The 144,179-nt window shown below is 40.9% G+C and overlaps 2 protein-coding genes across 2 annotated transcripts; one reads left to right on the forward strand and one right to left on the reverse strand.

Moving 5' to 3' along the window:
• Window positions 1-10,520: 10,520 nt before the first annotated feature.
• On the reverse strand, window positions 10,521-62,958 carry ACTR3 (actin related protein 3). Its single transcript, XM_056861285.1, has 12 exons — window positions 62,892-62,958; window positions 37,533-37,588; window positions 30,376-30,500; window positions 29,062-29,172; window positions 26,535-26,630; window positions 24,296-24,403; window positions 20,705-20,848; window positions 19,943-20,116; window positions 16,486-16,578; window positions 15,341-15,466; window positions 13,004-13,087; window positions 10,521-11,441 (listed from the first exon to the last, which is right to left on the reverse strand). The coding sequence occupies exons 1-12, from the start codon at window positions 62,933-62,935 to the stop codon at window positions 11,346-11,348; spliced, it is 1,257 nt and encodes a 418-aa protein (XP_056717263.1). The 5' UTR covers window positions 62,936-62,958; the 3' UTR covers window positions 10,521-11,345.
• Window positions 62,959-101,033: 38,075 nt separating this feature from the next.
• SLC35F5 (solute carrier family 35 member F5) lies at window positions 101,034-133,089 on the forward strand. Its single transcript, XM_056861320.1, has 15 exons — window positions 101,034-101,097; window positions 102,036-102,177; window positions 103,646-103,789; window positions 105,363-105,425; window positions 110,642-110,723; window positions 112,293-112,483; window positions 117,677-117,758; window positions 119,054-119,141; window positions 121,021-121,076; window positions 122,081-122,185; window positions 123,243-123,402; window positions 126,161-126,251; window positions 131,080-131,234; window positions 131,689-131,780; window positions 132,813-133,089. The coding sequence occupies exons 1-14, from the start codon at window positions 101,042-101,044 to the stop codon at window positions 131,771-131,773; spliced, it is 1,500 nt and encodes a 499-aa protein (XP_056717298.1). The 5' UTR covers window positions 101,034-101,041; the 3' UTR covers window positions 131,774-131,780; window positions 132,813-133,089.
• The last annotated feature ends 11,090 nt before the right edge of the window (window positions 133,090-144,179 follow it).

The raw sequence follows: 144,179 nt of genomic DNA on the forward strand, positions 1-144,179 counted from the left end.
TTAACTAGGATAAGGTTTTATATTTTTGGCTTGTTTGATTTTATTGTTTCGGTTGTGAGCTGCCTTGAGTAGGGTCTTTGAGGGAGCATGCATTCTCTAAATAAACATAAGGTATAATCTAGTGTGATTTGAAATATTTTTAACTGCTGTTTATTATAAAATTATAAATCTATAAATAAATCTAAATGTGTTTTTTTAAGTTTTAAGGGGTCTTTTGTTTTGCATTCCTAAATGGGTAGTATAAAATAGCACAACTTCAGTCCTATCAATATTCCACATTTTACTTTAATTATATGAAGACTGTTTTTTGTCTTGAACAAGGGTACTTCAGTCCCTAAGAAGAAAAAAGATTCCTTGCTGTTCTTTCCTATGAAGTATTATTTAATTAGGATTCCAGAACATGCTATTTTTGCACTACTTATCCAATGTTATTTGTAAGTAGCTCAAGCTAAAAGCTTTTTTACCACATCCTGTGATATGCTGCAGTGCCATTTGATCTTCGGTGTGGCATGCAGGGCCAAGATTTCCCACATTCTGTATTTAGAGGGTTCCTGCCTTGGCAACAGAAAGGACATCATTTCAGAGGAAAAGATACCCAGCAGGACCCGGAGATCTGCTCTACATTCAAAAACAGAGACTGCTTCCTGCCCTTTGAAAGGAAAATGGTATTAGGTAGAAGTAGTGGCAGAATAGGTGCCAGTACTACACTGTTACCTTAAAACCTCAAACTGGTTCTTGTGGCTGACTGGGCATTATGAGATGTCCATGGAAAAGACAAGTGTAGATTGTGTAAGCCTCTAGAGATCTGGAATCTTAAAGTACCAGTGGCCCACCAAGTGGCTCAGTAAGACACCAGGGTGGTACTCAAAGCAGGATTCCTACCTTCCCTGGCCCAGTGTCTTACAACCTGCAGTGCCGGCCTTGATCAGCACTGCCTCCTAGGCTACATTTTCTTTCCTGGTCAGAGATCAGCTAATTGGACTCAAAGAGCCAATGACAAAGCCCAATAAAGTCTGGACAGCCTTCAGCTAGTGAGGAACTGTCCTTGACTAAGTTTTGCACCTCTACACTGCCCTTCTGTGGACGTTGCACTAGTCACTCAAACCCCTTATCTGAAAACATTTCTCAGCCCTGCTTTTTACCTTTGACCCCACACCTACAACTTTTCAGATTCCCAACACATTCCCATGGAATGGTTCCAAAACCAATCTGACTTTTAAGACCAGATTATGACCATACAAATGGGCACTGATCTTTTATGGAAAAAAGATACTAGACTTTTTCTTTGTCTGGGTAAATTAAAGAAGTCTGCTACAAAATCTTAATACTCAAAGCCCATCATAACAACAGAGATATCTTTGTTCAGAAGGGCAATTGGTCATCAGGGAAATTGTTAGATAGAACTAATGATTAATTTCTTTTAAACTGGAATTTTTGCACACCATTTTTATCCTTCTGTTCATCAGAAAGGAAACAATTGCTAATTAATTGTACATGATTGTTCTGGCCAATTAACAAAAGATGCATCGTTGAAGTGCCAAAAAAATTCCTGCTAGATATTTGAAAATTAATTATGCATAGTAACAGCACAAAAGATTAATCCACTGATTAAGATCCTACAGGAAAAGTTGTGGAAGCCACCTCTATGAACATAAACGTACCACATAGGAACTGGCTTGAGTGGTTTCCTTGTAGCTGGTATGGCTAATGATAAAGTGCAGTGGTATCACGTCATGTTTCCCGATCCAGTTCAACATTAGCAGCCACACCCCTGCTCTGTGCCATCAGGACTTTCGCAATTTACAGTCAGCACCAGAATATTGTTACACAGATAGAACAATACACATACGTTTCTCTGAATTCCCTGCTTTCGTTTAAAAAAGTAAGTCACTAGCCCCTTTTGTTACCACTTCCCCTTATCTATCTGCAAGGGAAGAGGCTAGAGACTTACTTTAAAAAATGAAAGCTGGCTATTCAAGGAACCTGTTACACTGTTACAACGGTATATTGATTAGGGGTGTGTATTCGACTAAAGCCAAAATGAAAAAAACCTTTGCAGTATTTTTTTTTTGGGGGGGGGGGTTAATTGGTAAAAAAAATGGCCACAAAGGGAGCCAAAAAAGTGGATCCCAAACAATGCTTATTTATTTATTTATTTTTGCCTTATTCAGGGCCACTTTGGCCCTGCTGTCATTTTTCCCGAGCACAGAAGCTTGCCTTATACCAGAACTTGCTCTGCCCATCCTTTAATGGAAAATACCTCTAAAATAGGAGGTGGAAAGGGAAATAGCTTTCACCCATTCTACCTACTATGAATCACTGAGGATGTCTGCATAGCCAGAAGGACAAGAGTCAGGTCTGCTTGTCAAAACTTGGTCTCACTTCTCAATCTGTCACAATATCCAAGTCCCACAGACATCTAGAACAGCGATGGTGGAGAACTTGTACTAAATCTGATAGAGCTCATTGTAAGACCTATGAAGTGGTGATGACAGCAATGAAAGGTTACTCTCTACTACCGGTATTATAGCATCAGCTAGTTCACATTCACCCAAATTGTTCAAGGTAGCTCAGCATTTGTGCTGCCGAAAACTGAGCCTCTAATGTGCCAGAAACAAACTATTAGTTGTGATACTTTTGCCAAGTTTTTTGCTGATAAGACTATAAAGAATACATTCTGATCTGTATGTCAGTTATAACATAGGCACACTGGTGAAAGGCCTAATACACTGCCTGGGCTACTTATGGATCATTTGGGCCCAGTTTCCATGATGGATGTGGACAAGATCCTAGGATCTGTGAAGGCCACTACTTGTACCCTGGATCCTTGCCCATCCTTGCTGCTAAAATCACGTACCACATCAACAAACTCTTAGTATCTATTATAAATCAGTCATTAACTCATGGTACCTTCCCTCGGCCACTCAAAGAGGAAGTTATTCAGCCGCTACATAAGAAACCATCCCTACAGAAAAACGATGTGGCCAATTATCACCTAGTCTCTAATCTACCCTTTCTGGGCAAAGTGATTGAGAGAACAGTAGAGAACCAACTCCAAGTCTTCTTGGATAACTCATCTGCTCCAGGTTTCAGGCTAGGCTATGGGACAGAGACGGCTCGTCTAGCTTTACTTGATGACCTCCATCTGAGTGTAGACAAAGGCCAAGCCACTGTGTTGTTCTTATTGAATTTATCTGCAGCCTTTGATACAGTAGATCATGCCATCTTGTTGAGGCACCTGGAGGCAGAAGTAGGTATCAGGGGATGTGCATTGAACTGGTTCAAATCATTCCTCATGGACTGGACTCAAAGGGTTGCTATGGGAAACCAGTTGTCATCAGTGTGGGACCTATCCTGTGGAGTTTCACAGGGCGCTATTCCAAAAGACAAACATTTTCGTATTTATGTCATGATATACTCGACTGCCCTCCATATGTGGAACCTAGGGCTAAATTCCTTGCCGGGTTGGTTTCTGATTTAAATATTAACTCTAGTGTATAGAAATTAATATTTTTGTTAACAGGCTCTGATGGGTTTGTTTCCTATAAGACCTCCCTGTTTGCCTTGTCAGCAAAGAAAATAAGGTCCAACATAGCTGCTAAGAGTCAGTCTTGTGAGCTGATTTTAAATGGTTGATAGCTAAAAATTGCAATGAAATCCCGGCAAATCAATAAGAGCTAACATTATTTTGCATTCTAATAATTTAGCTAACATAGTTTTGCATTTTACTAATTCAGAATATTTTTCTGCTTTATGATGTATATTTCTAACTATTAGAGGTTATTGTTGACATGTTTGTAATGGCCTATGGCTACATGCAAATAAAATTCATTCACAGGGCGCAGTTCCATCCTCCATGCTTTTAAATATCTATGTAAAGCTCTTAGGACAAATCATTCATAGTTTGGGGGGGGGGTTGGTTGGTTGTCATCAATATGCTGACGATTCTCAGCTCTATATACCCTTATCCAAATTGCCTAATGATGCAGTAAAGATCCTGAATCGCTTCCTGGCTGCAGTGGTTAACTGGCTAAAGGTGAACAAATTGAAACTAAACCCTGAAAATACAGAAGTAATCCTGGTTGGGAAGGCAGAGGTCTTGAAGGATATTGTTCTCCCCACTTCTGACTGAGTCAGCAAGGATCAGTTGAACTCCATTAAAAGCCTTGGGGTCATACTGGATCCCCCTTTATTACTGGAGACGTTTTTTTCTTCATCTTTTCTTTAATTTCCTTAAAAAACAGGGGGGAAAGATTTTTTAAAAAAAGATATACACAAAGACAAAAATATAACAGTGGTGGCAGATCTGCACATAAGTTTCTATAAATGGTTTCCAAACAAGTCCATGCATAATTGCTGTCTATATGCCATGCATCCAAATATTGATAGAGTTCTAAGGTTTTCAGTCCACTGATTTACCGGAGATGGGGTTTTATCTTCCAGTGTTGTAACATGAGTCTTGATGCAAAAGCAGACAATGGCAAACCACCTCTGCACGTCTCCTGCTTTGAAAACCCTGTGGGGTCACCATAAGTCAGTTGTGACTTGATGTCAAAATACACAAGAATGAACAGTCTGCATTTGCTAGAATACTGAAGTAGACTCAGGAAATCAGTTTCATACCTCTGTCCATATATTGCAGTGCTATACAGTTCAGGTTGTAAAGGGTTCCATTCTTTTGGCACTGAGGATTGAAAGACACTTCGCACAATTAAAAAATATGATCATAATGTATAAAAATCTGTCCAGTGGAGTAGCTATATGAATCATATTAGAGTAGATCTTAACCATCTATGAACATAAGAAACTTGCAGAGCCGGTTCTTCCTCCCATTTCCTCTACTGGGCAGTCCCCTCTAGCCCTCCTGTACAATGTGGCATGGGGGCTACAGTTGAGATGGGGAAACTGCATGAAATTTTGTACTAGAAGAGAACTTGCTCCACTAGGAGGGAGAGCAATTTTACCCAGTTCTTCCTCCCTACCCACCCACCGTATGCCATGTGACACTTTTTCTATAAGAGCCCCCCACCCCCAAGCCGTAACACCAGCTTTTCAGTGAGAGCCAGCGTGGTGTAGTGGTTAATGGGACTGACTGGGACTTGGGAAACCACTCCTGCCATGGAAGCTTGCTGGGTCACTGGCAGACTTCAAGCAAGGAGCTGAACACTTGTCAGGAATGCTTTAGGCGATCCTGCATTGAACGGGGTTGGACTAGATGGCCTGTATGACCCCTTCCAAATCTATGATTATATGTGACCTTGGGCTAGTCACACACTCTCAGCCCTGACCCTGGCTAGTATTTGGATGGGAGACCTACAAGGAATACCAGGGTCAATCACCTCTGAATGTCTCTTGCCTTGAAAACCCTACAGGGTCGGCATAAGTCAGCTGTGATTTGACGGCAAAAAAAAAAAGATGGGGAACTGTGTAATGTGACAGAGTTTAAAACTTAGCCTCTCCAAAACTGAATGTCCCAGCAAACAAAAACAAAGCTATATACAAAATGTTGACTTACTTCAAAGTATACAGTCAATAAGCAATGTAGATGTAATTGATTATTTCATGAGAGCTTTACAAATATTTTAGGGAGAAAATAATTTTGGTAGCAGCAGTTGTAACAGATTGTGCAACTGAGAGCCAAAGAGGCAGTTCATATACCAAACAGAGATTTGGTAAGTGGTAGGAAGTGAAAGTTTGGGACTTGTGCCCCCTATTAGAGAGAGTGTAAAGTAGAATATACTCCATTCATGCAAATCATAAGCTTCCCAAAAAAATGACCACCACATGATATGGTGTACAAAATAAAGTCTGCATGCCAGGTCTTGTCATAGATTAGCCTAAATTGTTAACAATTTGCAGGTAAGAGTTTCAGGCACTGACATTCTGATAGTTTCTCATATCTCTTAAGGCATGTAAGGGCTGCTTGCACATCATTAAAAGCCTGCCAAAAACAACAACCATTAGACGGTAGTGCTAAACTATTGACATAAGGAGCGATATTTAACAGCTCTCCGGAAATGGATGTTCTGGAGACTCATGATGAACAAATCTCGCCTACGAGTAAGCTAAAATAGGGTTCTTTGGTTATGTTCTGAGCGAGAAAAAGAACAAGGAAGTGGTAGGCCCACTGCAGGGAGAGGAAAGTGAAATTTTAACAGATGGAGAGAGGGCAGAACTGCTCAATTTCTTCTTTGCCTGTCTTCTCTTGCAAGGGAAATGGTGCTCAACCTGGCAAAAAGAACATGGTGAGGGGATTTGCACCCTAGGATAGGCATAGGGGTGGTACATAGAAACCTAGTTTCTTTAAATGAAATTAAATCATCAGGGTCAGATGAATTGCATCCAAGGGTACTAAAGGTACTTACTGGTGTAATTTCTGAGTCTCTGCCCATTATTTTTGAGAATTCTTGGAAAACAGGTGAGGTGCCAGAAGATTGGAGGCAAGCAAATGTCCGCAGGGAGTTGGACCCTTGAGGTCCCCTCCAGCTCTGTGTTTCTTTGGTTCTACAGCAAACTATCATTTTCAAGATGACTGAGAACAAATTCTCTTCCATGGTAATCCTGGTGAAGGCTTTGGCCATTCAGAAGTTTATTAAACCATGCATCAACCCTACCCTTAATTATTGTATAGTAGTGGTATCATGTTGCATTTTTCTAGATGACATTTAAAATCCATTCTCAGAAAACACATTTCTACTATTTGATCAATATGTGCAATTTCTGGGAAATGGAGCAGCACTATCACAACACACTAGAACCATATGACTGTTCTTCATATTTTAATTATTTTATTTTGAAGCTGTGGTAAGCAGGAAAACAAAACCTCCTCTAAATTACCTGATTACTGGAGGGGACTATCATGTTAGCAAGAGCTTTTAATCATATCAGATTTCATATTGCACTACAAAAGGAAAAATGCATGGCAATATTTTGTCAAGCATTTAAGTCAACTTTGGAAAGTAGATACATTCCATCAATCTATGTGAAAATTGCTTCCTTCTCCCTGCCTCCATTCCTACCACACACAATCTGGTAAATGTTTTGCTGCTCTAGCCAGGCATAGTCAATATGAGCCAAATGTCTTCCGTATTGTTTACATATCCTGTTACTGAGCAGAGACCAAATTCCCATGCAAGGCATGGGTATTCTCACTTTACTGTGAGGCAACTCTACTAGAAACCATATCGTGGATTGGGTAGAACACCCACCAATTCCCCTCAAATTCTATGTCCTATCCAATGTTCTCAGCAACACTTCCTGCAGCTAACAGGAATACTGTTAGAAAGTGTCTATAAAAATGCAAAATATGCCCAAGTTTATGCAAGCACAGAAACATTCCAGGTCTGATTATGTCATATATATTCAAATGCAAACATATATTCAGAACAAACATCACACTATCAAATGAGAAATAGAAAGGCATGCAAAACCAGTCTAGAGAATGATGCATGTACACAAGTAGACAACTTATACAACTTTGCTAGAGTGGTCTCTTGTTCACAGACTTCAAGCGAAGGTTGGTTGTGAAATGCCTAAATGCCAGTCTTGAATATCTTTTAAATAAACGGTTAGCAGAAAATAAAAGGATTCAATATAAAACCAAATACTCCACAATCACAAGCATTTCATGTGATTTTTAAAGCACCCCCGCACACACAAAAACGCACAAAGAGCAAAGTGAAAAGACTTGCTTAAAAGATTATCAGATATTCCCAGACTAAAGTAAAGCTTATTTTTAAGACGAACCTTACCATGTAGTTCTGAGGGTGACCATACTTGGTACCTCCTTATCCTGCCTGTTAGGTAGTTTAGGCTGAGAGATGGTGACTGGCCCAGCGTCACCATTTCAATCTACCTCTCTCGCTTACCACTCTGTCAAGGTAACCCTACCTCAGATGACAAATGAACTGATGCATATAAAAATTTTCAAAATGTAAATAATCTAGCACTAGATAGGAAATTTCTCCATGAATGGGTGGCTATTTGACAATTTGGAAATCTGATCAAATTTCAAGAGATGATTTCATCCTGGATTGGCTAGTCTTGCATACTATTGGAAAAGACAGTACAGATTTGGGAGGTATTCCATTTTATCTCACAGGAGGTCACTCAAGTCACCCAATAGAACAAAAACTACTCAGTGGGAGAGTACTTATGTTACTTAAGTAGAGGTGGGCAGAGCCTTGAAATAAATTTGCAGTGATGCCATCATTTTGAAATCTTCTTGTGAGTCAGACATCAGCGCTCCATGCTGTTTAAAATACTTGCAGATCTATAAGACAGCAGTATCATTACAAATCCATCAAATGTTACACTGTTTGCCATGCCTGTCAACAACAAAAAAATGGGCACTGAAGGCACCTTTTAGATCTTCATATTCTGTGCCAAAGAGAATCCGCATTGAGCTTCACAGCTTTACTTCCATTCTTAGTTTTGGCAATATTTAGTTCTTAAGAGTTTACTGTGGATATAACCACTGTAGGTGCAAAATAGGGCAACATTTCTCTTTGCGTGTATATGGTATATGTCATCTCAATACTTTTATACTGGGCAATAGAAATATTAGTTCAAAGTATAGGTGATGAATATTCTACTTTGTTCTCAACACAAATATTAAATACTGTTTAATAGGAAGCATATCTAGTGATACTGTAGTTTACAGTTGCATGTTAAAATATTCAGAATTGACAGATTTTTAACAAAGGAAAGGCTCAGTAGAGCCACAAATATGGCACAATTTTTATTTTATAATAAAATTCCAGAATACACTTATGTTTTCAAACGTATAGAATATTCCTTAACAGTTTTGCAATATCTGATGAGATTTGTTTCAGTACCATTAGGCACTCATACAGTGTATCAATCACAAATGTAAAAAATGTATAAAGCTGAAATTTCACTATACCTACTGTGTCAGTGCAGATCAAATCAAAATCCTTGATCTTTGCAGGTATCATGACTTAATGTGTTTAAGAAGTTTAGAAACCATGATCAATTTTCATTCAGTCAATATGTTTCTGAGAAAAGCCTCAGGGAGGCAGAGCTTTTAACAACAGCTAAATTAATGTAACATTCTGATTGTTCAAAACAGCTTTTATCATACAGTAGTCAAATATTTCACCTCTGTATGCAACATGATTTGTAAAACATCCTTTCAGTTTGTATCTACTTCTTGCAGTACTGATCCCCCATTTCATTCTTTCAGGTTATGTTCTATTACACCTGTTAAATATGTTGAAGTTCCCATGAAATGATTCACAAGTAATCTATTCTCTCTATAGATGAACGAGAGTTAGTAAAATCTTAGGCCTAGTTTTCATTCATTGAACTGATTTAAATCGTTCTCCTATTTGAAACTGTATTTTTTCCAAAGTAAGCATGCATATATAGGATGCTATAAACAAATCCTAGAGGTTTTGTCCATTATCCACATGACTTTTGCACTGCCAAATTCTCTGTGATAAGGAACATATATTTTTTTAAAGATTGGCTGCACATACAAGAAAATGAAAATTTCACTTATCCGAAGGTTAACAGTTGCAATTATATACACCCTTATTTTGAAGCAAGTCTCACTGAAGTCAGACTTCCAAGTAAAAATACATTGCATCATGATGTGTTCAGAATATTCCAGAAGCGGGAAGTGGTAGTTACTGGAAGAAATTTTGTTCCATCATGAGAAGAAAAATATCCAAGCTGTATGGTTACTAGAGTCATAAAATAATATGTAGATTCATTACTTTGCAGTTGGAAAACTGAAGAGTTTCAGGATGGCAACCCGTGGAAGCTACTGCTAAGCCTTGCTAGCCCTCAGTGGAATAGGAAACCAACAGCAATAAATACATTAGTGTCATTTATAAATGTTTTACCTTAGAAATCAATAATTTATTTATGAATTTATTCTTTTACATTGAAAAATAGTCTTTGTCTACCTATCAAACATGCTGAATTATGATTAATATTTAACAAAAAAAGTTCTAACATGTTTGTATAAACTCAGATTTTAACCCAGGTGATTTAAGAAAAATAACTGTATCTGATTTTTTTTAATCTGATGTTTTATTTTGATGTACACCTTGGAAACATGATTCTCGATTAATCAAAGCCTTAATGTCCCAAGACCTTTTCTACTTCTAAGTGATTTGATGGCAACTGGGTAGGCAGGAGCAACATCTATTCCCCCTACATCTCCTGCCATTTATCATCTTACCAGACATCACAGCACTCTGAACCTAGAGGAGCAAATCTGTGACACAAGACCAACTATTCAAAAGCTGTATTTACTTCATCATCAACAGAAAAGTATATTGAATGAAAATTATCCTTATAAAAAGTGTATTTGATAGTGTACGCAGATGAATAGGGAACCCAAATAAATATCCAGGTGAACACACACAAGCATCGTGGGCATATTAGAATCACAGCGCATGTACCACTTTCATCCCTTAGAAATAACAGAATGAAGAAAGCTTTGAGACCTTCCCAATCAAGCAATGAGACTGAAAGGCCTCACACAAACATTAAAAAGAATTTTTGTGCCTTTATTGGAATGGTGAAATACACCAATTTTGATAATTGGAATATTTGGTTTAATTAGAAATGACACTACAGAACTGCAATACTGGTCCAACAGTCTTGTCTTTACTTTTTTTTTTTTTCAAAGCAAGAAATAGAATGAAAATGCACCGAGTAATCAGAAAGCACTAGCAGGCATCGGTTAATCCAAGATTCTAGCTCCTTAGTTCCAAAAGCCAAGTTGCACTGTGTGGAACCCACATTTAAGATTGGTCATAATTTGAAATTACTAAAGTCACATGATTAAGCTTCATGTGGGCATTACTTTTTTTTTTTTTAATTTACCTCAGGTTGGTCACTGGTATGTTTCTTGTCAAATATTACATTTCTTTCACTGATATTTTTCTCAACGTATAAAAAAGTATGAAATATAAACAAGCTCTCGCATTGTACACGTGTAAGAGTACAATCGAAGAATTATAGAGCTGACTATCTACACACCGTCAAATCCCATCAAATCTTGGATACTCCATTAATATACAAAATATCAGGCCACAGAAAGAACAAAAACCCACTTCTTTTGTTTCATTACGCACAGGTTCAAATATTCAATCTAAAGAAAAAAAACACTTTGAATCATTTTGGCTTCCCACTACATCTGCATGTTGAGACACTTATTAAAATATTCCTGTTTAATTGAGTTTGGTCTTTTTTTTTCTTATTTTCAAGTCATGTTTTGTTATCTTAATACCGGCCATCCAGACAAACAAGTATTGAGAAAGACCCTCCATCTCTCTGCCTCCCTAGATCCAACTCTTCAAAAGTCAGATTTAAGACATAACTCCAAACACTGGGTTGTGACGACAGATGCTAGGACCAATTTCTTCATAATCTTTTTTGGTGTGGCATACTTGGTAGAACTCAGGCTGGAAAAAAAAGATGAAAGGGAAAGTCAAAGATACAACTTTTTTTTAAAGGATAAACCTATCTCACATTAGGAAAATAGACAAATTCCACATTGCTAACAGAAAGGCTGCTGAAGTTCTTGCTTGAAGCAAGGTATTCCTAATGTCTGCCTTAAATATGAAGCTCCAGAGTCTTCTCTGGATCATATTGTATATCTGATACATTCCCATTCCCTCCACCTTAACAAATCCTACTTCCCACTCAAATGATAGAAAGCAATCACAGGACTTTTGCTTTGCTACCTCCCTTCTCCCTCCTCCTACTTTGCTTTGGACTGTATTTCAGCACTCCCAATGTGCATCCTTGGAGATATAATCCCCAGGGTACCAGAAACCTCTGTGTCAGAGACCCTGAAGTGCACATTTTGCAAGATGCACTGTGGATCCTGTCAAACTACCACTACAGAGTATTGGAGGGGGGAGGGCACCAGCTTGCTGTAACCACAAGGTAAGTGGTGATAGATTATGATGGGTAGCCATGTTAGTAGTAGAAAGAATCATAGAATCATAGAGTTTGAAGGGACCACCAGGGTCATCTAGTCCAACCCCCTGCATAATGCAGGAAATTCACAACCACCTCTCCCCACACCCTCAGTGACCCCCACTACATGCCCAGAAGATGACCAAGATGCATTCCCTCTCATCATCTACTTAAGGTTATAGAATCAGCATTGCTGACAGATGACCATCTAACCTCTTCTTAAAAACCTCCAGTAGGAGTCCAGTAGCACCCTAAAGACTAACAAAATTTGTGGCAGGGTAAGTGGTGGTAAAGTATGGCTGGGAGTAGTAGGGGATGGGGTGTTTCAGGAGTTGAAAAGATTGGAAAGCTCTTTGGAAAAACAAGTTTTTCCCCCCATTGAAACAACTAATTTATTTGGAAACTGATGAGCTTTTTTCAGAGTCAGACTGCAGAGTTCACCCATTTCTAACTCTAAAACATCAAACAGATTTGTGCTTTGCTTTATCTGATGAAAAACAGTAGCAACCCATAATATACAAATTAGAATATTTCCAGTTATATGTAAAACTATAACAGTAATTGAGAAAAATATTTCATTAGCTCTCCCCTGCCCATGCAAAGTGTTGACATTTCTAGAGTCAAAGTTAAACACTCACAGGTTCTACACATTTATAAAGTTAAATGTATTTATAAAGATTCTATAAAAGCACTCAGAGAAAAATGAAAGCACTTTTTACATTGCCACTGGATACCAAAAACATTAACATAATTATGGAAACAATAGCAGGGAGATCTGGATGGCCCAGGCTAGCCCGATCTCCTCAGATCTTGGAAGCTAAGCAGGGTCAGCCCTGGTTAGTATTTGGATGGGAGACCACCGAGGAATACCAGGGTTGCTGTGCAGAGGAAGGCACTGACAAACCACCTCTGATAGTCTCTTGCCATGAAAACCCCAAAAAGGGGTCGCCATAACTCGGCTGCGACTTGAAGGAACTTCACACACACACACACATAGACAGAACAGCTCCTTGCAGATTTCCTTTCCCTTTGATCAACTTACTGTGGAAGCCAACATTGATCCTCCAAACCAAACTGCGTATCTCTGCATATGATGTGTAATAACTTGTACATCAATAGGTTTGGGCTACGATGGAAAACAAAATCAGTACATAGTTTTGCTTAGTATACATGTCTCTAAATTTTAGGACAACCCATAAGCATATTCTACTAGCTCTAATGCACAAATAAGCATTAAATAACAGGTCCTCAATTTCAAAAATTATGAACGGCACCTTAAAAGCTACATCTAAAAAGGTTCCGATAAAAACATTATGGAACTACCCACTACATTACATCCAACATTGAATTTTTATGCTCCTTCAGAAGAGGCAATTTTAGCTGTATCAGACAATGTCTGCATATTTTAGAAGGCAACATGGTATGACTCATTTAGTATAGAACAGACAATGATGTTATCATCACAAGTAAAAATTCAAAACGTGTCAGACTAAATCTGGGAGAGCCACACTCTGCTATGAAACTCGCTAGGTGACGTTGGGGCAGCAATTCTCTCAGCCTACATTCACAGGGACATTGAGAGGATGAAATAAAGAACAAAGGACAACGTATGCCTCCTTAAATTCGTTGGAGGAAGGGCAGGATTAAAATATACTAAATACATAAAAATGAGCTCAAATTGGCCATTTGTTACCCAGTTCCAATAAATGTTCAAATCTGAACAGGCTTTCAAAATGAGCAAAAATGTGTCCCAGAAGCTCTAGCAAACTAGTTTCCTGGGGATTTTTCTCCTCCCCAAATGAAACTTTACTTTCAGTCCTAAAGAATGTTCAAATATTTGTTCTCCTCCCCCTACCTCCCCACCCCTAAACTGCTAATGCTAGAAAGGTAGTTGGAGGAACCTGAGGAGGTTTCTACAAGGGGGGGAGGGGGAGACTAGATGTTGGGAAACCTGGGAACAGTGGAGGATTAGCAGCTAGAGAAGCACTCCAGTTGGGCTTGTTCCTTCCAGGATGAAGGAGGCAGTTAGTTGAACCCATCACTGGCCTGTTCTGTAGACATCAGTCAATATCAAAACCAAAGTGGAGCCTACTGAGAACATTCAGTAAACAAACAAACAAACAAAAAAGAACTGAAAGTGTGGTGCTGAAATCAGGTGTCACAAAAGAAGGGGAGGTACATTTCGAAAGACTGAATTCTTCAATTAAAAGTATGTACAGCTCAAACTATTTCCTTTCACATTTTTATTCCACCTTTGTAAGCCAAGTTACAACACATTTGAGCTACTGCCTTCATGACACTGAATTCTAAGTTTAAAAGGTAAGTTACAAAGCAAATGTTTTGACAACAATTATCTATTTCTTATTTGTAGGAAAAAAGGAGTAGAAATCTATAGATACATTGATTTTTTTTTTAAAAAAGAGTTCTGCATAGCAGATTTAAATAGGCTCCCCTATTTATGCCTGCCCTGACCTGGATGGCCCAGGATAGCCTGATCCCGTCAGATCTCAGAAGCTAAGCAGGGTCAGCCCTGGTTAGTATTTGGATGGGAGACCACCAAGGAAGTCCAGGGTTGCTGTGCAGAGGAAGGCACTGGCAAACCACCTCTGTTAGTCTCTTGCCATGAAAACCCCAAAAGGGGTCGCCATAAGACGGCTGCGACTTGACGGCACTTCACACACACACATTTATGCCTACACAGGTGTTAGATGAGGTGGTTAGAGATACCGCTCAAAAAATTATGTGTGAAAGAGTTTATTAGTTCAAACTAATAAACAGGTGTCAAACCCAGAGCAACAAAGATGCTGACAGATCAAGTATGGAATGATGCTTTTAATTCACTTCATGTATTCACTGCCTTTCTCCCCATGGGGGACTCAAAGCCGCATAGATCATTCTCCTCTCCTCCATTTTAAAACAACTCTGTAATGTATGTTATGCTGAGTATTAATGGCCCTCAGTCATCCAGAAAGCTTCCATGGAAGAGCAACCATTCGAACCAGTGTCTCCCAGATTCTAGTCCAACACTCTTAACCACTACACCACACTGGAAATTGAAGGGACTGGCTGAAAGACAGAAGGCAACAAGCCTGAGAAAGCAGTAGAGAGGAGCAAACAGAATATTATAATTTCTCAAGATGTTTAGCATCTTTAATAGCTTGCAGTATCTGAAGAGTGTGATGATGATCTTGTTCATTACCACTGCAACCAGTGTAACCACCAACACACAGGTGTGCCCCTTCAACTACAGAAGTGAGACCTTCACCAACAAGTCACAGAGATATAAGAGAATACTCCAGGACCTCATAATGACATCTGCCTCCATTCTAAACAACTAATCCCCACACATCACAGCAATGTATTATCAAAGGAAACCAACCTTCAGTCTGCCACCACTCAGTTCCTCGCTGAGTTTCAGCCTGGCATCAACAGTCCTTTTTAAGTCTCGTTGTAAACGACGACCAAAATCCCTGAACATAGTTGAGCCTCCAGAGAGAACAATATTCTGAATTGAAATTGCACACACAAAGTTATAATCACTGAGGCAGCATGGAAGATTGAGAACTTAAAAACCCCGATGTAATCACTGCACCGTATTTACTCGAAAGGAAGATGACCCTGAATGTATGATGGCCCCCTAGGAAAAAAGCTATACCCCCCAAAATTATTGTTGCATGTAACTGTAACTTATATGCGAATATAAGACAACCCCCTCCTGTTTTTGATGGTATACATGAGGAAATACCTAGTCTTGCATAATGCCAGACTAATTTTTTCCCAGGTTTGCCATTAAATGAAGAGGGCATTGTCTTACATTCACATATGTTACAGTTATGACTAGCAATAATTCTTTTCGTTTTCATCTTCCTTTTGAATAAATACAGTAGTCACGAGAATAAAAAGAAACTGTCATTTGAAGTCATTTGGACTGACGATGCATGGACAGTCCAAATGATCCTAATAATTTACTTCATAAATAGAAATATTTACGTTTGAGAAGGTTTTTATTTTTCAATGAGTATCATGCTGAGAATCCAAATCAGCAAGGCCAGGTTACCAATTATCATGAATGTTTCAGGATCCAAGGTGGACTCCACAAACTCATAAACATAGCGCAGAACAAAATTAATCATCAGTGTCAAACTTTAAAGTGTACAACCATAAGGGCCTAAAGTATCACTTACAGATCGATGCGACCAAAACATGCACAAAGTTCCTCTGGCCTACTGAATGTCATCTCATCATTCTCTACCCTAAAACTTCTAAAATTGTTAAATTCACTTTAATATCTAGTTATGTTTAGATTTTTGCAAAAAATGCATTTAATTCTTTGAAATTCATTGCATATTATACCTGTTCTTTAACAAAAACACCCATTGTTGTGCTTTCAATGAAAAAATATATCCTTAGCAAGTAGAAGCAGATATGCCTAACCCAAATGCACCAGTACAGGGCACACTTTGTCCTAAAGCACCTACAACCATGAATACACATGCACAGAGTAACTTCACTACCTGTACTGACCTTATATAGTGGACGTCTAACATCAATAGGACAGTTCTGAATTACTTCGTCTACTACTTCTGAGATGGGCTGTGTGAAATCTGGGTTGGCAAACTAAAAACAAATAGAGAATGATTAAGCAACAAATTTTAATGCAGGAGTGTTACACACTAACAGTTTGCATTACCATAGCTAATACAGAATGTCAGCCTTTCCTTTGATCTATTAGAGTCAAACAACAGCCTAGAATTCTCTAGAAACAGAAGACAAAAGAGAGCCAATAATGCCAGATAAATGACTGACAGAAGTTAAGCTACAACAAACTTGATAAGAACACCACTCTTCATCCTGTTGTCTTCATCATTTTAGATTATATGACTAGGTTGATACCTGCACACATAGTATATGACTTATACTAACCAGTATTACAACAAGAACCTATTATACCAGATGTTTGAGTAATTGGGAATAGAATTTATAACATATACACATGCCAGGTTGGGTTTGAGCTGTTTGTATCTGTATTCATTAATGTATTTCTGTAAATGTGTGCAGGCTTAAGAAAGGGTTTTAATTAACCACTGATGAAGGCCCCATAGGCCGAAATGCGTTTGGTATGTGGTTACAGTTATCAACCTCAGGATATGCCATTGTGCTATTTTAATGCTTTTAAATAATTTTAAATTTTACATAGAGCTTCTAATAAATTATACTTTCAGTATTTATACATAGACTTATATATATTTTCTTTTCACCCAACCCTGGGTACCCAGCTTTTGTTTTTAGGTTGGGTTTTATTCCCCTCCTTTTTTTCGTCCAGAAGTTAAGCTACTACATACTTGGTAAGAACACCACTCTTCATCCTGTTGTTCTCATTATTTTAGATTATATGACCTTTGGGGCACATTGTATTGCGTGCTTCTTTAACTCTGTACGGTACCATTTATACCAATGATGCTGCACTCTATTATTACTATTTCAAAAAAATGAAAGGGGAGGGGGGAATCAAGGAAAAACCATGCACAGCCCTACGTAGTAAGGGTGTAATTGGCTTATCAGGTAATGAAAAAAGTCAAATGAATGTGTATCTTTCATTATTGTAATGAAAATTAAAAGGAAAAACTAACAATTCATGAATACTCTTAATATATTCATTCTGCCATCTGCTTTAAAGAGTTCGAGCAGAGTTCAGATCAAGGAAGAGAACATGAGATCATGAAGCTGCCAGGGCATTTTTAGTAGTGGCACCTCCCTTGTGGAACGCCTTTTCCTTTGAGGCTCTCCTGGTGCCTACATTGCTTTCTTTTGGGTGACTGGATGAAATGTTTCCATTTACCCAGGCTTTTAAATGAAAAGGTGGATTCTTCTTTAACACTATTTCAGCTGATTTAAAGTGTTTGTTATCTGTTTTTATGGTTTGTGTGTTAATGCTGGGCTGAGCCTTTTTTTTAAAAAATGTGGTCTTTTAATTAATATCTTTTAATGTTTTGTTTTTATTTTGGAAGCCATCTTGAGCAGGTTCCTGAAGAGGCAACCAAAAAAATTTCTAAATAAATAAAACAGGTTTTATTTTTTCCTGAGAGGTCTCTCTTTTCTTGAGGCGAGCTCTCTTAATTCTCTACAAAAAGCCTCTCTTACAGCCAGCACCTCTTTCCCGGAGCTAGTTCTGTTCTCTTTGATGCCATGCATATTTCTGAAGCTTTGCAAAATGCCTAGCTATCAGCTACTGTGTGGATGACCAATGTGAGAGAGTCATTTGCTATTCTTGCTAGCATGTAAGAGTGTTGCTACTTAACAGTCTGAGGTTTTCCTGCATTAACCCAAACCTGTAGTGTTACTAAAACTAACAGAGTACACAGATATGTAATAGTGAGTTTGTCCATCTATAATTACAACACACATACACATAGTTAAAAGTGATTTCCATCAACCATTCCAGAACTTGTTTTCTACCAAACATACCACTACCCTACACATCCCTGCCCCAGGATGTGATGATGCCTGCCAACTTGGAAGGCTTTTAGAGGGGAGTGGACATGTTCATGGAAAGGGGTATTCATGGCTCCTAGTAAAAATGGATTCTAGTCATAATGCATACCTATTCTCTCCAGGATCAGAGGAGCATGCCTATTATCTTAGGTGCTCTGGAACACAGGCAGGACAATGCTGCTGCAGTTGTCTTGTTTGTGGGCTTCCTAGAGGCACCTGGTTGGCTACTGTGTGAACAGACTGCTGGACTTGATGGACCTTGGTCTGATCCAGCATGGCCTTTCTTGTGTTCTTATGTACTCACTGTCTGAATAAGAATGTGTGGTTCTTTTGGTGTGCATGTGTGTGCGTGCACAATTGTGCCCACCACCCTGTGTCAGAATTCCAAAGGTGCCCAAAGTCTGAGGACACCTGTTTTTGGGCAAAGGGCCCAGACCCTCAATTCTAATTGAATTAAAAACAAAGATCCAGCTGTAAAAGTGTTCCTATCTGAACCAATAAGAAAATGAAAACAATGAATGAATGCAACAAAGGAGAAACAGATTTTTTAAACTAAAACACAAACCCCTCAAACTTGCTATATAGATACTGAAAATAGGAATTAAGGTGATTAAGTCATCTAATTGCTTCTTTCCCTTGCCAGCTTGCCTGCTACTGACTTGTACTGAACAGTTCAGTGGCCACCCACACATTTCAGATGCTAAGCACTGAATCACGAAGCTTTATTCAGGATGAAAAATGGCTAGAAGAAATACTGATTCCTACTCTATTTGCTACAAAACCCAGGCTGGTGGTATCCACTCTGAAGCTGGGAAAAATAATTATGCAAAAAACATCGTGTGGATCCAAATAATAAAAAAGAATCAGCAAGAGAGGATTAAATACAAGTAAACCTTTAGGAGGAAAATGCCTTAAGATATGCAAGCCATGTGCTGAAAAACAGAAATTCTTCAGTTGTGTATCTAATGTAATACAATTTAGACAACACAATGTAAAATTTAAAAATGGATTGTATCATTCACGTTAATTATACAAAAGACACTGAAATTTTGTCCCAAACATCAAAAAAGAAGCACTAAGTTTAAATGCAAAGCCACAGGCCAATATTATGAGACCCTAGACTGCCCCGTGGCGCAGAGTGTTAAGCTGCAGTACTGCAGTCAAAAGCTCTGCTCACGACCTGAGTTCGATCCCAACGGAAGTTGGTTTCAGGTAGCCGGCTCAAGGTTGACTCAGCCTTCCATCCTTCCAAGGTCGGTAAAATGAGTACCCAGCTTGCTTGGGGGTAAAGGGAAGATGACTGGGGAAGGCACTGGCAAACCACCCCGCAAACAAAGTCTGCCTTGGAAACGTCGGGATGTGACGTCACCCCATGGGTCAGGAATGACCCAGTGCTTGCACAGGGGACCTTTACCTTTAGACTTGAAAATAAGTTTCACTCCCTTCGTTGCTTCCTAAATGTCTCACCAAGTTCAGCACCAGAGTTTACCTCAGGATGAAAGAAGATCTCTGGCCCTAGAAATCTCTCATAGCCAACATCAATGGTAAATTCTTTCTTGGAGATTGCATTGATTCCAGTATACTGTTTAATCCACTTGGTGCCGTCTGTATCATATTTGTTAAATTCTTTTACTAAATCAGGGCAGACATAACTAAAACGCTCCTGAAAATTAAGTACAGTTAGGATAATTAGTACTCATTGCTAGTACATGCACATTTTTATGTACAATTAAGCAAAAAATAAAATCTTTAAAATTTTGACAGTTTAAGTTGTTTTAAGATTTTTCAGCTGGAAGCTTAACACAGAAGACACATCCCCAATTATACTTAAGCACTGCCACAGTAACATGTGTACAATCGCATACCTTCCGAATTTAGAATCTGTAACAATAGATTTGTTCTTAGGGAAAAAGTAAGGCAGCTAAAAATGCACAAAAACTCAAAGTATTTATGGCTTTAGATTATGCAGAAGCAATTAAGTTGCTTCTTGTAGTACTTCTCAGGGGAAAAGAAATTAGAAAAACGTTGGCAATTTGTTCCTTTTTAAAATTAACACCTTTGTCTCCCCTGGGTAAAACATGATCAAAGTCCATTGAATTGCAACATTTATACTAGCGCCTGTAAATATATGTGATATGAGGCTTTGAGATCTAGTGAAATGGGTATTTTTTACATCAAAGCAACCTATCACTGAAAAATACTCATTTTACTTTAAACACAAACAAACATGCATTGTATTTTTTCTTATCACCTTCACTGCTTTAGCAGTTTCCAATGATTGTTCAGGAGGGATTCCTACTTCTCGTTCTCTTAGCAACTGCTGAATAAAGTAAGTTATATCTCGTCCGGCAATTGGAATGTGTTTGATACAGCTGCCAATCACATAACCTTCAGCCTGGAAGTAAAAGAAAATGCCTTTCATAAACTTCAACAAAAAAAGCCATGGTCTCCAAAGCTGGCACTCACTGAATGAAGAAATACGTGAACATTTACAAGGTGTATAAAACTAGTACAGGCACCATATTGACCTCACTCTTAACTCTATCAGACATTCCCTTTTAATGTGAAGTTCTGTATTTGCAGAATAGAGAAGGGTGAATCATCAACACTCCATAATTTGCACATCAGCAGTTAACTAAAAAATTAGTTCCAGAGAAAGATGTAATGTGAAGAGACAGAGACAGCAAACGCCTTACACTGGCCCACTATTTTATCATCTCATCCTAAATTTAGTTTTTATTTATCTGCAATCCTAACAGACAGTTTAAATTGTGGTCTTTTGGGTGTTTTTTGTAGTTGTTGTTTTATTTATTTAGTTACGTTGTAAACCACTTTGCGTTCTGCAAGGTAGAAAGGCAGCTGATAAATGTTTTAAATAAATAAATAAAACCTTATTTAAAGAAGGTTTAAAAACCAAGCCAATTCCTGTCATCTCCCATAAGGAGTCGTATTTTGGCATTTTCATCTGCTCTTTTCGTTGCTGGTATTTCGAAGTAAGAGTAAACAGAACTTTAAGCCAAGGAATTATGGGAGCCAGCATACTTTAAGGACTGCCTATTCCCATAGGAACCTATCGGTCTACTCCAATCATCTTCAGAGGCCCTGCTTCAGGTGCCCCCATCATCTGAGGCTAGGTGGGTGGCAGCCCTTCCTGGCAATGGCTTTCTCAGTTGTGGTACTAAAACTCTGGAACTCCCTCCCATGGAGATTCGTCAGTCTCCCTCTATCATTGCTTTATGACAGCAGGTAAAGACTTTTTCTTCTGTGTTCCTTCTAACTCTCATTAACCCTCCCATCTGTCTATGTGTTTATAGGCTTGTGTGTGTTAAGTGCGGTCAAGTCGCTTCCGACTCATGGCGACCCTATGAATGAAAGTCCTCCAAAATGTCCTATCTTTGACAGCCTTGCTCAGATCTTGCAAATTGAAGGCTGTGGCTTCCTTTATTGACTCAATCCATCTCTTGTTGGGTCTTCCTCTTTTCCTGCTGCCCTCAACTTTTCCTAGCATGACTGTCTTTTCCAATGACTCTTGCCGTCTCATGACGTGACCAAAATATGATAGCCTCAGTTCAGTCATTTTAGCTTATTTAGTTTATAGGCTTATACACACACATATACATCTATATGTGTGTATAATTTGTATTTTAAAGGCTGTTTCACTATTTGAAATGTTTGCTCTCTTGGGGACCCTGAGTTTGGTGGAAAAGCACAGAAATGTTCTACATGAAATAAAGGAAAAAAGCCAAAGAACATTTTACTCTTAATAATGAGCCACTTCATAGGTATCAGGTAACTGAGAATCACAATCACTAAAGAGACTGTACCATATTAAAAGCAGAAGATATATCCCATGGGCCATTCAAGTTTTTAACTTAAAAATAATTCCAGTAATTCTCTTTGGTGTTGCTATCTGGATAACTGCTATTAACAAGTCCATAGATCGACCATTGCCTCAGTTTCTATGAAAACTGTTAAATGTCCCTCGATGTGTTGCTGGTGTTACCCTTCGCTCTGAGTTTGGCCAAATGTCTCTCAAAGCTAGGGCATGGTTGTTTGCTTTCGCACTACAACTTAAGATGTTTTTTAGCACTGAGGTACTTAGTTTCTCTGAAGCATGACTCATATAGATCCTCGTGGCAAAAAATCTTTGATAAGAAACTGTCACTGATGGGCATCTCATAGGATATGTTATTAGATCTTGGAAAAACAGAAGCTTTCGCTACAATAAAAAAGCATATAAAAGAGATTGATTATGATAGCACATCTTTTCGTGCTTGTCGCATTTGCTCATCTCAGTTTTTTGGAATACCACCACCACGTGGTTTGCCTGCTTATACATACTTTTTGACAATTCCTCACTTCTCTAGAGCCTTCTTTCTAGCTAGATTAAATGCTAACCCTTCAATAGTTATGCAAGGCAGAATTCTGAATTTACCTTACTCAGAAAGGACTTGTCCGTGCTCTTCTAGCTCCACTGACTCATAAGCTAATGTGCTCTTGGAATGCCGTTTCTATGAGGACCTTGGAGCACAATATCTCTCCTCTTTTAATACATAAATTCATTGCCTCTGTGTCTGATATAATGTCTTTTTTATTAAGTGACAGGGACCCCAAGGCTACACTGTAAGTGGCAAAATTTATCTCAGTCCTTATATCCCTCAAACATTAGATTCAAAAATAAGCTGCTCAAGATCAATGGATCAAGGAGCTTCTAAGGGATAAAGGAAAGGAAAACAGAGTATACACTAAGCACAGCATCAGAAGAGGCAACAATATAATGTACAATAATATGATCTGTTAAGCACAACATACCTCCATGTTTGGAACATGTATTATGTGGAGTTACTTGAAAGCTCAGCAGTTCAAATTCTTTTACAAAAAAAACTTCTGAGCAATAGCACAATTAAGACTATTCTGCCACATTTCACTTGAACATAGAAAACATGCCATAAAACTGCAATCACAACTAATATTATCAATTCAGTCAAAACAAGGGACACAAAAGGGGTTGCTTTAACCCATGCAGGGAGTGATAAAGACAGGTAATGAACAACACATTGTAATTGCATGTCTCAGAACAAGGAAATCATTACAAGATATTACAGTTTTCCTACAGCCCATCAACCTGACAGGCAGTGTCAAAGTTATTGGGGGAGTAGGGCTGTATTGTTCCTCTTCTATATCTAGTCTCTGTACATCCTGCAAGATGGCTGAGTTCTAGAGAAGTCAAACCACATGCGTGCTGCATCCACTGCTATCTTTCCCAGTCTCTTCCTCCCATGCCAATGATAAGGTTAAACAAAGAAAAGATTACACAGCCGTGGTAGAAGAAACCAGAGGGGACTTGGCCCACCAAGCTGATCTTCTGCCTAGTACAAAATAGCCTTCCTCTGTTCCAAACATTGGGTGGGGAAGATAAGAAATAGTCTGCCTTCAGCAGGAATTTTCCTTCCACCCTGCATTAATTTCTTTAACGTGCTAACAGCAGCATTACTTCTGTTGAGACAGAGCACATTTTAAAACTGAAGCAAATTTCTGTAAAAGACAAATCTATTTGTTCTCTAGAAATAGCACCATATAGTGTATCAAAATAACTTGAAACATACAAAGTTTTAAATCACAATATAGGCATCTGACATTAATTTTCATAATTATAAAATTTTAAAAGTCAGACCTAAGTGTAGTTTCCATTTTTACATATATTGTTTTTACTGCAGGGTAAAAGCTCACTAGGAATTGAATGAAATACAACCAACTAGACTATCCTTCCGATAGGGGCTATGTTTTAGAAATGGCACAGTTCCAGCTTAACAAACCAGCCTCATTATTAGCATATACTTACCACAGGAATGACATGAGTTACACCATCTCCACTATCTATGACCGTTCCAGTCAGCGTCCGCTCTCCCACTTGTCTTGATGTCCAAGACGCAGCTAAGGCAAGGACAGCCTTGCCAACAGAAACCATTTCAGCATTAGTGTTTTATCACAACCCCAAAAGCCTATTTTTCAAGCAACACTGACATGCGAAATAAAAGCTTTTAACTTAATTGAGGTGCATTACGCAACAGGAAGTTGCAAAGATCAGAAGTTGGATATAAAAGTGACACATATTCTGATAAAAACAGTACACTGAGCTCATATACTTCAGCTATGAAAAAATACATGTGGTCAAAACTGGAAGTTTACTACAAATATTTTTGTTTTATTGGGGCAGCTTCAGTGCATAAGAACCCAAGTGCACGGGTACTGCACTCCTGAAATCACACTAGTTTTAAACTAGCTGAGAACTGGAGGGCATTCTTATATTACAGAAGCCATGGCACCACCAGCTCAGAAGTCCCAGGGAACATGAAAAGAACTCAATTTCTGGGAGTACCAACACAGGCATGTCGAGAATCCCTCCCATGTGGCCTGAGACTTCTGACTTTTCTGACTGGACTGGACTCTACTTTTTGCTTTACCTGCACTGTGTGGGAGCGAAAAAGACTCTGAAGACCGAACTTCTCAGTGAATCATGCCAACTTACTGTACACTGTAAGTATATTCTGGGGAAAGATCCAAATATAGCCAATGAAAGAAAAGACTGCAATGGAGGCACATTAAGGGGGTTACCGCACTCAGCCTTCTAGGGCATTTTTTAAAGTTGGACAACGTTATATAATAAATCGTTTCCGATGTGTTCCCTACCGCACTCTTCTACTCCAGCACGGTATAGGATTTCTGAAACGTTGCATGGAAGGGGGGGCCGGAGGGCTTCTTGCCGGACTTGCGGGTCCTGCCGCCGCGCCAAGAGGCGCCCTGGAGAAGGGTGGCTGGCTGGGATCACAGGGGGGGGGCTTCTTGCCGGACTCCCGGGGCCCGCCGCCGCGACAAGAAGCGCCCCGGAGAAGGGAGGCTGGCTGGCTGGGCTGGGAGGGGGGGCGGGAGGGCTTCTCGCCGGACTCGCGGGTCATTAGTGACGTTACTTAAACGGAGCAAACCAATACACCACTTGTAAAGAGTTTTTGGATACCACGGCCAATAAACGGTTGGAAGACGTCTTCACAGCTGAAGGGGCCAAAGTAAGTGCGAACACCATTTTTTACAACAATTTCAAACTCTTAATAAATCAGTGGGAAAACACTGAAAGTGCGAACAGATTTTTTTACATTTCCAAACTCTTGAAACATCGCTGGGAATACCTAGTGCGGTAACGGCCTAAGTCTTCCTTGCTACGCTGTGTGTACCGGTAATAGATACCTTTCTGATTTGAATGTATGAGATAACTTGTTCATGCTGTAAGGTCTATTTCTCCCCAACATCTACCCTCCCTCCAAGAACATGGCAAACTGATTAAGATTACCATTACTAGGTTAGAGCAGTTTTGTTTATTGGGAGAAATGTCTAGTTTTTACAATGGATCACTCTAAATGCTCATGGTGACATCACTGTGGGGAATGAATCATCAGTGATCTTATGTCTAACAAACCCAAGTGTACCTTACATCACGGAGAATTAAGGGTTAGAGAAAGGCATAGAAGAATTACATTATGTCTCATTTTACTGTGGAGAATTGTGTTTTTAAGTTTGTCACACTCTAAACCAAGGGTAGCCAACAGGTAGCTCATGCACTTCTAACAGCTCTCCATGAATAAAGAGATATTTTGGCTAAAATAGCAGGCCATGGTTATTTTAGCCTTAATTAAAAGGATGAATATGTAATTGCAAGAGCAGCAAATGCGCACAAGTGTAGTTTTCTAATCTACTGAACTAGAATTCAGGAAAGCAGATCTGCAACCTTCATTGACAACATATTGTATTTTAAAACTACAATGTCTGGTGAGTCTGGTAATTTTACCACTCGTTTTATTTTGGCTTGCTGCTTTTTTGGAAGGGGTGGGGAGAGGAATTCTTGATGCTGCAACAAATTGTGATGTGAGAATGCAAACATGTGTCCTATCTATTCCCCATAAAGTTCTTAAAAGACTGGTGGAGACTGAGTGAAAGACTACATAGAAGGATATTATGTTTCCTGCATAGTCGACTTAAAGAGTATTACTTCAGATGCTTCCTTTAACTTAAACTAAATTATTTCTTACCTGAACAGCAATATAAAGTCCAGGAACATTGAAAGACTCAAACATGATTTCAGCAGTATATTCCCTGTTTTCTGGAGTATTGAGAGGAGGTTCAGTCTGTGAAACAGAAACATCTGCAGTCAGCTCAAAGTAACTATACCAAATATTCTGCCAAATGAAATACATCAACAAATAAACAGTTAAACTTGTCTGTAGTTGCTTCCAATAGTTCCCATGTTATTATACCTTAAACAAGAATAGGTATTCCAATTCTTTTCTAGGTATCTTTGATAATATAGTAAGACGAACATTTTGGAAAGAACTGCTAGCTTTCTACATCCCCAGGTGTTCACAACATAACACTTCACAGACTGTATACTTCCACGCCTCCCCAAAAAGGCTACTGTAAAATACAACACATGCTTATTCCACCCCATCTCTTCCTCCAAGCTAAGACATGCTATATGGGGAAAAAACAGCAGGAATACAGACATGAACGGAGATTGGCTAATGATGCAGGTGATGACTAGTGGGAAAAAGAGAATGCATATTTAATTACATTCTATCTGTAGGTACAGTATTTTAAAATACAGGTATATAATGGCTGAATTCAAGCATCACTACAAGCTGCCATTACATTCTGACTGGACACAGTTTGCTGCAATGTTCAAATGGGCCCCTTATTTTTCCCACTTATTTTCATGCATGCAGTGTGATGTAAAGCTTCCCCAGTTTGATCACGCTCCAATTCACTGATGTCAGAAGGCACATGCCTCAGGAAACTGAAGCTTGATCAAACCAGGACCACCCAACCTCCATGCACAAGAGGAGAAGGTAGAAAGAAAGAGCAGGCACAGCAACACTGTGTTTGTTTCCACAGTTTAACTGCAGCTTGCCACAACTTCTGAATACAGCCACGGTCTTACCACTAAGAGAATCCTAATTCTAAATTTATCTGATTTAAATTCCCCAAACACAAGATGATCCAGTGCCCAAAATAATGTAGAACTGAGCATGTTCATATGCATTTTCATAGTTTGGAAATATTTCTAGATGGGTGAATACTCAAGCTCAGACCACCAAAAGCTTCTTCCTGGCTCCTAAAGCACACACTGACCACAGATTTCTAAACTAAAAGTAAGGCAAATTTTAAAGTGATATCTTGAGGCTCATTTGCACTTGCAGGCGTCACCAAACAGAGCCAATATTTAAGGTGATTTTATACTACTATGAAATAGAGTGACCTGGATGACTACATTATATTTCCAGGTTGATTGAGAACCCTCCTTTTCCTCAGCCACAGTGTACTCAAGTAGTGCAAAGGGAATACAGTTTCCTAAAGTGCTAATTCCATATGGATCCAAGCTCTCTAGCTTTCTTAGACAAGCACTGTGAATAACTGCCACCAAATTAAGCTGAACAGTTAACTTTTCGCTGCTGAGCTCAAAACATGCTTCAGACCTCTCACTGATTTGATATCAGAAGTCTAAATTGCTTTAACGGCGCTTTTCAAGTCAGACACAGTGGTGGCACTTTAAATGGCACTTTCTATTATGGCCGCAAATTTCCCATCATACTGTTCTCCTCTTAAGTGAGTTGGCCCATCTCAAAGAAGCAGAGGTCTATTTCCTATGGCAGGCTGACAAAGGAAGGTGTAGCACAAGGATACAAATTACTGTTTCAACACTAGAGAAGACACACATTTAGGTTTCCACCGCAAATTTATAAGTTCTAACACAGGTTGACTGGAAGCTGGTGACAGCCTGAAGAAATCACACAACAGGTCCAACAAGTGGCTAGCTACAACTTCTACCCATTCATCCCAGACCAAAGTATGTCAGGTTAATTGTATAAATCAGCCCAAAGAAACGACAATGACTGAGGTTTAGTAGGTAAAGTGACAAACCTGTGCAGTGACTATACCATTTCAGACTACAGGTGTGATTTCAAAAGATCCCTGCTCTTAGAAGGATAGAGTGTCAGAAGTAATTACTATTCTCTGTGTTCATATTTTTTCCCATGTCTGAATATTTACCAGAACCAAACAGTTCAGTTCTGAAGTAGGTAGCCACACAAAGCAAAAATACTCGGAATGTCTTAAAGTTCATACGGAACAGACTATGCTTCAACGATCTCAGTATAAGAGTGGAAGAAACATGTAAGCATCAGTGACTAAGAACTGTATCTAAGCAACAACAGTTAATATAATTAAGACTATTTAAAACAAGGCTTCAAATACACGCCTGCTGCATCAGTGGAGAATTACTTAGCTAAAATGTAGTTGCCAGGACACCAATTTCCACTTTAAGGAGAGCTTTTGCAAACTGAGAGGGAAACAGAAGACTAAGGTATGCACAATTCAGAAGGTCCTTCACTTCAACATTTTAAAAAAAGCCATTTAAAGTTAGTAATTGACTACCCTGCATGCCCAAGTCATCATTTATGATTAGTTTCCTTTGAGTATAGTAAAGCTTAAAAAGCTTATTCTGCTATACCGACAGGATACTCTGTACTGTCAAAACTACAAAAAGAGATAATTTTTACTCACCAATAGAAAATAATGGTCTTCAGGTTCTGCCCTTAAATATTTGAAGATAACTTGTTCCATAAATCTCTCCATCAAGTCCCAGTCTTCAACTATTCCATGACGGATGGGCCACTGTTCAAATTGTCCAAATAATTAAATTAGGTTTTATAAGCTGTACGTCGTGTTATAGAGTCAGCTACGCATTATGTATTATTAAATAAATGGCAAGATAATATTGCCACAAGTTAACACAAAATAATTGTGAGTAGAATAAACACATTTATTTTTAAATGTTGCAATGCAGAATGTCTACTTTCTCCTATTTAATTGATGCAGCAGTTTAACACAGAATTTATTTGTTTTGGCACAAAACATCCTAGATAAAACAATGTTCCCCATTCCATTTACTGTATGCAGAGCTGTACATCTCAACTGAGTTATCAGCTTAGGGTTACCAGGATGCCTTGACAGATCAGACTACAAATCTAACATCCTTTTTCTAACACTGATGAGCCAGATGCCTCTGGGACATCACCGGTAGGGTATAAAGGAAACTCCATCTCTTCTGTGACTTGACATTGAAGATCAATTAATTTCCAATAAATAGGGATGTCTGAATAACAATGTCATCAAACAATGCAAGCTGAGCACAATTAACACAGCAAAAGACACTGAATCCCCAAAGAAGAAGACTTCTTACAAGAAGGGATGACTTGCAATAAAAGCTTACAGCACAACAAAGTGACTGAAGCTTAACTCACGTTTGAATCACATTAATGCTACACAGTTTTACTAGTTATGGAGATTTTATGAGATAATTTTATCATATTGCTCACTTGTGTTTCAGGTGTCAGAAAAAGTGAGCAAAACCAGCTCAACAAAAATATCATTTCAGTTATACCATTCATTGCAAGAGACCATGTAAAACTTGTGAAAAAACAGGTTCAAATTGCAACTTAGATCTCAAAGCTTATTGGACAAGACACTACCCATCAGGCTAAGCTCTCACAGGCTTGCTGCAAGGCTAAAATGTACTGAAGACCATGCCATAAGTCATGTTACAAGCAGAATAATACATAATAAATACAAATAATAAACTGTAATACATTTGTAATAAATACAATTTGAAGTAACAGCCAAGTAGTCTATGGCATTCATATAGCACATTTAATGTTATATACTGTATTCATTCTATATGAAGACTGAATGCATTTGTATATTGTTTTACAGACACCAACCCAAAAAAGGATGTTTGCTATTATGGTCTGGGATAAACGTAAAAGAATCCATGAGTAAACCACAGAATTTAGAGGTTTGTGTTTCAATTTTACATACCTTTGTTGCATATGTTGGTTTTTCTATTGCTTCATCCCCAATAAAGAAATCTAAATCATCCACACCTTTCATAACTCTTCTTTGTGCCTGATCGCCAACTTTGGCTGATTCCTTGATAGCAATACCTTTGATGAAGAAAAGATGGTTAAATTACAGAGAGACTTCTGCCCCAACCTTTAAAACATGTCTGAACTATGTTGCATGCAGTACTAATACTGGAGTAGGTAACTATTCCTATGATTAGAAAACATGTAATATTTCTAGAATGCATTTCAAAAACAATTTTCTCATTTAATCTCACTTAAGAACTTTTGTAACATGATATTATTAAAGCATTACAACATAATATTAGTACTTCAAGCTAAGTTCCAACTCAATTAATATTTGTACAGATGATTAAATACAATCACCAATATATTTTTCATTCAAACCAATCTGAGTGTACAGGCATGTAATTTTAGAATGCTAATTCATTTAAGTCTTCTTATATTGGTGCAGCATTTCAAAGGGCTCTTTTGGGTAATACTAAACCAGACCACTAAAAGCAAATGACCATAGTGTGATCTGTGGCACTGATGCAGAAAACATGGGGAAGGAAATTTTTCACTAATTGGGGGGGGGGGCAATTGTTACCAATTTCCCCTGTGTGCTATTCCGAGCAGTCCCCTGTCCTCCAGAAGCCCCATTTCAAGGGGAAGAGATTTTCTATGAAATTCAAGACCTGTTTTGAGGTGAGGTGATGAATGTATGTGTAAATCTACCCTACTACTCATTACAATAGACAGTCTTGTATGAGAAACACAGTAAAGAAGATGAACATAGAGAGGACAATAGATTATATTTGTGCAATTTAGCTGAGTGACAGAACTTTTTCTCTCCTGTCTCGATAGAGAGATACCACAGGTGAAGACAACTTAGCTACTGGTTAGCAGTAGAGGCAGATGGAAGAAAACTTTAAGTGTTTAGTGTATTGACTATGCACAACCAACAGAAATCCTCTACTCCACAAATACAACTTCTCTGTATTTGCTACAGAAAAACTTCCTATGCAACAGATTCTTGTTATTTTATCCCATTTCCATAGCTTCCCTTCTTTATATATGTGTTAATGACTACTAAGTGATTTTACTCTACACTTTTCTACACTGCTTACAAGTAACATATCTAAGATTTTTAAAAAGCATTTGTTTAAAAAAAAAAACACCTCTTTTATGTCAACTCTTTTGCAAATTAAATCTATTGCAATGTCACCCTTTCTACTTGTGCAGAGGCTGCCAGCTCCGCTTTTCTTTCTCTGGGACTCTGGGATATTTCCTTGCCACAAAGGAACATCCTTCCACTGCCTTACCTTCCTATTTTTTTCCTTGGGACCTTTGGAAGTTTTTCCTAAAGCCCTTACTCTCAACATGCGGATCATCAAAACAAGCAACGTACTCAACCTAGCTCAGCAGACTGAAGTCCTTCTCTATGTTCATTCATTTTCTTGAGGATCAAGCTGGATTTCTTCCAGGTAGACTGATTAGTCAAAATGTCAGAATAGTAATAGATCTTTTAGAATATGCAGAATCTGTCACTACTCCTATAGCAATGATATTTTTAGATGCAGAAAAAGCGTTTGATAATGGAAATTGGAAATTTATGAAAAAAATATTAGAGTATATGGGCTTGGGAAAAAATTTTAAGTCAGCTATTGGAAATATTTACACTTATCAATCAGCTAGATTGCTGATCCATGGTAATTTGACATCACAATTTGAAATCCAAAAAGGCACTAGACAAGGTTGCCCTCTTTCACCTTTATTGTTGATTTTAGTGTTAGAAGTTTTATTGAGAAAGATTAGAAATATTCCAGATTTAATAGGATGTCAATTTTTGAGAAATCATTTTAAGGTTAAAGCTTATGCTGATGATTTAGTTTATAGATTTAAAAAATTGGGAAAAAATACCCTTATCATTATGGGGTAGAATTTCGGTAATTAAAATTATGGTATTACCTAAAATGCTTTTTTTGTTTCGAAACTTACCAATTATAAAAGGGGCTCAAATATTTAAAATTTGGAAAAAAGATATTTTCAATTTTTTATGGGGCAAAGAAAGACATAGAATAGCATATAATAATTTAATTGAACTAAAAGAAACAGGAGGTTTGGGGTTACCAGATTTGAGAATGTATTATGAGGCATCTTGTTTTGTTTGGTTAAAGACCTGGATTTTGTTAGAGAATCCCAAAATATTGGAAATAGAAGGTTTTAATTTACGTTTTGGATGGCATGCATATTTGTGATATGATAAGGAAAAGGTAAACAAAGATTTTAATATTCACATTATTAGATTTGGTTTATTTCAAATTTGGAAAAAAAATAAAAGGTTTTTGGAAAATAAAACTCCGGGATGGATTAATCCAGTAGAAGCATTTATGAAGAGAGGAATACAATTAAATTTAGATATGGATGTATATAGAGAAATTATAGATTGTAATTAAGAAGTAGAGAAGAACTTAATATTAAAGACTGGTTTATGTATTATAAATTAAAAGAGATATTTAACAAAGATAAGCAAGTTGGATTTAATAAAAATAATTCCAAACTAGAAAATATAATAAAGGGAAATAAAGGATTGATAGGAAGGATATATATAGATTACTAATTGAAGTAAATTTAGAACAAGAAAGAATTAAACCAGTAATGGTGAAATGGATGAAGGAGTTATGATATAATATTGATTTGAACACATGGGAAAACTTATGGAAGAAAGAATTCAAATTTACAATAACCAATGAAATTAGAGAGAACTTATATAAAAAGTTTTATAGATGGTATATAACTCCCGTGATGATAAGCAAAATAAAAAAAAGGAGACATGGATTTATGCTGGAAATGTGGAAAGGAAAGTGGAACTTTTATGCATGCATGGTGGATATGTAAAAAAAATAAAAAAAATTGGAAAAAAGTAATAAGAGAAACTAATAATTTGATCAATACGAGAGTAAAAAGAAATCCTGCATTTTGTTTATTGGGGATTCCTCAAGAAAAATGGATAGAAATGATAGGGTCATTTGTCAATATAGTTTTGCTGCTGCAAGAATTATAGTAGCCAAAGTTTGGAAGCAAGTAAATAAACCTTCAATTAGTGACTGGAGAGAGAAATTATGGATGTATATGAGGATGGCCAAATTAACAGAATTCCTACACGGAAAAGATATGGAAGAATTTTAAAAAACATGGGCAAAGGCCGTCACATATTGGGATAAACTGGCAAAAATGGACTTTACTATTTTAGTTAATGAAGTATAGAAATAAGTTTAGCTTTTTTTATCTTACTGTCAATAGTGTAATCTTTAAACTGTTTAGACACTTCTCCGGAGGTCTGGTGACGGGTCACTTTTTATGGTGGGTGGTGGGTCAAAAGATATTTTGAATTTTGTAATTTTGCAATTTTGATTGTATTAGGCAGATTATATAATTGATACAATAATAAAAAGAAAATACAAAAGAGAATTTGTTTTGTTTTATGTGTTGTTATAAAAATTAAAAAAATATTTTAAAAAAATGACATCAGCTGTGCCACATCAGACCAATGGTTCACACAGTGGCCAACCAGGTATTACCAGAAGGCCTACAAGCTAGGCATGGAGGCCAAGGCAGCTCCCTGCTCCGCCCACCCCAGTGAAATTCAGAGGATTAATGAGTCAGAACACAGAACTTCTGTCTAGTCATTGTGGCTAGTAAGCCTCTGATGTACGTACACCATGTGACAAGTTAATTTTTGAGTGCCAGGACATGAAGAGCCAGGACAAAAAACAATTGTGGCCTGTCCTTGATCAGATTCCCACAAATTCAAGTATTATGGTATTTCCACCCACAGCAATTCTGTCAGTAACCCCGTTCCTTATAAGTCCTAATTTAAAGGACTCTATGCCCTCTCAAACATACAGAGCAAACCCACATCCAATGTACCCTTCCTGTATAGCTTTATGCGGGGATAGCCATAGCTGATTAAATAGCTTACAAATGACAGGATGCACCTGATGGTTTGCCAATTAGATAGCATTTTTGTCTTCATCAAGCCAGAGAAGAAAATATGAGGAAGAACAAGGAGTGCTACATGAATCTGCTAAAAATTGTGCAACCAGTGACAAGGGAAAAACACGCTGATTTATGTAACAATGTTTTCATTTTAGTAGAATTTAGGATTCAGAAGTCACAGAAAAGAAAAGCAGTATTTGTCAAACAAAGGTTTACTGCAGTTAAGTCCTATTTTAGGTTATAGTTTACTGAAAGAGATTACACTTACTGTAATTATTCATAAATATAGACTCAAGGACAGAAGACTAATAAAATGCTTTAATTTCATAAAGTAATATTACAATCCCCTGAACAGCAATTTCTTTCACACTGAAGCAAGTATGTTAATAACAGAGGGGGGGGGGGACTAACGGCAGCTGTAGGAGGGCTTAATTTTCAACAGACCTTTAAAAGCCTTCCCAGGAATAAACATACATTCCATGGGACATGTTAAAAGATTTAGCAAAGGAAGTCCTGCCATTTTTTTTGCCGTCAAGTCACAGCCGACTTATGGCAAGCCAGTAGGGTTTTCAAGGCAAAAGACATTCAGAGGTGGCTTGCCACTGCCTGCTTTTGAGTAGCATAGTGACCATGGACTTCCTTGGTGGTCTCCCATCCACATACTAACCAAGACCAACCATGCTTAGTTGCCGGGATCTGACAAGATCAGGCTAGCATGGGATATTCAGGTTAGGACAAGTCTTGCAATAATAAGCTGCATTTCAGATAGAGGAAACCGGACACAGGGCCCAAAGAGCCAGAGACCCATTTTAATCATCATCCTACAAACCAGCAATGGGCCTCAAGAAGCCAGCCAATGACAGAAACATGGAATCAAAATTCTTAATTAAATCAAGGATTTTACCCAAACAAGAACCAGCACTGCAATCTGGAATCTAGAAATGTATAAACTTAATTCCCAATATACACCTTCCTCTAAGACTCTTTTGATATATATAGATATAGATATAAATATAGATATAGCAGGTCAGTGAGAATTTAGCTGACTGTCCGTTTTCTAAATGCACATGATGCTTAGTTAATCCAATCTACCGTATATACTCGGGTATAAGCCGACCCGAGTATAAGCCGACCCCCCAAATTTGAGGCCATAAAAGGGAATTTCTTATTGACCCGCGTATAAGCCGAGGGTCAATAAGAAATTCCCTTTACCGGCAATGCTGCGCTCTAAAATGGCGGCCGCCATTTTAGAGCGCAGGGCCCCTGCCCCAGGTCGCCCTCCCGCCGGCCTCCGGGCCCTCCCAACCCACCCCGACCCCAGTGCCATCCAAGGGGGGGAGGGGGAAGAGCCCCTGAACCCCCTACTTACCTGAAGAGGCGGCGAATCGGCGGCGGCGGTGCGGCCTTCCTGGGCTGGCAGGAGGCCCCTGCCGGCCGGAGGAAGGCGCCCAGGAGCGTGGTCGGCGGCGGCACGGCCGGCGGGGGCCTCCTGCCTGCGCAGGCAGGCCACTCCCGGCCAGAGGGAGGCGGCCAGGCGCGCGGCCAGCAGCGCCGCGGCCGGCGGGGGCCTTCGCAAGGCCCCTCCCGGCCAGAGGGAGGCGGCCAGGCGCGCGGCCGGCGGGGGCCTTCGCAAGGCCCCTCCTGGCCAGAGGGAGGTGGCCAGGAGCGCGGCCGGCGGTGCCGCGGCCGGCGGTGGCCTTCACAAAGCCCCTCCCGGCCAGAGGGAGGCGGCCAGGCGCGCAGCCGGCTGCGCTGCGGCCGGCGGGGGCCTTTGCAAGGCCCCTCCCGGCCAGAGGGAGGCGGCCAGGCGCGCGGCCGGCGGGGGCCTCCTGCCTGCGCAGGCAGGCCCTTCCCAGCCAGAGGGAGGCGGCCAGGCGCGCGGCCAGCGGCGATGTGGCCGGCGGGGGCCTCCTGCCTGCGCAGGCAGGCCCCTCCCGGCCAGAGGGAGGCGGCCAGGCGCGCGGCCGGCGGTGGCCTTCGCAAAGCCCCTCCCGGCCAGAGGGAGGCGGCCAGGCGCGCGGCCAGCGGCGCTGCGGCCGGCGGGGGCCTTCGCAAGGCCCCTCCCGGCCAGAGGGAGGCGGCCAGGCGCGCGGCCGGCGGGTGCCTCCTGCCTGCGCAGGCAGGCCCTTCCCGGCCAGAGGGAGGCGGCCAGGCGCGCGGCCAGCGGCGACGTGGCCGGCGGGGGCCTCCTGCCTGCGCAGGCAGGCCCCTCCCGGCCAGAGGAAGGCGCCTGGGCCCGGCGGCGGCGGTGATGGAGGTAAGTTCCCCCCTCCCTCCTCCCTCCTCCCCCCTCTACCATACTGACCCGCATATAAGCCAAGTTCGGCTTTTTCAGCCCTTTTTTTTGGCTGAAAAACTCGGCTTATACGCGAGTATATACGGTAATCTATCACCTAAAACCAACACATGGGAAAGGTTAACCGAAAAGATTTCCCAGACCAACTTAATTGAGTTCTCCAGTCTAATCAGGGTGACTTCACCCACATGAGGCAGGCTTTAATGAAAAGTAAAATAAAATACTGAATAGAAAGTTAAATCAGAAGTCTTCAGAAGCTTGTTGAAGAATCACTTGAAAACCAGATAAAAGCCTTTATCAGGCATTAGGAATACCAAGTTACCAAATTAGATAAGAAACCACTTAATAGAACTGGATAAAAGTAACCTATCCCCACTATTCATTTCAAACCCCTTAAATGATAACAAAAAAGGCTTTAAAATACTTAAAATGGATTTCTTTTGCTGTTCAAGTACTAGATTAATGTTATTTTAAAGCCATATTGAACGCTTGCACTTGTGCGTCCCTTGCAAGTAATTCCCTGTATTGTAGGATTGAACCACAAAACCCATATTATTAAAATGGGTTTTAAAATCCAACCTGACCCCGCATATAGCAAGTTATCAATGCAAACCTAACTAATAAACACTACCTGAACATGTGAATATACAAATAATTCAAATGTTTTCTCATGAATTTTAAATAGCTCCCACATTAAAAGTATCATATACTTCCTGATTTCAACATACTCATACATTAATTTTACAACCATGGCCTACATCAGATGATGCAGCTTGCCAAGATATATTCTTAAGTACAACTTCAATTTACTCAGGACAAAAAGAAAAAAAACTTACATGAAGGAATGATGAACTGTGGTTCTGTATTACCAGCATATCCCAGTTTGGTATACCTGTAAAAGAACAATATGAACAGGTTACATAACAGTGGATGTTTTGTAAGCTTTTAGTGCAGTTGATCAGGCTGAACAGATTCCACCTAGTACCAACACATGGAAAAGGTTAAGAGAAAACAGATTTCCCAGTGATTTTTCATTTAAAACCAGCTTGCCTGTTCAGCTGGGAGAAGTTTAAAAATGCAACACATTTTACTTTCTCCCACCATCTCACTCTGGGTTTTTGTGTTCCTAATATGTTAAGTAAGGAATTAAATGTTATCTTCCCAAAGTACTGTATTACCGCTTAATAACTTTAAAACCAAGGATTTCAAGGTTGTAGTCTACCTTTAGACTATTCCATTGCTTTTCTCTAACAGTACTACATATCATGGCCGAAAGACTCTTGAAGTACTTTTAATTCAAGTTTTAATGTACATCTTCCAGAATGTATCAGATTTACATGGTGCATGCTTCCTTATCCTGTAACCCTTACTCTGGTAGACTGACTGAAGTTCACAAACAAACCTGAATGAACTCTAATCCAAGTTTAATGTATTTAAAGCCAATAGAGGTATATTAACTGTCAGGCTTAAATTCTATTGAATTACGGCCACATGTTCAAGCATAAGTGGTTAGCATACTACAGCTAGCCAATATTCAGAATCCAGTTTATTAGCTGTGTGCACATTTAATGCCTTTTTGTAAATATAAAATGTTTATTCAGCTCCAATTTATCTTTGAATTGGATTCACTACAATCCTCTTCTGTACATTAAATCTGCTTTGTTGCTAAATTTCTCACTTTTACTATAGCTTCTCTACTGAATGCTCTCTTTTCTCACATCCGTTATGTCTCCTTCTCAAAGGCAAACTTTTAAATGACTCCTCACATTTTCATGAATCCAATTTACTCTCACCATCTGGCTATCAATTAAATATACGTTGCGCCTGTATATCTGCATCTTCTTTCCCCTTTCCCACCTTAGGTTCTTTGAATTCTTTTAGGATGCAAATCACAAGCAGGGAACTATTTAAGCTTCTGTACACCTTGTGCTGTGTTTTTATTGTCACCCGGCAATGCTATGCAAGCAGGACACTTTATTGCTGTTTATTTTGTTAACCACTTGATTTTAGGAGTGACTTAAGACCACAAACACTGCTCTGTACTATCAAGAGAATAGTAAAAAGATGCTACGAAATCTCATTCATAGTAGCAGTACCCAAATATATAAAAACCAATTGGCTTATGCTTAACTCCACATAGGATCATGCTTGTATGACTTCAGTATATTTTGCTCTGGCTCATGATCACGTTTTTAATGCTACAAATAACTTACTTTAGGAATAGCTCAGTAACATTAATGAGTCACTTCAGGAGTAAGCAGTGAGACCACTCTTTATTACTAGCATATCTGTCATTGGTATTACTGTGATATTACAAAGCAGCACTATATTCGCAATGGATCTGGAAGCCAACGTATTAACATTGCTGTTCTGAACTCTGTACTGTATTGCTGCATTCATAATTATGCGGCACTAAAAATGTTTAGCAGTATAGAAGTCTCCGTGAGTCACAACAACAAATGGGCAGGAAGAACTTCTATTGACATAGAAGGAGTGGAAAAGCACACACTTCAAGTCTATCAGGCATACATATAGCTAGAGAACCACACCTATTTAAACTGGTTTTCTTCATTCAACAAGGTCAACGAGGGGAACTAATTATTTGGAGGCCTATGTGCCAATAAAAAAACCTCTGGAAACTGACTCAACATGAGCTACTGGAACCTCAGGACTATATATAATATTTTAACGGACTATGGCTGTAGTGTACTGCAATGACCATTCACTTTTACTGCATTGTCTTCTACCTCTGTGATACTACTTACTACATCACATAGTATATTTTAAGCAGCTTGTTTTTCACATTATCTCCTATTTCTATAATCCTGGTCCTATTATTGTTAATTGGATCCCTTATTCTGCATGAGTGCATTTTTTTTATTCTATAATCTGTTTTCTGTATCAGTAGAATAGCAGTACCTTATTGAACAAAACAAGTACCTTATGGAATGAAAAGAGAGAACTAATTATGGATTTTATAATGTGGATATTATGCCATCAAAAGTTTCACACTTACCTCCAATACCAAGACTTGTGAAACTGTTATATATATACACACACCTTCCTTCCAGGCATCCCAGGACCCAAGGCTAGTAAAACCCAATGCAAGCACCCAATGTCTCTTGCCAACCCTGAAATGCGATTCCCAGCTGCTCTTATTCTCCATGAGGTACCACATCCATATTGTCAAGGCACACATGAGTCCACAATAATGATGGGTACAAAAGCAGCTTGGGTGGGGGTGGATGTGAGGGGGAAAGGACCGTTCAGGCTTTGTGATATGCAAGTGCAGCATTATATGTAGTTCGGTCCAAGAGCTTTCCAGATCAAACCTCATGTTCTACCTACCCCCTTTAATCGAAGTACAGACTACTGATGTCATCCTCCTGCCACTTTGCTTTTACTCTCTTCTCCTATTTAGGATTATCTGATACTATTTATCCCTGTCCTCAGGCAACCTGGATAAACACTGACAATGCATAAACAATCTATCTCTTGGGCACATGTTTCCCCTGAGATTTGCAGAAAGGTGAAGCTAGAGATTAAACTGACAATCTCAGATGCCAAGATTCCCCAGAATCATAGCCTGTGTGTTCTCAGACTAACAAAAAGAGTTTTATTCCCTTTTTCCTGTTTCTAGGGAGGTTCAGAAATGTAGCTGGGAGCAGGATGCTGTCTTCAAGACTTGTGCCAGCTTCAAATAGGTACTACGTATCAGAAATGCTAAACTTTGGAAATGCCAGCTAAATAAATTTAAGTTAGCAACAACTAGGATTGAATCATAGAATCAAAAAAGTTGGAAGGGGCCTAACAGCTATCCGAATCCAAACCCCTGCACCATGCAGGATGACTTAAAGCATGGGTGTCAAGCATAAGACCTGCGGGCTGCATAAGGCCCCTTGAGGGCTCTTATCCAGCCCGCAAGCCAGCCGAGGAATCCACCCATTATTATGAGTCCTGTTCTCCACTATCAGCTGAGCTGGAATAGTGCCCAACCGGCCAATAAACAACAGCCCTTCAAATAGTTAAAAAGAGTAATCATATCCCACACACATACCCTCTTCTTCTCCAGGCTGAACATTCCCAAGTCCCACAGCCTTTCTTCATAAATCTTAATCTCCAAATGCCTAATCATCCTTGTTGCTCTCCTCTGTACCCACTCTAAAGTTTCTACGTCTCACCTATAAAAAACCCTGCAGAATCAGCCACAATGCTCCAAATGGTGTCTGACTAGTGCAGTATATAGTGTTACTATCGCATCTTGTGCCCTAGATGCTATGCTTCTGTTGATACACTCTAAGATCGAATTTGCCTTCTTTGTTACCGCATCAATGCCTACTCATACTCAATTTGCAGTCCACCCAAACCCCAAGATCCCGTTCACATATGCTACTACCAAGAAGAGTATCCCCCATCCGGTATGTGTGAATAACACTTTTACTACTCAGGTGTAAAACCTTACATTTATCTCTATTAAACTGCATCTAGTTCACATCTGCCCATTTTTTCCAACGTGTCTAAGAGTCTGATTGTATTTTATCTCTGTCATTCACAGTGTTCGCTATCCTACCTAATTTGGTGTCATCTGCAAATTTAATTAACAGTCCCTCCACACCTTCATCTACATTGTTGATAAAATTATTTTTAGCACATTAAAAAGCAGATAGAGAGAAATCATTGGTACTACACAAAATAAAACCTGTAAACATGTACCCCAACAGAGACTGTGGTATGCCTAACATTAAAAACAGATTTAAGAACATGTACCTTTTTTTGTGACAGTTTAACAAGCTCAAGGAAAATTATCTTTACTTCCTTTGAGGCACCAAATCGCACAAGCATATTCACTTTAAGGAAGTTTTAACCCGCTTGTAAACCAAATTAGCTACTTACTTACCTATGTGGTCTTGTGCATCCACACACAACCAAGTGATTCTGCAAAATTCTCAGACAACTACACAGAACTCTGCAAACTCTCAGAAGACAATGAAGGCTTTGTTCAGACATGACACCAACCCACAGTTTAATTACACTAACTAGCACTATTAGCATGTTCATCCAAAAAGAAACCATTTCAGTAACTATGGTTAACTACTCCAAACCAGAATCTGAAACTATTGTTTGAAGATGATATATTAACCATAGCCTTTACTTTGGTTCCATCAGATGTACAACTTCTTGTTCCCGAGCATCGCTGGCTCCAGAAATGCCTCAGCAGAGCTAAGGCAATGAAACCAACATCTGTCAAGGCATACTATGATTTCAGTGATTTTTCAATGTATCTGAACCAAGCGGCTGAACACAAATGGCTTAAGCAAAGTAAAAAACAATTATTATATAGCTTGCCAGCAGAATGAAATGAGCATGAGATTTTATGACAATGCACCAACTTACTGATGGATCCCTTACGGGTGAAGCTCTGCTCTACCTCTTTCCTTCCTTTTGGAGTCAGACAAGCGTTACCTACACTCTGGAGTAGCTAGAGCTACAGCTGTTGCTACGCAATAAAGATTAGGGAAGGGGAAAGCCTATACACAATTTATAACAGAGAGAAGTCATTACTAAAAATGCAAGAAGTAAAGGAAGGGCTGGAGGATAAAACAGTGTAGGGAAGGTGTAGGGAAGGGGCTAAATTTTACAGGAGTTTAAATCCAGCAGTGCTGCAGAAGAATGAATCTCAGCACAAGTGGTCTGGTGTTCAGAAGTATTTTGGGGAAAGGAAGAAAGTAGATCCAGTTTACCAGAAGGGTGGCAAATGGAAGCATCTCTCTGAAGTGCATAAGCAATATTGGACAGAGAGAAAAGGGGGGCTTGTGTGTGAGGCTAACCAGACAGAAAGTTGTAAGTAAAGAAGGGTGTTTGGATACACAGTCTGTGGGAGCAGAGAGGTTCAAGGCTGTTGTTGTCCACTGATCCTAAATGATAAACTGTCTGGAAGAGAGAGGATGGAAAAGAATGGTCATTCAGGGGACACTAAGCCTTCAACTGAGCAGAAAGACACACACAGAAGAGATTAGGGAAACAGGAGAGGTAAGGAATACCAAAAAAAAAAAAGGGAAGCAGTTTCTTGAACGGCAAGGAGGCAGAATGGAGAACAACTGGTCTGCTGGTAGAAAAGGGTTCTGCAGGCCTAACCAGTTCCCTCTCAGGAGCAAAAGGGACAGAAGACTACAGGATTCAGGAGTGGTCACAGGCACCATTCTATAAATACAAGGGTAAAGACAACAGCTAATTGCTCCCATTTTCATTACAGCACTATAGTGGTCTATAAACTTAAGACAATAACCCCCAATATGGTGCCCACCAATACATTTCCCAGCATCTGTTTGCTTCTTCGACAAAGCAGCTCTTCCCCAAAGCAAGAGCCCATCCTGGCTTTCTTCCACCTCACTGAAGTAATAGGCACTTCTGAAGTACCTAGAAGGTATGCATGGAACACCCATTCAGAAACAGTTGCCTTTATTATAGGATGGCTTACACCTCTCAACATCCTGTGATTGCGCCCCCGCCCAGCATCCCATGCAGCTATTTTGTGATTGTCCCCATAGTAGCCATTTTGTGGTGACACCCACATCTCATTCTCAAAATGCCAGAAGTGCCCACAGCCTCAACAAGTTTGGGAAGCCCTTCCTTAAAATATTCTTGGACTATCTCTGCGGTTTTAATCCCGTTCCAAGAAAAATTAGCAAAAGGCAACACACTACTTCTGTACAGCTGTTTTATGATACAGCTTGGACAAGATTATAATCACTCCCCCATTTCCCATGACTGGGCTGTGAGAAAAAGAAGCACTAATGGTGTATCAGTGCAACCTTCATGGTATTATGGTTAGAGTGCTGGAATAAGACTGGAAATCCCCACTCAGCCATGAAGCTCACTAAGTAGGGTTGACAGCTTCAGGTTGGGAAATACCTGGACATTTTAGGGGTGGAGCCTGAGGAAGGCAGGATTTGGGGAGGGGACAGACTTCAATGGGGTGTAATGCCACAGAGCTCACCTTCCAAAGCGGGCATTTTCTCCAAGTGAACTGATCTCTGTTGCCTGCAGATGAACTGTAAAGCAGGAGATCTCCAGCCACCTCCTGGAGGTTGGCAGCCCTATCACCGAGTGATCTCATGCAAGTCAGTCTAACTTAACTAACAAGGTTGTTGTGAGGATAAAGTCCAGGAGGGGAGAGAACCCTGTATGCAATTTAAGTTCCTCGGAGGAAGGGCAGAGTAAAATTGTAACAGGTAAGACTGACAGGAACTACCCTTTGTTGCATTAGTTTATATATCATTCTAAATGCAATTTATATTCCTGATGTATGGAAATTTAATGTTACAGCAACAGGTTGGAAGACTTGAATACAAAAAAAAAAACTCATCGAGCAATAAGTTTCCTTCTGTTTCTAAAGTCATTCATAACATTAGCTATGTGTAGTATGAGGAACATGTTTTGCATGCATATTGAGAAATGAAAAATTTAGGCCAGAGTACTACACATAGCTGGGTGGAGATGACACTGGACTCATTCTGAGAAAATGTGCATTGTATTCAGGTTATTTGTGTGACAGCAGGTTATTTGTGTGACAGCAGTACATTTAATAAAGGAGTAGAGATCGGGCAATAAGCTAGCACACTAAAGGAAAAATAAGTAGAAGACCATTCAAGATTAACAGACTTCTTAGTAGCTCATGCAGGAAGTGATCCAATTGCACACAAACAAATCATGAAAATTGGAAAAAAATTGCTAAGATGTACTTCCAGTAAAAAGTCTAGGATCAAGTTGTACAACTCAGCAGTTCTAAAAATATTCGTAGCTACTTTAAGAAGTGCCAGAGACTGAGTCAAGAAAATAAATAAGATTATTGGCAGATGCTCTGGCCACTCAGTACTGGATATTATCCGTTCTACTAGTAGCATTTCAGATTTAGAATGAGAATTTAAACTTTAAGCAGAGAAATTTCACATTAATGTAACAAGCTCTAGAATGCCAGCAATTCATAGTAAACAAAACAAAAAACAAAACAAAAACTCCAAGAAAGTGAAGATATTTCTTTACATTTGGACAACAAAAAACATGCAACACAAGTGCACAAAAATCTGATAAACTAATCACACCTACCCTACCAATGATTTTTACTTAGAAATTACTTAGCAAGCTTAGTTTTGCAATGTAACAGTCGTACACTTCATGCACAGCAAAATATGCATCATCTGCGAATCAAACAAGAGGCTCACTCAACTTCAGTCACTTTGGAGTAGCAATTTTCATTATATAAAGTGATCTCACCATTTCACTAAAACATCATACATAGAATTATATAACCCCTAGATAGTTTCCAAAGAGAGACTGTGTTCTAACGAACACATTCGTAATTAAAAAATCCACTTCAAACAAGCAAGATATCTATAGGACAGGATTTACCACAGAAATTAATATTTCCCCCCAAAGTAAAGTGAGGGGAATCTTGATAGGAAAATAATTAAATCAGCTAGTAATTCCTGTTGACCCATATGCTAGATTTCTAAAGTTCAAAAACCAACCAGGTTGTGACTGCTGGGAAAATTTAATCTTAAAATAAACCTACTATTCCTTGTTCAGTAGGGAACTAACCCATTAAACAGATAATTAGATAGCAGCTATTTTCTAATATAAAAGTGATTAAAATGGTGAAGAGAACAAAAGAATAACATGAGCTTTCCCAACATATGCTAGTATAGTAGCAAAAGCACCATCAAATGAAAAAATATTGTGATTAGCTATCACACATTTGTTGTTTAACTATTGCTAGAATAATAATTTTTCACATAAGGATGTGCTTCTCAACCACACAATATTGAAGCTTGGGTAGCCCCTAAAAATCTTTAAAAGTTAACGTTTACCCTAAAGGCATTTATACTGGAGGCCATATCACATGACTGAGCTACAGACCATGAATACATAAAACTACAAGTCTCAAATCTGTGAATGGAGACGGTCTACTGCACCACACAGATTGCTTTGTTTCAAATACTTAAATCAACAAACCTTATTGGTTCCTCAAACACATTTTATCCAGGACCTGCACTTATGATTTGGTATTTTCTTTGATCAGAAAACAAAAGATGTACAAAACTGCCAAGTTTTTCATCGGCTTCACTCTATCCCACCCCCAGGCATCACAAAAATAAGGCTGTCCAAGACACAGCAGAAATCCACAGGGTGTTATATAGAACAACGCCAATGCAGAAGACTTAAGTAACCATGAGTTAGCACCTTGAAAGAAAGACAGGAATAAACACACACAAACCTAGCAACATCTACCTAGCAAACAGTTATCTTTTCCTGAAACATTGTGACCAGAGACCAAAAATCTCTGCAATACATGTGCAATATGGGGGGGGGGGGTACAGTACACACTATATCTGCATTCACGCAATTCAGAAACTTGCATTTTACTTCAAAAGTCTTATAAGTGCCTTTAACAACTTCATGGCAGCACATTAAAATAGTAGTTGGTTGGTTTCTGGGAGCAGTGTTTTACCCATTCTGAGCTCCCTGAAAGAACAGAATACCGTACATAGAAGTATTATTCTTTCAGATTTAAGCAAGAAGGGAAAAAAATCACCTGAGCATCACTCCTGGGACATTTACTGTGTCTAGCCCTTGACCCTGATTTTTCACATTAAGCTGCCTCTTATGTTTCTGCTCATGTTTATCAATTCCATATTCTTACCTAAAATTTGAGGTTTTTAAAATTATAGGCATCTGGCTCAGTGACCAAGAGTCCAAAAGTTACACACACAACCTGGCAGGAAATACAAACGTTTGTTATGCCTCAGCCCTAATACAAAGAATGCTACAGTCTGACTTCTTGCGCATGAAAAGATATAAACAATTTACTCATATTACCTTAAGTATACTGTCCACCAACTGTCCTCAGCTGGGCTCCTTAGGGTCTGCACCCAAGTGTGTCCCCCATTACACAACAGCCTTGGTACTGATGAAGAGCAACAGGAGATGCTTGGTGTCCAAGACCACCCGGCATAGGGCTCCACCCTTCACTTAGCATGGGTTCTTGCTTACGGGATTGTTTCTAAATGTTTCCTGTTTCATCTTCAGTAAGACATTTATTTTTGGTCCCAATTTTTTGCCTAGCTAGATCTATCATAGCTTCAGCCTTTCTCTTTTCTTAACTGCTCTCCCAACATGGACATTCCCTTAGCTTCTTGATCCCTATTCTTGTTATGCCACCTCCTTTGTACACTGGGTGGCATGTATTCTTAGCATGTAACCTTCAGCTTGTGCTGGATTCAGAAACGCTCACCCTGCTTGTTAGCACCAATAGTTCCCCACCATACATACCATTTGTACAGGGAACAGACTTGTACAGGGGAGGGGCTGTGGCTCAGTGGTAAAGCATCTGCTTGACATGCAGAAAGTCCCAGGTTCAATCCACAACATCTGTAGTTAAAGGGACTAGGTAAGTAGGTGATGTGAAAGACCTCTACCTGAGACCCTAGAGACCCGATGCCAGTCTGAGTAGACAATTTTGACTTTGATGGACCGAGGGTCTGATTCAGTATAAGGCAGCTTCATGTGTTCCTCACAGGCACCAAGACCCTTTCTTACTTAATGAAACATGCTGGTACTGTTAATCCTTATGCTCCCTCTTACGACTGACAGAAGACATTATTATTTTCTCAGCACATTATTATTTTCTCAGCCATTATTATTTTCTCAGCACCACTCAAGCAGGGACCCAAGAGGGGAGGGGAAATTCCACCCTTTATTCAACCCTGTTTCCTCCTACAGCTTATTTCTGTCTCTCCCCCACTGCCTTACTCCACCTCACCTGCCAGCCCTCCTCCCCTTCCCCGCAGCCACTCTCATTCCTGCCTTGCCCTCCCGCTCACAGGACCACCAATGCCTCTCCAGTAGCAGCCCCTCTGTCACCCTCCCCACAACCTCCACCATCTTTACACTCACTGCCTCACTTGTCAGCAGAAGCGGTTCCTTCTCTGGACTGTCTGCCTGACGCGCCCAGTAGTGGCACATCTGTGCAGTTCCTACTGCCTTTGCATGTTTATGAGGTTGCTAAGCAACCCTCAAAATGGTAGCCAAGATCTAATGATGGAATATTTCAAGCTCTGTTTCTCCCCCTGTAAGGTGAGGTTTTAAAACTTAAAAAATTCCCTCACCTTTTTTCCTTTCATTTTCAGAATTGGCCAAGCTGGGGGCTGTCCCAAGTTTGCAGAAAAATCCCCCTATCTGAATATGCCCTTCTTTAGCATTCTGTTCAAAATCAGATATGATTGATATTTAGCATATAGATAACTCTGAGTGAAGAACTGAATTGTTTTGTCTTTTCTTTCCTTACAACACTACCTGACAATATATGGCTAGTCAAATCACAATCTTTGTCAGATCAGTCAACTAGTAATTATTTCTTGTCTTGCTAAACTCTAGCTTACAGTCTGAGCTGTTGAAGTTCTCAGTAGAGCACAAGAATACTTGCAAAATGCAATACATATGAATTACACCTTGCCTACAAAAATAATTTAATTCTGTCAGTTATGCAACTTGCAAAACATGCAGCAACAACCACAAAACCTTAAAGGGATGGTACACCTTTAATTTTCCATAATTTATTTTTGATGATGGAACATCTATCTGGCCAATATACCGTATATACTCGGGTATAAGCCGACCCGAGTATAAGCCGACCCCCCAAATTTGAGGCCAGAAAAGGGAATTTCTTATTGACCCGCGTATAAGCCGAGGGTCAATAAGAAATTCCCTTTACCGGCAATGCTGCGCTCTAAAATGGCGGCTGCCATTTTAGAGCGCAGGGCCCTGCCCCAGGTCGCCCTCCCGCCGGCCTCCCAGGCCCTCCCGCCCCACCCCACCCCACCCCCAGTGCCATTCAAGGGGGGAGGGGGAAGAGCCCCTTACCTGGAAAGGCGGCGAAGCGGTGGCGGCGGCGGCGGTGCGGCCTTCCTGGGCTGGCAGGAGGCCCCCACCGGCCGGAGGAAGGCGCCCAGGCGCGTGGGCGGCGGCGCAGCCGGCGGGGGCCTCCTGCCTGGGCGGGAAGGTCCCTGCCGGCCAGCCGAAGCGCCCAGGCGCGCGGGCGGCGGCGTGGCCGGCGGGGGCCTCCTGCCTGGGCGGGAAGGCCCCCCCCCCCGGCCGGAGGAACGCGCGCAGGCGGCCGGCGGGGGCCTCCTGCCTGGGCAGGAAGGCCCCTGCCGGTCGGAGGAAGGCGCCTGGGCCCGGCGGCGGCGGTGATGGAGGTAAGTTCCCCCCTCCCTCCTCCCTCCTCCCGTCTCCTACCGTATTGACCCGCGTATAAGCCGAGTTCGGCTTTTTCAGCCCTTTTTTTGGGCTGAAAAACTCGGCTTATACGCAAGTATATACGGTATGCTTCCAGTTTTTGCATTTGTGTTTTCCCCTTTATTTAAGGTTGAGCAAGTACTTAAACTTCTGTGGGGGGTTTAAAAAAAGGAACTGGAACTGTTTGAACTGCCATTTGGCGGTAGTGTTGAAACTGAATGAAGAAACTGATACTTAAAAGTTGCAGACAAAAAATCCTTTGTTAGTCTATAAAAAGGAACTGGTCTAGAGGAAACTCTAGGCTAACAGCTCACACGCCAGCCCAGTCAGTCCAGTAATTATTGGCGCAGCAGATATTAGGTTCTTAACTTTTTTTAATACCTTGTAACTTGCAAAGGGGGTTGCCTATATAATGGGTGTCATGTTGGTCCAACCTATTACACTTGCCTCTACTTGCCCCTACTCTCTACCTGATGCAGGCCCCGCCTGTCAGAAATAGGTGTAAAGGCTTGGGGGGAAAGGACCTGGTTTGTTTCCGATTCTTTCCTCGACGATTTTTTTAAAAATTTCCAATGGGAAATTTCGGGGCACACTAAAAAGCATTCTTATAAAACATTCTCTTTTGGACTAAGTGAAATGATTTCTGAGGCAAGGTTTTATTCACAGAATGTACAATGCAAAGATTTTTACCCAAGAGAATCTATAACATTAGATAATGACAATTCCTATGAACATTTCTACAGTTTAAAATACACTTTCAAGCGTGTATTTGTATGATAATCCAATGTAGAATAATCCAATGACTATATTATGACTACTGAACCATGAACCGTATCTGTCCAATAACACTTTTTCTGAACTCTAAATTTTTTGTCTCTATTTGAAACATTTTTTAAACTACATTAAGAAAAAATGAATATACATGCATTAAGGTGGTGCAAGGTTGCAGCACCCTCTCAAGTACTGGATAAAAACATAAGAACATAAGAAAAGTCCTGCTGGATCAGACCAAGGCCCATCAAGTCCAGCAGTCTGTTCACACAGTGGCCAGCCAGGATGCATTTCCAATCTTGCTTGTAGAAAATGAAAGCAGACAATTTTAAATGTAAATTATTAATGATGAATTTTATGTTGTTAAAGCAGTAAAACAGTCACAGTACGTATTGCATATATTTCAATTTTCTCCATCATTTGAAAACTTCCAGAAATTTTATAACTCTACTCAGAACCTCATAAGCCAATATTGACCTACTGGCAAAGGACCTTGCAAGTTGGACAGCCAACTCACTCTAAAGAGTAACTCAGGCATACATTGAACAGATAATGCCATCAAAAAGCATCACCAAAGCATATGAAGGTAATGGAGAAGAAAGCAAGTGATGGAAGGAAGGTGGAACTGCTCAACTGGAATGTTTGTCAACATTCTCAGTTTGTCATATTTGCTATAACAAAGCTTACACATAATCAGAGACTGATCAGCCTGCTGATCTCCCTCTCCCATAATACTAGAACGCGAGGTCATCTGCTGAAGCTGGAGGGTGACAGATTCAAAACAGATAAAAGGAACTATTTTTTCACACAACGTATAGTTAAATTGTGGAACTCCCTGCCCCAGGATGTGGTGATGGCTGCCAACTTGGAAGGCTTTAAGAGGGGAGTGGACATATTCATGGAGGAAAGGGGCATTCATGGCTCTTAGTTAAAATGGATTCTAGTCATGCTGCATACCTACTCTCTCTAGTATCAGAGGAGCATGCCTATTATATTAGGTGCTGTGGAACACAGGCAGGATGGTGCTGCTGCAGTCATCTTGTTTGTGGCTTCCTAGAGGCACCTGGTTGGCCACTGTGTGAACAGACTGCTGGACTTGATGGGCCTTGGTCTGATCCAGTAGGGCCTTTCTTATGTTCTTATGTTCATAGTATTCAAATAAGAAGCAAAAAAACAAACAAGCAAAAATGATGAGTTTACACCCAGCGTAAGATTTTAGACTAAATACACAAGAAGAGACAAGTAGAGACAGGAATGAACGCAAACACGTTCTTAGGCTTTGTTTCAGCTTGTGTTATCCCTACAGTACAGAAGTGGGTTTTCAGAAGGGATACAGAGGAAGAGAAAGAGAGAGCAATGACATTATGAAGGTGTGCCAGAAAGAGTTCTAAGCATAAAGGACAGCAAGGGAGAAATTAACAATGCAGGAGACATTTCAGCAGAGGGTGAAAGAGGTACAAGCCTGAAGATCACAGGCAGAAAGACCCATGCTAGAGAAGAAAGAGAATGAAGTCAGTGTAGGGATCTGAGGAAGAATGCTGCAGGGTTGGAGCAATGAGAATGGTGGAGTATACGTTTGTAAATTTAGAGAAGAACATTGGACCAAAGGCCAGGAGAAGGCTACAGGAGTCAAGGAAGGAAGTCCATAAAGTTTGCTGATCTGTAGCTTTGCTGCAGCAAACTTCATTACAATTAAAAGACCTCCCATGTAAGTCCAGTTGTCTAGTATCCCACTGACAACAGCACACCACATCTATTCATATCTTATTGTGTGACGAATTTAACACTGTTTTCTGATAGCCTTTTGTCACAAGGCAATCCACAAGAGGTATACTAAATGAAACAAAAATGAAACAGAAGATATGGAAATAAAAATAGCAATATTAGCATACAGACGTAGTAACTATTTGGAACACATGCCTTTGTATAATGTCGTCCTCAACATTAACATCACACAAAATTCATTTGAATCATAGTAGACTATATTTTCAATTCTTCCAATTCCAATTTAGTTTCTATATACACTAACGGAAAAGAGGATCTACAGTAGTATTAAATCTCCTTGATAGTGGAGACCATTTTATCATGATAAAATGACACTCTGCCCCATATCTAAAGATATTAGGGCTTCACTAATGATGGTATCAAAGCTGTTTATAGCCACAGAAAATAAGATAAAAATTTGTATACATGTCGCCCACTACATTCCAATTATAAGAAAAGCACATTTTCTCTACCACCACTAGACATCTGAGATACAAATTCGGCCTCAAAATAACAGCAGACACTGAGAAGCTAAAATACACCTGGAATGGAAATGTGGACAGTAGGCATTTTCCCATAACATTCTTAAAGGTGTCTCCAACTGGGTGTGTGAGACAGCATAGCACCAGAAACAAATATGAAAACAGGGCATACCACATAACACCACATGTATAGTATGTCAACATCTCTTTCAAAAAATATCAGAGACATAACTATTTGCATTCAAGTAACTAGAGGCTGGCATGCTAGTCAATTACTGGTCAATTTACCAACCCTAATTTGAACACCATCATAAAAAAAATTCTTTAAAAAAATCATTATGATTTTATTTGTTCACAATAGCACCGATGAGAGCTAGTTCTGCTGCAGCAGCTAGTTACAAATCTGACAGCATATCAAAGTTTCTCTAACTACCACCTATTATAACTGAAAGCATCTCTAAGTGTGCTACCTACTTAGCTCCACTTCCTATAAAAACCGACTTTTAAAAATAATTTACCTCAGGCAAAATTTAAAGCTGGAAGCTGTCCTTGGTGTATCAGAATAAAAACCTCAAGCAACTACTGTCCAGCCATTCAGTTACAGAAACCTTATTTGCACCAGATAACCAGCGTGATACTGTGAAATACTATTTCAATTTAGACTAGGACAGAGGTCTCCAACATGGTGCCCATGGGTGACATGGCACCCACCAAGTGTTTTTAAGAAGTGTGCAGGGCCAGGTAGGGCTTTTGCCCAGTAAGGCTTGTGATTGGCTGTGCGGTTTTTAAAAAAATGTGTTGGCAGCTGCCACCACAGCACAAAAACCTGCACTGTGTCACTGAAGTTAAGCTGCAGCAATCATTTTGTGGCTGGCTCCACCTCCTGCAGCAGCCATTTTGTTGCTGCACCCACCATGCTATGTCAGGATTCCAAATGTGCCCATAGGTGCAAAAATGTTGGGGACCCCAGGACTAGGAGATGGGGGTTTAAACCTCCCATCAGCCACAAAGCCCACTAGGTGGCGAGGGGCTCCTGGGGAGAAAATTATAGCTACTGGTCATTATCAAAGAACTCTTTAAATGAGCCTAAATTCATTTCTCCATATGCCCTTGCTGGTATTTGAGGTTTTTATTCACACCTTTGTGTGTTGAGTATTAATTAACCTTGGGACTATTAAGTCAAAATGCAGAATAGATATACTTTAACTAAACAATATTACAGCTAGGAGTTACATCTCTCTTCTGTTTCTGTTTTATCTTATAAATCAGGGGTGGGGAACCTCCAGCCCGCGGGCCGGATCCGGCCCGCGAGATCATTTTACCCAGCCCGTGGCCCGCCTGCCGAGGCCGGGAGCTCCAGGGAGATAGCTGTTGCTAGCCAGGCCCTCCTCTTGGCACTTCAGTTTTGCTGGCAGGCGGGAGCGCAGGCGCACAAAACTCAAGACGGGGGTGTTTCTCTCAAGTCTCCCCGCTTCCTGTTCCCTGCTTCCTGTTCCTAGAGAGAGAGACAAAACATGTGCCTGGCCAGGCTGGTTCTCTCGGCAGCCCAACTGCCTGAAGGTGCTGGGGCGCCCGAACCTCGCGCTGCCATCTCCCCCCTTGCCGGCCTGCCACTGGCCACGCCCCTCCACCGGTTCAGTGGGCTCCTATGCGGCCCTCCCCTCACTCTTCCCCAAGGCCGACAGGTAAAGCGGGCTCTCTGGCCATGCTGTCCCAGATCCGATCCTTCCTCCCCCGCCAAACTCGCCTGTGACCTGTGCGGCAGGGCGATCCCCCGTGAGCAACCCCACTCTGTGTCCTGAATTTGCTGGGGCACCCGAAGCCCATGCCGCCACCTCCCCCCTCGCCGGCTTGCGCACTGGCTGCGCCACGGCCTGAATTTGCTGGGGCGCCCGAAGCGCCTGCCGCAGCCGCCTCCCCCCTCACCGGCTTGCATGCTGGCTGCACCACGGCCTGTATTTGCTTGTGCACCCGAAGCGCCTGCCGCCGTCTCCCCCATTGCTGGCCTGCACGCTGGCCGCGCCGTGGCTTGAACCCTTGGCCACAACCTTGCTGGGGCACCCGAAACTCATGATGCCATCTCCCTCCTTCCCCCCCTCCCTGACCCAATGGAAAAACCTTTGGACTGGACACTGTGTGCATATTGAAACGGTCTCAATCTTAGGCTGCAGCCACATTGGAACTTCATATGGATTGTTTCATTGCAGTACAAACCTTGTATAGGACATTTAGATTTGCACATTTAGGATGTTAGTGTATGGTTATTGGATTTGTATGCATGTATATCTTTTGATATGAGAAGGTCTGCATTGTGGCCATTCTATGTTTAATTAAATTAATATTTAATTAATTAAATATAGTGCGCTAATTTTTAAGTTTTGTGATAATTTTGTGCGGCCCCCAAATGATGTTATAAATATCGAAATGGCCCTTGGCTGAAAAAAGGTTCCCCACCCCTGTTATAAATAGTTTCAAATGGTAACCATGTTGGTCTGCAGTAGAACAGCTAGATTCCAGTAGCACCTTAGAGACCAACATAATTTTCAGAGTATAAACTTTTGAGAGTTAAAGGTATTTGATGAAGGGAGTTTGACTCTCAAAAGCTTGTGCTCCAAAAATGTTATTGGCCTCTAAGGTGCTACTGGACTCGAATCTAGCTATCTTATAAATACTATATCCCTCTTTATCATGACACACTCTCCCTCTGATGTTCTAAAATTCTGTAAAGGGTTATCAGTTTCAGTTACTTTCTCCTTCCCCTTTTAAAGTTCATATGACTTGCCAACTTCACCATAATTGTAACCACCCACACATTTTGAAACAATACTTCTATCTATAGAACTTCAGAACATTTCCAATGGCAAGCAATTATAACTCCCGCAACCATCAAGTTGTTACCTGAAAATATTTTTTAAAAACTAAAACTACAGATCTGAACCTGAAAGAAAGAGTTCAATTACTCTGAGAGGTTTCACATATTATAGAGAAACGGGAATGGGGAAAGAAAGTAACGTATCTAACAACCTCAGACAAATGTACAAAATCCAGACTGTACAGCTTAGCATCTCTCCCAAAGCAGAGACGGGTGAGGTTCCAACACTGAATGCTACCAGAGTAGTGTGAAAAGATATATCATGAGTGATTTGTACATTCCTTCTGTGGTTCGATATAATGTTCAACAGTACCTAAAGTTGCTATATTAGATCCCTTAAGAGCTACATTTGATAAAACAACCATCCTCAGGATGACGATTTATTCTGAGATATTGCACAGAAGCAACAGTTCTTATTTAAAGAGGGCAAAATATAATAGAGAATCTGCCCCTGCAGGATGAATAACAGAAAAGGCCCTGGTAATTATTCATAGGTATGCCATTTGAATACCACCAAAGAATGGCTTGAATACCAAGGAAAAAAAGGTGGAGGAGGCTTAGACATTGCCTACATCCAAGTAGCTAAAGAGTGAAATTCTGAAATTCTGCAGAACCTGTCCTTCCTTTCTTCAAACTAATTGGCACTACTCAACTCAGCTACAGTTTTCATAGGTAGAGGTTGCCAGGGGAGGAAAGGCAGAAAAGCTGAAGTGGGGGAGGGGGAGATAAAGAGAGAAGAAAGCAGGAAAGAGGGGCAGGCTATGGGGCCTTTCAGGGAAGGGAAGGAGAAGATAGTGGGAGAGGGAAAATCTGATGCCCCCTACAAGTCCTTGCAGATTCCTTCCTGTAGATTTAAGATTTTGCTGCAAAACCTGGTTTGTAGAAAGATGTCTTCTCTTTTCATTGTTCCAATCTCCTTTTACTATGCCAATAAAGGTGTCTGAATCTGTTCCAATCTCCAGATTTAAGTATCCACAGTTAGGGGCCACACTGAGAATCAAGATATATCAATGTATGTATAAAATATGAGACTATCTACAAAATGTCTATACGATCTACACAGAACACAGCAATGGTCAGTTTAACTTAACATCATGCACTACAAAAGCATCCAAATGTTTCCAAACTGCATTAACATGAGTACTCCAATAACAAAAGGTAGTATAAACTAGAATACACATTGATAACAAAACATGTAGCAACAAAGAGTTCAGCCGAGGGTCAGCTATTACTAGAGAGAAGAACAACACTGAATAGTAGCACAAAATTCAGCACTGCCACCAATGTAATTAAAACTCACTCAAATAGTTCTAATTATACAATGTAGCTCTCAGAATTGTTGGCTCACCATAAAATTCTAACATCTTTTTTTTAATTTCCCACTGTGGAAGTGATTATTAATGGATTTCAGAAAATATACAAGTCCTTTTTAGACATTATAGACACACGTACAAGGAGCCTACTAACCTCACATAATGGGAGCATGTGCAACAGCTTTAGGACTCATGATTGACATGTGAATTTTTCAGGGGGTCACATTTATGCTTGGTAAAAATGTGTGCAGCTCTTGTTCACACAACATGGCAACCATTGTACTGGGAGGACCACTAGTAACTCATGCTCTCATTCAGCATATGATAGCCTCCCCAGATGCACGATTTAACATCTGGAAAGGACTACAGTGAAGTAGTAACTTAATCTGTCCAACATTTTCATAGGTGTTTTTACATATAGTGTGCAGTCCTTGGGTATCTCAGATTAAAAAATAGAACGTCTTGGTTAAGTGGCAAACAAATACAACTGAACTTTATACTTACCGTGTTTTCAAGTTAAGTGAAGGAAAACCTCTGCTTTTCGGAATAAATATACTCCCATTCTCCAGCCATAAAGTAACTACTACACATCATGTGTTGAGAACATATGCTATTCTTTGTACCCGGAATTATATTCTCTTGAAGTATTTGCCAAGTCATACTATATATTAGCAAGGGACATTCCCAAGGTAGCTTCCACAAAGTAACTCAAGGTTACCCCATAGAAAACTAACACAGCCAAAAATCAGAATAGTTCTTGCAATATCTTCACATGAAAACTGTTATAAACTAAAACTGTCCACCTTGCACAGTATCATCCCAAGAGAAGTAACAAATCCAATCAAATGGCTAAACTTAAAACATCAGAATGCCTGAACATCAATGGCTTCTCAACCATTTAGTATAAATTTTACTTCAATGATGTTTAACAAAACTCAGTATAGAATTTATGAGAAACATAAACTCAAATCAAAATAAAATGTAATAAGATAATTTATGATAAAACAGAAAATAAAGAGTATGATCAACCAACCTAAATATGGTATTCTAACTCTGCAATCCTGAAGGAGGGGGAGAATGCTCTTAAGAGCTGGTGTGACCCCTACACCGGCATTCGTGACACTTGTGCCATGCAAACTAGCACGGACGCCAGTGTAGGGCCACTTATGGCGGCCCTCTGGACTGCAGCGGCAGCACGGCCCTCGATCACTGTGCCGGCATTCTCTCGGCGCAAGTCCTCATGCTGGCGTTCCTGGGAGTGGAGCTGTTGTTAGGCAGGTTCCTAACCCTGTTCGTGCTGGGAACGCTCCCTAACACAATGGCGCTGCTGCACCACCATTTTTGGTGGCACAGCATCACTGTTTGCAATGGGGCCTTTCCTCCCATTTTAAGGTATTTTTTGTTTTTAAACCCCCTTCCCCCCCCCCGCAACTGGTAAACCTCTGTGGAGGCGCCGCAGAGGGACCGTCCCCGGCCACTGCAGTTCCCAGGATTGATCTGTAAGTAACTGAAGTTATTCAAATGTTTCGGATACCAGAATATGCACATAAATGTATATGCTACTTAAATGTCTACATCATATTTGGCATAATTTACCAAGCAGAGATGGTATCAAATGTATTATACCAATGAAGTCATGGCTAAATTGGCTTCATTCCAATATCACACTAAATCATGGCTAAGGACACTGAAGTATCATTCAATATAGGACTCAACAAATTCCAGGTGCCAGAGTCACCATGGCACCTACAAATTTCATAATGGCACCTAGTATTTCCAGCACTGATTTTATTATAGCACTTCTCCAACTACTTTTTCCATTGTTGAAAAAGGGAAGAAAGGAACCATTTGGCTGTGATCATGGGACCTGTTAAGGACAAAAGCCACGTGGAACAGGAGCTGTTAATAAGGAGGGGAATTGGCTGAGATAGAACAAAAAAGATGACTGGATCTAACCAAAGCTTATTTATCATTTTGCATGACTGTTCTCTTGCATGACATAAAAACAGTTGTGCATGATATTATTGTCCATGCTTATTTATACATAAACACACCATCCAAAGGTAGTGGATAAATACTTTTCTTAACAAGCTGCTTTTTATACTGGCTTCAATATTCAAATGAGTTGAGGTTTTAAAGCAATAATGGGATTACAAGAAATTGAGGTGAAGTTAGGCTAGGATTAGAGGTTATCACCGCAACAAAAAGCTGACAACCAGGGTTATCCTTACATTTATTTCTGTACTAAAACACCTTCTAGTAACTTTATTAAAGTATGACCAAAACACAAAGAGGTTAGAATTAGGTTTTACATCTGAATTTTTTTTTAAAAAAATTGGCAATTCAAACAAAATCCTGAAAGCTGAAAAATTAGTCTGCTCCTTGGAGCTAAAGAAAATTTGTCAAGGCACAGTTTAACATGTTGTTCAATATTTCAAAACATGGTTTGTAATCAGGAAGCAAATCAAAAGCCATAGTTTGAAGCGATGTTACAAACCATGAATTATGCTAACTATGGTTTAAAACTGAAACTGAATGGAAAAACTATAGTTTTGGCCAGTGCTCCAGCTCCAAGAACTCTTGCACCATGGTGGATGGGAACAATAAATAGCTTTCATACAAAAGCAACCAAGAAGCTTCAGACTATGATCTGCTTGTACATTTGGAAGCTCAAACCATACTTTGGTATGATGGTTGAATTGAACCTTTTTCACATTCTGGAAAATCAAGTCAACAGGACACTAAATTTCCCCTTTAATTGCTACTGTGCCACATTTTAAGGCTTTAACTCTGCAAGAAACTTGCAGGCCTAGCTGAAATGATTCATATGATTTAATGTAGTACAGCACTAGTGTTTGCAGTGATAAATATGTAAGGAGGGTAGGTGTGCCCCTGAACACTCAGGAGGATATGCAAGGAAGGATATGCACCACATTTGTACCTTCCTGTCCACTGCATACTTGGAGATGCACTTTTAGTTACTGACTGCAGCAAACCCTCATGTAGCTGCACTGCTGCATGAAGAGTAAATCGATGCAAACATGAGTCATCTTTAATAGAAATGGGAGTTGTCAGTACACAAAATCTTTGAAGCTGGGCCCCAAATTTGCAGAGCATTAATATAAGTAGTATTTTCGGCAATATGGTTTTTAGATCACATCAGTTCTTAAAACTCCAGTTATCCCTTTTTCAGCAGTCCTAAGTATTGGTACTACAAACAATCTCTGCCCACAGTGCAGATGGATGCAAGATGGCACACTACAGATCACACTAGCCAAATCTACACAATACCTCAGGCATACCTTGGACCACCACAAATTACACATACGCAAGAAGCCAGCTCCCCAAACACAACAATCCCTCCTCCAAAAAAGCTAAGATTTTTGGCCACAGTACATAATATGCTTCCACTGATTAGCATTCAGAAGTCCCTTTTTTCAGGTTTCAGATTTAGCCAAGCCTCAACCTTTTATCCTAAAAGTCTAGATTTTAAGAAGATGTTAATACATAAAGCATTTTGAAATTATCTAAAACACACACAGCCCCTGGTAAAATAATGCTATGGGCAAAGAAGCATGTATGCAGGAACTGAATGGAAGACCCCATAGAAGAATCTAGGATGAAGTCTTATGCTTCACCTCTAGAATCTCATATTGAGAGTCAAGACTCTTGAGAAGGGTACTGTTAATTATAAAACATATTCACATACAAGTTTAACTTTACAACTGAAAAATGAAATAAAGAGGCCTCTTAGGCAAGATGAAGGCTTCTGGAAGAAAATTTTCAAAGCAGGGAACTTGACCTATGTGTGACCTAAATATTTGCTTTAAAAAACTATTTTAGGTTCACATGACTGGGCATGCCTAAGTAAGTGTAACAGAAGGAAATAAAGACAGAAGTAATTTAATAAAAAATGCCAGATAACTCTCCCACCATCACTACCTCATTTTATATACTCGGTTTCATTTAGATGAACTGCCCTGAGGTTATGATTTTTCCTCGCGAAAGCATGTTTTTAATTTTAAAATTAAAAGGCAAGCTCACCATTCACACAAAGTTTTATATACATCCTTTTGTTTAACAGATATCAAAAGTCGTAGTGTATACAATGTTACAATTTCTGTAACATTTCTACAACCTGTGAATATACATACTAAAATATCACAAAAATCATCTGGATAAGCATGATGGACACCACCAATCAACAAAAGGACTTGCCTTGCACCCAGTTCTTAGAGAACCGACATGAATGATACAAAGTATTCATTGCAGGAAGTCTTAGCTTCCCTACAGTTGTACCTTTTAAAGCTTTGTGTTCACTGAACACCATGAAGAATCTCTGCAAAACTCTTCTCTACAGGCATACATTTAGCCAATAAACATTGCTATTTTCTCTCTTATCACCAACCAAAAATTGCTAAATATGAAAAGCTGTTTCTAAAAAAATTTGGTTCAGGTATGACACCGAAAACTGCCTTATAAGGTATAAAAGCACGAAAGGAGGAAGAGCCTTTGACAAAACTAAGGAAGTTCCTCTGCGCTTGCTCAACAGAGGGGGAGTTTTTTTTTTTTTTTGCTCCCACACAGAGAAGCAATGATGAATAAATGACACAAATGGAAAAATCATGGCATTGCAGTTAAACCACCCTTTTGAAATATACCGCTTCATCAAATGAACAAGCCCAGCTTTAAAATACATTAACTAACCTTCTTCTTTTAAAAATACATATTGGGTGTACCCTGATCTTGGTGACTATACTTAATCTAAGCAAATAGCTCATGAAAGTGAGTGCAGGGTTTCCCCCCTCCCCTTTCAAAAACTGAATAGGAAAAGCTACTTCCTGACAGGGCAGCATCTGATGAAAACGAATGAACTAGGGGGGGTTAGAATGATAAAACCTTAAGACAAGAGAAAACTGGTTTGTTTTTTTTTAGTGCGGGTGCCCTTTTCAGAGGATACCCTGTTGCCCACGTGAAGCCGAAAAGGAAGCAGAGGGACACATTCGGTTTCCACGCCCATTAAACAACGAATAAAATCATGGCAAGCGCAACCCCGATTGCTCTATAATGGAAAGACAATTTGAAAAAGCAATAAAAAAATTATATATATATCATGGAAAGACGGGGGGGAGAGAAAGATCTTCACAGGAGCTGGCGCCACAGAGGTGTTCCAGAACCAATCCCACATATTTAAAATACGAAGGTGAGGAAACTGTAAGGGTGTGACAACCCCCCCTTCCCTCCCACAAAGCCACATTTCTGAAGGCGGGCGGGGAAAAGATAAGACCAGCAGGTTGGGTTCACCGCCCTTCCTGTCAAACATCATCCAGGGGAAGGGGGGGAACACCCCACCCCCACGCACACCTTCCCCTAATCTCTTGCAAGTTGAAAAGCTAATGTTGCAATCAGTGCAGAGAGGGAGTGGGAGGCTATGCAATGGGGGGTGAGGAGGAGGAAAGGGGGTGGGAGGATATGCAATGGGGATGAGGAGGAGGAGGAAAGGGGGGTGGGAGGCTATGCAATGGGGGTGAGGAAGAGGAAAGGGGGTGGGAGGTTATGCAATGGGGGTGAGGAGGAGGAGGAGGAAAGGGGGGTGGGAGGCTATGCAATGGGGGTGAGGAGGAGGAAAGGGGGTGGGAGGATATGCAATGGGGGTGAGGAAGAGGAAAGGGGGGTGGGAGGATATGCAATGGGGTGAGGAGGAGGAGGAAAGGGGGTGGGAGGATATGCAATGGGGGTGAGGAGGAGGAGGAAAGGGGGGTGGGAGGCTATGCAATGGGGGTGAGGAAGAGGAAAGGGGGGTGGGAGGATATGCAATGGGGTGAGGAGGAGGAGGAGGAAAGGGGGTGGGAGGATATGCAATGGGGGTGAGGAGGAGGAGGAAAGGGGGGTGGGAGGATATGCAATGGGGGTGAGCAGGAGGAGGAAAGGGGGGTAGGAGGCTATGCAATGGGAGGTGAGGAAGAGGAGGAGGAAAGGGGGTGGGAGGATATGCAATGGGGGTGAGGAAGAGGAGGAGGAAAGGGGGTGGGAGGCTATGCAATGGGGGGTGAGGAAGAGGAAAGGGGGTGGGAGGCTATGCAATGGGGGTGAGGAGGAGGAAAGGGGGGTGGGAGGCTATGCAATGGGGGGTGAGGAAGAGGAAAGGGGGTGGGAGGATATGCAATGGGGGTGAGGAGGAGGAAAGGGGGGTGGGAGGCTATGCAATGGGGGGTGAGGAAGAGGAAAGGGGGTGGGAGGCTATGCAATGGGGGTGAGGAAGAGGAAAGGGGGTGGGAGGATATGCAATGGGGGGTGAGGAAGAGGAAAGGGGGTGGGAGGATATGCAATGGGGGAAAGGAAGAGGAGGAGGAAGAGGAAAAGGGGGGGAAGAAAGCACTTGGGTACCGAGAGGTTGGAAACAGGCGGAAACGCAACACCCAGTCTGTTTCTTTGCCAGGAGGGTGGTCCAAGCAACCCACCCGCCCGCCTTCATCCCCCCCCTCCCAAAGGAAAAAGAAAAGGTCTGCAGCTTGGCCGCTTCGCTTCCCTTTCCCCGCCCTCCCCATTCGCCTCCGCTGCCTGGAAGCCAACTGTCAGCAACGGCACCAACCGCCAAGAGCAACCGCCGCTGGCTGGCTGGCTGCCTCCCTCCCTCCATTCATCCCCCACGCGCTCTCTCTCTCTCTCTCTCTCTCTCTCTCTCTCTCTCTCGCTCACCCCGTGCCACAGTCCACCACGCAGGCCGGGAGCCGCCCTGCCATCCTCCTCGGGTCGAGACGGCGCTGGGGAAGACGGTGCGGAGGGGCCCCCCTTCAGGCTCGCCCGGCTCCTTCCACTGTGTCTCTGTGAGGGGGGGGGAGGAAGAGCCGAAGCCACCCACTTCCGCAAAGGAGCCAGCCAGTCACTCCCTGCCCCGGCCTCTTGCCTCCCTCCCCCCCCCCGACTCGCTCACACACGCACAGCCCCGGCGAGAGAGCGAGCCCAAGATGGCCGCGCCCGCCCCGCCCAGCCTGCCTGCCCGCCTGCCGGAGCGCGGGGGAGGAAGGGCGGGCGGGCGCGTCAACCCGAAGCATACGGCGACGCGCGCGGTTCAGGGAGCGGGTGGCTGCGAAGAAGTGGCTCGGGCGGGCTTTTTCGGGATTGGGCTTTTTTTCCCCCCTCCCTTGCTTGAACACACAGGAACCCGTGCAGCTGCCTTCTGCTGAATCAGGCCCTTGGTCCATCAAAGTCAGTATGGTCCACTCTGACCGGCAGCGGCTCTCCAGGGTCTCAGGCAGAGGTCTTTCCCATCACCTATTTGCCTAGCCCCTTTAACTAGAGAGGCCGGGGATTGAACCTGGCACCTTCTGCATGCCAAGCAGACGCTCTGCCACTGAGCTATGGCCCTTCCCCGGCTGCAGCACTTCCCAGGGTTCAAATCCCCACTCTTCTATGAAGCTCACAGGGAACACAGGAACACATGCAGCTGCCTTATACTGAACCAGACCCTTGGTCCATCAAAGTCAGTATGGTCTACTCCACTGGTTCCCAACCAGGGGTCCGTGGACCCCCAGGGGTCCGCGAGAACTAAGTTAAGGTCCGCGAAACAAAGTTATAAACCCATAATAAATATTTTCAATTAAAAGTTCTCTATTTTAAAAATATATATTCAAATATTACTCTAAGTTTAATGTTTAACTAATAGTTACGATTAAAGTTTATTTTCAAATTCTCTGAATTTTTATTTTGAACCTTGGGGTCCCTGCACCAAACAAAAAAGTCCTAGTGGTCCCTGGTCAAAAAAAGGTTGGGAACCACTGGTCTACTCAGACCGGCAGCAGCTCTCCAGGGTCTCAGGCAGGGGTCTTTCCCATCACCTACTTGCTAGTCTCTTTAACTGGAGATGCTGGGGATTGAACCTGGGACCTTCTGCATGCCGAGCAGATGCTCTGCCACTGAGCCACGGCCCCTCCCCAATGCCTGACCCATTAAACTTAACCAGTTCGCCATTCTCAATACACCTTCCTTGAAGTATCTAAACTGAAACTGTTTGTTTCGGCCTGCCCTCAATCCGGTAGCTTCTGCCTAGTCCCTAGCAAAAATTCCCCTCCTTTCATAGCCTCCCCCATCAGTCCCCTCTGTAAGAGTAGGAATTTAGCCAATGGGGCTCTCCTGTCTGCACTGCCCTTCTGTGACACTACAGCTGCCTAGCCAATCACTGATTACTATTACAGAGGCCTGTAATTGCTATTAAATTACTATTACAGAGGTCTTTCACATCACCTGCTTGCCTGGTCCCTTGGACTGGAGATGCCGGGGATTGAACCGGGGACCTTCTGCGTGCCAAGCAGAGGCTCTACCACTGAGCCACGGCCCCTCCCTGAACACACATGAAACTGCCTTCTACTGAATCAGACCCTTGGTCCATCGAAGTCACTATTGTCTACTCAGACCGGCAGCGGCTCTCCAGGGTCTCAGGCAGGGGTCTTTCACATCACCTGCTTGCCTGGTCCCTTGAACTGGACAGGCCGGGGATTGAACCTGGGACCTTCTGCATGTCAAGCAGATGCTCTACCACTGAACCACGGCCCCTCCCCTATTTTTTATATTAAAAATAAATAAATATCCTTTAAAGAGGGAGCCTCTTATAGCATGTTCAGATACCCTCTGCTTCAACGCCCCCTAATTTTAAAACAGCTTCCCTCTCTGAAGAATTCCACCTTCTTTTATTACATACGTGTGTGTGTGTGTGAGTGTGTTAAGTGCGGTCAAGTCGCTTCCGACTCATGGTGACCCTATGAATCAATGTCCTCCAAAATGTCCTATCTTTGACAGCCTGGCTCACTGCTCAGATCTTGCAAATTGAGGGCTGTGGCTTCCTTTATTGAGTCAATCCCTCTCTTGTCGGGTCTTCCTCTTTTCCCGCTGCCCTCAACTTTTCCTAGCATGACTGTCTTTTCCGGTGACTCTTGTCTTCTCATAATGTGACCCTGGCAATACGTTAAAAATGTTAATGACCTTTTAGTAGCTTGAAAATATAATAGAAGTTCCAATACTACTACTGCACGCAACTAAAATTTTAATTGTGCCTTTTTTCCACTTAAGTATTTTTTTAATTATTTATTTCTTATAAAAATTAAATGATAGCCTTGTTAGAAAAATGAAGTCAGCTCTAAACGTGGCCTTTTAAGGGTTCCCAGAAACCGTCAGGACCCTAAACAGACAAGAGGCACACCTTAGTTGTTTGGAAGCAATATCCTTTATTGCAATAACAGGGAGCAGAAAGGGCAGTCCTCTTAGCTCACCTTACCCTGTTCCCAGGGTCTCCTTATATCCCTCTCACCAGCCGCAACCCACTTCCCTCTCCAGCTCCCATTGGTTGTGGGTGGGCCCCCTTTGTCTCCTGGCAACCAATATTTTTAGACCCAGTCCACCACTGCTCTTATAGCATGCTCAGATACCCTCTGCTTCAACGCCCCTTAATTTTAGGACAGCTTCCCTCTCTTAAGAATTCCACCTTCTTTGATTTCATTGTACTGGTCACTTCATCGCACATACCCAAGTACCTTCCAGGCATGTAAGTCTCCCATCTCCACCTGGCAGGGCTCTTCTAAGTTCATGAGCTGTTATATCCAGCAGAAATTCAATTGACTCTTGTCACAGTGGAAGGAAAGCTTCACCGGCTGACTGCTAGGAAGGCATTCAAGGTACAAGAGTTCTGGCACAAAAGAAAGTTGGGGGATCCCCTCAAGACAATTTAACATTTGAGGGCTGGGTATAAAGAACATATGAGGGTGAAGGGGTGGGGACATACACCTACCTATTTAGTCTGAATTTTCATATTATTTATACATGGGGGAAAGTGTATATGCCACAAAGCTGTTCAGTTGTCAGGACTAATTTTGGGATATGTTCGGCCAGTGGTTCTCAAACTTTAGCAACCTGAGTACATCCCCATTTTCATTCATATTTTTGAGTGCACCCCCCCAGCCTTTTCTCCTTCATATCACAGGGCCTCATAGGGCAGCTGATAATATGGGGCCACAGCTCAAAAGGCCCAACCCTTGATTAGATGGATTTTGAAAAGAGGCATCACAAAACTTCCTTTTTTGGTTAATGTCAGGAGAGTAGTTATGTTGGTCTACAGTAGAAGAGGAAGATTCCAGTCCAGTAGCACCTTAAAGTGCTTCTTCCTTTCAGCTTTCTTCATTATCCAATTTTCACACATCCTTAAACTTAAGAATCTTTTCTAGCTCTTTCATGGATGCCCTTCCCAGTTTCAGTCGCCTTCTGATTTCTTGGTTGCAGTCTCCTTATGGTTAATGATGGAGCCAAAAAATAGAAAGTCTCAAACAATTTCAATTTCCTCATTGCCAACCTTTAAATTGAGTAATTCTCCAGTAGTCATTGCTTTTGTCTTGATCTTCAGCTGTAGTCCTGCTTTGGACTTTCTGCTTTAACTTTCACCAGTAGTTTTTCTGCCAGTAATGTGGTATCATCGGCATATGTCAAATTGTTAATGTTCCTCCCCCAATTTTCACTCCATTCCATCAAAATCTAATCTATCTTTCTTTATGACATGTTCTGCATACAGATTGAATAGATAGATGAAATACATCGTCTGACCCCTTTTCCAATTCTGTTTCTCCATATTCTCCATAACAGTAGCCTCTTGTCCAGAGTACAGGTTGCATATCAAAACAATAAGATGCTGTGGCACACCTGTTTCCTTTCAAACCAGTCATAGCTTTTCATGATCTAATGTCAAAAGCTTTGTTGTAATCTATGAATCACAAGCTGATTTTCTTCTGAATTTCTCTCGTATGCTCCAGTAACCAACATAAATTTGCACTATGATCTCTAGTGCCTCTTGCTTTCCTGAATCCAGCTTGAACATCAGGGATTTATTGTTCCATATATGGTAACAGTCTTTGTTGTAAGATTTTGAGCCTCACTTTACTCACATGAGAAGTTAATGCGATGGTCCAATAGTTGCTGCAGTCTTTGGCATTTTCTTTTTTGGAAGTGGAGTATAAACTGACTGTTTCCAGTCTGAGGGCTGTTGTTTTGTTTTCCATATTTGTTGGCATATTCTTGTCAAAATTATGATTGGCTCAGTTTTTGTGGCTTGGAAAAGCTCTATTGATATCCTATCTGCTCCTGGTGGTTTGTTTCTCTCAATTGATCTCAGTGCAGCTTTCACTTCATTTTCTAAAACTGTAGGTTCTTCTTCAAAATATTCTTCTTGGAAGGAATCTGTTATCCTTTCGTCTCTTCTGTATATGTATTATTCCCATATTTTCTTTATTTTGTCCTGTTCAGTTAATGTATTTCCACTTTGATCATTTAGCATGCCTAATTGTGCTTTAAATTTAAAGTTGTTGTAATATTGTCTTGATTGTAAAGGCCTATGGCCATGCCCAGTACACATGACTGGCTGACTGACAGTGTAAGCATATCATAAACATAGGAAGAAATTATATTTGCATATAGAACAATTTAAAAAATATGGACAATGGATGGTTGACCAGGCTGATTTATGCGGGCAGGTGACTCAGTGGAAATAGTATTGAATCCAACGAGTGTTACTTGACAATACATTTTCCTATATTAGAACCAGGAATAGCTGAACTTCACAGTTTTCATACTATCTCAAATATCTGAACTTTTCATACTATCTCAACTAATATCGTGGCTTGTCAAAATATCTTTCAGTTTTGTCAACTGTCTCTTAGGAATACCATCCTTTATTTCATTGTGTGTCCCATTTCATAAAGTCTTCTTTCACTCTCCAAGTTTATCAAGAGTCCTCAGATTTTAAGTGACCAAGAATGGGAACAGATTTTCACAAAGGGATTAGATTTTACAATTAGTATGCAAATGAGAGAAAATCTAATAAAGATGGTATATATGTGGTATATAACCCCACTTAGACCAAGTAAATTCCATAAATCAGAAAACAACAGCTGTTGGTACTGTGATAGAAAACAAGCAGATTTTATACACATGTGGAAATGTGAGAGAGCTATATCATTTTGGTCTGAAATAGTGAAATGTCTAACGGTTGGAATGGAGGCTGATATTCCATGTAAACCCGAGATATTCTTGTTAAATCTGGTACCTAATCTAGCTAAAGATCAACTTTGTATGGTGTTACATATGATAACTGTGGCTAGAACAATCTTTGCCAGTCACTGGAAACAAAAATCAACTCCAAAGATAGAGGAATGGCTGGTTAAAGTTAAAGAAATATATGTTTTAATTAAGCTAACAGCATATCAGAAAAACAGAGATACAATAAGATTGGATGCGGTATGGTCACATACAATAAGTAAAATAGAGAATTTCATAAATAAGGGCGGGAAAGAGGAATGCATTGCGCTCAGTCAGAATGTAATGATGAATATGAAGACATAGAAATAAGCTGTAGCATGGGAGACTTGATCTTATTTTATTATATACACACACACACACACACAATATATATATATATATATATATATATATATATATATTGTATTTTAAATTACAAAGGCTGTCAGTAATTCTGCTTTTTTTAGTTGTTGTTATTGTCATTGGTTTTTTTCTAATAAAATTAATAAATAAATTAACAAAAAGACTCCTCAGATTTTCTTTGCTGGTATGAACTCGGCCCCATTGAACAGCTGTTGCCGCTCACTTGCACATACCTCATACTCAGTGATAGGCCCACTGGACTTCTTTCCCTTATCTTCTTCTGGGAATCCTTGCCTACTGCCTGGCTGTTTCTTGCCCTCTTTTGGAATTAGGTTATTAAAATAATCATTTCTCTGCAGCCTCTCTCCAAAAAAAAAAAGAAAAAAAGATGTGAACCAAGATGACACTAGGAAAGTCCCTGTTGCTGATTCTGTAGGCAAATTCTGCCTCTAAAAATGCAACCAGCCAGGGATGTCTAAATCATAGGCCAGTCTTGAAAGTCACTTGCATAGTGTGTTCTGGGTGTGTCTGTGTTTAACATCTGGAACTGACAAGACACATCCACCACTTTATTCTACAATATGTTCAAGAAAAAGCTCGCAATGTAAGGATACAGTTATTTGGCTTACCCACATACAAAGCTGCTGAAATATCGTAATATATAGAACACATGCCCCTGAGTATTTTCAAATTTCATTTTTGCCACTAAGAAGTGACAACAAAGGGCACACAGAAATTACTTGCTATATTTGTATGCCTCTTCATAGAATAGGATTCCCCTCCCCCTACCATCTATTCTGTAACTCTCTGAAAACGTTCAGGCAACAAAGAAAAACATATTGGATGTTTTCCATAAACTACATTAGTGTAAGTACTCCTGAAGGCAGGGTGGAGAGAGATGATCACTAATAGCATTAGCATTAAGAAATGGTGTTCCCATTGACAACAAATAATCCATATGAAATTGTATTTCTCTTTTCTTCTGAAGTCATGAGTGTTGTGTATTAGTTAGAAATGTATTAGTTGTTATAATGTATTAGTTGTTATAAAATTCTGTCAGATACTATATCCATTCTTTTTCTAAGGAGAAAAGACCCTTCAACGAAACACTACCATGTGATTTCTTAAGCGGGATTTGTATTTATAGGGTAGTAGTAGGAGAGCACTTTGTATAAAGGAAACAAATTTGTAGTTTAGATGTCTGTAAAACTTTAGGCAGTTTATATACACAGAAACATCTTGTATACAGCATTGTTTATTGAATGTGTTGTACTGTTATTATTGTGCATTTCATTGTTCTTGTTTTATTGCTTTGTTTATATTGTACTGGCCTGTTTGCATCACCAATATTTTTAATTCTCAACTTGACCAAATCTGTGAATACTTAAATGCAGAGATTGGCACCAACCTGAAAATGCCCCCCAGGTTTGTAGAAAAATAAAATCTAAAAAAAAAAAACATGGGAGGGGTAAAACCTCCCCAAAATAATAGAAGCCACACCTGTAGCTTTACGAAATGATTGCCACAGTGGCTGTTGCTAGACATCCACACAGCCCAGTGTGTCTCCTTAAAGACTAACAAGATTTTATTCCAGCATAAACGTGAATGCATTTCATCTTGAGGGAGTAGTCCATGAAAGCTTATGCTGGACTTTGTCCTGATTCCCCATCCCCTCTCCCGTATGATAAATTAGATGCTTTGGCTGTAAGAAGAGGAACTCAGGGATTGATAAAAATGGTTTGTTTGATTGGAATGGCCTTTCTTTCTTCTCTGTCTGGCCGTGGCTTCCCTGGTTGAAAGTTGTTTGCAGTCTGTTGCTGTGTGTTTCTGATTGCCCTGCTGCTGGCTGGGTTTGCAAGGCCAGGGAACTCAAACACTTGCCTCTTGTCCTTTAGCTAGAGATGGGTATGTGCTGGCAGAGGGGAGGCTGTTTTAAGAAAAGTCCACACAAGTCTTGTTGCTTTCAGAAAGAAAAGTCTTTTATTGTTGAAGAACTCTGTACTGTGGTAGGAAAGACAAGACAGCTACTCCAACTGGCTTTCTGTTTAGAAGATGGAGAGAGATGCAGAGAGCTCAGATTTCTTGCTTGGAGGTTGGAGTGAGAATAAAGCACCTGAGAGAGATCAAAGAGACAGCAGCAGAACAGAAGGGAAGGATACGGAAGGATCTTACCTCTCCTGCTCCTCTGATAGTACTGGTGAGCTTGGTGCAAAGAGATGTTGTGTGCTGTCCTTCACTTCCAACATGCCCTGTTGGGCTACAGGTATCTGTTGCTGCTGAATGTTGGAGGTGTTTGACAAAAGAAGCCCTGTGAACAGCTAGCACCATGGCTATGCACTATATTATAGGAGCTAGTAGGAACTGCTTACAGAATCAGTCATGGTTCCCATGAATGACGAATATATGTAACACTGTAAATGCTGGGTTGCTGGACAGTTTCTAGTGATGCTGCAGAAATATTTATTACTATGCTTCTGCTGTTTCACTTCCCCCCCCCCCATACTTTTTACTTTGGGTGTTCATAAGGTCACATCTGCTTTACGCCTGGTTAGCCCTCATGTAACAGAGGCCAACAGCCAACATACAGGAACAATACAACAGGTTTGCCTGTGTTTCAGCAGGTTATATTTAATCCAAAGCACAGCCTTCCATGAGATCTCAGATGAAAATGTTCTAACTTGTGTTCAAAGCCACAGCACATGTTGAAAAGGAAACGGCCATTTATCGTATTTACCTTATGTTTATGCAATAACATTGTCAACTAGCATCTTCCCGTGACCTAGCCTTTCAAAAGGTTCCTACTGAAAGATCAGATAGTAACCAGAGGACTAAGCCGCCATTACAGCGTGTCTCAGAGCTAGAGCACTAAAAGAAGGAAACAGAGCCTGGACTGCTTGCTTCAGTTTCACAAACAGTTTAATACAGTCACATAGGTGGCTCCTGCTCAAGAGTATTCAGTCTAAAGTGCATTGGGGCTAGTCTTATGGTTCTTCGGATGTTGGCCAGCATGTCTAATAATTAACAAAAGGTGTGTATTCCCCTCAGATTTATGAGGCATGCATGATATTGTACCCTGTAATATTCCTGTAACATAAAAAAGGCAAGGTGACAGGTCTACATTGTTTAGTTGAAAAACAAAGTATAACTACATGCAAGATTTTGATTGTGCAGCAACCATTATGTATGGCAAGTGACCCGTCTTTATAACATCCCAGAAGTGAGAGCTACAGGCATTTATAAAGCACAGAGAAGGAAAAAAGGTGTTGCCTTGTGCCTGTCCCTCAGATTTCCTGTTTTTTTTAATATATCCTACTCATAACAGGGATAGTTTAGTTTAGAATGTGTATCAAATATCTTTAGTTACACCATGTAAATATCAACATTACAAAAGTCAGAGCTATAAGGAGTCATATCTGACTTCGTTGGTTTTTCCTGGGAAAAATAATGCTAACACTCAAGCTTGAAAAATGCAGTTCAGTCCTATGGTAAGTTTCTCCAGTCTAAGCACCTTGATCTCAAAGGTTTAGAGCAGGGTAACTCTGCACAGATTTGTGCAGTAAGGAAGAAAGTGCTACTTATGGTGGCCAAGGTAGAGTTCTGGAAGCGTTCAGGGATGACAAATGTCCTGCTGTACTTCATAATATGGTCAAAAGGGACAGTTGTATGTCATCCAATTAGTAAATCAGAACTCAAGCTACAGTGTCAGAAAGCAAGCATCGTAATAGCAGAAACCACAGATCTGGAGTTGTGATCTGGCCATGATTATCCATGCTGTGATAAAATTCAAGTTAGATTACTGTAATGTGCTCTACATGGGGCTGCCTCTTGCTGAAGCCCTGCTCTGTGTGCCTCCACCATCAGGCGTGTGGCAGGTGGTAACTTTTTGGTGGAGACACCTCACCTATGGAATGGCCTCCTCCTGGAGGCTTACCTAGCACCTATGCTACTCTCCTTTAGCACCAGGCTCAATGTTTCTGTTTATACAGACTTTTAATTAAAGGTTTGAACTTTTTAACACTATTTTAGCAAATGAAATGTTAAACAGAGTTACGCAGTTCTAAGGCCACTTAAATCAATGGTGATAGAATTGTGTGACTATTTATTTATTATTCCCACTTATCATGCCCTCCTGAACTGCAATTTTTATACATTACCCTGTTCGAAGTTTATTGAGGCCCTCTTATCGAGAATGGGACCTGACAGGGTAGGAGAAAGGACTGAGATGCTCCTACAAGGGGATAATCCAATCACTCTTCAGGTTGCAAAATTTTGCATGGCAGCAATGAAAATTGGACGCCATAAAACAGCCTCTTAGCGCACTTGACAGATGTGTCCCAGCTGTAATTTTCTTTTTAAGTGTTATAAGACTCGGACTGTAATTCTTTGTAAGAATTTATTAGCCCATGTTTTCTGTTTTATCTTGTTTTATCTGGCTAACAGCCATAAATAAATTATCTACCGTATCTACCGTATCTATCTATCTATCTATCTATCTATCTATCTATCTATCTATCTATCTATCTATCTATCTATCTATCTATCCATCTATCTATCTATCTATCTATCTCCACTTATTATCTCGCTCTCCCTGGTCAAAAACGGGCTCAGAGTGGCTGCCTTGGATTGCACTCTGCCTTGGATTGCACTGAGAACAATCCTAAAAAAGTCCCCTTGGAATCCTACTCAGGTCTGTAAAGTGTGGCTTACTCCAGGAAAGTGTTTTTAGGATTGCACTGTAAGAACACATGGTGGGGGCCACAGATCAAAAGAAAGTTTATACCTGCAACCTAGTCACTGCCCTGACCATTGCTGTCCCACTGCACCTCCACATACTTTGCCCTCTGAGCCTTAAGAATGGTAGGTTCCCAAGGTGGACGGTTGATGGTGAGGAACCCAGGCTCCATTCGGGTACCAGCTGGAGCAGGGGATGCTGGCACTGAGCTGTGGCACAGCCCAGCTGGAGCAGCTGCTCTTTTCCAGCTTCAATGACCTCTGTTTCCAGCACCAGCAGACTGCACACCCTGGCCAGGCTCCTGTGGTCACTGAGCAGGACACAGCCTTGGGGGTGAAGGCAAGCCCAGAGCTGGCACAGCAGCAGCTGCCACCGCCGCTTGTGCCCACATCATCCAAGGATTTGGCAACCAGCTTCCAGGAGCAGTTTTTGCCCTTCTCACACAGGGTGAGCACCTGCCCCTTGGTTGGCCCTGGTGGGTGGACAGCGGGGGGCGGGGAGTGATTCTGGGGCCCCATCCTGAACTAAGACCACCTCTGCCCACTGCGAATGTCTGATCCTCCCTCATGCTGCTCCTGGGGATTCCCCAGAAGAACCATTTGGACTGCAGTGAGAGGGAGGAGGCAAAAAAAAGTCTTATTCCGCTCACATAATTCCTTCTATCAGCAGTAATTTTAACCAAACCACTGGTAGGAAATGATGAACTGTTAAAAAATAGAAATATGCTGAATAATATTTTGTGGTTGCAGTTTCTGTGTGTGTGACAAACACACAGAGTTATATCAAGGATACATAAGACTTACCCTTGCTGCCATCCCTATCAGCTCTCTTGTGGAACAGAAGCACTCGTGTCTCATGGTCAACTGCTACCATGCTTGGACTGACTACCCAATAAAAGTAAGGTTATGCTGAGAAGAAAAACACATTTGATAGGCCTTTTGATTTAGCTTCTGACATATGAAGCTCCACATCCCCTTTAAGCAAAGGGATCTGTGTGTTTCATATGCCTTTCATATTGACATAGTTTCTGACATTAACCAGCAGACATGCTGGTTATTGAAACCATGCAATCAGTTATTTCTTTATTTGCTACAGATGTATGCTGCTCTTCCAGTGCATGGCTTTTTAAGTTCACAATAATTTATGGATTAATGCTTTTGAGTGCAATCTGGCACACAGTTTTGCATATGTAAATCCTTTTTTTTTTTGCATCAGAAAGGAGATAATCACTTTACTACTAGTAGTACTACCTGGATTAAGCAAAATATGGATTGCGAGTGATAGAATTATTCCAGAATTTAAATCTATCAGTCATTGAAGACATTGAGAAACTCATTTGGAACAACCATGTTTAACGAAGTAAAACACTTGTTTTTAAAATTATACACACTGTTGAGGAAACTTCTAAAAGGTAGTAAATCATTAACAAAAGATAAATACAATCAGATTCTGACTGTGTGGGTCTGAAGAAATGCTGTAAATAGTTTTATCTCGACTCAGGTCTGTCAATAGTAATTCCAATTCCTAAATGTAGTGCTTTTACTTTCATACTGCCACCCTGTGATTGCTCACAGCAAACACACTCACCATTGCCGAGTATCAGGTGTTCTGCTAGTTGCTTCACCCTCTGCTGTATGGAAGTAGATGTCTTACCTTTACAAAAAATCAAGATGAAAATCTTTGTCCACACTGGGAACAGATGTCTTCTAGTAATACATGTTTAGGGTTTAGTTAAGGGCAGAAAGTCAACACTTTATTTTGTGGCAATTTCTCTGGAAAAATACTGCTGAAGATTTGGCACAGAAATTTAATTTAATTATTAATTTAAACTGGGGGCCCACTTAAGATTTGGGGAGTAGGGCAAAGAGACGGTTGTAAGGGGGCGTCTGAAGTTTAAAAGGTGGAAGCCCTGCATTGGCTACGTTCAAGGCGAAATAGTAACGAAGCAAATTTTAAGAGTTTCTGTTGGAATTATTTTTGTATTTGTTAAAATAATTATAGGGAAGTTACTAACATTTGCCCTCCCCCACCCCTTTTAAGCAAAAAGGTGTGTCTTTCATATGGGTTTTATGTAGATACTGATCCATACTGATTTTTTTTCCAATGGTTACTCATAGTGAGGTAGCAGTAACCTAGTAGAACAAATGAGCTGGCCAGAGATATAGCTGCTCCTGAAGAATGGTCACATGTAGTCTAAAACTTGGGTGTAGTTCTCACCAAGTCGATAAGCTTTGTTGGGACAACAATCTCCAGAAACTCTTATGGCTAGAGCATCCCGCACAATGCTGGAACTTCTGGGGTAAACCTAGAAATGGCAGTATCATTCCAGGAGTGCGCTCACGCAGGGGGATCGCTCTCCCCTTCCTGCTTCCACCCGCTGACCTTAGCCCACGCGGAGGCAAGTAATGGCAGGCAGACCGCCTCCGAATGTCTCTTGCCTTGGAAACCCTACGGGATCACCACAAGTCAGCTGTGACTTGAGGCACTTTCCACCACCACCAAGGTTTTTGTAATGCAATAGCGCCATGCAGGTAGCTGGCCTTGAAGATGTGGGCAGTTACAGCCAGTGGCACGCAGAGGAAGAGTTATTGTGCTGCTGGGCTTGTCCTGACGGCTTCCACAAGCACACCTCCCACTGGTTCTTACTAAGAACTAACACTATAATGAAATAAAAAGGGTAAGCTTTCATTTTCACAGTGGCGTTCTTGACTTCATGGAATATTTGACTGTGGTCAAATAATAGCCAGATGGTTGACTGGTGTGCTGGTGCTAAGCACAGCTTGCCATTACACAGCTGCTATGTACAGAGCATATATGTGGGCTTCCTCTGTAGTCAACGCACAGTTTGTATTGAGATTGGCAGGGCCGGTGATAATGGAGAACTTGGAAATGACAGCTGTTAAGAATTGCCCTCACTCTGACTTCCCTATGCAGCTTCTGTGCACTAGAATTCAGACGGAGACTCAATCCACTGAATTAGCTCCCACCAGCTCCAGAGGCCAGGTAAAAGCAGTCCCATGAGCTTACCTCCTGGATTGGATGCATTCAGATGTCACTTATAGCCAGCATTCAGGCAGGAGGTGTACAAATCCATATTGCTGCTCTTACACATATTTTAGCCCTCCACTTTTCCTTCTTGAACAGAGAATTCCAGTTAGAAAGTTAATTCTGGCGACTTGTGGTTTACAAATGCAGGCTCACTCATTAACTGGAGCTAATGGTTTCCCCATTCCAAACCAGGATATAAACCAGGGTTTTTATCCAGGTTTAGAATACTGGTTTATATGAGAAAAATAATTCAGGTTAATGCAATGTATCTACATTTGTATGCCCTCCCTAGTGTCAACCACACAGTCTTCAGTATTGGGCAAAGGCGGTGCTATTTACCCATGAATCTGGTCTATTTTCCTGATTTGTATGTTGCTCCTTTTGCATCTGCTGGTTCTAATTGATTCTTTTTGTGTGTTTTTAATCATATATTTTGCTTAACAATTATAAGTCACCTTCCCATTTTGTTTTGACAGAAACTAGAATATAAATATTTAAAACAAACAAAACAAATCAAGCCTACAAAAGAAAAGTGTTTTTTTTATTATTCCTGCGAACAAATATTCCAGTTTAATATAAAATAGCAATAATTACTGCTTGATCTTCAAAATCGAGTCTTGTGGATTTTGTATTGGGGAGAAATACATCTGAACAAACAATTAATAAAGATCTAATTGTTAATGGAAGGTGGCTGCTGCTGGCAATGTACATTTTCATTTTCACTGTCATACTTTCCATGCTTAGAAAATAAGCAGGCCCTTTCTGATGATTACATTTGCAGGCCTTTGATGCAGGGCGGAAAAACTACCACATCTGCCCGGAGAGCCAATATATTTGTGGGTTTAAAAATGTTTAGGAGCCTCGTGGCGCAGAGTGGTAAGCTGCAGTATTGCAGTTCAAAGCTCTGCTCACAACCTGAGTTCGATCCTGACGGAAGTTGGTTTCAGGTAGCTGGCTCAGGGTTGACTCAGCCTTCCGTCCTTCCAAGGTCGGTAAAATGAGGATCCAGCTTGCTGAGGGTAAAGGGAAGATGACTGAGGAAGGCACTGGCAAACCACCCCGTAAACAAAGTCTGCCTAGGAAACCTCGGGATCTGACGTCACCCCATGGGTCAGGAATGACCCGGTGCTTGCACAGGGGACCTTTACCTTTTTTTTTAATAAAAATGTTTGGCAGGGATTTCACTTCATAACTGATTAGAAGCTTCCTATATTTCATCAAAATTATATGCTGGTGCATCTCAAAAACTTGATACTTGGGGGTGCAGGGTCTCCTCCCCTCCCCGGATTAAAATTGGAGGAACATTTTATTTCATACTTATTATATATAAATATATTTTCCTTGTCAGCTCCTAGAACAATTTAGAGAGAGATCCTCCCTCCAACAGCAAGGTTTATGAAACTCGGTCTTTGACTTTGCTAAGGATTCCCAAGCAATGCTGGTGCCTCCAGCGTTATCCCTTTTCAAGGTTTCTCTGACCATGACCATGACAGAAGAGCCAGATCAACAATAGAGATTTCTTGCTCCAAGAGGCAAAAGAGTGGTTGCTCAGGTTTTCAAAGCACAATTCAGCTTCTCTTGCAGCTGAGTTTGGGAATAAATGTTCTATGCCATTGTATTATGCTTGTCTCTGGCTGGCTATTACTTGGCAAAATATGTTTTTCAGCTTTTCACCTATTCATATTTATAGGCAGTATGAAACATTCTATGGTTGAAAGGTGCAATCATTTAACAATATAAAATTAGATTATAAAACTGATTCAAGTAATCCATATGACCTCAACAGGAACAAGATGACAAATGAGTGCCTATTTTTTTCAACAACTACCGTAATCAAAATCTGAACAGAGGATGCCCCGCTTGTTAACCTTAGAGGGGAAACTAATCCAGATGAAATTACTTCAAACCTTTGAATCTGAACTTTCAAAGACACACTGGGCCTTATTTCTGGTGGAATTGCAGTGTCCGTGGCTGTGCGTACTTTCAGTTTCCAGTTTTTCGATACTGTTAACATTAACATTTCTCTAGGTTGGTAAGAAGAAGCAGAGAAAGGGGAATATTGTGACTCAGCAAATATGTGCTCTGTAAGCATGCCCTCCAACCAAAATACTAAATGTGTGTTCATACAGTATAGAACTGAGCTTTTGTAAGAATAAAAATACAAATAAGTAGAAATTGGGCTATTAGCTCCAATGAGATACTTATATCAATGCAGAAAAAGATTCAAAATCTTAGGGGTCACAAAGTGGAAAAAAGCAGATCACATTGTTGCACTTTTCTACAACCTTAATCTTAAATTGGCCTCTGGTGACTCATACACTCCCTAAATGTAATTTTTTGTACATGCAGTTTATACTGTTATGATGTTGGGGTCATTTTTACCCCAAATACATATAAATTGTAACATAGATGAAATATAACATATGGCCAAAAATGTTTTAGTTTTCTCCCCATATTCTATTCCTGTACTGCAAAAGAAAACTATGTAATAAAGGCTTGATTTCCCCCCTTGGCAATTTTATAGTTACTGTTTTAAATAGGATTGTCCTTCCTACCATCGATAATGCACAGCTTTCACTGAAAAAGCCTGTTAAGATCTTAGGAGTCTTGCTGGATCCTGGTCTCATGTTGAAGAAACAAGTGAATATGACAGCAAAAAAAATTTTTTTTTCTGGTTGGCCACCTATATGGAGGCATCTGATCCAAAACAGTGAACTATGCATTATAACTAGGGTTGCCAGGTCCCTCTTCGCCACCGGTGGGAGGTTTTTTGAGGGGAGCCTGAGGAGGGTGGGGTTTGGGGAGGAGAAGGACTTCAATGCCATAGAGTCCAATTCCCAAAGCGGCCATTTTCTCCAGGTGAACGGATCTCTGTCGGCTGGAAATCAGTTGTAATAGCAGGAGATATCCAGCCAGTACCTGGAGGTTGGCAACTCTAGTTATAACCTCAAGGATAGATTACTGTAACACACTCTACATGTGGCTGCTCTTGAAGAGGATCCAGAAACTGCAGCTGGTGCAAAATGCAGCAGCCTATTGCTCTGGCCTCAAGAGTCAGGACTTAACCTGAAGACTACAACTTGGCCTAACATGCAAGGGTTGAGGCCCTGTGAACCAAGTCATCCAAAACAGATCCTTTCTTTGCCCTCAGCTTAAATAGGCTGAAGAAAAGCAGCCCCAGCTGTTCTGGAAGCCATTTCTGGAACTCTCCTGTTGTTGGGGTCTTAATTGGGCCAGGATCCTACAGAGAACTTAATCTAGTCTCATACCACAGCTGCAGCAACGGGTTGCTGACCTCCTACTTTGCCTCCTCTCAGCTACTTCAGCACAAGCCCACTGCCTCTGCTCCTCCTGCTAGGTAGAGGTGGATCCTGGTGGGCTCATTGTCCAGATCCTGGGCTAGAACTTAGCTTCCCCAGAATCAGGGGAGATTGATGGAAGTTCTGATGGAAGAGCCTCAACTGCAGGCTCCTCAGGGGCAGCCTCTGGAACAGAGAGGTTAGTCTTCTACCATGCTGGGGGTTTTCTGAGTTCCCTGCTCTCCCCCAGGCCATGTTTCTTGCTCCCCAGACTTCTCCTCCAAGACGTCTGAGTCCAGAGCCAGCTCAGTGGGGGACATAACAGTTGTAAAGCTAGCTGGAGGGACAAAATCACTCCTATTATGAGGTCCCTTCACCAGCTCCCAATTAGTTTCCAGGTTCAATTTAAGGTACTGGTGCTCCCTTTTTAAGCCCTTTATGACCTGGAGCTGACATACCTGAAGGACCACCACTTCTTGCATATTCTTCCCAACAAGGTCTACTGTCAGTACCTCTCTTGTCTAAGGTACTCTCGGCAACAATCTAGACTTAGTCCTTCTAAGTGGCTACCCGTGCCTCCAGAACAGTCTCTTGGAAGAGGTCAGCAGGCTTCTACCCCTCCTGGCGAGGTTGCAAAACAGAGCTATTCTGGAGAGCCTTTGAGGCAATTTGAGATCCTAAACAAAGGTGGAACATCCTGCCAGTGGGGGCATAAAGTGTTTTTAAATTGTTTTTATATAGGTTGTATTCATATGTGTTTTATCAGATTGTTTTTATATTGTTGTTACCTGCTTTGGGTCCTGAGATGCTTAGGAGAAGGTGGGCATATAAATATTTTAAAGAAATGAAGTACATTTTTATTTGGTCCAGGTTTAAGAATTCTCACAGTGCATAATTAAAGATCTACTTTGCACCAGTCCTTATTTCATGTTACAGTTCTGCTCAACTCAGTATGAAGAAACTGACTACTCTTTTAATGAAAAGAGACATAAGTTGGGAAATCCACCTCATAAGAAATATGTCTTTCTGCAGTTGAACGGAACACTTCAAAAGATATTTTAGTGTGGATGAGACATAAAATTATACTGTGCAATTATACAGAGAAAAGAAGTTCAACAGGAGCAAATATGCAATCTGAATCCCATGATTTCCCTAAGTTTCAGAAGAGACAATAGCTCTTTTAAAACCCAACAGGATTATTACCATATTGGCCCATTTCCTTTAGATACCTTAACAACCACATTTTAAATGCATCATCCGGGAGAGGGGGGAAATTTGGCACTGGAGCTAGAATATCCTACTGTTTGCATCTCAAACAGAAATTATTTTCAGACAGATGTCAGCCAGCCAGCATTCCTCTTGCCTGAATGACAGTGCTATCCTTTGAAACCAATGGACTTAGACTGGAGTAATTCTGCATAGAATTCCACAGTGAGAACCCTTCCAATATCAACATCTGGGAAATGTCAGCTTTTACATCCGACTTGGAAAGCTCTATGCCTCTCAGTCCAATCATCCCCAAACCTTTGTCTCTCTTTTTCTCACCAAGAAATATTATTTGCTCTCACTCAGACTCTGAAGAGTAAGAGTGGTTGCTCCCACACTAACCAGGGTACTCAAGCTGAAACTTGGACAACAATAAGGATGGTAGGCGAGCAGCAACTACCTGGGAGGGGACGTGGCTCAGTGATAGAGCCTCTTCTTGGCATTCAGAAGGTCCCAGGTTCAATCCCTGGCATCTCTAGTTAAAGAGACCAGGCAAGTAGGTGATGCAAAAGACCTCTGCCTGAGACCCTGGAGAGCCACTGCTGGTCTGAGTGGACAATACTGACTTCGATGGACCAAGGGTCTGATTTAGTATAAGGCAGCTTCATGTATATAAGGAGAATCCGGGGTGGGGGGTAGTTTATTCTGATTGATTTATTCTACATTCAGCTTGCTGCACTTCTTAACACATCCTAGTATGTTGCGAAGCTCTCCTCCAACAATACCAAGCCAACACAAATGTTGTTGGGCCAGGACTATGAAAGGAAGATCAGCCTCATTTTCTACACATCTCTGCTAGCACCAGCACACAGTTCCCTATTTTACTAGGCCCTCTGTACCGAAAATTCATTCCTGAGCTGTTAAGACTATTTCCAAACACTCCATAATATCACTGCAGCTTAGCCAATGGCTGAGGGAGCTCTTTCAATAAAATGAAACTAGAGCACTACCTAGCAGTGCCCTGACCTGGATGGCTTGGACTGGCCTAATCTCATCAGATCTTGGAAGCTAAGCAAGGTTGGCCCTGGTGAGTACTTGGATCAAAGACCACCATAAAGTCCAGGGTTGCTATGCAGAGGCAGGCAGTGGCAAACCAAGTCTGTTTGTCTCTTGCCTTGTAAACCCTACTGGGCCATTATAGGTCAACTGTGACTTGACTGCACGTTCCACCACCACCTAGCATCACTAACCTACAGACAGGCATCACAGCTCATTCCGCTATTGTCCTTTTTTGGCAAATCTGCAATCTATCATATTTTTATGGCTTAGAAAAAAGCTATTGCTAGTGATCGCCTAACAATAGGTTAGAGACCTGCTAAGGATTCGAGCACTGCCTCCCACGTCACCCATGCAAAGGTCATGTGGCTATGGCAGAAAAAAGCTGAAGCTAAATCCAAACAAGATTATGCTAGTTGGGAAGGGATGGAGGGGATTTAGCATTTTCAGAGCATGCTGGGGTGGTGGGTGTTCATAGCAGTTGGTGTAATGGCCAGGAGCATCTTCTATCAGCTGCATCTGGTTTGCCATCTGTCTCATTTCTTAAACTCAGTCAGGCCACACGAACCCATGCTTTTGTATCCTCATGGTTGGACTATTGTAATGTCGGGCTTCCCCCGGAGACAGCTCAGAAGCTTCAGCTGGTCCAGGAAGCAGCGGCAGAATTATTGTCATGAGCTCACCCATGAGAACATATTGTGCCTATCTTAAAATAGCTACATTGGCTGCCAGTTTGCTGCTCATTTCTATCTAGGGTTATGACATTTAAAGTTATGACATCTAGTTATGACATTTAAAGCCCTTTATAATGAACGCCCAAATAGTTAAAGGACCGTCTTCTCCCATATATCCCTGGGCACCAAATATGGCCCTCAGACTGCCACCTCCTGGTTGTTCCCCCACTTAAGGTAGCCTATGTGGGATCACCTGGAGCAGGGGTGTCAAACTCATTTGGACTTATCACCTTTCTTTTCCAAATCTATAAAACGTTTCATATACGGCGCCAGGGACTCGGGGGCAGGCAGTGGGGTTGCCAACTCCAGCTTGGGTAATTCCTAGATATTTAGGGGTGGTGCCTGGGGAGGGTGGTGTTTGGGGAGGGGAGCTCAGTGGAGTTGTGATACCCTAGAGACTATCACCTAAAGCTGCCATTCTCTTCAGAGGAACTATGTAAACTGGAGATTATTTGTAATTCTGGGAGAGTTCCAGCCCCCACCCCCGCTGAGGTTGGCAACCCTACCAGGCAGTTGTAACCAGCATATTCAAAACTACAGCAGGACTTCAGAAAACCATGCCTGTAGCTTTATATCCTACCAAAGTACATAGTCTTCATAATTTCAATGTTCAATTTTTAACATACAGTCCATATTTAATTCAATGTTTGCTATCTGTAATATAAACAATAGTAAATATATAATTGCATCCCGGCAATACTGAGCAGTGTGCCTAGTGCAATAATGATCAATCTAGGGACTCAGTGCGCTGCTGTTCGGTGAATGGTGGTGGGAATTAAATCATTAGCCATGATCCCAGAGTAAATCTACAGATAAAGCTGCCCACAGTATAGCTACATGATTCACAGGACAAACTTAAACAGAGCTTCGCTCTTCCAACTCCACTGAAGTCAACTCTGTTTAGGATTACATTTTTACTGTGCTCTCCTGATTTCCTTTGACTCAGCCTTAACCCGAGTAAGACTTTCAGACATCTCCTTGCCATGAGAATAACTGGATCAATTAATCACTCTTGATGCACAGGTTTAAGAGAATTACCCATCTTCAAAGTAGGCAGCTGTCCATTTACCTTTGGACAAGTCACTATTCTGGGGCCTGAGCTTCCATTCTATGAGGCAAAAATCAACTGGGGCACTCCTCAAACTCTTTTTGGGTACAAGAATGACATATGCCTCCAATTTTCATCCAGAAAATTTGTGTGTCAGCTATCAGACGTTTGGGAAACACAAATCTAAGCAATAGATCAGGGGACTGTGAGTCATAGACCCTGTGCCTGATGTTGCTATTTGCTAGTGGCACAGCCTTGGTTACTCAAATATGCTAGTGTTCAATGACTCAATTTTCCCTTTTCAGAGGAAAAAGCTCTTGTAGCAAAGTTTTACCAAAATCCATGCAATTTGCTTTGTGTCAGCTTATTTGGTGTGGCTTTGACATTTCTCAGACAATATTTTAGTTGGAATTTTCAAACCACACACTCCAGATCCGATAAAGTCAGTGGTACTAACTACTACATAGAAAGTGGTTGCATGTCTACTTTAAAAGCATCTACTTCTCTGTTGAAAGTACCTCAGCATAAACTAGGAAGGCTCTTGCTTACTTAAATGTATGCAATTTAGTCTTTCAAAAGATTACAGGAATTTTACTACACTGTGTGCTTGCTTACTATTTAAATACTTTGCAGCCACAAATGCTTGCAAACTTAAAGCAACAACGGCATTCTGGTGACACCTGTTAAATCTGACTTTATTAGAAAATTTTGTACTATATCGCACAGACCCACCCCACCCACATAAATGGTTCCACTAGTACTTACAAGATCAATGTGTTAGGGGCCACAATGCACTTGTGGCACCATTTGAGGTACACTCCAGACTCTCATTACAGTGCATGAATTCAGAAAACCAGTTTACTATGTGATAAATCTGGAGAAGTTAGTTTGCTTCTTTAATGTATGTTAAATCTGCTGCAGTACAGATGTGGTTGCTTTTGAATTATTCTGTTGTTTCATTGCTCCATTCCTGACTCATACTGTTCCTTAGGAGTGAAGACATTTGTCCTATCTATCCCTCAAAGCGCTGTTGCAGCATTTTAACATCACTTCTTGTTTCTTTGTGTACATAAATTGATGGTTGGAGGGGAGATTAAAGCAAGCTCCTCCCATGTGTATAATCAAAGTGTCTATGCTCATTTTCTACACATATTTTTCACTCAACTGTCTCTCTCCCTCTGCGAAATGGTATCTCCATTGTGTGTGTTAAGTGCCGTCAAGTCGCTTCCGACTCAAGGCGACCCTATGAATGAAAGTCCTCCCAAATGTCCTATCCTTGACAGCCTTATCTTGCAAATTGAGGGCTGTGGCTTCCTTTATTGAGTCAGTCCATTGCTTGTTGGGTCTTCCTCTTTTCCTGCTGCCTTCAACTTTTCCTGCCATGACTGTCTTTTCCGGTGACTCTTGTCGTCTCATGATGTGACCAAAATAAGATAGCCTCAGTTTAGTCATTTTAGCTTCTAGGGTCAGTTCAGGCTTGATTTGATCTATAACCCACTGATTTGTTTTTTTTGGGGGGGGGGCAGTCTTCTCCAACACCACATTTCAAAGGAATCTATTTTCTTCCTATCAGCTTTCTTCACTGTCCAGCTTTCACACCCATACATAGTAATAGGAAATACGATGGCATGAACTAATCTAGTCTTGGTGGCCAGCGACACATCCTTACACTTCAAAATCTTTTCTAGCTTCTTCATGGCTGCCCTTCCCAGTCTCAATCTCCTTCTGATTTCTTGGCTGCAGTCTCCCTTTTGGTTGATGGTGGAGCCAAGGAATAGAAAGTCTTCACCAATTTCAATTTCCTCATTGTCAACCTTAAAGTTGTGTAATTCTCCTGTAGTCATTACTTTTGTTTTCTTGATGTTCCGCTGTAGTCCTGCTTTGGCACTTTCTCTTTTAACTTTCAGCAGTAGTCGTTTCAAATCTTCACTATTTTCTGCCAATAATGTAGTGTCATCGACATATCTCCATTATGTGCATGTAATGAAATGGAAAAGAAATAATTTCCCCAAAGCCTCATTTTACGAATAAAAATCAAACTTAAAATCAGCTTTCCCAAACACTGTTTTGCTGCAATGTTTTGGAAAAGACTGGGCTTCCACAGAAAAGTGATTCCATGTGGAAAAGACTGAAGCCATTAGCCACAGATTACAGATAACCATCCAATCCTGCAGGTAATGTTGGGAACCTTACCATGTAAAAAATACCCCCCGCGCGCATTTTTATAATACTAAATTGGTTATGGGAAGGTAAGTGGCTATCTCATCTATGGCTACAAATAATTAAGCATGATCTCACAAACTATTGCTTTGCACTGTCACTGACAAAATATAAACCTCCCATCTTGGACTATTACAGTGCCACCCTACGCAGAGTTACACCCATCTAAGTATATGGACTTCAACTGACTTAAAAGAATCGAACTCTGCCTAGGAGAGCACTGTTAATGAGAAATACCGAAATGTTTAATACGGTCCCAGACCAACAATAAAAACTTTTACATAATAGAAACAGTAGCTATATATATCAATACATCAATGAATATATAATGAGAAATTTGCCTTAGAAAGAAACAGCCAGATAGCAGCCTTCGCTCCAAGTTATAGTTCAATCGTAATCATGCTTAATCAGAAAAAAAAATACACGAACACCTATGCTGGGATATCATCCTAAATAAAATTAAGGATATTAGCCTTTAGTCCAGTTATATTTATTAAGGTCACAGTGTATGGATCGAGAGCACGCAAAAAGTCTGTTAGATCAGCTCACCTAGGAATTCAGTGCATGCTAGCATGACTTCCATAATGGAAGAAAGGTGGGCTATATATAAAATTAATAATAAAAATATTGAGAAGTCTCCCACCACGTTCCACAAAATTTATTCCCAATATACCCACACAACTGCAGCCATAAGCTTATTTATATCCCCCCCCCATTTTAGTACAATAAAAATGGCGAGTTTAACATTTCTATCAGCAGTGCGAGCAACATTCTTGCTGGCTTTTTTTCATTATAGCGTTTAAACCAAGGAAAAGTTTTAATAGGCCTGATACAGGCAATAGAATGGCTTGATATGGTCCATAATATCCTGGTAAATGATTTTAATGGGGGGGGGGGTTGTTTTTAATGTTTTATTTCAATGTGTAGTAGTAGATGTTATGGTGATGTTGGATCAATACAGCTGTGGGTTGAATCTTATTTTATTCTATTATTCTTTTATTATTTTATTCTTTTTTACTTTGGGCGTAGTTGGATGGCCAAGGTCCGTGACCACAACATGAATAAATTTGACCGCTTGAGCTTTTCTACCAAACGCAGAATCCACAGGCGCCGTCACCTTCTCCTCCCCGTGACTCATCAGAAAACCCTCACCCATGACTCAGCTCCCCGCTACGCCTCCCCCCCCCCTCCATCCACCTCTCCGATGACGACTCTCTCCGGCTGCGCTGGAAGAACAGGCACCGCGCGTGCGCGAGAAAGAGGAGCGGGCGGCAGGCGGAACGAGAGCCGAGCGAATCGAGGGCCCCCCCCTGGGCGGGTGGATCGCCTCGGCGCTCGATTCACCCCCTGCGGGCGGGCGAGCCGAGTCAGCTGTGACGGCGGCGGCGGAGCGGTCGGGGCGGCCACCATTTTTGAGGCTGGCGCGGGGTCGTTAGGCCGGACGCAGGTACTTCTTTCCGCCTTGCTCGCGCTATGAAGGGGCTGGGACTATTTTCTGACGGGCCGCGTGGAGCCGGCGCTTGGGCTGCCTCCGCGGTTCCCTGTCAACCGCCCGAGCGCGCCGCCGTCCTCCTCTTCCCGCCGCTGCGCCAGGTAGTCGCCCCTGTCCCCTGGGGAGGTGGAGGAAGGAGGGACGGAGAGAAGGAAGGGTCAGTGGTAGAAAGTGGCCGTTATGCCCCCCCTCCTCCTCATGGGAAAGGTTTTTTTTTAATTATTATTATTTTATTTTTCTTATTCTTATTCTTATTATATATTGAAACTTGTATAAAAAGAAATAGTAATAATAATAATTTCTTATTCTACATACATTGTTTGTATAACGACCTTCTCTCATTCCCTCCCCTCCCCCCCCCCAACCCCGCTCTTCCTCCTCATAACTTTTAGTCTCTTGACCCCAGCCACGGGCACAAAGTCTGGATCTTCCACCGAATGTCTTTTCTTCCTTCTGCTGATATCCACTCTTAAGTAGGTACTGGCGCTTTCCCTGCTCTCGTCTTCCCACGAAGTCTTCTGGCGCATCATCTCGACGATATCCGACTGTATAAATTCAAACAAATAGTTGTGCCAGATTTCTATAGTCCATTTGCTTTTATCCTTCCAGCCCAGAGCTGTTCCTGCTTTGCTTGCTAATAACGTCGCCTCGAATATGGCCCGGTCCCTCTTGTGTACCTCCAAGTTCCCTGTTGTGCTCATTAACATTAGCTTAAAATCTATGGTTCAGGATCTTATGGGAAAGGTTAGTAACAATCTCTTCTTGCGATGTGTGTCAATAAACTTATAGCCGCGTTGTTTGTTATGAAGGGGGGGCACGTGCCGTCCGCCGTCGTGCGCGGGGTCAGTCGGGTCGGCAGGTCAACTCGGAGACTGGCCACTTAGGCCATTTGCTTTTCTTTCCAAATTTCAAATACCTTTATTGGCATCGTGCAAATCCGCAGTATATAAAAAGGATAAAAGTTAGAGTAAAATAAAATTAAACCGTTCCTTAATGTAGTAGAAAAGGAGCAAGAGTCCAGTAGCACCTTAAAGACTAACAAAAATATTTTCTGGTAGGGTATGAGCTTTCGTGAGCCACAGCTCACGAAGTTAGTTTGTTAGTCTTTAAGGTGCTACTGGACTCTTGCCCTTTTCTACTACATTAAGGAATGGTGTACTTTAATTTTATTTTACTCTAACTTTTATCCTTTTTATATACTGCAGATTGGCACTATGCCAATAAAGGTATTTGAAATTTGAAAAGATAATTTGAGAAGACTAACAAAAATATTTTCTGGTAGGGTATGAGCTTTCGTGAGCCACAGCTCACGAATTGAGCTGTGGCTCACGAAAGCTCATACCCTACCAGAAAATATTTTTGTTAGTCTTTAAGGTGCTACTGGACTCTTGCCCTTTTCTACTACTGCAGACAGACTAACACGGCTACCCACTGTGAACATTTCTTAATATTGTGATTCGAGTGCCGACTAGATTCCCGCCGGTTGACTACTGTTGTCAAAAGTTTTGCCACGTTTTTGGTTATCTCAGGATCCTTATCAGCTAATAGTTCGTAAAGTATTTTCGTGTTCACTTAGGCTGTTTGGGCACGGGAGGTTTCGCCTTGGATTTGCCCCTCTCGAGATGCACGCCCTCCCCCCCTCGTCTGAAGTCTCAAAACTCTGTATGGGGGGCTTATTGTTTATTGACATAGTGCAAATCTGCAGTATATAAAAAGGATAAAAGTTAGAGTAAAATAAAGTTAAAGTAAACCATTCCTTAATGTTGTGATTCAACTGCCGACTAGATTCCCGCCGGTTGACTACTGTCGTCAAAAGTTTTGCCACGTTTTTGGTGATCTCAAGATCCTTATCAGCTAATAGTTTGTAAAGTATTTTCGTGTTCACTTAGGCCGTTTGTGCACGGGAGGTTTCGCCCCTCTTGAGATGCACGTTTCCCCCCATCTGAAGTCTCAAAACTCTGCATGGGGGGGCTTATTGTTGAGTTTTGAGAATTTGGATGGGGGGAAACGTGCATCTCGAGAAGGGCAAATCCAAGGCGAAACCTCCCGTGCATAAATGGCCTTAGCCTTTAGCTTGCCACAAGACTCTGGTTACTCTTTTCCTGCAATAGACGGATGCCATTTACGCACGGGAGGTTTTGCCTTGGGTTGGCCGCTCTCTAGATGCACGGTTTCCCCTATCCGGATTCTCAAAACTCTGCATGGGGGGCTGATGGTTGAGTTTTGAGAATTCGGATGGTGGAAATTGTTCATCCAGAGAGCGCCCAACCCAAGGCGAAACCTCCCGTGCATAAATGGCCCTTGTTTTAAATCCTCCTTTACTTCCTTCTTGCAACGGAGTGAGAGGGAGGAGAAGGAAGCCACGTTCTCTTTCGCCATGTGAGGTATACTAAATGGCTCGATTCTCCTGTTCTTGCCTGTGTCTGTATTTATTATTTTTTTGTACCATTTATACTCCTGCCTTTCTTCACTACCTCCCCCGTGTGTTAGTTTCAAGATCCTATTTTTTAAAATCCCACCTTTCTTTTGATCCTCGGATCTCCTTCTAACTCGGTTTCCAAAAGTGTAAAAGGATGTCTGACTTCTTTCATAGCTTTTCACCCTAACAGTAATAAAGAGGATTTGTTTTGCACCCAGTTTGTTTCTTTTACACACTGCTACCTTTGAGTCACATAGTTACTCTGCTGTCTTCCCAAGGAGCTCAGCATCCGTTTTATCCTAACAACCCTGTGAGGTAGGTTAGGTTGAGAGAGTGTGGCTGTGACAGTGAGTTATGTGGGATAGCTGTGTGTGTGTGTAAAAAGAGTGGCTGTATATTTGAAGGCTTGGATCAAGCTGCATACTTATGGTTTTATGTCCATGTGCTAGTTTTGTGTGTCATGTTTTCTCCAAGACAGCATTTTTAAGTATAATGAATAGTACAATAATATTTTGTGTTTCAGTCATGTTGTGAAATGAGGTGCAAGAGGCTATCTGATACACTCTTTTTTCCAGTATGAAGTCCAGTCCTAGCACATACTTCTGATGTCTGTCTCTTCATCCCCAGTGCTGCCATATTCCTTTCCCTAGATTTAACAGCCACTGGCTACCCATCAACCACAATCACACTTTTAAAAGGGGAGATGAAATTTAATTTTTCCTTGATCAGTATGAAGAGATGCTGATGCTGAAGTACCATGACAGAGCATGTCTTGAAATCAAAAGACTACAGCTGCAGTTATGTACTTACTTGGGAATAAATTGTGATGAATTGTCTTTGACTTCTTTCTAAATGGTACAGCATAACGATCTGAAGGTCTGGGTTGTCTGTTCATCCCTACACACACTTTTTTGTTTTGTTTTTCCAATGTGAAATTGAAGATTTGGGGAAACATCGCAAAAAACCTCCTATGAAGTATTTTCTGGTATTTACTGTACAACACTCAAATCCAGGATGCACTTGTTTCACTTAGAGAGTGTTACCATCTTCATTAGAGGCGAATAACAGGGCAGCCTTTGCTTGCCTGCCTTTAGTAGTTCTGATCTAGTCTGGAGATACTAGAAGATGGGAATCTGCTGTTTTCCCTGTGATCAGTCTTTTCACGCCTGTCCTCATACAGGCACCCAGTGAAGTGAAAACAAGCTGCTTCTTGTCTTGCCTTGGTGGAAGATAAAGTTAGTAGGTGAGGCAGAAGCTGCAAAGGCCTGTTGTGGTTAAGCAAAGCCTCAGAGGAGAAAGTTTTTGCCATCTGAAACTAAGATGCATGTGCTTAGGTAACGTCGGATGTGGCAATTCACAGTGCATGCTCTCTGCCTAATATTGAGCAACTAAAAAATTTATACTTTTACATTTTATAAATATGCTGAGTAGCCCAGCTTTCTATTCTGAGGCATGAATGGTGCAATTTTTGTTCTTAAAGCAGTAAAATAAGTTTAGTTTTGATAAAAGTAAATACTGTAAATACTCTCGTCAAAATTTAATCCCTTCCCTGCAATACACCTGAGGAAAAGAGAATAGGTCTCCCCCACCCTCACCCCGGTGGCTTCATAGTATCTGGAAAATGTACATCTGTGTTAATACATATTTGCTTAAAACTTTATAGATTGTCTTTCAGTCACAATGGTTCTTAAGGTGATCTGTAAAAAAAAAGGTGACGGCGACAAGAGTGGTATATGCAGCAAAACAGAAAGCAGAGAAACACGCAAATTTAGAGAAATGGATTAATAATGATAAACTAAAAGAATACGCAACTATGGTAAAACTGATATCTTTTATACATAATAGGCCAATCTCAGAATCTTGGGGGAAATCGAATTTAGCTAGAATATAACTAGAAATTTAGAACAGAACTGAATTAAATTTAGATAAAACGAGAGAGATTTAGGCAATAAGTAATAAATGGGTTAATAGATATGGAAGAATATGTGGTAAACAGAGCAACGTAATTCAATGAAGCTGACGGTAGAATTGTAATTTTGAATAGCAAGCTTTTCATACATTGTTATGTTGAGCTAATGTTTTAGTATTTTTATGTTTGCTTGTTAAAAATAAATATTTAAAAAGGGAACAAGCTGCATTAACAAGAAAGGTGATCTGCAAAAACAACAAATTAAAAACAATTCACATTTTAAGGCAGAAAATCAATTGATAGGGTTAGGTTCCACAAAGAATAAAGCTAGAGCAGATCCAGCAAAATCAGGTTGGGCAGCCCATTCCTGAATGGGGGTGGGCAAGCTTCTTAGGAGGAGGCTTGACCCCACTCCGGCGTAGGTGTCACCTTTTCATGGAATAAGGTGGTATCTATCTACACCAGTGCAGGTGCATACATACCAGTGTCTGGGAGCCACTGGCTCCCGCCGCCAGCACAGCCATGCTGTCAGGGCTTTCTCACAAGGGAGAAAGGGAAAGCCCGCACTGGTGTAGGGGGGACGTTCCTGGGGGTGGAGCTGCCTTTGGGCAGCTTCCTAACCCCGTTCGCCCCAGGAACACACTCTTGAGCTGCAGTGGGGCTGCCACACCTTTTTTTGGTAGTGCAGCCTCATTTTGTTCAATTGGGCATTTCCCCCTTTTTAATTATTTTTATTTTTAAAATCTCTCTATTTTCGTCTCCGCAGTGGCCGGGAAGCCTCTGAGAAGGCAGTACCGCTCCAGCACTCCCGGCTGCCACGGAAGTCCCCCCCCCCCTTTAGGACTGCACTCTTAATGTGCCTTGTCTCACCTCGAGTGTTAGACTAGGATCTGGGATACCCAGATTCAAATCGCTACTCTACTATGGAAGCTTGGTGAGTGACCTTGGGCCAGTAATACACACTCAGCCTAACCTACCTCACAGAGTTGTTGTGAGGATAAAATAGATGAGAGGAGAACAATGTAAGTTACTTTGGCTCCCTGTTGAGGAGAAACATGGGGTATAGACGAAATAAAGTAAGCGTAAGAGCCTATCCACCCTTTCAGTCAAGTTCTGTATGTTTTTAAAAATACTAAAACTACTCACTTTATCACTCCAGCACTTATTGAGGTGGTACAGTTAATTCCTGGAATCTAACAAAAATGGGTGTCTTCTGTTTGTATTCTGGAGTTGTTTCATTTTTTGGTTAGGAATGAAAAAAGGACATGGTTCCTGGTACACATGTCGACATTGGTAATCAGATTCTGGGTATTTAAATTATGTTCAGGATTAGATTTTCTAATTGGGCATGTTCTTCACTGTGATTATGTCACAACAGGCACTGTTGTTCTGTTTTACTTTATTTTGTATGTACCCTTGCCAATAATATGCTAAATACGTCTTTTGTATTAGAAATGCTAATCAACAAAATATTTTGGAGCTATTTGTGAAGTATTTTAATTGAGTATGTATTGTGAAACTTCTAGCATTTAGAGTCTAGATTGTTTGCTCCTTTAGTGAGACATAAGGAGACTTGAAGACGTAAGGCTGTGACATTTTCTTACTTGTATGAGTGGTTTAATTCTCTAAATGGACATTAATGTAGCTAGCACTAAAATACTTACAAAGGTTGTGTTGGTTCCTTCGGCTGTCCTCACCATTAAAGATTAGGATGTACACAAAGGCTGCATGTGTCATAATGATCCTCATGTTACCAACACCTATTCCTATCATTTGCATATTTCCCTTGAGTGTGTTGAGGTGTGAAAAAAGAAACCCTCCCACTCCAACCCTAATTCCTTTCCATTGACCATTCTTCCTAGAAGTGGGAATCAAAAACTTCCTTTCAGAGGAGCAGCCCAATTTCCAGGGTGGGGGAGGTAGTACTTAAAGCTTTTAAATGGCTGGATATCTAAATCCTGTGCACATTTCCTGCGGAGCTTGGAAAGAGATGGGTGAAAGATCAAGTCAAATGAACTTTCAAGATTTACACTAATGTAAGTCAAGGCCAGGAAAAGTATACCTAGGGTCGTGTTAGGATTTGTTTATTTTGGAACTGTTTACAAACACTATCGGTGTGAGTATGTTCTCTCTGTCTGTTCCCCTTTCATCCTTGGATTCTCCGGGCATTCTGTTTGCATTCTTTCTCCCGTATTTCAAATCGTTCTTCCCCTGAAGCTTCAAGTTGATGAATGCCTGATTGCTCAATGAAAATCCCAACCAGTAATTCAAGATTGGTGTGTGTGTGTGCACTCATGTAAGGTGTATGAATGTCAAAAGGTAGAATGGTGATGGCAGCTACCCTGTGAGTGGCACCTGCTGTAGCAGGTAATAGCAGGGGAAGGTTGAGAAGGGAAGGGGTATATTTCAGTGGCAAATTCTATGCCGTCCTAAAGAAGTCTCCACATATCTGGGAACCCTGAAAAAGCCAACTTCTCTATCATTTCATCATATGATGGACATAGAGTTAATACATTTGTGCAAAACCACCTGTGGTTGTGGTGCTTTTGAATGCATCACTTAAAAGAAAGGGTAGCATGAGCTGGCATCCAGTGCTTTTCTTGGATGGTCAGCCATTCAGATCAGTCACCTGGTGACTATAAAAGGTAGGCCAGCCTCTGACCTTCAGGTCGTCACTAGCATGGCAAAACCTATCCTCCCTGCCCTGGATATAATTTGTTAATTTTTAACACTTTATTTGCAGCCCATTTATGAAGGGGGGGTCAGTTAGGCAGCGGCCGGGAGCGATACAGCCACACTGCCTACTCAGAGGTTTCCCAGTCACCGAAAATAAATTGAAAACATTTTTAAAATTAAAAAAAGAAAATGCCCCCATTGACTGCAACGAGACCGCAACACCAAAAAAGGTGGTATAGCAACGCTGCAGCGCAAGGGGGCATTTCCGGGGCAAAAGGGGTTAGGAAGCTGCCTAAATGTAGCTCTGCCTCCGGGAACGCCTCCCAGGACACCGGTGCGGGGACTTGAGCCGCTGGAACACTGCCGGGAGTGCCTGCGCCCCAGCCCTGTGCTGCTGCATGGCATCTTGGTGGCAGCAAGGATTCCACCAGTGATGGCATAAGTGCCCCTTATCCTGGGTTAAATGGGCACTTATGCTGGCAGTGGTTATGCCAGCTCCTAAGGTGCTTTGCCCCGCCCCCTTTTTCTGGATTGCAGCCTTATAGTCTGCCTTTCTTACTGGGACTCAAAGCAGATTACACAGAGTGAGTCAATACAATCCACAGGATGGGACACACAATAAACAATTAAATAGGATTTGAATTGTAGAACCAACCAGAAATCTAAAAAACAGAATTGAAGCAAAAGCACAAGTGTTAACATGACACATTAAATGATACAAGATTACATAGTAGGATCCAATTTACAGCAAACTATAGACCACAGTCCCTAATAATTTGTCCAAGTAACTTTGTGAATCATTTTGTACAGTGCTACCCTGTTGCCTGCGTAGAAAAGACCTCCTGAATAATTAAGTTTTGCTAAGTTTGCAGAAAGCCAGGAGAGTAAGTGCCTTCCTGACCTACTCAGACAGACCATTCCACAAAGGAGAAGGCACGTATATGGGCAGTTGTTGGTTTTGTCTGTTTGCAGTGTGAGATTAATTTGTCACTGAGGGAGCCAGTGTGGTGTATGTTACCGAAACTGCTCTTTGATTGGGGAACTTAGCATGAGCAGCGGCACTAATTTATTTATATAGCGGAATCACCCAATGTATACCACAGTTGTTTTCAGTGAATCTCAGAATAACGACAGACGAAGGATTTCCAGATTAAAAGTGTTTATATAGATTCATTCATTCAGTGTTGCAAGTACATACATACAAGAAACTAAGAATAAAATGAGGTAGGATTAGAGACGCTTCTCAAGGAGAGGATATTGTTGATTGGGTGATACGTTACCGATCTAGAAGTGGAGATGTCCAAAATCTGTGGCATATAGGTACAAAATGAAATATAGCGGGGAATGGGAGAGGGATGTATCAGAGACTTGAGCCAGCCAAGTCACCGGAGAGGAGGGGTGTGTGTGAAGCTCTGCAAAACTCAACACACACGATATAAGCAAGGAGAGGTAGGGCAGAACCAAGAAAAAGAACTTTTTTGCTCTGTCAGGGAGGGCAAAATATACCCTTCTCTGGGGTGGGTGGGTGGGGTTGAGATTCCCCAGATGGCTCCTATCTACAACAAAAGGGATCAAAGACTTCGGTTGCAGAGATTGGACAAAGTGACAATTTGTAAACTAAGCTGGCACCAGTGATTTACATGTCTCCGGGATGTCTTGACTCGATCTTCTCATGTTCAACAGTACCTCAGGAAGGTGTGACTCTTTACACTCCAGGGATGCAGGAGAGGAGTATTGATGCAGATTGCGGCGGATGTTTTTCTCTGAGGATACTGGGGAGGGGACTGCAGGAGAGAGTGACGTGATGCTCTCGCTCCGTTGGAATGGCTTCCCTTTGGATCAGGAGATAGGATCATGGCTTCCCTTTGGCTGGTTCTGCAGGGGGTGATCCGATCTCTTGTCCTGGACAGCCTGTAACGCAGGGAGCGCTAGCCCAGAGCGGCGGGCTATTAACGCTTAGACAGTACAGTGAGTCTTTGAAGTGGTTGCCAAGACCAGGGCAGGAGGTCAGGCAGCGCATTTGGCAACATGTAGTGGTTAAAAGTGTAGGACTAGGAATCACAGGTTCGAATCCCCACTCTGCCATGGAAACTTGCTGGGTGACCTTGGGCCAGTCACACGCTCTCAGCCTCGACCCTGGTAAATATTTGGATGGGAGACCCCCAAGGAATACCAGGGGCATGATGTGGAGGCAGGCAAAGGCAAACCATCTCTGAACATCTCTTACCTTGAAAACCCTGCAGGGTTGTCATAGGTCAGCTGTGACTTGATGGCAAAAAGGGGAGGTCAACAGAAATTGTTAGAGTTCACCATGATGGAGTCAACCACAGTCATTTTTTGTTGCATGCTCTATAGTATCTTAAGGGAAGGTCTAATTGGCCTAGTTATTAATTTGCCTAGTAATGTTTTAGATTAGGTGTCACAGCTGATGGGTGATGTGGCTTATGGTGAGGGGAGGGAATAGGGTTTAATGATATGTACTCTGAAACATTACTTAGGAGAAGAGAGGTTTGCCTAAATCTCTTCTTTATGACTGATAAACCCCAGGACATTGCAGAAGGTTCCTGGGTACCCTCCTGTAATCACCCCTCTCTTGTTCTGGTATAGAGTTTGTTCCAGAAACTTTTCTCCATCAATGCAAGGGAAAGGGAAGCAGATTTTTCCCAGTTTCCCCGCCTTACTGTAGGGACATATGCCATGTGGAAGCATTCCCCAACATTTAGCGCTTACTTAGGACGTGCAGAGAGCTCCGGAGAGGAGAAGAGAGGGAAGAACTCGCTGAACTTTTTACACTTGGTAGAATCCAACCCATACTTGACCTAATTGGGAGAACTGTTAATTATAAACTGTTATAATATTTCAACTAGAGATTAGAGTTCTAGCAGTTGTTGTTACAATTACATTTTGAACCTTGCATATCTGCATATCTTTTCATCAGAAAAGTGATGATACACTGTTAAAATTAAGGTTACTTTGTCAATAGAAAAACTTCTGTTTTTCAGACTACCTACAAAAGTTAAACTGGAAAAATCCCATTTAGCTAATCAATGTGATGGCACCTAGCACTTAGAAACTTTTTTCCCGTCTTTGTATGGCGTTTGACTTCCGTTTAATGAAGAAGATGATAAAAGTTCTTCATTCTGGGTATGAAATTTTGGTTTGCTATAGGATGAGAAAAGAAATCCCTGTGAAGCAATATACAGTGTCTTATCTGCCAGTGGCAAGTGTACCTTTAAGAGCTTTGCGATTGCAGCATTGTTCAACCAGTTGCCATGGTGGTGACTTGATTGTGTCAACCTGTTCTCCCCCCACCATCAGTGCTGCGTAACATGGACCCTTATTAGAGTTCTTTGTATTTTGAAGGTTGTAAGCCAAATTGACCAGTGTTTCATACCAAGTTATATATTCTTAATAACAGAACAGTAAAAGCTTTGTTATTCAGCACTTGATTATCCAGAATGCTCAGTTAATTGGCATCATCCAGAGGGCAAGCTGCTCCCCCTCAGTCACCGTGCCCCTGTGTTTTCAGATGCTCCTTTTCTCCACTTCTGCCTCTCCATCAAGCCATTGCTATATTCTGACAGCTTGCACTGCCAATGGATGTCTTGCTCGAATGCTACCTTTCCTCTCAGCCTGCCTTGAGGTGTTGAAAGCCAGCACTGTCAAAGGGGTCTTGGGCAGCTGGCCTGCTTCCTGCTACATAGGATGGCTCTGTGGTTCAGGGGGAAAGGGTACTGCCAGGTGTGAGGCTGCCGCCACGGTATTCCCAGTGGGCTGGGGTTTGGTCACTGTGGATTACTCTGGGTAGGGGGTAGGGCAGAACAATAAGCTTGAGCATCTAGCACATCTGAGCAACTGGGAAGCCTCATTCCCCATGAGTGCTGCATGACAAACCTTTTACTGCATTAAGATTTCAGTTTTGTCAATTTGTAAAATGGAGTTTTAAATGTTTTGCATTTGTATGAAAACTGGTATCTTTTCTGAATTTTTAAAGGAATTGACATTAGCTGTAACAAACAGTTCCTTATGTATGATAAAAATACCAAATAATTGTGTTTTGTTATGTTTTATTATGTTATGAGAATAGAACTTTTTATTAATACATTTTATTTTTATTAAAGAATAAAACTTATGTATAACATGTAGTGGAGCGGGGGGGCGGGGCGGAGAACGGGTTAGATCCTAGATCTCACAACTAGAATACCTTGTAGAAGTGGATCTTCCTGGCCTTGCCTTTCCCCTTATGCCTCCCTTCCCCCTCCAATCCCCCCTTCTGACTGAACAAAATCAAGAGATTATCCTCCTGAATAAAATGCCATGTAGTGTGCTTTCCACTAACACAAGAGATGGGATCAACTTTTGCCCACTTTTGTTGTTTTGCAGGCAGGCATGCTGCATGGCATTTCATTCAGATGCTTCCCTTGACCAAAATCAGAGCATGTTTGGAGAGGTAGGAGCTGCTGGCAAATGGGCACAGGAAGAAAAATCTGCTTCATGAGTGCCTTTGGTACATGGGGTAGGGATGGTGGAATAGGAGCCAAGCCAGTATAATCTCTGATAAGCAGGCAGAAATAAGTGCCATTGTGTACATTGAAATTACCTTGAAGTCTTTGCACATTTGAGCTGTAATTCAAAGAGACAACCTACTTGGAAGAGAAGTAACAGCCTGTCTGTTCACTAGTGTGAATGTTAAATTATGTACCAGTTGTGTACCTAAATTATCTCGTGTACATTCCTGTTGCTACTCTAGACTGGAGCCTTGGACCGAGTACAAATTGTGGTTGTATAACTGAAACTATCCCACATGTCTGAACATGAACACATGAGACTGAGTCATACGTTGGTCCATAGAAGTAGTCATGTCTACTTGTTTGTCAGCACTTCTCCAGGATCTTGGATGGAGGTCTTTCACTTTACCTAGTGCCTGATCCTTTTAACTGGAGATGCCTGGCATTGAACCCAGGGCCTTTTGTGTGCGGTGCATGCCAATGAGCAGTGGCTTCTTGGAATAATATAAAAAAATTTCCTTAAATTATGACATTTTGGCTAGAATAATCTTGTAATGAAAAGGTGATAACAGTGACCATATCACTGTTATGCAACAGAGTTGCTAAAGATCAATTTCTTTTTGAATTTTTGCAGAAAATGCCCAAACCTGTGGCTAAAAAAAATGTTCCATGAGATAAGTCTATGATACTAATGAAATCCAAAGGTAAGGATATCTGTATTATGCCATAACTTTTTTCAAGAATGTGTATTTACACTACAATATTTTATTAAGGGTTTAACAGTGCTGTATAATATGATTATTCAGTTAGGAAAAACAGAGGAAGTTCTGTTTGGCCGTTAAAAGTTATAATCAGACTTTGTCATGAATATCTGATTAATCAATATTCTGATATTATCAGAAATATTCTGATTAATCAATGTAACAATAGTAGCAACAGATATTAAATTAATAACAGCAGATAGAAGTAGTAGGTATTTAGTAGATAATAATAACAGTAGATACTATTCAGTTGATGACAGCGAATTGAGAAGCGAGGTCTCCAATTAATAGCTGCAAATGTTCACTCAATAGCAGCTAGTCAGTGGTACCTGCAAGTGTTAGTAACAGCTGGTATCAATCTACTAACAGTACATACTCAGGTAATAGCAGCAAATTTCTAAGCTATATCAGTAGCCGGTAAGCAGTTGTCCCGTCAAAGAACTAGTAAGCATTAATCTGATATCTAAAACTGAATTTGCATCTATATCTAATCTGATATCTAAAACTGAATATCTAAAACTGAAGTTGTCCCGTCAAAGAATTAGTAAGCATTAATCTGATATCTAAAACTGAATTTGCATCAGCTGATGTTCAGTCAGCAGCTGTATACAGTTAAAGCATGCTGTGTATGACTGAAGGTGAGCAGCAAAGATGACCTGTCAGGCAGTAGGTGGTCATCAGTTGATAAAATATCCCTGTTCCTCCAGTACTGAACAGCTGCACTCAGCATGGCTGCCAAGGCTACCATATCTTTCCAGATGTTTCCCTCCTCTGCTTTTGACTGTAAACATTCTTCTACAGAGAGGCCTTTCTTGGCTCTGCAGGTGTTGGATTGTCTGACGCAGGAGCTGAAGACCCAGTTCTTTCCACATTCTCATGCCTCTTTTTCCTGTTTTATAGCTTTCTTGGGTCACATGACTATTTTGTTATGTTACAGTAGTATGTTTTCACACAAGGTATTATGAATATTCCACTCATTGTCTAAGGAGACTGAGTCTTGCCATGTTAAATCCCCAAATGCACCTCATGGCAAAAAAAAATGCACCCACTCCAGTGAACGTCTTATGAAAATTCTTTTTAATTTTAATGGTCCTATGGTAGTCTGTGGCCCTGACATGTTGTGTGCTGGTGGTTTTCTTTATCATGCTAGATCTGCATGTCTATGCTGTTAACCTTGCTGGGGGTCAAATTCTGGAAATGATGAATAATTTGATTTCAAAATAGGTGGGGATGTTTATGTTGAAGCTAGCAGCAAAGTTAGAAACATATGTAGATTTCATCACCTTCATTTTTCAGGGGACAGCCTTCGTCTTAATGTGATGGCATGAAGCATATCCAACTCCAGTTTTTACATTTAACATTAGAAAGGTTACAGAACAGGTAGGCCTACAGTTTGGTCTATAATTTAGATTGCTTGCAACTTCATTAAAAGTGTGTGTATATTTAAAAAAGACTGTCTGGGTGTCAAGTTCAGCTGTTGTGAGTGAGAGTGCAGTCCCTCAAAAATTGGTTTGAGCTGCGGTCCTGTTCGCAGTTAAACTGCTTAAATCCCATTAATGTAGTTTCTTCAGCCTTGTGTATAGGATTTCAGCACTGGTATTCTGCTTTAGTGAGATGCAAAACACTTCTGATCGAATTGTACACTTTCATGATAGGTGCTACTTTGGGTTACTGTCAGTAGGTTGGATCCCAAAGAGTATTTGTGCTATTGGAGTATTTGTGCTATTAGTGCTGCCTCCCATAGCAGACATTTAACTGTCCCCCAGGAATGGGACGGGGGGCGGGGGCAGTTTGTGCTGCAGTGGAAGATAGGAAGGAGAGGAACTCATGCTGTATAGATAGAAACCACCAGTGTATCCAAGCTAACTATTCGGTTATTTCATTGTTCAATTGCATCAGTTTGTGTTTTTGTTTAATTTATCATATTAGTATAACCTTTTTTCTAAAAAGTTCTAATAAATGTTTTAAATAGCTGATAATTACTTCACTATACAGTTGACGTTCTACACTGTATTTGCTATTGCAATGGCATATAATCTTGTAATTTTGGTCCGCACCATCAGTGCTAACTCACTACAGATAAATATACGTAACCAATGAAAATGTTAACTTGACTACTGTAGAAATAGCTATGTTACTGTTGGCATAGTTTTGAATATCTTTATTGAATAAGGAAAGATCTTTTCAGGTTATGCAGATTAGTTGTGCAGATTAGCTGTTAGTTTAAAATTTAGTGTCTTTCTGATGTTTGAATGACTGCTCCATCCTGTAGAAATACAGTAATTCAAAAACTAATTTGTACTGATATTGTACAATAGGTTACAAATGGTGTGGGTTTTTATCATGAACCGGATGAGCTCACAAAGCAGTTCTCCCACACAGCGTAGACGAATGGCTCTTGGAATTGTCATTCTTCTTCTCGTTGATGTGATATGGGTTGCTTCTTCTGAACTTACAGCAGTAAGTATTATTTTGTTGTACGGTAGTGCGTGACTTTAATGTATCATTACTGCATAATAATGGGTAACAGTAAATGCCCTCTCAACAAACGTGTGTGCATTAGCTTGCATGCTGGAACCCGGTGGGCTGGTACTAGATAAATAGTTGTTCATACTTGACAAGCTGCATTTCTTACTCATCTGCCTTTCCTGACGTTGATGTGAATTATAATTAAATACAATTAAACGTTACAGTTCTGTTTCATAATGTCAGCAATACAGTACAGTTTTAAAATAGCAAAGCCTAACAGGTGAAGTTTTGACGGTTTACAATGCAATCCGAAGGACACTTTCCTGGGAGTAGGCCCATTGAGTAGGATTCTGAGTAGACTTGATTAGGATGGCACTGGTAGTTGGCTTGCATTATTTAGGGTAGAATTTCTTAATATGGAGGAAGGAGACATGTTAGAGAAACTAAGGCCCAAGGATTTCTGTGTGAAAGTGTGCAGAAAGCTATGAGTGTACAGAGTGTGTTTGGTTCTAGCTTGATGTAAATACATGGTGGGCTTGAGTTAGCATGTCTCTACTTAGGCAGACTTGCTGGGTTAAATGTTTGAAAGAAGATTTAGCAGTTAACTTGCATACTAAATGGAGCTGAAAGAAAGCACTTTCTGCCACCACACCAGCCTGTTTTTTCAGAGTGCAAAACTGGGTTCAGAGATACCAAAGTTCTTCACTAATTCTGATGAAAGATAGTCTTATCAATGGCAAGTTCCATAATATCAACTAGACCATCAACCTTGCCAGTTGGTATAACCTCATCTTGTCTGGATGAAGTTTCACCTGTTGTCCACAACAGAAGGTCAGTAGCCTTGAACCGAGGAGGGTACTTCTCAATGCTTAGTGAAAGAAACATATACCTGGGTGTCATCAGTGTACTCAAAGCGCTGGACAACCTTGTTCGGTGGTCCTGTATAGTAGCATGGCTGATAACACACAACACTATAGAACATTATTGATTGACTCTCATGCTGGGGAAGAAAGGTGTTCCGACTTGCCCTTCCCCAGCCAGGAGCTAGAGGGTTGGACCTCCACTCCACCTCAGGAAGTTCTCAGCTTCTGTCCACACCCACTTCCTTGGAACAGAATAGTTGAAGGGGCTAGTAGCTACTACCGCCATATTCTACCATAAGTTTCATATTAGAACATAATAGAGCCGTGTTCTGGCTCACTTGTAGCTCTCTTGTTCTATTCTTTGTGTATCAGGTCTTGGAGTGAGTGCGAGCTAGTGATTCAAGAATGTGACATTTGTATGCAAAACTTATGTGCACTTTCCCTTTGCAGCGTGCTTTGTTTCTGTAAGTTTATGAATTATTAGCTGCTGGCTGTAATTTTGTGGTACTAAAGAGCTAAGTAGTAAAGCCATACTAGTTACAGGATATGCATTAATTTTATCAGTGATGGTTATTCCCCTCCCCCTTTCTTCACAGTACGTCTTTCAAAACTACAATAAACCATTTTTCAGTACATTTGCAAAAACATCCATGTTTGTTCTTTACCTCTTGGGATTTATTGTTTGGAAACCATGGAGGCAGCAGTGCACGCGTGGGTTTCGTGGCAGACATGCAGCTTTTGTAAGTTTCTTTCAGTTTAATAATTTTCACAGCATTGTGGCTTCTGCAAATTACACAAAATCAAGGCATATGTTTGGAGGAGAAAGCCCACATAAACCAACATAAGCTAAACATCCAGATGTTCAGTTAATGAAATAATGCTTTCATTAGTGTAACATTTCAAAGTGAATCACTGCATAAACAGAAGTGGTAATTGCAGCAGTAATGCTTCTTAGTGGAATTGAAATGGAATAAATGATATACAATTTAATCTGTGCCTAGAATCAGTACTTGGACATGTGGTTTTTCTTTTTTGTTATGTTCTTCCTCCTTTGAAGTATTTTTTATTGGCCTATTAAAAAGATATGTTGGGAAATGCCTCTTTGAGAATATTTTTCTTAAGTCACTCTACAGTCATTTTTTTAAAAAATCTATTGTTAAAATGTCATAATGTTAGATTCTTTCTCAAACCTCGTGTTGTACTTTTCATATCTTAACTAGGAAAAGCCACTGGGGTAGTGCCTTGAGCTGGATAGCCCAGGCTAGCTTGATCTCATCAGATCTCAGAAGCTAAGCAGGGTTGGCTCTGGTTAGTATTTGGATGGGCGACCCCATGGTTATGGCGTAGAGGCAGGCAATAGCAAACCACCTCTGAATGTCTCTTGCCTTGAAAATTCCACCAGGGGTCGCTGTAAGTCAGATGTGACTTGATGTCCAAAAAAAAAATGAAATGTGAGCTAATTTACACTTTAATAAAATTACTTTATATTGTTTGAAGGAAAAATCCTGTAATAAAAACAAAAGGTATCACAATAGCCTTACCAAACTATGACTAGGATCTCAGAAACCCAGGTTCGAATACCCATTCTGCCATGGAAGCTTGCTGGGTGACCTTGGGCCAGTCACACACTCTCAGCCTCAATCCTGGCACATATTTGGATGGAAGACCTCCAAGGAATACGAGGGGCACGGCAAACCTCCTCTGAACGTCTCTTGCCTTGAAAAACCTACAAGGTCACCATAAGTCAGATATGACGTGACAACATCAACAAAAGTTCATAACCGGCTAGAGTGCCCTGTCACTTCCATATTATTTTTTTATTAATGTAATGGAGTACTTAAATTATTATTTTTGTTCTTAAATTCAGCTTTATTTGGTTGACAAATTAGGTATATTTGTGCTTGGCTGTCTGTGAGACTGCTATTCGATCGAGGCTGGTATACAGCTTACTCCAGAAAGAAGGATAATTGGATGATGGAGGTAGCAGGCAACCTTTCAGAAGCTCCCTTTCATATATGAGTTGAGCTACCTAAATGTTTGTCCCACCACTTTTTGGAATCGAGTGTTGTTATTGTGGCCAGACATGGGAGCAGGGGAATGCAAGAAGAGCCCTGCTGGATCAGACTAGTGGTACATCAGCATCTTGTTTCACACAGGGGCTAGCCAATTGCCCTGGAGGTTGGTATTCATGTCTTAAGTTGAAAAACTATTCATGGCCTTAGATGTCCACTAGTATTAACAGGCTTTCAGTTTTCAGTCTGCATGCAGGTAGAATTGTCATAGTTCAATTTTAAATAATAAATCTCTGATTAGTTTGCAGATGCTGAAGGTTATTTTGCTGCCTGTACAACTGATAATGCTGTAAATAGCTCTTTGGTAAGGTCTCTAACTTTGACATGGTTTCAATGTTCTGTGTGGCAATGAAACTTTTGTTCATTTCTGTTATGAGTTTTAAGACATACTAACTAAAAGTACAAGTCTGAATAAGACATATAATAATAGTTTGAATAAGAACTGGGTTGTGAAATAAAAATTGGTACATTTTATGAGCAAAATTTTTTCCAGTTCAGTAAGATGTATTATACTTTGTCATGGAAAATACTGAAGGTATGTTAGCATTTTTTAATATAAAGAACTTTGTGAATTATATATGTAATTATTTATATATATAATTTTAGTTATTGAAATAATTAAGGTGGCTCAGTATGATATACAAAGCAACAGCCAATTAAACCAAACCTTCAAGTAAAAATAATAGTTACTACTTTTATCCTCATCATATTACAATCCAGATTAGTTATTGGCGAAACTCCAGTCTAAACAGGACAGTCTCGCATCGTTTCCAAAAACAGGCTAGTGTAGAAACCTCTACACATCTTCACAGGACAGCTTTCCATAAAGTTGGTTCTACCTCCAAGAATGGGTAGGCCTGAGCAGTGGACAAATAAACACTGGGAGAGCTCATCCATAATAAACAAGGCTGTCTATGACCTCCATAGTCTTCTGTTAGAATGAATGCATCCATTTTAGAATCACCAGTGGAAGGCACTATGGAGCTCAGTTGAACAGCATATCTGTGCCATATTCTTATGTTGATCTAACTTGGGTGAAGCTGTAGCCTAGCAGTGCAAATGCTACATTGCTTGTCACTTTTTTATTAAGGTGTGTCTGTTGTGGAAATAGAAAAGCTTGTCGAGATAGTATTTCTTAGCCTTTTCTGTTATTTCTCAATATCTAATTCATTAATCTAGTCAACATCAATACATCTAATTCTCAATGTGGCCCATTTGTGGATACCTAAAGACAGAAATTGGAGCCGTGGACAGGCAACACAGATCTTTATACAAATCTGAGGAAAGGCCCAGGTTTTCAGAAAAATCGGAAATCTAAAAAAAGGGGGGATTAAAACTCACCAAAATGATAGAAACAGCACCTATAGGTATGAAAAATGAAATTCCTCAATGGCCGTTGCTAGGCAACCACAACACTGCCAGCTTTCCAGCCTTGGTTTCTGTCCATGAAAGGGAGGGGAGGGGGCAGGGCCATTTTCAAGGCTTTTTTGGCCTTGCAGGCTGCCCCTGTTGCTTTTCTCCCTGCTCTGGGATAAGGACTCATCATGGCCAGGCACGGCAGTAGCCACCGGGCAGCTCACTACCATATTATTTGTGCAACTCACTCATGCCCAGTGATCACCACCTGATGACTTATTACTATTCAACAGCAGTCACTGTATGAAAGTGAGTGTGGTATAGTTATAATAGTGTCAGACTAGGATCGGGGAGACTCAGGTTCAAATCCCCACTGCCATGAATAGGTGACCTTGAGTCAGTCACTCATTCTTAGCATAATCTGCTTGACAGGGTGCAGTGGAACTAAAATATTTTTGGCAGGAAAATCCCAACACAGTCCATTGCCACTGTCCTCGCAGTGGTAGTATGTATTGATTTTTGGATTAACTGAGGACTGTCTCCTGCACCATATTTCCCCTTTACTATACCAAGCACTGCTGAGAAAGAGGCCAAAGAAATGTTTATTTCCTGGCCTGCTGGTGCTTGGCACTATTTACCACTAGTCACCCCTGAGGTAAATTGCGTTGGAGCTTCTGCGACACACACTTTGCCCTTCTTCAGTAAATCCCGATTTAACCCTGACTGCACTAAATTCACCATGAAGGAAACACATTTTTTAAACAACAAGAAAACGGTTCATTTTACAGAAACAAGAAAGTAAACTCTGAATGTTCAGGACCAACTTTATACAAATGTAAGTTACTGAGGCCCTGACGCAGATAGTCCAGGCTAGTCTGATCTAGTCAGATCTCAGAACCTAAGCAGGGTCAGCCCTGGCTGATATTTGGATGGGAGACCTCCAAGGAATACCAGGGTTGTGATGTGGAGTCAGGCGATGGCAAACCACCTCTGAATGACTCTTGCTTTGAAAATCCCACCGGGGTCACCATAAGTCAGATGTGACTTGATGGCAAAAAAATTAGTTACTGAGAGACAGAAGAACAATAAACTCTGTTTGGGGTCCCCATTGGGGGAAAGGCAGTGTATAAATGAATTAAATAAATAATAAATAAAGCTGCAGACTACAGGTCAGGGAAGATTTGTGGGTGGGAAGAAGAGAAGGAAGCGGGGAGAGGTTGTGGGGGCTGCCAGGAGGTGGGAAAGAGGAAATAGTGTGGAGAAGGGGAATCGGGGAAATGAAGTGACCCTCCCAAGTCCTTTCTGGTTCCCTGCTTGTTAATATTATTGTTGCATGGAAATTTCTGTGCAATAGCATTTTCAGCCAGAACAATGCTTTCATCACATTATCTTAAATCTTTAAAAGTTCTATGAATCCTAAATCTATTTAACAAAGTAGACTTTTCACCTGGGGTCAAGCCACTCTTGGTGTTATTTGCAAAATAAATATTTAACACTTGAACATCCATGGAATTACGTCATTTGGTTGTGTGTATCAGTAGCTGTAAGAGATTGCCATTCATTATTTCAATTAAAAATATTCTAGGATTCAAGGATGCCCATGCATAAATTTCTGTACATTTGGCAAAATGTGAATAATGTCTTCTTTCTGCAGCTCTTTGCACAGTCCTCAATACTATGTCTGCCCCGGCATCAGAGAATAGCTCAGCCGTCATGACTGGCATTTATAAATGCACAGGGGTACCAGTGTGAGAAGATGAAATGCAAAATACCCCAGTGCACCCATGGAAACAATTTGACAGTCCTTTGAGTCCTAGATTATGTGGGTGGCCAAAGGTGCTGATGGTCACCAGTCTTTCCCCTGGGGTTAAGGGACCCACATGAAGTAACGGACATACAGGTTGAAAGGCTGTGATGGGTAGGAGACGAGGGCAGAATCGCACCCTTCTGACTTTTCTGTGAGCACAGCTGATGAAAGAAGAGGGAAGGGGAGATTTCACTCCCTGTGCCAGGGCCAAAATGAGCTCAGGCCTAGTGCAAATGAGCTGAAAGGGTATCAGTAGGGTTGCCAACCTGGAGATCTCCCTCTATTACAACTGATCTCCAGGCGACAGAGATTAGTTCCCCTGGAGAAAATGGCTGCTTTGACAATTGGAATCTATGGCATTGCAGTCTCTCCCTTCTCCAAACCCTGTCCTCATACTCCCCCCCACCAAATTTCCAAGTATTTCCCAACCTGGAGCTGGAACCCCTGGGTATCAGGCCTCTGCTCAGTCCTGCTGGGTCATAATGGATTTCTTCCCCATAGGTGAGGGTGGAAGGCAGAGAGAAAGACAGAGAGAAATAAGTTCTCTCTTAATATGTTTATTAAGCTCACACCAAGGAAATCCAAACATATCCTCACTGTAGTCCATTTAGATACCCCTCCATACATACCTAAGCTTGCTTTAGATGCAGCTGACACGATTTGAATTGGAGAATCCTGATAGGTGGTAAAGGAGATTCTGGCCCTTCCTTGCCCTTTGCTGAGTTTTATACACCTGTGTGTCTCAGGCCTCGCATAGTTTATGCCCTCTTCCTTTCTAGGAATGGGGTGGGAGTCAGCCAGATCCAGGTGGGTGGGACATCACCTATCTTGGGAAGAACGCCTTCGGTTTGAGACAGCCTGGTGAAAACTTCTCATTTCCTTCTTATGAGAAGGTTGCAGTCAGCTGATTCTGGACTCTTGGTGGGTCCTGATCCAGGGACGTCTTCAGTATCTTGGCCAGAGGTTACCTAGCACAATAGCCAAGATATCACTGTAGATGGGCTGCAGTGGTAGAGGCAGTCATACACACAATGTCCCTTTGAGTTCTCTTCTGCGTTTTCTCGCAGGTATCTTCTGCGTTTGTAAATTGTATTCACTGCAAACAATGGCACAGACTCATCTGCTTGTTGTAGCTTGCCTTCACACGGCCTCCATAGTGGACACAATCACTCCAGATCCACACAATCATGCCTTCAGCCTGTATATGTACGTAAGTGCCGTCAAGTCACAACTAACATATGGTGACTCAAGGAAATTGAGAAGTTGAGGTGGTTTACCACTGCCTTCCCTTGCAGAGTCTTCCATGGTGGTCTCCAACACAACTACCAACCCTGCTTAGCTTCCAAGATCTGATAAGAAGAAGAGTTGGTTTTTATATGCCGATTTCCTCTGCCTTTTAAGGAGAATCAAAATGGCTTGCAATCTCCTTCCCTTCCTCTCCCAACAGATACCTTGTGAGATAGGTGGGGCTGAGAGAGCTCTAACAGAACTGTGACTAGCCCAAGGTCACCCAGCTGGCTCCATGTGGAGGAGTGGGGAAACCAACCCAGTTCACCAGATTAGAGTCCGCTGCTCCTGTGGAGGAGAGGGGAATAAAACCCGGTTCTCCAGATTAGAGTCCACCACTGTTAACCACTGCACCACGCTGGCTTTACCATGCTGCCTTCTCGCCTGCCTTCAGCCTAGCATTCCATAAAACAAGATCAGCAGCTAATAATAAGAAACAGATAAATTCAGTTACTCTAGGTGCAGGGTTGCATTGCGTTTTGGTTAGAATTAGGCATAAATTTAAGCATGGCCAATAAAAAATACAGTCAGGAAGCCATAAGGTTAGAACTCCTAGTTTCTCACACCTGCTCCCCACTCCAGCCTCCTAATTCAGATGTTTGTTCCTTCATGTGGGTCCCAACGTTTGAGTCAGAAGGCTGCAGTGGGGAGGAGGAGGGGGGTGAAATCTTTCCCTCTTTTCTCTTCATCAGCTGTGCTCATACAAGAGGCAGGAGGAAGCGATTCTGCCCTCTTCCCTACCACTGCTGAATTCACATGGTTCTTGTGACCCCAGGAATAAATTTTTCCAGGGTTGGAAATGGCTGCTATGGGGAAGGGAAACCCAGGTAGTCCTCATGAGGTCCTAGCATTGGATACAACTCTGTATTTCTGTGCTTGGAAAGTGAGCTTTAAAGTAGTATGTGTGGTTAAAATAGATTATATCCCCATGGAAACAAAGAAATCGCTTCAATTTCTAACTACTGGGTGATTTATTGTTATCAAGCTTTTCTTAATAGATTTATCATAAGATAGCAAGTTTAGTAAATTTTTGCTTTTGTCAATTGGGAGCTTTTTATGCTGCCTTTCAGAGTGAACCATTATACGTGCCTGTAAAGTTTCATGACTTGCCAAATGAAAAAAACAGCAGTAGCAGTGACGATACTGAAAAAAGTAAGTACATTCTGCAAAACTTCAACGTACACATTTTGTTTAATACTGAAAATGAGAGAGCTCGCGGGTGCTAGCTTTTTATTGTACTCAATAGCTTAGACTTTTGGGCTTATGCCCAAAAATATGATCGTGCTTATGCAAAGTAAAGCATTCACAGTTTTAAAATGTAGATGATATATTCATGAATAAAGTAATAGCTCCTAGCGAGAGAATCGAAATATTAAAATACACGTTCAGATGACATCCACGTTTGGACTATCAAAGCAGGGAGCACATTATTTTGATCTATATCAGTTTGACAAAAGGTTCATATGAATTTTGTAAAGTTCAGTGAATTTCTATGGGGAAGAGCTTGTTACATCTTTAGAAATCTTACTGTACAAAAATAAAAATTATCATGAAAAATAGTAATATAATAGTCTTTTACTCGTTTGAGGAGTGTGGTTGTTGAAAAGTACCTTGTCTGTCTGTTGTATGTTTCAAGAGATTTTTTCTGCTCTCCTAGGTTTTTTTTCCTGTGAGTGTTCTATGAGGGGTCCCCAATGTTTTTCAGCTTGTGGATACCTTTGAATTCTGACACAGCATGGTGGGCACAGCTACAAAATGGCTGCCAAAAAATGGCTGCCACAGGAGGTGGCGCCAACTACAAAACAGCCGCTGTAGATTATCTTCAGGCACACAGTGAAGATCCTTTTGCTGCGGTGGCAGCTGCTGCCAAAGCAACATTTTTAAAAAATCTGCACAGCCAGTCAGAAGCCCCACATGGCTACACCCACTTTCTAAGAACACTTGGCAGGCACCAGGAAAGGTGCCAGTGAGTGCCATAGCACCCATGGGCACCATCTTGGGGGACCCCTGTTTTATAACATTACAGAAATTCATCTTTGTCCCCACCTACTGTATTGCTGCTACAAACCTTTTGAGTTTGTTTCAATAGAGTATTGAAAGTTCATAGATTCTGTAGAGTTCCTTTTATGTATGAGTATTTGCATTTGAGGAGTAGAAGTTGAGCATTGTAGGGTACTTGCTGTAATTGCTATAACTGCTGTTTTTTTTTAGGAATCAAGCACCTAGAATCTGAAATAATAAACAAGTTGTAAACTGCTGTCAAAATCTGTTAACTGATGACTTATATAAGCCTTCTTTTGGTTTAGCCACCAGATGGTGTAGTATCCATACCTAAGTTAGCTCAGAGCTTTTTAAAAGCAAGAATGTAATATCATTTTTTCCCCTTCTGAGTACCAAATTTATTATAGAGAAGCAGCTGAACTTAAAGCCAGGAAGTATGGTGTGTTTCCTGAGTACAGGGAATGCATTCAATATGGAAAAATTTAAATTGGAATTTCTTAAGAAACAGAAAATGAAAGATGCATCAAACATATCCATGTTTCTGATACTAGCAGACTTTTGCTAGCATTAATAGATACTAGTTGTACAAGCTAGTGAAATATGAGTACACACTCTGAAATGACATTTGGACAATGGAAGTAATGACTGCTGTAGACATTATTTTTCTTTTTCCATTTAACGCATATAACACATCACTTCTCTTTTTTTCTTCCCCTAAAGCTCCCAAAAAGCCTCGTGTAAGATTTAGTAATATAATGGAGATTCGACAACTCCCATCAAGTCATGCATTGGAAGCAAAACTATCGCGTATGTCTTATCCAACAGTTAAGGATCAGGAATCTATATTAAAAGCTGTAGGGAAGCTTACTGCATGCCAAGTAGCCAAAATCAGCTTTTTCTTTTGCTTTGTGGTAGGTCTCCTATTCTTTATTGAATATTGTTTTAAATAAACAATACTGAAAATAATGTAATTTTTGAAGTTATTCTTTGTATGTTGTAAAAATTCAACGTATTAGCCCGACATTCTTTAAAATACAGTACAAGAAAACTTTTTAGTGGTGAAACGATATACTTTTTGAATTTTAAAACTCGTCTCAGAAACTGGTAACTTCTATGGATGTTCACCAATGAATCGTATGAAAACATATTAATTGATTAAAGTTTAAATAAACATGCATGTTAGCTAATTCTCAGCCTTTTGAGATAATTAATGGAAAGTGGCCCTGACCTGGATAGCCCAGGCTAGCCTGACCTCGTCAGATCTCAGAAGCTAAGCAGGGTTGACCCTGGCAAGTATTTGGATGGGAGACCTTCAGGGAATACCAGGGTCGCAATGCAGAGGCAGGCAACGACAAACCGCCTCTGAACTTCTCTTGCCTTGAAAAACCCACTAGGGGTCGCCGTAAGTCATATGTGACTTGATGGCAAAAAAAAAAGAAAAGAAAGAAATGTGAGCAACTTTATACTTCAAACAATTACAAAGTGTTTTTTTTTTTAAGGAAAAATCCTTTAATACCTTCCCGCCTACAGTAATGTATGACTGTAGCCTTAACAAACATATGTGCTTAATTCTCCTTAAGAAAAATTTATCCACAATGATTGGTGGTGGCCAGTTTCAGTCAGACAGATTAAAGCTTGCAACTATGAGCTGTCAGCTAGATGAAGTAAAAGTGAGAATGTAAGATGCAGTAGATCTTTTACAGTGCTAAAAAGTTTAAATGTTATGTGTTCCATAAGACATAGGCGTAAGAGTATAGTGTATTTATTAGTACAACAGTAACAAAATTCCACTTTTGTTATCTACACTTCCATGGCTAGGATCTGAAGTAGAAATGGAAGTCATTCTGCTTATCCTTATACCTGTGAGCTTGAGTATTACATCCTATACCATTCCAGGAGTCCCCCCATCCTCCAGAGTAGCTTTTGATGGGACGTAAGAGGGTGCAGCAAGGAGAGAAAGGAAAGGCTATTAAGTGACTGGAACCAAGATATATGTAGAAAGAGGGAGGAAGCCGGAGACACAGATATATATGGCTTGACCCAGAGAATATTGAGTAGTGGTTGGATTGGATTTTTATATGGGTGTATATTTAAATAGACCTTGCATATATATAAATTCCACTAAGGACTAGAGAGTATTGGTTCTTGTAGGTTATCCGGGCTGTGTAACCGTGGTCTTGGAATTTTCTTTCCTGACGTTTCGCCAGCAACTGTGGCAGGCATCTTCAGAGTAGTAACACTGAAGGACAGTGTCTCTCAGTGTCAAGGGTGTAGAAAGAGTAATATATAGTCAGAAAGGGGTTGGGTTTGAGCTGAGTATTGTCCTGCAAAAGTATTGTCCTGTAAGTATCAAGATAATGTGCTAATGAGGGTATGGTATGTTAATATGGAACCATTGTATCCTGAAGTGATCTGTTAATGTGTGTAATCCAAAACTAATCTGTATGGCTATTGTTGAATGTTGTCTTTGTCTGGAGGTTTTTCAGGGCAGGAAGCCAAGCCTTATTCATTCTTAAACTCTCCTCTTTTCTGTTAAAGTTGTGCTGATGTTTGTGAATTTCAATGGCTTCTCTGTGCAATCTGACAAAATAGTTGGTAGAATTGTCCAGTCTTTCAGTGTCTTGGAATAAGACCCTGTGTCCTGTTTGTGTCAGTCCATGTTCAGCCACTGCTGATTTCTCAGGTTGGCCAAGTCTGCAGTATCTTTCATCTTCTTTTATCCTTATCCACCTGAAGAAACTTCCATCTTAGCTAAGGGAGGAAACTTTGCAGTCACTCCCACCCAAATTCCAGTGGAAGACATCATTGCAAATGTAGAATCTGCCATTCGTAATCTACCTGAAGAAGATGCTGAGGAAATAAGAGGAGAGACAGCAAGAATTCTACGAAAAGCAAAGCCCCCTGCTAGCAATATAACACGCAAGGAGAGAAACGCCATCAAGACCCTCAATGCAGATCCAGAAATCATTATTCTACCAGCTGACAAAGGCAATGCCACAGTGATCATGAAAACAGAAGAATACAAAAAGAAGATTGAGGAACTTCTGGACCCTGCCACATACAAAAAACTAAAACGAGATCCAACTTGCAAAATTACCAGGAAAACTAGCATTCTGATCAAGAATTCCACTCTTCATCCCGACACACACAGAAAACTATGCAAGACTGAAGCACAACCACCACGATTATATGGACTACCTAAAATTCATAAGGATTCCGTTCCACTCCGACCCATCGTGAGTGCCATTGGTTCCCCAACATATGAATTAGCTAAATATTTGACCACCCTCCTACAGGACCACATTGGAAAAACCACTTCTTACATCAAAGATTCAACTCACTTCATCAACAAAATCAGTCCGTTAAGACTCAATCCAAAGGATATATTAATCAGTTTTGATGTTGTATCCCTCTTTACCAAGGTTCCAGTTAAAGACACAATCTCATTGATTAACCAGATTTTTCCAGAAGATATAACAGCCTTATTTCACCATTGTTTGACAACAAGTTATTTCCTATGGGATCAAGAATTTTATGAACAGATTGATGGAGTAGCTATGGGAAGTCCACTCAGTCCAGTAATAGCAAACTTTTACATGGAATATTTTGAAAAGACAGCATTAGAATCAGCACCTTACAAACCTACAGTCTGGTTCAGGTTCGTAGATGATACATTTACCATTTGGAGCCATGGTGAAGAAAAATTAATGGACTTTCTAAACCATCTTAATAATATCCATCCAAACATTCAGTTTACCATGGAAAAGGAAATTGAGGGTAAACTCCCATTTCTTGATACCCTTGTCATCCGTAAATCAAACCTTCAGTTAGGTCACAAGGTCTACCGGAAACCAACTCACACAGATCGCTACTTACACAAAAACTCCAACCACCACCCCCGACAGAAAAGAGGAATAATCAAAACATTAATGGACCGTGCAAGACGGATCTGTGAACCACAGTTTCTCAAGGAAGAAACTAACCATCTAAATCACGCACTGCTAGCAAACGGCTACTCCAAGAATGAAATCAGAAGGGCCATTGAACCAAACAAAAATCAGAAAACTCAAGAAAAACAGTCTCCCATAGGAAAGGTATTCTTGCCATTTATTAAAGGAGTCACTGATAGGATGGAGAAACTTTTGAAAAAACATAACCTACAAACAGTGTTTAAACCCACCAAGAAAATACAACAAATGCTACGATCAGCAAAAGACAAAAGAGACCCCCTCACCTCTGCAGGAGTATATCGTATACCTTGCAGCTGTGGAGAAGTTTACATCGGGACCACAAAACGCAGCATACAAACAAGGATAAAAGAACATGAAAGATACTGCAGACTTGGCCAACCTGAGAAATCAGCAGTGGCTGAACATGGACTGACACAAACAGGACACAGGGTCTTATTCCAAGACACTGAAAGACTGGACAATTCTACCAACTATTTTGTCAGATTGCACAGAGAAGCCATTGAAATTCACAAACATCAGCACAACTTTAACAGAAAAGAGGAGAGTTTAAGAATGAATAAGGCTTGGCTTCCTGCCCTGAAAAACCTCCAGACAAAGACAACATTCAACAATAGCCATACAGATTAGTTTTGGATTACACACATTAACAGATCACTTCAGGATACAATGGTTCCATATTAACATACCATACCCTCATTAGCACATTATCTTGATACTTACAGGACAATACTTTTGCAGGACAATACTCAGCTCAAACCCAACCCCTTTCTGACTATATATTACTCTTTCTACACCCTTGACACTGAGAGACACTGTCCTTCAGTGTTACTACTCTGAAGATGCCTGCCACAGTTGCTGGCGAAACGTCAGGAAAGAAAATTCCAAGACCACGGTTACACAGCCCGGATAACCTACAAGAACCAATGAACTCTGACCGTGAAAGCCTTCGACAATAACTAGAGAGTATATTTGCAGATTTAACTAATAGTCTTTGCTTAACTTCTCTCATGTTTATCTGCTGATCTCATAAAGGTTCCATTCAGATAATGTATCTAGCAGCATCCATTGAGTAATTATAGAACTACCCTATAGTCAACAAGGTTACTATAACCAATACAATTACATATGATATGAGGAATGTTGTCTTTTTTCCGTTTCTGTGATATTCAAGTTTCCAACAATTCCAGTGTGTTACCAGTTTATATGGTATAGTAATCTATCAAATGTTTCAAACTAAAGAGAAATAAATAAAAGTATAGATCCTTAATATAAAGGAAAATAGTCATATATAAGACTTACTGAAATCAATGGCACAACTCCTTTGTTACTAAATAGTGCATTTCAGCGGGACAGGCAGAGCAATCCTGAAGGGGGGTGGAAAGGCTTCTGGAGGCTGCATGACCCTAGCACCAGCGTAGATGTCACGGGGTATGAAAGCGGGCATCTTCACTGGCAGAGGCCCATTTATACTGGTGAGCGCTGCAGCAGTGCCGTGCTTGGGTGACCAGAGCAGCCGCTGCTGCCCCGTTTCACCGAACTCCAAAGAAGGCATTCTTTTGCCCCGGGAATTCCCCCTTTTGCAGGCCCGAACTTGCGCCTGCAAAAACCATGGTGCAGCCCCATGTAACAGGGTTTCAGGGGAAAATACATTTTCCCCTTCTGCGCCGGGCCACCAAGCTGCTCAGGAGGTGGCATGGTAGCACTGTTCCCAAGCCCTGCCATAAGTACCCTCCCTTAGGATTGTGCTCTTAAGCATAAATAACTTGTTCATAATTTGGTGGCTTGTAGTTTGAATCCAGCAATATTTCAGGCCAATTAAGATGACTGTGACTGTGATGGTGAAAACAGCAATAACAAAAAAAGGTGCTTCAGAAAGTAACAAAATGACGGTTTGGTCTAGATGTATATAAAAATTACTGTTTCCAAAGCATCCTTGTAACTTTTATACCAGCAGCAACATGTTTGCACATTAATTATCCAACTTTTAAAAAATATATATTGTTTTTTAATTGTGCTTTTAATATATTTAATATTTTTTCTTTTCTGATCTAATATAAATGGAATATAGATTTTTTATCATGTTACTGTTATGGCTTCAGCTATTACATTAACAATTATTGTTTAATCTCCCAGTGGTTCCTGGCAAACTTCTCTTATCAAGAAGCACTGTCAGACACCCAAGTGGCTATAGTTAACATTCTGTCTTCAACTTCTGGTAAGAACAAATTATGCAGTCAGACTACTGACAAAATTAAACTTCTTATTGCAGTTGCTAAAATTGTTAAATTATGTTTAAGAAGCATAGTTCTTAAAAGAAGTAATTGCATAGCAATATGCGAAACTTGTGTATTATCTAATGTCGCTTCAAACACGGTAGTTGATAAAGTCGGTTCATGTTTTCAATTGCCAGTCAGTAAATGATGAGAAATACAGTATGCACAGATGAGGCAAAGTTGGGGGTCCTTGGGGGTCCAAGGAGTAGAGCTGACATTAGACAAAATGAGTACAATAGGCTATATAAATATATGTAAATACATCGGCATTAAAACATACAAGTAAAAGCTTTAAAACTAAACCCAATTTAAACATAGATGGTGGCCTAACTCAGTAACTGGCTCCTATAAAATGTCCTCACCAAGGAGGTTGGCCAGAGATGGAAATCAGAAAAATTAAAAATTGAGTGCCACACCACAAATTGTGTCCTTCTGTGTCTGTCATGTGTTCCCTCTCCCCCTCTTATTCAGGCTGTATTGGGTTTTGAGTACCTATCAAGAGCAGGACCTGCCCTATATTTGCTTCACCTCCAAAAATTCACCTTAGTATTACTGTTTAAAATGCTGAATACAGTGGAATATCAGTCATACTCTCAACAGAATGTTTTATTGAGCCAGTGTTTGCACAATATGTAGTGGGAACAAAGTGAGAACAAAGGATGGCCATAATACATCATCCATAGCATGCACAAATATAAATATTGTAGGTATTAAGGATTAAATATTTACTAGAGAGAGCACCTTGAACATTAAAACATTTTAGGTTGGATCCAAAATTCTGTGTAATTCCCCATCCTACTACAGCTCATACTGTCCTTCAGAATACTACCCCCAAGAACAGCGCTGGGTGGAGTGGGGGAATCTACATGTGGAGAGGATCATCAACTAACATTGCCCACGTCTCCACTGGCAGACTCAAATGTGGTTTGAATTGAACCCTGTGTTAATAAGCAAGTCAAGAGTTCAAAACATAGCGGTTTCTCATTTTAAAAATACGTTTGAGATACACAACATAAACACTCGTTGTTTAAATGACCTGAAACAATTCTGTTTGTTTTGTTTTTGTTTTTCATATTGAATGTGTTTATATTTTACTAATATTAGTAACTAGGTACTTTTTTTAGATCTTATAGTTGATTGGAATAATCTCATAACTTTTTTTCATTGTATAATGTGCTAGCATGTTCCTGCTTGTATTCACTGTTAAAATAGAATCTTTTCTCCACTCTTCTCTCAGGACTTTTTACCTTAATCCTAGCTGCAGTGTTTCCAAGTAACAGTGGAGACAGGTTTACCCTTTCAAAATTGTTAGCTGTCATTTTAAGGTAGGAATATAGACTCCTTAATCTCCAATTTTCTTCTCTACCACAGACAAGAGTTGTCTTATATTCCTTTAGATAGCTGGATTTAATAGTGAAGGCTTTGTCACTATTTTTAGATTCTGCAGATCATGTGTAACTGCAGGGAAAATACGTTTGTAGGAACTCTGTTCAAGTGTTACTGCTGTTTTGACAGCTGCTGTGCCTGTTACTGCCCACTGTTCCTCTAGTCTAACAACCCCGGATTAGATTTGTGACAAAACCCTACTCTGAAGAACTTGCTGGTGTTAATGTGGAAAGTGAACTTACCGTATATACTCGGGTATAAGCCGACCCGAGTATAAGCCGACCCCCCCAAATTTGAGGCCAGAAAAGGGAATTTCTTATTGACCCGCGTATAAGCCGAGGGTCAATAAGAAATTCCCTTTACCGGCAATGCTGCGCTCTAAAATGGCGGCTGCCATTTTAGAGCGCAGGGATGATGTCGCCCCTGCCTCAGGTCGCCCTCCCGCCGGCCTCCCGGGCCCTCCCGACCCACCCCAACCCCAGTGCCATCCAAGGGGGGGAGGGGGAAGATCCCCTGAACCCCCTACTCACCGGGAGACGCGGCGAATCGGCGGCGGCGGCGGAGCGGCCTTCCTGTGCCTGCAGGAGGCCCCCCCAGGCTGCTGCCGGCCGCTGGGAGCGGCCCGGGCGCGGCAGCGGCGGAGGCGCGGCCTGGAGGGGCCTCTCTCCGGCCCTAGAAGGCTGCTGCCTGCCGCTGGGAGCGGCCCGGGCGCGGCAGCGGCGGAGGCGCGGCCTGGAGGGGCCTCTCTCCGGCCCTGGAAGGCTGCTGCCGTCCGGGGAAAGGTGCGCGGGCCCGGCGGCGGTGACGGCGGTAAGTTCCCCCCTCCCCCCTCTACCGTATTGACCCGCGTATAAGCCGAGGCCGGCTTTTTCAGCCCTTTTTTTGGGCTGAAAAACTCGGCTTATACGCGAGTATATATGGTACTGAATCTGATGATCGTAAGAAAAATTTGCTGTGGAGCAATTATGGACTGTCAGCTACTCCACCCCCAACATACTGAAATCTGGGCACCTGAGTGGCTTGTTGTGATCTTTATGTATTAAAGCTGTGGAGACCAAATGCTATATTAGCCTTATTTTGTGTGTGTGTGCACTTCACTTCTAATACATCACAGCTAAAGATGCAAGACTTGAACTGCGAGTGTTCAAGATGTATACTTCCTTACCAAAAGAACTTCTATGTTCCTCACTTATTTATAAATGTAGATGAGTTTACCGAAAAGGTACCAAGCCCAAACACTGTGTATCTTATTGCTTATGAACAGCTCTGTATGGATAAGTTTCTCTCCCTCTCCCCTCACACTCAGTAGTGGTTAGTTTTTATTCCTTTTCTTTTTCTCTTTTGTGTCCAATTGAGTGGCAAAGAAAAGCAAATTTTTTTAAATGTGGAAAGATTTTTTTCTTATTTTGATTTGAAGATGTTTCTATTCGATGTTTGTGATTTTTTCATAATTATCAGTTCTCTTCATCTGAGTTTTATATTTAAGCACCTCTTTAAGAAACCCCTATTTACCTTGGTTTGCTTTCCACTATTGCTTGTATTTACCTTGGATTATAAACACTTATACACGGTGTGTGTTTTGTTTTCCTTTTGGCACTTAACAGATAATCCATTTAAATGACTTACTCTTTCAAAATGTAGTTAATTCTAGTAGTTTAATTTATTAACCGATTTGGTGAAATGCAGAGGAGATGGTGCGTTAAAACCACATAGGTGCATTAAAACCACATAGATATGTGATTTTATATAATTAACTGCTCCTAAGTGGTTTTTCCATGTGGAAATCCTCTCTAATCCTACTTTATTTCTTTCAAATAGCATTGGAGGTGTTGTTCTTGTGAATCTTTCTGGATCTGATAAATCTGCTGGAATAGGTATGTTTAACAAAAATCCAATACTATGAATACATTTGGTAGATCCTGTTGTATATATTTTAGTAATTCCATCACAACACATTTAATTTTATGTTAGTATATTTACAGCGCACTCCTGACTTCTGAGGACAAAAGTTCTCAGGAGGCCAGGAAGGGGCTGCGCTGGCTTTGGGGCCCTCCACGCCGGCGTCCGGGCTACTTATGCTGCTGTAAGTGGCCCCAACGCCGATGGGGAGAGCCGGACGCCTGTCTCTGGGCACTCCCGCAGCAGCGCCGCCACGGGACGCCGATGGGGCCTTCTGCCAGCATCGCACCAGCATAAAGTCCCGTGCCAGCATTCTGGGGGACGTTCTGGCGTTCCAGGGGGCGGGGCTGCCAGTAGGTAGCTCCTGTCCCTTTTCGCCCTGTTACTCTGGCGCCGAGAACGGTGTTGCTGTGCCTGCTTTTTAGCAGGCGCAGCATCGCTGTTCTCTATGGGGTGAAAAGCCCCATTTAAATAGAAAAAAGCCGGAAAAAGGCTTTTTTCAAGCTTTTGGCAGCTGGCGAACTGCTTAGGAGGAGCTGTGGCAGTGCCTCTGCAACGCTGCCCCTGCACACCAAAAGCTCAGGAATGCACTGTTAGTGTACAATCCTATGCATATTTACTTAGAAGTCTTACTATGTTCAGCTGAGTTTACTCCCAGATAAATGTGCATAAGATTGCAACTTTAGTGTGTGTGAAGTATAGTCACACTACAGTAACATTTATGGAAGTTCGACATATTTTCAAACTGCTAACAAATGGATTAGGGGCATTGACTTTTCATGAAAACAGCTTCCTTTACACAATAATGGCATGTATAATCAAGTATAAATATTAATCTGAACAATATTTAAAACCCTACGAGTTGTACAAGTATGGCTTAATAGTATTTAAGTTTTTTTAAAAAAGAATCTGATTCATAACAAAGTAATGTTCCTTTAATGAAATGAGGGATGCTTGGTTTTTCCCTTCCACTCTACAGGTTCCCTGTGGTCTCTCATAGGAGCTATGCTCTATGCAATCTACATAGTTATGATCAAACGAAAAGTAGACAGAGAAGACAAACTTGATATACCAATGTTTTTTGGTAAGAGCAGAATTTAAACGGGGATTTCTTGGGAACAAGGTTACTGCTTACGTTTGAAGATTTGCAAAAATGGTTTAATATATCTGAAATGTACACATAGCTATAGGCAAAGAACAACCGTAGCTTTTCAGTTTTCAGTTTAGACTTGCTGCTATAACATAACAAAGCTTGGTTCTACATAAAGACGTCTCAGGAGTCTTTCTTTCCGTACTCTCTTTCTGTTCGTATGTGAACTGTAGTCTGTACACACTTGAGATACTTTGGTGAGGGAATCACAGTGGTTTGATACTGTGTCTAAACTCTAAATGGAGTCTACATCATGGCTCTCCCCATACAGTTACCTTTTTCTGGGCCTCCACCCCACTTTAAAAAACCTGTGCCCCTTCTAGATATCATTGGGGGAAATTAAAATAGTACTAAGTGTGTCCATTGTCCAGACTTCTTTCACAGATCGTTTTAATGAAGTTACTAGATTAGCAATGGTAGTATAGAAACCTCTTGGGGAGACAAGATGCCTATATTCACTAGAGACTCCCTGGCTTCTGTTACAGCATTAAAGATCACTTGTACTCACTTTTTTGGGGTTATTGCAACGTTGTAAACGTTGTAATCTCTGTTGAGGCATCTTTTTAAATATCTGATGGAAACACATTTTTGTCACTCTTCAATTAATGATTACCTTTCCTTGGAACTATTCTACCTGAGCTTGGTGAAGTACCTAGTCCTAGGTTATAGAAATCTGGATTGGATATTACTGTTTCATTCTGTGGATGTTCTTCTGCAAGGACCCTTCTGCAGATGTAAGACACTCTTGCATTACCACGAGAGCATGTTACACCAGTGCAGGGGGTCCTTGGTGTAGAGGAAAAATGCAAACATCAGTGAGAACTATGCATTTTAAGAATATGACCCAGTTTTCATTTCTGAAACTAGTTCCCAGTTGTACAAAGATTAACAGTTATAAATACACTAAATCAGGTAGCGCAGTTTAATAAAAATAAGCACACAGTAAACTGTTGTTTGCTCTAGTAACACTTTCTGTTATGAATTTTTGCAGGTTTTGTTGGTTTGTTTAATTTACTGCTGCTCTGGCCAGGTTTCTTCCTATTTCATTATACTGGATTTGAGGCCTTTGAATTTCCCAGCAAACTTGTGCTTACATGCATTGTTATCAATGGCCTTATTGGAACTGTTCTGTCTGAATTTCTTTGGTTATGGTATGTGCATTTAACAGCTATTAGAAATCAATGTTTTGATTTAATGGATGCGTAAATAAGACTATTTTTATATAGCATTGCAAAAATTGTCTCAGCATATCTTCATCACCATTATCATCATGAGTTAATTATTAAAGAGATTAAGGTTAGTAGAGGGTTAGTGGTTAAAGTGTCAGACTAGAATCTGGGAAACCCAGGTTCAAATCCATACTCTGCCATAGAACTTGCTGGGTGACCTTGGGACACACTCCCAGCCTCGACCCTGACAAGTATTTGGATGGGAGACCTCCAAGGAATACCAGTGGCATCATGTGAAAGCAAGCAATGGCAAACCACCTCTGAATGTCTCTTGCTTTGAAAATCTCACCAGGGGTCACCTTAAGTCAGCTGTTCTTGATGGCAAAAAAAAGTTGGTTTATTGGGTATATTATTTGCTACTTGCTTGTTGTATATGGTGGTTGTTGTGGGTTTATTTCTCCAGAACTTCTTGTAGCTGATAGAGTGAAATATGAGAGCTCCTCTTCCACTATAGCACTGTGCTTTGTTAAAGCTAGAACAGTAGTGTGGTATCTGCAACATATGACTGTTGCTCAGAAGGCTGGAACACAGCCATGGGTGAAACCTGCACATGATAAGTGTTACAGTGGCTGCATATACAGTTCTGTTGTCAGTACTTTGGCTCTATGTACAATTCTGTTATCAGTGCCAGTCTTTGGCTGCTCCTAGTAGCTGGTGAAAGAGGATAGCTGTCGGTAATAGTGATACAAGAAGCAGGGAAGGCATGAGATCTTCCTAGAAAAGTAATGAAAACACAGTGTGTACACAGCTTTGAATCAGAGCCATCCAATTTATACATTGCTATGAAAATGATTTTGCCCTGACCTGAGTAGCCCAGTCTAGCCTGATTTCCTCAGATCTCAGAAGCTAAGCAGGGTCGGTTCTGTCTAGTACTTGGTTGGGAGACCACCAAGGAATACCAGGGTCACTATGCAGAAGAAGGCAATGGCAAACCACCTCTATTAGCCTTGAAAACCCTACTGGATTGCCATAAATCATATGTGACTTGATGGCAAAAAAAAATAATGAAAAGTTTCTTTGGTCATCTGTGGCCCTCGGGCTGCAGGCTCCTAATTGTTCCCCTGCTTAGGGTAGCCAGTCTGCCATCAATTAGATCATGCGCTTTCCCCAGCATAGTTCCTACTTTATGGAATGGACTTCCTAAGAAGGTGTTGGGAATGCAGCCTACAAAGGTGCTTAGGAGGTGCGGCAAGGCTGATCTATTTTTTAGAACTTTTAATGGGATACTTTTAAGGGCGGGGGTTATATTGTGTTCAATATTATTTGAATTTGTAAGCAAAATTGAGCTATGGGTAAGGCGGGGTATAAATATTTAAATAAATAAATATTCTGATACATTATCTAAGGACTGGTCTTGTGACTACTTTCTTATGGGCTGGAAATGATTTTATAGAGTCCTATTGCAAGTGTTTAGCTTTTCAAGATCAAGATCCCAGAGTAACTGTTCCCATCTCAGACATTCTAAGGACTAATTAACATATTCATGTTTATATCACTTCACTTAAATAGTGCACAATTGATGACTTTAAGCTAAGTAGGTGAACTGTTTCCAGTATCAGTTCCTTATGATGACATCAGGTAATACAATTTAACAGGATGCTATGTGCAGTGGCTCCCATGAACATACAAGTCATCCTTTATTATGATCACTGAGTAATGAATGTGCATTAATGAACCACTATACAACAAGTACATATACAGAGGCGTAGTGTGCTGAGAACCAGAGATTAGTTTGGAAGTCTGTTGTGAGCAGGAGGGATAGTATTTACAGAACTGAAGTATACATGTTAACACTAGTTAGGTAAAAGGTAAAGGTAGTCCCCTGCGCAAGCACCGGGTCATTACTGACCCATGGGGTGACATCACACCCTGACATTTCCCAGGCAGACTATGTTTAGGGGGTGGTTTGCCATTGCCTTTCCCAGTCATCTACACTTTACCCCCAGCAGCAAGCTGGGTAACACTAGTTAGAATCCTGTTATTCCATAGTGGGCAGTCTCAAACTGGTGAGTCCAAATGTGAAAAATTAGAATAAATTTGGAAGTCATGAGATCTTTATTGAGCTTAATCATTGTAGCTTTTTTGTTTTCTGATCTTGTTACATGCTTCAAATGATGTCCATAGTTAAAGGCCAAAATTCACATGTCATTGAGTATCAGTGATTCGATTGGATTACCCAACATTTGATGTAACATTTGATGTAATGTCAAAAAACAGTGCAGGGAGCAAGGCTGGAAGGAAGAATTTAACTTTTCACCCCATGTCTTTTCCCTGGTAAGGGGAGAAAATAAGTGTAAGATGGGATGTCTTTCCCTACTGGAACTAAAAGCTACCCATGGTGCCAGTTTTGGTTAGGGAAACAGGGTAGAAGGTGGATGTTAATACCCCCTTTCCCCAGTGCCACAGTTGGAGTCTATAATGGAGGTCCCTTGTGCTTGCTTTTTGAGACTAAAGTGCATTTTGTGGGAGACAGTTATGGATCCCTTTCATCATGTAATGTTTGGTCATAAATAATGTTAGGAATATTTTAAGTAAATAAAAAGTAACTATTAGTTTCATAATTGCATTGGACTGAAGAAATAACTTTAGAATCCTCAACAAGCCTACAAATACTGTTTACACTAAGGATAATGTGTTGACTGTTAAAGCTTTTTAAATTTATATTTTACTATTTTCTTAGGGGCTGCTTTCTTACCTCATCATTGATAGGCACACTTGCCCTGAGCCTTACAATACCTCTGTCCATAATAGCTGACATGTGCAAGCAAAAGGTAATGTACACTTAATTGATAACAATTGTGCTCACCACTGGTGTCCTAACAGATAATTCATGGACAATTTCACAAGACAAGGAGAAAGTATTATAGCTGTGATAAGGGGCAAGTTGTATTTAATTATAGAAAATTACCTTTGTTTCTTGTCTTTCTTGAATGCTTTTATCAGTGAAAGACCACATATTCCTCATGGTGAGGTAGCAGGGAATGATCATGACAGAAAGCATAGTAGAAGTTATAAACAATGAAGAGAAAATGTCCTGTGCGTAGTCCTTCCCCTCACTGTGCAATGCCTGCATGTGAACTTATCCTCTCAAAAGCTGTGCCCCCCTGTGTCCAGTTAAAACGATTGCAGCATAATCCCTGAGCACTGTGGGGAATGATTGATCTGTGTACACCTCCCCCCCATCCAACCTGCTTTCTCTACTCAGGCAAGGAGTACAATCTCAGAAAGATATGAAGTATGTGCACAGATCTATTCTGCAACTGCCCTGCTAAATCTCTTGTTTCTCACATAAGACGGATCTTTCTACAAACCTGAAAAGAGCCCCAGGTTTGCAGAAAAATATGAAATCTTAAAAAAAAATACATTGGAGGTTTAAAAAAACCCAAAAATGATAAAACGAGCTCCTGTAGCTTTAAGCAATGGATTCCCTCAGTGGCTGTTGCTAGGCAACCATAGCATTCCAGGTTTGGAGTTTTTGTGAGTAAAAGGCAGAGGAAGGGCCCTTTCCAGGCTTTTTTTGGCCTTTGAAGGAGGATTCATTGGGGTCAGTCCTGATTGGGTTAACAGCTCCACGTTGGGAAATTCCAGGATTTTTTGTGGTAGAGTCTGAGGAGGGCAGGGGTTGGGGAGGGTTAGAGGCCTCAGCCAAAGAAATGACTGCTTTAGAGGGTGGACTCTGCGGCATTATACATGCTGAGGTAGCTTCCCATCCAAAACCTCACCCTCCAAGTGTTCCAGGAGCTTCCCAACCTGGAGCTGGCAATCCTAAGGGGGAATTGATCTCTGTAGTTGGCAGATCTGTTGTGATTCCAGATTCATGGCTCCACCTGAAGGTTGGCAACCCGAGAAGGAAGCAGGAAAAGGGGAGAGGCTATGGGGGCTTTCAGGGAAGGAAAAAGAAAATAGTGGGGGAGGGGGGAATGAGATGCTTTCCACAAGTCCTTGCTGTTTCCCATGGGCTCTGAGCCAGATGATGTATATATCAGGAATTGTGGTGAAAAGAGTACCTAAAATCCTGTTTCCAAGGTCTCCAGAATGGCTTACAAGGCTTGATGTTTTATACAGAGCTCTGTAATACTGATTTGTTTTTAAGTGGCAACAGAATAGGTGATAAAGCAGGCTCGGTTCTGATTTTTTTTGGGGGGAAAGGGAAGTAAATATTTCTGTTAACATGGCCTTGAACTGTTATATACCTGTTACTCCATGTCTTACAGAGCAATCCACAAGGGAGGTGAAAAGGAATAAGAGCCAGTGTGACCCCTGCACCGACATTAGTGCCACTTGCACCAGCTAAACTGGCGCTAACGTCGGCTCCGGGGAGCAGCATGAGGCTTGGGTGCTGATGCAGCCTCACCAGCAGCATTTCCCAGGTGCAAGGGCACACACCGGCGCCACAGGGGCATTCACCCCGAAAATGCCCCACTTTGCAGACGTCAACTTGCGCCTGCAAAATTGGTGGTGCAGCCACGTGAAACCTTATGGAGCAGTTTCATGGGGTTTTCTACAAAATAGCCTTTTTGGCTTGCTGCGCCTGGCAGCAAGCTGCTCAGGAGGCAACCACACACACCCCACTGAGGATTGCGCTGTTGGTTACATAAACTGTCATGTCCCCTACAAAGGACTGTTTATGCTTTGTGATATAATTCCTAGTTTCCTAAGTGCCTTCATTGCTCAAATCTTCACATGACTACAATAAGAAGTAGTGCTACTGTGGGTACAGTTATCACAAAGCTATAGTGATAGTTTTTTTTAAAAAAAAATCAAAACTACCTTCAAACATGGCTTAAAATTCTTTCTAGTAGAGGAGTTTGTTTTACTTAATTGTTTCTAAGAATCAGGGATCATAGGGCTCCGTGAGTAGTCTTGTAAATTATATTACTGTGTAACTGTTTCAGGGACTCTGTAGGACAACTTTAGATATCTCTGAAATTATATGATGAATACGGTGTACAATAAGATATATTATACCTTTCACAGTGGGTGTTAATCCTTCTTGATATTCATTTTTAATGCTGGTAGAATTAGTCCTTATTGTGACACTTCCATTTTGAAGTGAGATGTTTCAGATATAGTGTGAGAGTAGCATTCAGTTCAGCTATCAGTCTGAACAATAGCAATAGCATTAGATTGATGTCAAAGGAACTCACACAATTCAGACCCTAAAATTAAATAATTCACACTTTCCTCCTCTGTATCCACAGCAGAAATACTTCTGATCCTTAGTATGTTTTTTCCCTTTTCATTTAATCTATGCTGCCCCCAGCCTTGAGATCCAGGAACCAAAAAATAATTGTTTTGCATTGGAAGAGCCATGCGTACCTGGCCAAGATGAAGCACAACCAAAGTAGCTTTAAATAATTTTGGTGGTTAATGTTGAACTGAGAGGGTGAGCAAAACCATGGCAAGAGAGAGATTGTGTCACTCTTCCACAGTGCTTGTTGTTTTCTAATTGATGCATTTACAAAAATTTAGACTTTATAAACATATAGGATATATTAACATGAAACCTTCTGCCTTTTATTGCTCCAGATTCTTTGTTAATAGTGGTCTTTGCTAAGATCCTTTTCTAACTCATCAACATCACTTTTTTAAAAATAGAGTAACTGGTTAATGTTCCATTTTTTGTTGCATAATTCTAGAGGTGTGCATTGGATAAAGCTGGATTCCCACCCGCTCAATACCTTTTCATTATTTGGGGGGTTTTTTATACTAAAAAAAATGGTGGCGATAAAAGGGAGCCGAAAAGTGGATCCCAAATAATGCCGAGCAAGGCCAGCGTTCAGTTCTGTGCCAATATTTTTCAGGTTTAATACACCCCAAAAAAGTTTATTGTCCAGGAGAAGCCAAAATATTTATTAGGCTTTTTTCAGATTTGTTCAAAAAAATTCCAGGTCTATTAAACCAGAACCCAAAAAATACTGAAAAAAGGTGCACAGCTCTACATAATTCTTATTAACTTATTTTTAAAAAATATTATAAGCAAGCATATAGTTACAAGTGAAGATCCGTGAGATTTTTGGGAGGGATCCCATCTGTTTATCTTGTTTCTCCTGCCCCCCCTGCTTTCTTTTCTGCCTGCCTACCCCTGCTGGCTCTTTCTCTGCCCTTTTCTCCACTCTTCCTACTTTTCTTACCTTTTCCTCCTCCTCCTGGGCTCGTCCAACAGTGGAATTTCTTTTGCCAACCCTACTGCTTCTCTGGTAACTGCCATACCTGGAGACGCTGCCTCCACTTGCCTGGCTCGCCCATCCTCACTGCCACCTCTGCACTTTCTCCCTGTCACTTCTACTGTTCTCCTCCTGACGTGCAGTGCCTTGCAGTTGTTCCTGCTGAGTTTGTTCATAGGCTTGCTAAGCAGCCCTCAATATTGCAGCCAAGACCACCCTCCATACATTTTTAAAATTTCCAAAAAGAGTTTATAATATCCAGCATTTATACTCTACTTCAGTGGTTCCTGATCTGGGGTTATGGAATTATTGTAAGGGACCCGTGAGTCCATATGTACACTGAACATTGTCATTTTTGTTCTTTTTGTCTATGTATTTTCTCATTCAGTGGATACTAATAGTACAGCTGTTATCATTGGGGTGTCCAACATTTTTGATGTTAAAAAGGGGCCTTCATACTTGAAAAGGTTGGGAACCACTTCCCTACTGTAAGATTCCATACAGTTGGGAAATATTTACATCTGAAATTTGGAGAGGCCAAAAGTAGACTCCTTTAAAATGTGGTGTTGGAGGAGAGTGTTACGGATACCATGGACTGCCAAAAAAAAACCAAATCAGTGGGTTATAGATCAAATCAAGCCTGAACTGACCCTAGAAGCTAAAAGACTAAACTGAGGCTATCGTATTTTGGTCACATTATGAGAAGGCAAGAGTCACTAGAAAAGACAATCCTGCTAGGAAAAGTTGAGGGCAGCAGGAAAAGAGGAAGACCCAACAAGAGATGAATTGACTCAATAAAGGAAGCCACAGCCCTCAATTTGCAAGACCTGAGCAAGGCTGTCAAAGGACATTTTGGAGGCCATTGATTCATTGGGTCGCCATGAGTCGGAGGCGACTTGACGGCACTTAACACACACACACAAATTGTGATAGAGGCAAAAACAGCAATTCATTTCAGGACACCACAAATTATAATATTTCTTAACTATTCAGGAGATCTGGAATAAGACATATAATTTATGCACAAAAAATCAATAGCTATAGGTAATACTACCTTTCAGCATCCAGCAATTAAAAAAGTGTATGAGTGACTTGATTTTGTGTGTGTCCTTCTTAACATATCTGAATCTATGCTTTCTTGCTTTTGGGAATATTCTTGAGTGTTTGACTTCGCAATTTAGATTTTACACAAGAGTTTCCAAATAAATCTCTGCTAAAAAAGAAGAGAGCATAGACCTTGTACTAGCCTGATTTCTTTTTCTGTACAAATATTTTTTTCTGCTTATAGATAGATATGTGGTAGAGTACTGATAATTATCCTGGATGGTGTGCAGTAAGTCCAGTCCACCTATGTTCTAGTCTGCTTTTGCTGCAGATGAAACAATGCAGTGATCTATTTTTAACCAAAATATTATTCTTGTTCTAATTTCAGGTTACATTTTCTTGGTTATTTTTTGCAGGGGCAATCCCTGTATTTTTTTCTTTTTTCATTGCAACTCTTCTGTGTCACTACAACAACTGGGATCCTGTGATGGTGGGAATCAGAAGAGTTTTTGTATTTTTCTGTAGGAAGCACCGTATTCAGAGGTAGGATAACCTCTTTGCAGTTGTCCCCCCTCCCATGTCCTCACCTTTGAAATTAATAATCTTAAATTATAACTCAAGTATCTCAGGTTTTGTACAAGACCTCATGTTGTCTGAAACATTTTAATTAGAAATCTTAAGACTTCTTGCATTTTGATTATCCGTCTCAGACAAAAGCTTGACTCTCCCATTTTCTCTTGTCTTTTCAACAATGTGCTAATTCAGATGTGTAGGTAAATGTTGTCTTCTTCAGGTTATTCTGGATAGTGCTAGTTTTAGTCAATATCTTAGACTTTGGGATAGAGAATGAAGAAGGGCAGAATTATTCTGAACTCTTAAAGCATTGAAGGACTCAAGATGGTTTCCATTCTGCCACCACAGAATTGTAGGGCATGTTGATGGAGCTCTTCTGTGTGGATTTAACAAAATAATTTCACAATTTTGTATCATTTTGTAGAACACCAGAAGAAAGTGAACAATGCGAAAGTCTCATTGCAATGCACAGTGTTTCTCAAGAAGATGGAGACAATGGCTGTTCTTAGGCAACAGGTTTGTATAATAGTGAAATGTTTATATATATAAAAAGTCATAAAAGGAAAAATAGATTTGGATATCAGAATATAGTGATTTTAATTGCCTGCATGTCTATTGAACTTGATAGCTGACTTATAGATGTTGAAGTCCATTACTTATGAAAAACCACTTCAGAGGGTCTATCTGAGCATAATCGTCGATCAACTTAGTCCCATTTTAACATGTTTAAAGATTCATTATTAATTTTGAGAAGGATCCTTTTAGTAATCTAAGTTATAAAAGTAAACAGTTGCCCTATTTATAGATAACTATTTCTAGGTGTGACTTTTGGTAACCTTCAGCCCATTCCTGAGGGGGAGGGCTGAGCCGGTAGCTGGAGGCAGTGCCACCGCACCACCTATAAAGAATGATTCAACACCCACCCACCCCGGAAGCCAGAAAGCTGCCCTTACTTTCCAGCACCGTGGATCTGCTCTATAGCGTTCTATGGGGCTACACCACCTAAAAAGGTGGCATAACTGAAAGTAAGGGCAAAGGGGGTGTTCCTGGCCTGAAGGGGGTTAGGAAGCTGCCTAAAGGCAGCTCCACCCCTGGAATGCCCCGGGAACGCCCCCTGGGACGACAGCGCATGGATGTAAACCGTCAGGACACCATTGGAAGTCTGAGCTGGCATCTCAGGGCCGTGCTGCCACAGCAGCGCAGAGAGGCAGACATGACCACCCCAACACTGGCATGAGCTCTTGCTTGCCTCCTAGGACCTTTCGACCTCAACGCTCAGGAATGGACTGATTGGCTTGCTCAGATATTGCTGCACAAGTATCCTGAGCAACGCCCCCCCCCCCCAAAAAAAACCTTTTCCAGTAGTGTTCCTTTCTATTTCCTTAATACACTAAAATTATAAGCAAGCTGCCATATGTTCATGCCCTGAAAACTTTTCTTATTATTTTTCAGTAACGTGATTAGAAAATGTACATTATAAAGTCAAAAGACTGCAGATTGTAATTTGGTACTACTATTAATTTTCTTTTTCATTTCTTCGTAATGTAGGATGAAATGATAGCTCAGCGAAGAGACAATCTTCTGGAAAGTCCCCGTGGAATCATTTTCCAGTGCCTCTTTTGAATCTTTAAATGTTTCAGTTCATGTGAAACTTAAAAATACATTTCTTCCCAACCCCTCTCAATTTCCAATCTTGAATCAGTTTGATTATAGAATGACTTTACTACAGGAAATTCCACTCCTTTTAAGAAACCAGCCTGCCTTATAGAACTGTTGGTGACATTACTTGACATAATCAAGAAAGTGAATGCTGTACATGTGATTTTTTTTTCAGCTTTCATATGTTAAAATGCTGGACAATATTTTTACAAATACTTTTCAGATTCCTTAATGTCTGTGAATCATAACTTTGTATAAGCTTTCAAATAGAAAAAAAAAACTAAAACACACGAGAAGCCTGTAATAGGTACGAGTAACCATTTTCGGGTGTATAATCTCTACTTGAATAATAGAAAAGGATGGAAATTATTGTAATTATTTGGATACATTCACTGCAGAAGTTATTATGGTTTTCCAACATTACACATACCCTATCTACATGAGCGACCTTGTAATAGTTGGGTGCCTTGTGCTTCAATATGTATTGGGTCTGAATAAAGTTAAAATGTTATTGTAAAAAGTTAACATCAAAGGTGGTGCAAACATTAGATTCAAAGTTAGTTGACACCGAGACCCTTCTAAAATGTGCCAAATTATTCCACATGCAAAACTGTAAAGACTGAATGCTTTCAGTTCAAGTAACAATGCTGGAGAAGGAAATTCAGCTTCTACACTGGAATGTATGGGCCGTGAGCCAAGTTAACGCCTGACAAGCAGGTCCGTGATTGTTTCTCCAGCCTCTTTATTCTTTTTATGGAATTAGCTGCAAGGAGCTGAAATCAGAAGCGGAAGACCATCATGGGTTTCTTTTAACCCATTTCTTGCCTGCAATTTGTCTGCTCCAAATCCCCAACATCAGCTTTCATGTGCACTGTTTCCCCACTTGCTGACGGGGGAGAATGGGCACACTGTTTGATTTTTATTTCAAGTCAGGTTCCAAATGGTGGTTGTGCCCATGATTTGTAGTTTGGGCTCTGTGACCCAGAGGTTTGCCTGTACAGTTCTTTGTGGGCAAGAAAGGTTTTGGTGCATATTTCCACTTCCTGCCCCCCCCAAAGGCCCTCTAGTTTCCAGGATATCTGATAAGAAGGAAATTTTTTAAGCAGTTTGCTGTGCAAGGGGTGCAGTTTGAAAGGGTTTGAGGAGGAATCTAAAGACCTCCTTCTCATGAGCAAGACCTTGCATGTGCCCAAATAGTTATTGTGTAATATCTGGGAATGTTGATTAGTCAGACGTGGACAGTCATCATTCTAAAGGTCTGTATAGCAGTGGATGATGTAAATCACAGTAATAGACAAGGTTGTATGTGTGTGGAAATAACATACTGCCACCATTGAGGTGTTTTTAAAAATTCTGTTGATTCTATACTACACTACAGAATGTTTTCAAGTTACAGCTGACAATGAATTGTCATTCATATGAAGAGTACAGATCAAGTAAGGAAGGAGGCAAAGGTTTTAGAGAAAAGCCTGACAGAACGATTCTAGGCAGACTTACTCCAGTCTAAGCCCAATGAAATCAAGAGACTAGAATTGGTGTAACTCAGCATAAGTTTGCATTGTTAAATGTAAAATGTTGGCACTGCTGTGGATTTTTGGATTACATTTAGCACTAAACAGTAAAACAATCCTTAAAACATAAAGGTGACGTGCCTTCCAGGGCTAGAACCCAAGAGTGAATATGTACAAACCCTGTGTATGTGTAACATGCTGTCAAGTTGAAGCCAGTTTATGGCAACCCAGTAGGGTTTCCAAGGCAAGAGACTAACAGAAGTGGTTTGCCATTGCCTTCCTCTGCTTAGCGACCCTGGTATTCCTTGGTGGTCTCCCCTCCAAGTATTAAGGTAGGGTCTATAAACCCTACCATTTATTATACTTAAAATGGCATGTTCCTCAGCCACTAAAGTGATTCAAACTTCCCATTCTCTCCATTATAAAATGGCAATATAAACTTGTACATTCCTCTCTCTCCCTCTTAATGGAGAAAGTTCTAATTGAGCCTGATGATGTCAATGCAAAGAAAAAAAACTTGACATTTCAATGACTACAATAAGTACCTTGACTAGGTTTTTTCCCCTCTTTGTCATCCAGAATAATATTGTTCAATATTATCATATCTATTCCCTGTTATGAATGGTAGTAATTAACCTGCCAAACTTTGTACATGTGAATTGTTTACAAAAGAAAATGCATAGCTGTCAGTCATTATATCTGTCACATGAACAACATGGTGGCCTCTTTTCCATTTGATTACTTGCTTGATTTGCTACAGCACGTATCTTTGACCTTGCATTAAGTTCTGCCCATTGGCAGGATAAAAGAATTTTCTCCCGTGAGAACATTCATCTTCATGAGAGAGCTGGGTTTGAACTGCTCTGAAACTGAGAAGCTATTATTGAGTCCATCAATGGACTCCATCAAAGACAATTATTCGCTGCATAAAAAGTTGCTGTTTTTATTGAAAGTGTATTGAATTAAAACATTCTCTAGAACAGTAATGTTAATGACAACCGTAGCTATATGCTTCATGTGGCCAACTCTGCTTTAGAAGCAACATTTCAATGTTTATAGGGAGAAAAATGCTAATTCTACAATCAGTCACTCTTTAGATAAAAAATATAGTATTCAGTTATAACTATAAGAAGGAACCTATCCTTGGTTTTACCTCACACTAAAACTGCATAATCTGTTTTTAAAAACTCTGATGGAAAAGTATTTTTAAAAATGCATAGCAATAAAATGATATGTTGACCTTTCAAATAAAGGTTTTATTTTGCTCAACATTCTTTGTATATCCAGTAATACCACTAAATGGTGGCCATTTTGGTAAAAAGTTCCATTATATTGAATTTGTTTAAATGTGCTCAGATAGATCAGCCTGTAAACTAAACAAAAACACTGAAATTACTATTCTTACTATTATTTAGCTGTTGGGAGTGGAATATAAAACTGAAATCACTGACATGTTGTAGATTTTTTTAATAATTACGTCAGTGTTTCAAAATGTACATTATTACAGTACGAATTACAGAGTATATGTTACAAATAGACACTGAATAAATGTGATTTTACACTTTTCTACACTAAATTGTCTTTTTGGAACAATAATAATTCTTCATGTCTACCCTATTACTTTTAAGAGAAATGTTAATCTTTAAAAAGTAGCTTTAAAATATTATGACCCATGTCATTATTTTTTCTGTGGAGGGAGGATACCCTGGTCTTTGTTGCTCTTCCCATTAAACTTCGGATGCAAGGCCAAAAAGAAATGCAAACTCAAAACCTTAGTATTGTTGAAGGCTTTCACGGTCAGAGTTCATTGGTTCTTGTAGGTTATCCGGGCTGTGTAACCGTGGTCTTGGAATTTTCTTTCCTGACGTTTCGCCAGCAACTGTGGCAGGCATCTTCAGAGTAGTAACACTGAAGGACAGTGTCTCTCAGTGTCAAGGGTGTAGGAAGAGTAATATATAGTCAGAAAGGGGTTGGGTTTGAGCTGAGTATTGTCCTGCAAAAGTATTGTCCTGTAAGTATCAAGATAATGTGCTAATGAGGGTATGGTATGTTAATATGGAACCATTGTATCCTGAAGTGATCTGTTAATGTGTGTAATCCAAAACTAATCTGTATGGCTATTGTTGAATGTTGTCTTTGTCTGGAGGTTTTTCAGGGCAGGAAGCCAAGCCTTATTCATTCTTAAACTCTCCTCTTTTCTGTTAAAGTTGTGCTGATGTTTATGAATTTCAATGGCTTCTCTGTGCAATCTGACAAAATAGTTGGTAGAATTGTCCAGTCTTTCAGTGTCTTGGAATAAGACCCTGTGTCCTGTTTGTGTCAGTCCATGTTCAGCCACTGCTGATTTCTCAGGTTGGCCAAGTCTGCAGTATCTTTCATGTTCTTTTATCCTTGTTTGTATGCTGCGTTTTGTGGTCCCGATGTAAACTTCTCCACAGCTGCAAGGTATACGATATACTCCTGCAGAGGTGAGGGGGTCTCTTTTGTCTTTTGCTGATCGTAGCATTTGTTGTATTTTCTTGGTGGGTTTAAACACTGTTTGTAGGTTATGTTTTTTCAAAAGTTTCTCCATCCTATCAGTGACTCCTTTAATAAATGGCAAGAATACCTTTCCTATGGGAGACTGTTTTTCTTGAGTTTTCTGATTTTTGTTTGGTTCAATGGCCCTTCTGATTTCGTTCTTGGAGTAGCCGTTTGCTAGCAGTGCGTGATTTAGATGGTTAGTTTCTTCCTTGAGAAACTGTGGTTCACAGATCCGTCTTGCACGGTCCATTAATGTTTTGATTATTCCTCTTTTCTGTCGGGGGTGGTGGTTGGAGTTTTTGTGTAAGTAGCGATCTGTGTGAGTTGGTTTCCGGTAGACCTTGTGACCTAACTGAAAGTTTGATTTACGGATGACAAGGGTATCAAGAAATGGGAGTTTACCCTCAATTTCCTTTTCCATGGTAAACTGAATGTTTGGATGGATATTATTAAGATGGTTTAGAAAGTCCATTAATTTTTCTTCACCATGGCTCCAAATGGTAAATGTATCATCTACGAACCTGAACCAGACTGTAGGTTTGTAAGGTGCTGATTCTAATGCTGTCTTTTCAAAATATTCCATGTAAAAGTTTGCTATTATCCAGTAATAGCAAACTTTTACATGGAATATTTTGAAAAGACAGCATTAGAATCAGCACCTTACAAACCTACAGTCTGGTTCAGGTTCGTAGATGATACATTTACCATTTGGAGCCATGGTGAAGAAAAATTAATGGACTTTCTAAACCATCTTAATAATATCCATCCAAACATTCAGTTTACCATGGAAAAGGAAATTGAGGGTAAACTCCCATTTCTTGATACCCTTGTCATCCGTAAATCAAACTTTCAGTTAGGTCACAAGGTCTACCGGAAACCAACTCACACAGATCGCTACTTACACAAAAACTCCAACCACCACCCCCGACAGAAAAGAGGAATAATCAAAACATTAATGGACCGTGCAAGACGGATCTGTGAACCACAGTTTCTCAAGGAAGAAACTAACCATCTAAATCACGCACTGCTAGCAAACGGCTACTCCAAGAATGAAATCAGAAGGGCCATTGAACCAAACAAAAATCAGAAAACTCAAGAAAAACAGTCTCCCATAGGAAAGGTATTCTTGCCATTTATTAAAGGAGTCACTGATAGGATGGAGAAACTTTTGAAAAAACATAACCTACAAACAGTGTTTAAACCCACCAAGAAAATACAACAAATGCTACGATCAGCAAAAGACAAAAGAGACCCCCTCACCTCTGCAGGAGTATATCGTATACCTTGCAGCTGTGGAGAAGTTTACATCGGGACCACAAAACGCAGCATACAAACAAGGATAAAAGAACATGAAAGATACTGCAGACTTGGCCAACCTGAGAAATCAGCAGTGGCTGAACATGGACTGACACAAACAGGACACAGGGTCTTATTCCAAGACACTGAAAGACTGGACAATTCTACCAACTATTTTGTCAGATTGCACAGAGAAGCCATTGAAATTCATAAACATCAGCACAACTTTAACAGAAAAGAGGAGAGTTTAAGAATGAATAAGGCTTGGCTTCCTGCCCTGAAAAACCTCCAGACAAAGACAACATTCAACAATAGCCATACAGATTAGTTTTGGATTACACACATTAACAGATCACTTCAGGATACAATGGTTCCATATTAACATACCATACCCTCATTAGCACATTATCTTGATACTTACAGGACAATACTTTTGCAGGACAATACTCAGCTCAAACCCAACCCCTTTCTGACTATATATTACTCTTCCTACACCCTTGACACTGAGAGACACTGTCCTTCAGTGTTACTACTCTGAAGATGCCTGCCACAGTTGCTGGCGAAACGTCAGGAAAGAAAATTCCAAGACCACGGTTACACAGCCCGGATAACCTACAAGAACCAATCAAAACCTTAGCTTTGCTGAGTACACTGCCTTCTTTTCCATTCATCTGCGTGGAGTGTAGAGTGTACAAACAGTTGTGTTTGTAGAGACCAAGGGCTTTTTTCCCTACCTGGAATAGAAGGATGTTTGCAAGTCCCAATAAGCTAAACTTATTGCAGAACGGCTAAGACTAGAATATACACTCCCAGTGGAAATTACCAATCAGAGCTAATTTCCATTGATTGCTGAGGTTAAAGCTGAAGAGAATGTGGTGGGAAGCTGTGGGTGAAAACGCATGGTCGCTTTCCCTGTTTCAGCCAGGATCGAACTCATGCATTTCGCCGAACATGTGTCCTATCCTGGCTGAATCCTGGCTGAAACAGGGAATAAAGGAGGCTAAAGCGACCATGCGTTTTCGCCCTGTGTTATATGAATTCCAAACCCTGAAGGATCCAATAATGTCTCTGTGCACCAAATGCACCCTTCTGGTTGCCATCTTTTGACTGTTTCTCCCCACTGTTCTTTTCTAAAGTGATCCCCACCTTGTGGAACCTGTTCCCTGAAGAGGTGAGGGAAGTACCATCTATAGAAGTGTTTAGGAGGTGAACGGCAGTTGTGTTTGTGATGGCTCTCAATGAGGTTTAAGCTGCAGGCATTTTGGCGGGAGGATGCAATGAAGTTTCATTGTATTCTGTATGCTTTTGATCTCAGTATAGTAAGCTGTCTTGAGCCAGATCGGAAAGGTGGGATATAAAATATTTTCATATATGTGTCAGAGATGACAGCAGGCCCTTGTGCTCTTAGCCTTCCCCTCCCCTTGGTTGTGTGGCAAAGGAAAGTTGCTAGGACACAGATGTCCTGTGGTAGAATAGGCCGCATCACTTCAAACTGCAGGTGGAGAATTGAACCCTTGTTCCTTACAATGTCAGCTGTGCCCCAGTCCCTCTCACCACCTGGACTATCTGAAAAGGGAAGTGGCACACACCTTACCCTATTGCCTTTAAGTCTAGCTGCTTCATCAGTGACTTGCTTCGTGGAGGAGCTTCCGGATATGTTGCAGACTCCTTTGCCCTGCCCTTGTCTTGGGGGCAAGTCTTCCTCAGAATGAAGATGAAAATCTTGGATACCCCAAGTTATAAAAGAATGGGGTTGCCCTTCACAATGTCTATGAAACTGCCTCTTATCTTAGAAAAGCAGTGCAATGGATGGGATCTTTTCAAAGAAGTTCCTTCAGATCAAAATTCCTGACAAAGGCCTGATTAAGTTATACTTTATGGCTGCCTCTGTGACAGACTCAAGATTGGATGCCCTACAGATCTCATCCAGAGTTGTGTCATCTAGCTTACAGGCATTCAGGCCAGTCCCCCTTAAGGGATAACTACTTATTACCTAAAGCAGGCATCCACTTCAGTAATGCTATTTGCATGTGGCTCCATCATAAGAAAAATATATGAGCACCTATCTGGAGTTATGCATTTTCTTTCTATAGGTGCTATAAAGTAGATATTGTGGTGGTGGCATCAGGAAGGAAAATAGTTAACTCTTTTCTCTGTAGATCTCTGTTTTTTCCCCCATTGATATCTGACCTGACCTGCGAACATCCCAATCTCTAGGCTGTCCTAGTGTGCTAGGTACTTCACATAAACGTTCATTCTTCTCATTGAATGTAGGAGACTTTCATACTCTGTAGTGGTTTTGCTGAAGAAAACCTGAGTTATCTCTGGAATAATGGATTTTCTTCTCTCTTTTTTTCTTCTGGGCTATATGCAAATCCAGTCAATTCTTGCAAAGTTTACCTGTCCTGACTCCTCTTCCTTTCCCCTCTTATCAATTTTGTAGTTGGTGGGGGGTTTGAAGTGTGTTTGTTATATGTGTGTGTGTGTAAAGTGCCGTCAAGTCGCAGCCGACTTATGGCGACCCCTTTGGGGTTTTCAGGGCAAGAGACTAACAGGTGGTTTGCCAGTGCCTTCCTCTGCACAGCAACCCTGGTATTCCTTGGTGGTCTCCCATCCAAATTCTAACCAGGGCTGACCCTGCTTAGCTTCTGAGATCTGATGAGATCAGGCTAGCCTGTGCCATCCAGGTCAAGGCGTGTTTGTTATATAGTGTAGTATTTTTCTTTAGCTGTATTGAGCCTAAATTTGGAGGCTTTTTTCCTATCCAGCTAGCATTTTTTTTTACCTTGTCTAGGATGTGGATGACAGGAGCAACCCAGTTCAGGGTATTTTACTCCACTGAGGAGGATGAATACTCATCATAAGTGCAATGTTTCCTTTTGTGTAAGACACTCAGTAAGATCAACTTAGGCCTGATTTACACATGCAGGAAAATGAGATATGGTATAAGGTGGTAGAATAAACTGCACCCCTTCAAACTGCGGGTGGAGAATTATAGAGGTTAACATTTTGGAATGTTTTTCTATGTTAAAAATTTCCCCACAAATAGAAACCAAGCATAACAAGTGCACAGAGAGTAGCAGAGCCTTTCCTTATGGTGTGTTAGCTTTCTGTTTGCATGGAGGTTTTTTTATATATATATGAAGGAGCATTCAGAACAGGAATCTCTCTCCTACTGTCTGAAGTAGTTCATTTCTACCACCTCAACACTTCACCTCTTTATACTCCGGCACATGTAAACCAGGTTTTACAGTAATCATGTGATAAACCAGTTTATATGTCCACATTGCAACCAGTGCTGTTTTCACGTGGATATTTTATTCCACCTTGGCTTCTTTACGGCAGCACTATTTTGAGGAGAGGGGCATCCATATGACAATATTCGATTTGTCCTGTTTCCTTATTTACCCTTATTTTGCTGTGATTGCTCCCAGATGGAGTTGCCAGGTCCCTCTTCGCCACCGGCGGGAGGTTTTTAGGGCGGAGCCCAAGGATGGTGGGGTTTGGGGAGGGGAGGGACTTCAATGCCATAGAGTCCAATTGCCAAAGTGGCCATTTTCTCCAAGTAAGCTGATATCTCTCAGCTGGAGATCAGTTGTAATAGCAGATCTCCGGCTATTACCTGGAGGTTGGCAACCCTACTCCCAAACCTGGTCTGAGATGGTCTTTTTGGAAACATCACAGTCAAAGCCCCTTCGAATGTCATGTGGGTGAGAAGTTGTGCATTTTTTTATGGTCCTGCCCACCTTGGTGCCATTTTCCTTACTTCAGTCCCTGCTGTGGCCATTTCCCGTGCAAGAGGGCTTTTTTCAGACTTTTAAAAAGAGGGTAATGGCTCTATTGCTATAATGTCCATTGCCACAATAGATTGTTGTCTAGCTGTTTTGGTCGCAGAGCTATAAGGGGAGAGGTACTGACTGCACATTTCTCCTTACATGTCTGTGAGCGAAAGGGCTACTTCCTTTTTTTAATAAAAGCTAGCAACTAATACATGGTTATAGCATTATTACAATGTTATAGAAATATTTCATTTAAAGCATTTATATGCTGCCTTGCTATCCAATTTCACTTCCTTGAATTCCAAATTACATCTGTCTTCATTTCAAGTTCCCAGTTCTTTATTTATTAATACTTCTGTGACTAAACTATATCATCTATGTTTTATTGCCCTTGGGCAATATGTTTTTTAAAAAACAGACGAGGTTTCTCCCATAATTTTTGACGGGAACAACAGAGAAATGAAGTCATGCTGCAAAATGCCGCATAGTTTCAATAAAAAGGGAGACCGCAAAAAGAGAAATCCGGTAGGCCAGTTTTTAGGCTGACATATTTCATAGTAATTCACAGTGGGTAGCCGTGTTAGTCTGTTTGCAGTAGTCAAAAAGGGCAAGAGTCCAGTAGCACCTTAAAGACTAACAAAAATATTTTCTGGTAGGGTATGAGCTTTCGTGAGCCACAGCTCACGAAGTTAGTTTGTTAGTCTTTAAGGTGCTACTGGACTCTTGCCCTTTTTGAATATTTCATAGTAGTCGTTTTTGCATGTTGAAGTGGATCCGACCAAAATGCAGCCTCTCATCTCCGTCCAAAATGCAGCCTCTCATCTCCATCAAGTATACGAACAGACCGTGCTAAGGTGGGAATTGGGGCTTTGATAGACGCTAAATAAATGACCCCGCAGCTTCAGGAGCTGGAGCGTCCTCTGCCTGTCTCCCAGTGGCGGTGGTGGCGGCAGCTTGCTTGGGAGTGAGTTGTTTGTTTTGTTTCCCCAACTAGATATATGATAATGAACTTCCTCCCTTGATTGTTTTCTCGTTTCCCATGATCCCTATAAATAACTTCCCAAGTCAGCTGTTTCACCTGTTCTGCTCCTCTGTGTCTTCTTTGCCTTGTTTTATTCATGCTTCCGGAACCCCTTGAGCCTGTCTGGAATATGACCTTGGTTGCAATACATGCCCTTATCTCTGGCTTTGCATTTTTGATTACGGCATTAGGCTTTTTCCAAGACGAGAACCTCAGCAGGTGGTATAATTTGTATGAGTAACAGCGCATGAGACAAAATGGGGGGGGTGGATTCCAGTATAGGTGGGTATGTGTTTAAGAGGTTTAGAAGATGACACAGAACATAGGTCAGCTGTGTTTTTAAGGGAACGGGAACAGTTTGTGTTAGTCGAAGGCTTTCACGGTCAGAGTTCATTGGCTTGTGTTAGGTTTGTGTTAGGTTTGAACTTAGCGCTGTTTTTGTGTTGGCACAGAAATGGTAAAAAAAATAGTAAGGCGGCAACTCTTTTATTTTTAAATGACCCAGCAAGTAGGTCATAAGACACAAGTATCAGGCATGAAAAATGCCCATCGGTAAAATAAAAATGGAGGGTGGGGGGGAACCAAAAGCCAGGTGGAACGTCAAGAACATCCCTTTTGGGGAGGCTAGTCAGGTCAGGATCTAGGAAGTCATCAAGCTGTCCATTTACCTCTGTTGCCAGCCTTTAGGCTCACCAGAAATGGAGGAGGAGGAGAATCCAATAAATAGGATTATTCTCCTAGAGATTAAGAAGACTATCCAAAGCATTGTGTCCTTTTTGTGGTTTTATAATTATAAAAGCATAAATATCTATAAAAATAAGTTGCAGGCTTTAAGGAACAAGCATGGATAAAAGTACAGCAGATTCTTTGGCATGATTTCAGTCTCTAGTTGATTCTACCTCCTCTTTTAAGCTAAAGGTTCATGAAAAATTTTCATGAAGCTTCACAGAACAACATGCTAGGATGTTGTGACCCCATCGGCACGAACAATTTCAGCAGGCAAGATTAGCTCCTTCAGACAGGGACAGGACAAATCCCCTCCCCCAAACTCCACAATCTGCATTTTTAGAATTGCTAAGCCAGGCTGTCACATACATTGGAAACTTTTAAGTCCTCAATAACCAGA

Source organism: Euleptes europaea, chromosome 15 (assembly GCF_029931775.1).
Source record: "Euleptes europaea isolate rEulEur1 chromosome 15, rEulEur1.hap1, whole genome shotgun sequence".
Lineage (NCBI taxonomy): Eukaryota > Metazoa > Chordata > Lepidosauria > Squamata > Sphaerodactylidae > Euleptes > Euleptes europaea.

Coding starts and splice junctions, on each gene's coding strand:
- SLC35F5 (XM_056861320.1), top strand. CDS start 101,042: ATGAAGCATATCCAACTCCAGTTTTTACATTTAACATTAGAAAGGTTA. Junction 121,077..122,080: donor TGATAAATCTGCTGGAATAG/GTATGTTTAACA, acceptor TCCACTCTACAG/GTTCCCTGTGGTCTCTCATA. Junction 126,252..131,079: donor CTGACATGTGCAAGCAAAAG/GTAATGTACACT, acceptor TTCTAATTTCAG/GTTACATTTTCTTGGTTATT.
- ACTR3 (XM_056861285.1), bottom strand. CDS start 62,935: ATGGCAGGGCGGCTCCCGGCCTGCGTGGTGGACTGTGGCACGGG. Junction 15,467..16,485: donor TTAGACGTCCACTATATAAG/GTCAGTACAGGT, acceptor ATTTCAATTCAG/AATATTGTTCTCTCTGGAGG. Junction 11,442..13,003: donor GATCAATGTTGGCTTCCACA/GTAAGTTGATCA, acceptor TTTTTTTTCCAG/CCTGAGTTCTACCAAGTATG.